The following is a 133,189-nucleotide window of genomic DNA, read 5'->3' on the forward strand; positions in this document are numbered from 1 at the left end:
ATTAATACATAGTATAATATTATCTCAGTGATACTAAAATAACTACTGTATATAGTTAACCACTTAAATCATTTTTATTTAATTAAATCAAATTCAACTTTTCAATTATTTCTTTTATATATGACTTGGCATGTTCTAGACTGATAAAAATTTTTTATTGAATGATGACATCAGTATCTATGTAATTTCATTTTACAGGTGGTATCTCACAAAATTTGAAGACTATCCGAAATCAAGGAAAGCTTTAATACCATTTGTGCTCTGATCATGTGGTAAGCCCAGCCACCACACTCCCATAGAAACAATATTCTGTCAGTTTGGACTCAAAATGGAAGAAAAAAAATCAAGATACTCATGGATAATAAAAAACTCTGCTGTACGTGAATAAATGAGAAATAAAATATGTTTAAATATTACGAAAGGAGATTTCAATTTAAAATTCATATTATGTTTACTGATTTATGCATCAATCTTTTAACCCCCGAAGGTTTACTGTTTATAAGGTTTAAGAAATTAAATTGAATGAATTTCAACAGGGGCACATTGTGCAAATTATGCTGTCATAACATAGTATGGATTTATTATTGGATGTCATAATTTGTCGTTACTATAAAGCATCCAGTCGATTCCTTCTTCACAAATGCACAACTAAATGCACCTTCTGCCAAACACTTTTTCCCCCCTGACGTTTACCAAGATCTTTCAGGGGCAGTGGGGTCAGTACATGAAGCTGTCAAAATGAGCTGAAGTATTAAGATCAATAACCAGAAGTATCCCAAGAGCGAGTGCTGCTCTCAAAGAAAAAGAACTGCATACCTTGCCTTAAAAGGACAGCTATAGCTATTTATGTCAAATTTGTTTTGTTTTGCTTTTATACTTCATTGTAAGACACATAATGTATGTAGAGATCATGCACATTGTGGTGGTATTATCATAATGCTGTCTTTTCTACATTCAGAGTACAACAACACTGTTGCAATTTCAACTCAATCCAAAAAGCTACAGCTTTTTTTGTATATAAGTTATGTTTGTAACGTCATCATATACCATTGCTGACATGTTTTGACATGCAGCAGGTGGGCTCTCATAATACCTTCAGGCGTAATGTACAAAGTATGGCTAGAGTAATGTGTTGTATGTCAGCAGTGAAAGTGGTTGAGTTCATTTACTCTGGAATGTGGAAGGACATATACGTATCATATTAGTTCAGTGTGTGTGTGTGTGGGTGTGTGTGTTTAATCAAATGCCTTAGATTGCTTTACACACCTATACACTGTAGACCGAAAGTTTGGAATATATATATATATAAAATGTTTTGAAAGAAGTCTCTTATGTTCACCAAGTCTGCATTTTTTGATCAAAAATACAGTAAAACTTTAAAATATTATGAAATATTATTATAATTTAAAATAAATGTTTTCTATTTTAATATATTTTAAAATCAAATTTATTCCTGTGATGCAAAGCTGAATTTTCAGCATCAATACTCCAGTCTTCAGTGTCACACGATCCTTCAGAAATCATTCTAATATGCTTAAAAAACACTTATTATTATTATCAATGTGCTGCTTAATATTTTTATGGAAACTGTTATGCATACCATTCAAAGGTTTAGGGCAATTATAATAAAAAAATGAAGTTAATACTTTTATTAAGCACAGATGCATTATTTTAATCAAAAGTAACAGTAAAGACATTTACTATATGATGTAATCAATATCAAATAAATCCTATTTAATTAACTTTCTACTCATACTAAAATGAATCATGGTTTCCAGAAAAATATTAAGCAGCACAACTGTTTCCAAGATTGATGATAATTAGAAATGTTTCTTGATCAGCATATCAGCATATCAGAAGGATCTGAAGGATCTGAAGACTGGAGGAGTGATGCTGAAAATGAAGCTTTGTCATCAATTGTAATAATATTTCGGTTTTTATAGTATTTTTATCAAGTAAATGCAGACTTTGTGAGCATATTAGAAACAACTTAATCATTCCAAATGGCACCAGTGTACTCCTGCTTTCATTTATTAACAGTGAAGTTCAAAAGATCCTTTAGTTGATACAGCTCAGATGTTGATGGTCAGTCTGGAGCTGACGGAAGTGTCATGTCGGGGAGTGAGATATCTGTCCGGCCGTTCTTTGGAGAAATAACCTCAATGATGAAATCCCCTGGAAACCACACATTGCACACACCTTTCTGACCCTAAGCTTAAGGCTTTGAGTGATGTAGAAGCATCCAAAAGACTCATTATTCAAGACTAGCAGCTCTGCCGATCTTCTGTATGGATTAACCTCCTCTGCATGTAGTGTTCAGTGTTCAGAGCGTGCCGGGCTTCCCTCGTCTCACACATGCTGCACGTGAGCTGAAGGCAGAGTGGGAGGAACTTATCCCTGCTTTCTTCTTCATCATGCCAGATTATGATTTATTATCAGCAACAGAGCCTGTTCTTTCCTCGAAAGCACCCTGGCAGTTTAACCATTCGGTTTCACTTTTTTTCATGAGAAAAAGTGACGGTTTTGCTACCTGCTGATTAGATTTTTTATTTTATTTATTTTTTTATTACGTGTTATTTATTTATAGTGAAAATGTATTGATTTAAAATTGGATCATGAATTTGTTTTATTTCCGTTACATTGTTGCACACTTTTCATAGTACAATCAACATTGCTTTCAGTTTCATATAGTTTCTTTAAGAATTTATTGTACTGTGTTTAGCATTAAAAGGTTGATTTGGGCCTCTTTTTTTTGGCAAACCAATAAAGCAGTGAATTGCATAATTGGTAATGAAAAAAAAAATGGAGCTTTTTTCTCCAATGTTGCCCTCAATAATTGTCAACAGATTCTGTTTGTTTGATTGTCTAACACATTCTGCATCTCTGCTTCATCAAGAAAACAGCTTTGTTACATATGTAAAAAAAAAAAAAGAAATTAAAATAAATAAATAATTGTTGGGCTTTTTCCCAATATTTAACAAAGTAATAGGCCTATAGGCTATGTATGTGTATCTTCCTGAGACAGGGAATAGACTTTTGTCCTCAATAGAGGGCATTATATTTTAGTGAATTTCTCTGAGAACCTCCATGTCACAGTTTTAGTCTGGAAGTCCTGCACAGAGCACATTCAGGGATACCAAATGTTTGGAAGTTTCACCATGACCACTCCCTCTCCTTGGTCTTCAGAAATGACTGACATTAATTTAGTGATCAAATTTAACACCCTTATGGAAATATGATCACATTTTGTAATTATCATTTAAATCCAACTCATTTATGACAACTGTTTGTCATAAATCAACATCTCAGGAAAATGTTATGGGGTTTCAAATCAGAATATGACTTTCTGTTACGAAACAGGACATCGATGTCCACAGAAGACACCAGGAGTTAAAGCATGTTACACATTACGGGGGACACAACACATGGCCCAAAAACACATTTATATGTATGTGTTTATTATTATTAAATTGAGTCCTGGTGTCCTCTACAGAGGACATAGCATAGCATGAATAAAAGATAATTATATATATATATAAAAAAAAACAATTCACAAAACTTTTTTTCCTGGGTTGACTCAGGACTGTATACACACACAAATACATATTTGTACTTTTTAATATGGTGTTTAATGTGGATAACCTACTTGCAATATTTATAAGCAGTGCTGACAATTGGTTTTGTTTCTTTGTTGTGGTTTATTTTTGTGTTGGTGTTTTGAAAATCTAATTAGAAAATAAAATCCTTTTTTATATATATATAAATATATATGTATAAAAAAATCTCGATGCATCAATAGGCTACGCTATAATTGCACACACTGCTATTGTAATCACGAAGCTGCTTTCAGTTCGCGCGCGTCGTGTGTGTTTTAATCGCGCCGCATCGCTCGCGGTGTAGTCTGATTTTAAACTGGGTCTTAAATTCAAAAGTGTCCTCCTCCCTTGAAGCCGTTTCGAAGAAGGGTGGGGTCGCTGCTCGGGGGTGTGTGTTGCCCCGACGGTTTAAATCCTACACATGCGTACTGAATTTCGGGGTTCAAGGGAATACGCCATATTGAAAACACTGTATAGTTTAGCTAACATTTTAATGCTAGCGGGGAAAAGAGCCACTGATTGACTCGCATTGGTTCGGCGTTCGGCACGTCGTTATTTTCCCTGTCGTTTCTCGCATCCCCGTTTACAGGCTCGTTCTCGCGTTCCGGACTCAAACTTCTCCACTGAACGGGGGAAAGGCGTCCGTTTGTTTGACAGGGTGTTAGAAAGACGGGTTGAATGGATCCGAGGGTCGCTTGGATTCAGCCGGAACAGAAAGGTCCCGCAAACGCGTTATGGATGCGTGTGTGGGAGACGTCTCAGGTCAACCGGACTAACACGGGTCAGCACCAGAACCACCACCACAATAACCTCTGTGTCAACTCCCCGGCGTTTGACGGTTATAAGACTGTTACGTTAGCGTCCAATGCGAATAACGGCACTAACATTAAAAGCAGCGGCTCTGCGGCTCACGCGTTGAATGGCAACACAAGAGACCCAGGAGAAATGACCCACAAGACCTGCTCGGCGTCGGACTCGGCGTCCAGCTGCTCTAAAATAAGGACTACAAGCCCTAATACGGTCGCTGGGAATATGAACAAGGGGCATGCGTTTTTTACTTGCAGCGAGAACGTATTGAATAATGTCAACCATCATCATCATCACCCTCCTCATCCTCATGTACGGCATCCCCATCAAGAGCAGCAGCAGAGTTGCATGAAGCGGCACCCGTCCCATCCAGCAGCGGTTCACGGCCACCACCATCATCATCATCCGGGCCGGAGGAAAACCGACAACAAGGCCAGCACCTATGGGATAAACTACCTGCTCTCCAACTGGGCTAACGGAAATTATGACAACACCGGCACGCCGTGGAAGACGAGGAAATATAACCCAGGGGTGGACGGGTGAGATGAGCTTGATTTATTACAGCAGCAGCGGGGGGTTATTATGTTGCTCTGAGTTTCTGTGGCCTTCTGTGTGTGATGAAGTGTCAGTAGGCCTTTTTTGATATGTAGGGCCGGGGGTTAGCTTTAGCACGTTAGCCGGGGTGTCCTGGGCTCGGGTCGAGCCGCTGTGATCTGTGTGTTGGGACTCGCTTGAGGAACCCAGCAGTTCACATGTAGGAGCGATTCTGATTCGTCAACGATTCGATCTTTTGAGTCGAGTCTTGTTAGTGAATCGATTGAACCGGTCTGTACGAGTCATTTACGAATCGTTTAGAGTGGGTTTCGAGTCAAAAACTCACTGACTCGTTTAACCGAGAACCGACGTTTAACCTGAATTAACATTTTAAGTTTAATTTTAGTTTGTGTGTAATGTTTCTTTTAAAGCATAAACAACATCTGTGAAGTTATTAGGCTTAAAGTTAACCATAAAATGTACATTAACCCCGCCCCCCGGGAACACACAACTACCCATAATGGTAAGGAGTCGCGACATTTCCGGACAGGGTGCACTAGGCAGTAAAATATGTGGGAAACTTTATTTTTTATTTTACGAAGCATGAACACGTTACACGGCACCTCATAAACACATACAAGCCTTCAAAAAAAGTTTATCCACCACCCCTTTAAATAATAATGTTCAACGGTGACACTTTTGGTGGAAAAGCTACATTACCCATTATTCAGCAGAGAAATCTCAACCAATCAGAGAACTGAGACAAAATTGCGCCAAAAGAAACTTAGCGCCTGCCCATTATTGAAAAATACTGCGAAATGATAGTCAACTTCCCTACTTTTTCATAACAATTCTATCTTAATTCTATAAAATCCTATTTTATATATAAAACTAGGGCTGCACTGTTAATCGAATGCAATTTTGTCATGCATATTTTGTTAGTAAAGCTGGTTCTGTAATCAGCAATAAATCATCATCACATGCTTTTAGATGGAGCAGTATCTACTACAGAGCTGTAGTTCACTGACGAGTTACTCAACAAAAAAAAAATTGCAGACTATTTTATTGCATGATTATGAAATCGAAGAAATTGTTTGTGAACTTGCGATTAATAAAAGCTGTTTGCATAGCTTCTCTGTGAACTATGTCTCTGTGAAGTAAGTGCTGCTCCATCTGAAAACATGTGAAAATACTAGGGGTGTCCCTGACTAAGGATTTTCATTGTCCAATCAGAATTTTTGAATCTTGCTGATATTTGACTAATAGTCGAATCATATGGTTGGGGGCGGGGCAAAATACATTGAGTCAAGTCATACATTCGACAACCATAATTACTGGTGTTAACACACAGGAAAAATGTGATACAAACGGGGTAAATAATGTGTTTATGTTTTGATTAAAAGATAGTTAACACTAAACGTCAGCGAAACCCTAACAATTCACAATTTTTACAATAGTGCTCTCATTATAAAGTTAGACTATATGACAGTAGTTATAATGTTCTGCATTTCTGTTTTGAGCTGTGTGTGCTGAAGATGACCAGTAGAGTGAACATTTGATAGCAAGTTTTTAATCAATGGGATTAAACTCATAATTTAATGTAGAATACGCTTCGTTATTTATACAACATAACATTAATATTAGGCCCGAATGCACATGAACATATCTGCGTGGCTCTGAATGAACTCATTTTGGATGCGTTCTTCAAGAAACAATGTGCAGAAACACAGCAGCCAAACTCAACAAATTCACAGCGTTTTATTATAATGGTGTTCTCATGGTATGGATGTGACAGTCCAGTCAGTTATTAATGTTCTGCTTTGTTGTTTGTCCTGCTCACGCTGTGCGCTGAAGAGATAATCACCGTAGCACTATAATGAAGCACTTTACTCAACCAAACGCTTTTTATATCAAGTAAATAAAATATCCACGATATATATACACCGGCTGAAATGTTTTGAAATCACTTGTATCCTTCCTGTTCGAAAACATCCGGTCTCTGCCTGTGTCAGTTTGAGTCTTGGTAAAGTTTGAAATCCCTGCCTCCAAGATGCTTCTCTGTCGGTCACGGATTATGGAAGTGAAGCATAAATCTATAGGCATGGCTGGATTTATTCACGCACTTTAAAATATTAATTTGAAGCTTCTTTCTTTTCTGATTCTTATTCACGGCTTTATCATAATAGGCTTCATATTAACTTCTTGTGAGAAAACCGCAAGTTCTATGTGAAATGACATTTGAGCTGTTAGTTTGGTAGTCAAATCAGGCTCCTCGAATTGAAGCAACGAATCGTCGACTATTTGGGGTCACCCCTAGAAAATACCCCAAATTTTACTCCTAACTCCCTTCATAACGTCAATCGAGTGTTTGAAATAAATCCTTCTGTGAGATAATGTGGCTTCTTACACCGAATAAGGCACGCAACATATTTCATAGTATTCTAATCGGTGATAGTCGTTGCATTATACTTAATTTTAATGAAAATTATAAGAACTCCTATAAAGCATATTGTCATAATTGTGCGTTTATTAGTCACGTTGAATCAATAAAAGCAGTTAAATCTTCTGTTTATCATGCTACCGCTATTTACATTTCCTGGGTTTCTTCTGTGAGGAGTATTTGGAGTTTTAGTGCGAGAGCGCCCTCTGGACTTCAGATGGAGATTTACTGCTGATCACAGAACCGTGCTTCACTGAAAGATGCGCATTACAATCACAGCTTCTGTCGAATCGCGATCTCGATTCCATTCCATTATCTTGCAGCCCTATATAAAACTATTCACAATACCAACACCTGATTATACATATAGAAACAATACGTTACGCTCACTGCAAGATATGGAGTTATAAAGTTAGTTTTAACTTGCTGCATATTTTGTAGTGTAGCTCTGTATAAAATGTATTGTTTTATATATTTATAATCTACTGCTTTTTATTTCTCTTTTTGATTCAATTGTTAGTTGCAACGCTTAATGGGATTTTTTGTTTTTGCACTCTATATAACGTCCTGACTCTATATAGGATGTCCGGGATCACTAACCCTGAACCTGAAAGAATGAATTTATTTAATGGCGTTCTTATCAACTACACTTTTCCAAGTAGAGTTTACAAATACAATGAATTGTTGTTTGCTTAGAAGTCTGACAACAGCTTTTTACTAACTGTTTTGTTACATTTGTTGTCATCGCCTGTTTATTAATGTTGGCTGTCAGCTGTGTTTTGGTGTTTGCTGATTTATGAGTATGACACTGGGCACTTAATACAATGCATGCTTTAGTCCTTGGTAACTCTGCAATTGTAGGCTTGTAAGAAGGGACAAATCTGTTGCATGAAGTTGTTATATTTGTGGTGGATGGTTGCAGACCTCTGGAATTTTTCCATGGAAGAATCTGGAACCGAATGAGGCAGTGACGGCTCAAAACCTATTGAGTGGCTGATGTAGTCCTACTAGACAGCATTTCTGTGTCATAGACTCATAGGTGCAACATGCTGTTCTGAGGAGAATAATAAGAACTTTTAAGTCTGTAAATTAGCTTAAAGTTTCATTTAGAGTCACTGGTGTAGGACAGATAACAAATGATATGTAGTTCATATGTTTTTTTTCTTTTTCTATGAAACATGATTGTAAAAATCTGATTCAAAACCAAATTAAAAGTCTAGTCTGCTCATCACGGATGTTATTAAATAATCACATACATTTGGGAGGACCAAATGTAAAGCTTGAATAATAATTTTTATGATATAACCCATATTAATTTGCCAGCCACACTAAATCACCATCATGATATGATCATGTTTTTCTGTATGGTTATATTTTTCATAGGGTTTCTCTACATGTCTTTTCCATGTTTCAAACATTAAATGCTTCTGGCAGTTGATTTTCTCCACGAGGAATTGATGGGATTGTGAAACATGGTTGTTTCATTACAAGAATGGATCCAGATCTGAATGGGAATTTGGTTAACATTTACCCAGTCAGTTTCTTAGTCCTGTAGCCAAAGTGTATTTATTGTATAGTTTGCTCATTTTTATTTCTTCTTTCAAACAAATGTTAAGATTCTTGCTTTGATATGTTGTGATGGATCTGAAAAAATAGCCTCTTAAATTGACCAAATTGTTTCTTTCTTTTAATTTCTTCCAAGGCTGCATGAAGAAATCATGGACTTCTACAATTTCATGTCTCCTCGTCCTCAGGAGACCACCATGAGACAGGAGGTGGTGGACAGGATAGAGTCGGTCATTAAGGAGTTGTGGCCAACCGCTCATGTAAGATTAAGAGCTGCTGATGTCTATGCAGTTGGGCTATTATTTGCATAAAAAAAATACTAATGTAGTTGTTTTTACTTTTATGAACTTAGGTCCAGATTTTTGGCAGCTTTAGCACTGGACTCTTTCTCCCAACCAGGTAAATGAATGTGTGTTTGATCGTGCACATTTCCCTTGTGTTAATGTTAGTCAGTAGGCCTCATGTAGTTGGCTGAATGCTACTGAGGAGACCATGATCGTGAGTTTATGGTGGTTTTGGTTTTATGTGAGTGATGGGCTTCTGCTAGGCTTCCTGGACCGTGTTGAGTTGAACAAATTGTCTAAACCTTAATCTGGCTGCTGCTTTTACACTGTAGTGACATTGACCTGGTGGTGTTTGGGAAATGGGAGAAACCTCCCCTGCAGCAGCTGGAGCAGGCGCTCCGAAAACACAATGTGGCAGAACCATATTCCATCAAAGTCCTGGACAAAGCTACGGTACATGTTTTCCCAATGTTGATTTAACATCAACCACTCTTTTTGTGTCTGTGCCAAGATTGTCTTTGGATTGTTGCTTTCATTTGTAACGTTTGGGGGTTTCTTAGCCATTTATTGTGTTCATATTCATATCTTTGAAGGTACCAATCATCAAACTGACAGATCAGGAGACCGAGGTCAAAGTGGACATTAGCTTTAATGTGGAGACGGGCATCAAAGCTGCTAGCTTCATCAAAGAATATGTGAAGGTAAAAACATTTTTAGCATATTTTTAGGGCTGCAACTAACGATTATTTTGATAATCGATTAATCTGTCGATTATTTTTACGATTAATCGATTAATCGGTTTATGTACTTATATTTTAGTTTTTTCCATTTTTTCCCCAAGTAAATTATTAATAAATGGTCTTTATCCTTCAGCATAGATTTTTAAGATATTTTAACCATTTTGCACTGTCATATCCTAATCAAAAATATACCTGGAGTTGTTTTATTGTGTTAGTAATCCTTTGTCGAACTCTTCTGCAATCAGAACACTGACCCATACTCTAGCAAATTTCACAAAGAGATTTAAAATAATGTTTTCATCATGGCAGTCCTTAGAGCTCCTAAAGTAGTTTAACATCCCGAATGAAGCTTAAGGAATCTTTCAGAACATATTTTCATGAAGAATAAGGATAAAACAGAATAAAATTGCAGTGCATTGTATTTTATTATTTACTGGGAAACAGCTTTATAGCTTTTGCTGTGAAATTGTAAACAATCCTTCGAATAAAGTGCCAATGGCATGAAACCTGAATGGAACTCACATTTTAAAGTAAAATCCATCAGAAGGTTGTCCAGAAAAAAAAAATCGGACACACACAAAAAACCTGCTGTGTGAAAAAGAGCAGTGAATACTTAGGAAAAAAAGTGCATTTCAAATATCTTTAAAAATTTACCTCTCTCATTCAGTCATAATTAGGCTGCACGAGTGAATTTTGAACTGGTAAACGACAAACTGATCACAGAACATGTTTGTAAAGCTTTAAATGTTAACTGTTAAAAAGCAACGTTATCAGCTTTTACGACTAAACATTTGCAAACAACATTGTACTGGAGAATCTGCACAAATAAAAGTCTTAGGGGCCGTTCACAAATCGCGCCTAAAAACGCGTGGAAAACGCTAGGCGCGCCGCTTTCTCCTTCTTTCCAAAGCGCTCGGGCAGAAGCGCCCCTGAGGCGTCTGCCTTTGATAAGCAACCATGACGTGCTCTCTCCTTGAAGACGCAGAAATTTCAGCAAAGGATAAATGGATTTGCAGCTCAAAAAATCGCTTGCAGTAGCTCTGCTACTAAATTTATTTCAAAATGGAAATCCATATACAACTATGATCAGCTGTTCCTTTCATCTTGACTGAGCTTTTAACGTTGTTACGGGAAAGGAGGAAGCTGATTGGTTAGTTATTGTCACATGACCCGCGATGCGCTTGCAGCATTCTGAAAAGTTGAGATGTTTTTAACTCGATGCGGTGCAGTGTTGGAAATAACGAACTTGAGCGCGCAAAAGACGCGATATGTGGACGTCCCCTTAAACAGTTCAGTAGTGCAGAGTTTACAGGTTACTCTTCTTTTTTGAAGGCTCAAAGTAAAGTACTCCCAGTCTCCCACATCCCGCTAAATGCTGCAGAGACGCTGTTCGGGAAGCACGTGACATAAAACGAGGCCAGCTATTGGCTATTCGCTACTTCTCCTGCTGTACTGGCTGAGTAAAACCTCCGGTGGCTCATTACTGCCACACTTTGGTCACCGCAGATTTGAAATATGCACGAAATGAGCCGCTTACGGCAAATAAAAGTTATTTAGCAACGAATCGATGACTAAATTAGTTGACAACTATTTTAATAATCGATTTTTATCGATTAAATCGATTCGTTGTTTCAGCTCTACATATTTTGTAAATCTAATTTAACAATTTTGTAAAACTACACTGATGTAGGTTCAAGAGTGTCTGCAAACTGAATATTGTTTGCTTGCTTGTATTTATTGCAGTGCTTATTTGTCCATTATTTGTTTTAGTCGTAGTATATCTGATTTTAATGAATTACTACGGTAAATTTAAGGGACATGTCCTTTGATTTTAGTTTATTTTACTTGCTAAAATAGCATATCACTTTGTTTTAGTCTCTAAAAATAACATTTTAATTGGCATTATTTGCAAAGTGACCGCATGTCAAACTGTAGGAGACAATGGAGTATTTACAAGATTTGGGCATTCATGTTTCTGAGTTCATCTTGACGCTAATGTTTTTGTGGAAACCAAGAGTTTGTTCAGGATTAACAAAGCCAAGGATTTGGCAGTTTGATGTTAGCATGCTGCTAAGTTAACACCTTAATCTTATAAACAATGCATAGCTCAAGCAAATACTGGGTGATACAGTCCCATTTTCATTAGATTGAAATATTTAGATACTTCACAGCTGAGATTCTCAAACTTTTTGGTCAACTCCGTTTGAGTTATAATTTTGTGAAGTTAAATCTTTTTTTTTTTTGCTTTTATCTTGCTCAGACTAAAGTGACTTGAATGTAGACATTGTATTTGAAAATGGAAACATAATTGAGAAATGTGAACTTCCCAGGATGACTTGAAACACTCCGATAGTGAATGACACCCAACCAAAGCCTTTAAGACGTTGTCAATCTTGTGTGGTGGAGGAATGTGAGATTTATTGGGCTGTCACCAGTTATCATAACACTTTACCTCATGTAAATATCTCTGCTGCTTCTGAACAGCTGGATTTTATCAACAGTAAAAGACAATCATGTATGAAACCCCCATGTTTTCGACTTCACAAAACAGATATTCCTAATGTAAATAAATGTGTAATGAGACCCTGTTTTGTTAAAAGACCCTAATTCCTTCTTTTCTTTTTCTCCCACACAGAAGTATACCGTGCTGCCTTATTTAATCTTAGTACTGAAACAGTTCCTGCTGCAGCGAGACCTCAACGAAGTCTTCACGGGAGGAATCAGCTCCTACAGTCTCATCCTGATGGTCATCAGCTTCTTACAGGTGCAGCATTAGCAGCCGGTCTGAAAACTGTCACCACATGCAGACAAAGAGAGTTTCGTAATACAAATAACTTGGTCTAGTCTGATTTAGAGAGATGTCATTACTACCGTTTTCATTTCATAAATGACCTTACCAAACAATTAAAGAGACTTTGTTTCACCTTACCTGCTTTTTACACTCACAGTTGCACCCAAGAATTGATGCTAGGAATCCCAACATGAACCTTGGCATTCTGCTCATCGAGTTCTTCGAGCTGTATGGAAGACACTTCAACTACCTGAAGACGGGCATCAGGATAAAGAACGGCGGCGCTTACATGGCTAAAGAGGACATCATGAAGGCCATGAGTAATGGCTACAGGCCCTCCATGCTGTGTATCGAGGACCCTCTTCTTCCAGGTGTGTTCCAAGCCACTAACTTTGCCTATGATGACTTAAGATGCTCACAAGGTTTTGGAACCGAGCAATTAAACACTTGAAATTGTAGAAAATGAGATGTTTGGTGTTGCTGAGATGTGCTTTTAAGGCAATAAAATTGGTTTGATAAGTAATTTACTGAAAGTTCTTTAAGAACTGTATTCATTACACTGTGAAACAATTTTTAGTGTTTTTTTTATAAAAGTTCACTTTTTTTTTTTTTTAAATGTTTCATGTTCACAAGCTTATCTGTTTTCACTCTTGCATAAAAAATGAGAAAGCACATGTATAAAACTGAGCTAACAACTACAGTTTAGCATAAACCGTTATCCAAAAGTGAGTCTAAAACTTCAGAAGTGCACGCTGGATGAATCTGGTCTTTTATGACTAGTCACACAGTGTTCTGGAATGTTCCAGAAAGATCTAGAATGTTACAGTGTTATTATATTGTTCTTCTTTTGTGTGTCTTTAGGTAATGACGTGGGCAGAAGCTCTTATGGTGCCATGCAGGTGAAGGAGGCTTTTGACTACGCCTATATAATACTGGGTCACGCCGTCTCACCTCTCGCACGTTCTTACCCCAACAAAGACAGTGACAGGTACAGATCTCATCTGCATTTAAGCACCTTCACCCTAATGCTCTCAAACTCATTTGCCACTTATCTTGTCACCTCAGCACTTTGGGCCGCATAATTAAAGTCACCCAGGAAGTCATCGACTACAGGGAGTGGATCATAAAGAAGTGGGGTGGCAGACACAACGCCCGCATTGAGAGGAATCCAGGTACGTCTCGATATGAAGACACGTTCTCACAATGTGTTTTTGATTGCAGATACTAAGTGGATTTCATTCAGGGTGTTTGTGATTTTGATTGTACTTCATAATGTGCGATAAGTTCTTATTGATAAGGCATTATAGACCATCTGAGTGGATGGGTCACTCTTGTCCTGTTTGGAGTGTGTTTACGAAGGTTTACAACAATGATAAGATGCCGCATTACCCTTAAATGGCTAATAGTTGTCCTTGGGTAAATCTGCGATGACAGTTTTGTTTTCAAAACATTTTATTAATTGAGAGGAACTAGGAGTAATGATTTGTTTTTTTACAAATGAATTTAGATTAATTTTTCAGACGTTAGTGATGTATTGGATTAGCATTTTTTAAAATAATTTCTACTCGATTAAATACTTCAGAATTTAGCATGACTTGAAAATGTGTAATGGGTATTTTAAGATTAATTTACATGATATTTCCATGTCTAAATGACATTTTTTCAAAATTAGGCTTCTTCATATGTCCAGGAATTTCAAAACTGCAGAAGCCCTGGAAGTAAAATAAAATTAATATAAATGTTCAAATTAATATTGATGTTTAATTGGTTTGGCTTCTTTTAATGCTTGTTTTGTCTTCTGAATCAAGATTTCAAGGTGGAGGTGGAGTTAGGGTATTTTTTTTGTTGACATTTTAAACTACAGTAATGCAACCTAAATGTTTCGTCATCCAGTATATTTGTGTTTTACGGTTTATAATTTCATGTTTATATTTTGAGGAAGATACTTAAAAATAACTTTGATTTCAAACTCTGAATTGAAATGATTTCAATTAAAAAAGACAAGTAAACGGGCAGTAATAAAATGAGAATAAGGTAAATGACAAGCAATGGCACAAACAAAAACAAAGATGGAATTTAAATGAACTGTTTTAAGTGTCAGGTAGGGTTAACAGTAATATTCAGGTACAGAAATACCACAGAAACTGAATAAGCTGTTTAACTGTTTAACACCTCATGCACGGATCTAACCGTGAAGTTAAACAAGTTTTGTTTCTCAACTGTTTGGTATAAATCAACCGTTTACGTGAATACTCATCAAGAGTATGTTTTTGGTCGTTTACGTGCAATAAGGTTCAACACAACTTCATTCTGTAGTCGCACGCTCTCAGATGTGCTCTGGGTGTGAGCTCACAAGAAAACACGCAAGTACTGAATCAAGCACTTAAGTGTTTAAAATTGTACGACTCTTTTGTGCTGAAAGATTTGCGGTAATTTTTGACGTTACAAGCATGGAATCTGCGGGAATCTGTAGAATTATGTGCAATACCTGTAATCCTGCACCGAAATTCAAACCGTGGTTACTTTGGCAAACCCTTGCATCTGGTCCTTGTAGTGTACTGATCTGAATGGAAAAGTTCTCCGATAGGGCTGCACGATTAATCGTATTTTAATCTCGATAACGTTATCCATTTTTCTCGATTAATTAAAAATAATTGTTGCGATATTGGCTGGCTCGTAATTTATCCTGAAACGTGTTTGTAATTTGGCATTTGCGTTATCTTGCATTGATAACAAGTCTTCATTAGCGTTCATGCTTGTGGTTGCCAGATGTGAAGAGCTTTAAGCCCCAAAACAGAGCTTTTCTCCTTTAAGGATACACTTTGCGTGCTCACTGATGAAAAGATAGGAGTTTAGCGATCTCTCCACAGCGATATTCTGTTTACATGAGTGTTGTATAGACAGTTTTTTTTTTTTTTTCACAAGACATTTGCACTGTTTGTTACCAAATGTGCCATTATCAAACTTTCACTGAGTTTCAATAATTGATCTGTTGTGTTTGAGGAATAAATGCGCTTTCCTCCCTGTGACAATACAATGAGGAAAAATGTACATATATTGGAATCGTTGGAATTTATATTAAGAGTTTCTAAAGTTTTTACCAGTTTTCGTGTTGAAAATGGCATGGCAATGTTAGTATTAGCGTATTAACAATCAATTAGTGTATTAACAATCTTTTGAGCAAATTTACTGTGTGATCTGAATGGCTTTTTCCCATTTGCGAACAAATTGTCACCTAGAAAATGTAATGTGAATACAGATGACAAAACACTGACTTCATTTAACTATGAAATATAAAGCTCATGATTTTGGTTAGTGTATAGTCATTGGAGGTTGGTTAAAGGATTTTAAGGAGTTGTTTTTTTTTTCAACAGGATAGAATAATTGTTATTAATAATTGTGATTTTATAATTTTAATCAAAATCGTGATTCTCAGTTGAATCATTATCGTGCAGCCCTGCTTTCTGATGAAGCGTAACTGTGTAAATGTCCTTGAAGTAAGCAAGTGTCCCCCTCAGCAGCATTTTATCCCTTTCACACATCTTATTCATGACTTTGACTGTGATTAATGTGTTTTATTAAACTGACTCTTGGCAGATTAGTTTGGAAATGGCGTATGTGACCTTTTGAAAAGTGCCTATGGAAGTCCTCGGTCTGCTTTGACAGAATCCACTAGTTCTGGCCATGTCTCGGATGTAACCTGCTCTGATTCAGCATAACTTGTAGTCGTGTATGGCTGATGCTTTTGCTGTCTTCTGCATGCAGGTCCATCTCATAAAGACTCAGTGGAGCAGGTGGAGATGGGCTCACTGCTGGGTGTAGGTGTGGAGGAGCAGCAGCAGCAGAGGGACTCGGTGTCTCCTCACAGCGCAGACTCTCCCATGTCCCTCTCCAGCCCTCAACAGCAGTCCTCCGCCTCTTCTGCGTCCTCGCTGTCAGGCAGTGATATCGTAAGCATCGTCCTTCATCCACATCCATACTTAACCCTATAAACCTACTGCATTATACTTGATCTTTAACATTTTAAGGCCTCTATATATTGTGTCAATCAAAACGTTTTTGAAACAGCTGTTGTGTACCATCTCTACGCCATGCCTTCAGTCGTCTGTAGTGTTGTCACGGTACCAAAATTTCAGTATTCGGTTCTCGGTACCAATTTCGGTACCAAAGCAAAACACAAAAATATGCTAATTAAAAAAGATTACTTTTTAGCACTAAAAATAAAACCAATGCCATTCTTTATACTTATTTACAATTGTGTTTAAAGTTTTTCTACAAGTTATATAATTATGAAAAACAGTAAACAAGTTTCACCCAAATTTAATTTGTCTTTTAATTTATGAAATTTAAACATTTTATTTTTGGTAAATAAAGGGGATTTGCTATTAAAATTAAAACATGGAAGAAATATTGTGATTTTATTTCTTTAAAAAATAAAGTTTTATAAATTTTTTTCAACAGTAGTAGCAGTATCACATACATTTTACTAAATAATAGTAATATTTGTAGCACAATGCCTTTATGTAAAAATTAACTTTTAGGCCTAATGAATGCCTATTTGTCATTTTATCTGAACTTAAGACTGGTGGTGATGCTTATGATATTTTTGGCCATTGAGGGTTTCTGTAAAAACATAGTAATAGATCATATTAATTATTATTAAAAGATAATACTACTACTAATTCTACTATCATACTAATGTATATACAATGCGCTATGAATTGATGAGCTGCTGGGTTCATGAATATTAATCACGTTGTCTGCGTTTGGTCAAACTGATTTGCTGAAATCAAAACAGGGACGGTAAGAGATCAGCGCCAGCCAATGAAATTGCCATTTGTGCATTAGCTCCGCCCACTACCGGAGAAACCGGTATGTCTTCTGCTTGTTCCAAAATGAATTTGAATAATTTTAAATGAACTCCATTATTTTGACAGGAGAAGACAACAAAGAATAGTTTACATATAGCGTGTCGATTCAGCGTGGTAAGACTCTCGCTCTCTCTCTCTTTGCATGTGTGAGAAACAGTGCTATCAGCAAAGCGACGGTGAGTCGTGCGCCTTCACAAAGAGTTTACAGAGCATCAATTACAGGTGCGGTGTGCGTCCATTGAGATGAACTGAGAAGTTCAGATCGCTTGGAGAGAGAACTCTGAAGCTCAGATGCTGAAATTAATGCAAGCGTCATGCGCTTCAGTCTATGTAGTAAACAAACCCGCACGTCTCTGCCATTCATTAATTCACACAGAGACGCGCAGAACACGGATTCATATTTCAAACAACTTTTGCGGCTTAACATTTACAGATACTGGTCCATATGGAGATTTGATTTGATTAATTTATGCTAACTTTGACAAATTCCATGAATGTCCATATTAAAATGTAAGTTTCATTTTCATGACTGGATTTTGAGATTCCGTCCTCGTTTTCTGCTTCGCGGAAATCATAGCGCTGAACCGGGTTTGAACGGGACCTCTGTACTATCGGTACTTAAAGAAACCTGGTACCGTCACATTTAAATTTTTTTAGTACCGACTTGGTACCGAAGTACCGGGTCTTTTGAAAAACAAGTGGTCTGATTGATAATTTATACTTTTACTTAGGAAGTAAAAAGCATTCTGTTTTTTTTTTTTTTTTGTGGTTCATGTTTCTTTTCTCTGTGAAATCTTTAATGATTTTTATGAAATAAATGTAAGAATAACTTATATTGTTGGTGATATTTAATGATGAGGGTCAAAGACGAGATGCTCCATTGGTGTTCACATTAAATTATGATTTAAATAAAAGCATATTAAATGGAAGTAAAGTTTCAGTTTTAATGTTTCAAATAACTTTTTTGAAAATAAGACGTCGGGTTGAAATAATGCTCCATCGTCTCAGTGATGGACGTTTAAGTAATTAAACTGTATTAGATTTGTATTACCGTATTTTCCGGACTATAAGTCGCACTTTTTTCATAGTTTGGCTGGTCCTGCGACTTATAGTCAGTTGCGACTTATTTATCAAAATTAATTTGACATGAACCGAGAGAAATGAACCAAGAGAAAACATTACCATCTACAGCCAGAGATGCTGCTCAGTGCTCCTGTAGTCTACACTGAGCAGCATTAGAGCGCCCTCTCGCGGCTGTAGACGGTAATGTTTTCTCTTGGTTCTAAATGAATGTGACTTATAGTCCAGTGCGACTTGTGTTTTTTTTCCTCATCATGATGTATTTTTGGACTGATGCGACTTGTACTCAGGTGCGGCTTATAGTCCTAAAAATACGGTAGTTAGATTTTTTGGAAAATCCTTTCATCTTTGCCCCTTAAACATCATCTGAACTAAAGCAGCTTGGGTTTATTTTTAATTATCTGTACCTTGTATTTTTATAAAAATCATGTTAAAATGTGGCTTCCGAGGAACTTTTATTTTTCTACCTCTCAATAAATGTATTGTATAATGTTTTGAACCCACAATAAAAACTTTGCTAAGCCATGAAGAAGCATTAAAAATCATCTTGTCATTTTAATGGGAGATATAGAGTGACTACTGATATTTATAGGTATTTTTTTTCTGATTTGCATTACAGGCTATCAGAATTTCATCTTTTGCCATATTAATATCAACAACTGCACCAAACTGCATATTTTTGTATGAAACCATAAAAGCCTGATGTTTCAAATATGATACTCAAAATATAAAAAATCATGTAATTTTTGAAGGATGAGGTTCAGTACACTGCTCCATTAAAAAAAATTATGATAAAATTTGTCATTGATTGTCATTTCCTCTCATATATTTGACTTCTGCTCCGTCAGGACTCTGACTCCACCCCGTATGTGGCTCCACCTGTAGTCACCTTCCCTCTTCAGTTCCTGGCACCCGGTCCACTGCCAGGAGCGCTTCAGATGGTTTCGGGCAAAGCCAGCATCACGGCAGCACTCTCCATGCCTCCGGTCACCCAGGTGAGGGGCTGTTTCGGTTAGCAGCTAACTATGATGATGATGCTTTGAGGTAACGTTCACTCTGTTTGTGTTTCTCCAGGCGAGAGTGTCAATCCCAGGCAATTTTTCTTTCCATGCTCTACCTGGCAGACAGGTGTGTATGGCAAATGGACTACCCCCATACCTCCACATGCCCCCCCCTGCAGTCCCCCCAGCTCCCCCCAGCCCTCTACCCAGTCCCCACCACCATCCCAAGGTAGGCGGTGTCCCCCCGTGTGCTCTCCTCTCCTACATGCTGTCTGTATCTTCACACTGAGCCCAACTTTCCTTCCTCCTTCAAGAGTTCTAGTTTAATGACAAATTAAAGGGGGCGGGGGGGTCCACTCCAAAAATAATTTTTTTAACCATTAACTCACCCTCATGTCATTTGAAACCTGTTTGACTGACTGACTTCTTAAAATATTTGGTGAGCAAAAAAAAAATATTTGGTGGCTTCCATTTTATATATATATATATATATATTAGGGCTGCACGATGTGTCGTTTAAGCATCGATATCGCGATGTACGAATCCACGATAGTCACATCGCAGGATGTGCGATGTAGGCTGTCGTAGTTGATCCGTTATTCATTAACTGTACAGGCCAGCTGCTCCCCGGCCCTTGACGAATGTGATTCGCAGATTAATTGCACAGCTTAACCATCATATAGTGAAAGTTTATCATTTGCATGAGTTTTTAAGTCCTGTCAGTTTAACAGGGCGCATGAGAGAGCGCGCGCGAGAGAGAGCGAGCCGGCCGCGCGCACACGCTCACCTTCACTGTCTTCAAACAACACGAGCGCTGTCTTGCTCTCTCTCCCTCGCGCATATTAATCAAAATCAATTGACACGATGGTGTCGAGAAAAATAAGCTATCCAGTGATTAAATGTTTTCTGTGTTGTCAAATCTTGTGCGATATCCTAAACTGCAGAGATAATTACACAAGGCGTGCTGTACACGTCTGGTTCGCGAACTAATGATTCCTTTGAACCAATTCAATTTAATGAATGGTTTAAACAACTGACCTGTCCAACACTGAACTCACGAGACGTCTGAATTGGTGTATTAAAAAAATCTGTAACACTTTACAATAATGTTCTATTTATTAAACTATTTCACTACATTATTTAACATTTACTATTACTAAACTGCACTTCTACAACTTTGTTAATTTCAAGATTTAGGCTATAGCCTTCATTGTTAAAATCAAAAGTTGTACAGTATTTGATAACAGTTAATGCAATGTAAAGCAACATTACCAAACAATGAACAGCTGTGTTTTTATAAACTAAGATAAACAAAGATTAATTAATATAGTAACAAAAGTATGGCTCGTGGTAAGTTCATGTTAGTTAATGTTAACAATTCAAACCATATCCTAAAGTTACAAACAAATAATTTACTGTAATTTAAATAATACTCTGTAGTTTAAATAATTTAAAATGAGAATGTGAGTGTGCTCACCCCATTTTTGTTTGTAAGAAAAAATTAGATTAGATTTCATATTGCAATATATATTGCAGAAAAATAAAATATTGCAATGTAATTTTTTCCCAATATCGTGCAGCCCTAATATATATATTTATATACACACACACGCACACATACTTATATTTTTCTTTTGTAATGCTTAATGAAACATTTTCTTATGCTGTCAGGGATGCATTTATTTGATCAAATATACAGTAGAACAGTAATAATAAAATTAATAAAATATTTAGAAATCATTAACCTTTCTTTTTGAATGAATTTTAAAATGCTAATTTCCTGCTAATGAATTATTTCTTATCAGTGTCGGAAACCGTCCTTGCTGAATAAAAATAATTACTTTCCAAAATAAGTGCTGTCCCCATACTTTTCAATGATATGCATTTGTTAAAAATGATTTAAAATCCAGTTTCTGTGTATGCTGAGCTCTATTTTTCAGATACTATCATCCTAAATTTCCCTGTCTTGTCTTATCTCCTGTAGACGGGTCCCAAGTTTCCTCTGAAGGGCTTCCACAATCCCGCCGTGGTGCACAGTCCTGTCCTTTCCAACCGAAGCCACATCCAGAACAACCGCAACACCTGGCGCCGCAGGAAGAAGGAGAGTCAGCCGGTCAGCGTCAGCAGATAAAGACCTCGTGCCTCCTCTCCCCTCCTCTTCCTCTCCTCCGGTCCCATCTTAAGATGATGAGAACTCATTGAGCCCTCCTACTGATGGTGTGAGCACAGAGAGACCAGCGTTTGCCACCCAGCTCCTCGTTCAGTAGTTGTGGTGATGGTGGTGCTAAGTAGTTCAGTCTGTCACTGAATCTCTGCATGTGTATGTAGACTTGTATGTGTTGTTTTTTTTTTTTCTGACCTGTGCAATCTTCCTGAAGAAGCTTCAAAAACAGGAACTGTTTTTTTGTTGTTGTTTGTTTGGGTTTTTTTGGTCATCTACTCCACAACTTCCTGGTTGACCGGTGAAAAGTTCCTTTTTGTGTATGTTTGTGTGTGTGTGTGTGTGTGTTTCATGCTCCTTTGTTTTCCCATCCTCACATTTTCGGTCTAAACATGACACCCTTCACAGGTGGGAAGAACTGGAATCAGTGGATTTCAAGTGTGTGTTTGTTGTATCTGGGTGTATGTGTGTAACGCTGGCTTCGAATCCTGCACTAAACGTGCTTCCAGAGATCCCCACTGTATTGACTGTTCACATCACGCAACCTTTACTATTTTTTTTGTGCAATAACTTCTTAATTTCTTTTTTTTGTTCACTCTGGAAACGTGTTTTATTTTTTTTTATTTTTTTTTGGGGGGGGGTTCTATTTGTTTGTCCGTTTTGTAAAAGTTTTTATTTTTGTAATGTTTTTAATTTTGTTCATCGTTTACAGATCCTGTCAGACTGTTTTAAAACTGTTTTTGAGAATTTATATTCCCTCTTCCTCTGCCTTTCTCGGCATAAATTGCACTGCAGGTGCCGCCATTTCCCGTTTTGTGTTGAGCTTCAGAAACTCGTCTGTTGCTTTTATTCTCTTGTTCGTCTTTAAGGTTGGAGTTGTGTGGGATCAAGGCTTTAGGCCTTTGATTTAACAGACTGCGAACCGATAGACATGGAAAAACGCTTAAGCCCTTAGTCTGAATGCGCTTTCATTTATATGTGTGTCTGTCCTTTTTTAAATCGCTTTAGGTAAGTGTGAGGCGTGAATTATTTTAGGGAAGCTCTAATGAACGTGCGAGCAGACTCCAGATCAGTGCAGCTTTATGCAAGGTGCCCTAGTCGGACCTTTTCGAGTTCTGAACGGGCATCCGAATCAGATTAGTGGAGAAAGGGAATTTATTTTGATTCCTTTTTGGAATCTTGACATGCATTTATTGCCAGGTACATGCGTTAATATATGCCTTTTGGTAATTACCTATTCCTGTACTGTATTGTATTGTTTGTTTTTTGGGAGGGGGGGTTCTGTTTGTATATGGCACACTAAAACTGTATTGCTGTTGCTCAGAAGATCACAGTCATACAGGTTATTGTTACTATGCAAGTGGAGTTTTGGAAATCTCTCTTCCTGTGTCCCTCATGACGGCGGTTTGCTTGTAAATCTTGTGGAAGACTCAACCGGAGTGACCATTAGCAGACCCAGGCCTAAGAGCAACACACAAAGGTACACATGAACGGTTCCTGTATGCAAATGAAGTCTGTGTTAATGGAGGAAGATCAGCCGGCAGTCTTGTCTGGAGTTTTTGCAGAGCAGATCTTTCCTCCTGGAGATCAACGGGACTATTTTACTGCTGTTACGACGCTAAAACCACGTCTTGCAACCTGAATGACTTTGATTGCCACAAACTTACGTGACGCATTTTACAAAGTCATATCTGATACAGAGACTACGGATTGTCCTTGTAACTCTTGACTCACCTGCTTATCAATGCAATAGGGCAAATGTAACTCTAATAGCAGTTTCTGCTTTAGATAGAACCAGCATCTTTTGCAAAATGGGTCAGACATTGAGGCAACTCTCCCTCTCCTTCGGTTCACATAAGTACCTACTTTACAGGTGATTTGTCTGAATGAAAACGAGTGAATCTGTGAGGGTGTGTTGGAAGTGTTTCACTCTGTAATGGTTTGATATTTGTGGTGATGTACTTGCTTGATACAGTGTGACACTACTCATTGAATCTCGATGGATTTTAAACGTAACCCCTTTTTTTTTTTTTTTTTGCTGACGTCTGTTATGTCACAGTGGCCAAAAGTACTCCTTGTCAATCCTTATACTGAAAGCCCACAGTGTGGCCGCCCAGCATCCAAGAGGTCAGACAGAGGAACTGTTTTTGTTTTCCTTCAATATTTTTATGTATTTTTTTTCTATTTTATTTTTTAAATAAACATCTTAAAACCATGCTTGCGGTTTATTTTTTACCTTAATTGTTGTTTGAATAAATTACTGAAATATTAAATCATGCTTCACTAGATCAGCAACAATGGCAGATGTTTGGAGATACTGATGTTTTAACACTAGGTGGTGGGCTTGCACTTCATAAGGCAGAGCTCTTCAGTTTGTACTCAAAACAGATAAACATAAGCTGAGGCCATCCTTAAAAATATTTTCCTCAAAAAAAAAGGGTTAGTAGGTAGGTCTATATATATATATTAATTTTTCAAGTTTCAATGTATAAATAAAAGTACATTTTGGTAATATAGACCACAAACAAATTTAAATCTTTGTCAAAAACATGTTTATTGCATGAATTTCAGGTGAGAAGAAAAAAATGAGGTACTGTTTTACTTGCATCCACCGCTAGGTGGCAATGCAACCTACAAATGAGAGACCGTTTACTTTGCTTTCATGGGTTGTCACTTTTGTGAATAAAATCCTGTTTGATTTGAGTGACAAGTGTTCAATGAATCGATTGCAGACATCCCAAGTCTCCCGGAAGTTCCGGGAGTCTCCCGCATATTGAAAGCGGCTCCCTGAGACCCGCCGATTAGTTAAAATCTCCCGGAATCTAGACCGAGCGAGCAAAAGCGTGCATGCGAAACAGATACTGTGTTTCAAACCGTGTAGCGCACGCACGGCGGAGAGGGAGAGGGAGCGAGAGACCTTGCGTGTGTGTGCTAATGTGCGTGTGTGCGAACTGCGAAGCGCATGTAAGACAGAGAGCATCCTGATTGGCCTGTTTCTGCAAATCAACCAATCAATTGTCAGTGTGGGCGGGCTATTATCTCTTGTCCTGAACAAAATTTAACAGTTATGTCTATCTAGAAACAGGAGCACCATTGCAGAGGGAGAGTGCCACAAAACAAAAAAAGTATAAGACACATTTTACGGCAGACTACACGAAAGTGTACTACTGTCTTATAGGTGTCAAACATAATGACAGTCTTGCTCAAGCATTGCCCATGGAGGGTTATATGATTGCAAAAGGCATGTTGAGGTGAGTTGACAACTTTAATTTCATCTGCATATTATTCAGGTTAGTTGCTAAGGCTACATGAAAACAACCAACTCCTTAGACCTGTTTAAAGTTGCAATGGAAAATAAATAAAAGCAGTTTACATAAATTGTATAAGCAGATTCTATAAATAGTAAAAGTAATCTACATATTTAAACATAATTAACGAATAATTACATAGGCCTATAGCTTATAGAAATAATATTTTATGCTTTTATATCTGTTAGGGACCACAACATGTTAGGGAGGCTAAGCGCAGGGAAGGCTGCTCCAATATATCTCCGTTCTCCCATTCAGATTCCCATTCACTAAGAAGGTGACTACAGCTGAGATCTATTTCCTTCCCTTTTTTGGGGGGGGGGGGGGGGGGGTACCTCCCTGAAATGACTTTTTGCAGGTTGGGATGTCTGCGATTGTAAAATCGATTTTGCATGTCCAAATACGTTTTATACGGCAAATAACACCAAATATAGGTAAATCCACGGACAACAGGCAGGACGAATGTAAAGATTCAATATATTGGTAAAGACCAATATTTCTGATGATTTATTGGTGTGAAGTTTCATGCACAATGACAAATAAAAATAAGCAGGGTGGACTGCCATAATGCAAAACATTTACTGCAGGCTTCAACATGGCTGTGTTTACGATTAGAAATTTCAACAACAAATCGCATAGGCGATTCTAGCCCGAATCTCTATCTGTATGCATGAGTACAGAGCCCCTCTGGTCCCACTTTGTAAAACAAAAAAAATAGTAGATAGTAACTCGTGGCCTCAAGATAAGTAACTCGTGGCCTCAAGATACTAACTCGTGGCCTCAAGATAAGTTACTTGTGGCCTCAAGATAAGTAACTCCTGGCCTCAAGATAAGTAACTCCTGGCCTCAAGATACAAACTCGTGGCCTCAAAATAAGTAACTCGTGGCCTCAAGATAAGTAACTCCTGGCCTCAAGATAAGTAACTTGTGGCCTCAAGATACTAACTCATGGCCTCAAGATACTAACTCGTGGCCTCAAGATAAGTAACTCCTGGCCTCAAGATACTAACTCGTGGCCTCAAGATAAGTAACTCCTGGCCTCAAGATAAGTAACTCCTGGCCTTAAGATACTAACTCGTGGCCTCAAGATAAGTAACTCCTGGCCTCAAGATACAAACTCGTGGCCTCAAAATAAGTAACTCGTGGCCTCAAGATAAGTAACTCCTGGCCTCAAGATAAGTAACTCGTGGCCTCAAGATAAGTAACTCCTGGCCTCAAGATACAAACTCGTGGCCTCAAAATAAGTAACTTGTGGCCTCAAGATAAGTAACTCCTGGCCTCAAGATACTAACTCGTGGCCTCAAGATAAGTAACTCCTGGCCTCAAGATACTAACTCGTGGCCTCAAGATAAGTAACTCGTAGCCTCAAGATAAGTAACTCGTGGCCTCAAGATAAGTAACTCCTGGCCTCAAGATACTAACTCGTGGCCTCAAGATAAGTAACTCGTGGCCTCAAGATAAGTAACTCCTGGCCTCAAGATACTAACTCGTGGCCTCAAGATAAGTAACTCCTGGCCTCAAGATAAGTAACTCCTGGCCTCAAGATACTAACTCGTGGCCTCAAGATAAGTAACTCCTGGCCTCAAGATAAGTAACTCCTGGCCTTAAGATACTAACTCGTGGCCTCAAGATAAGTAACTCCTGGCCTCAAGATACAAACTCGTGGCCTCAAGATAAGTAACTCGTGGCCTCAAGATAAGTAACTCCTGGCCTCAAGATACAAACTCGTGGCCTCAAAATAAGTAACTCGTGGCCTCAAGATAAGTAACTCCTGGCCTCAAGATACTAACTCGTGGCCTCAAGATAAGTAACTCCTGGCCTCAAGATAAGTAACTCGTGGCCTCAAGATACTAACTCGTGGCCTCAAGATACTAACTCGTGGCCTCAAGATACTAACTCGTGGCCTCAAGATAGTGAAGTGTCTGACATATGGACCCTTTGTTGTTAATATACTTGGTTTTGTTTAACTCAGAAACATATGCTATAAAATATGAAGAAGAATTATAAAGGACTATGGATATGCAGCCTACAAGAGTTACATTATTAACAGAATTGAATTGATTGTGATGAACAGTTCTAGTAAATAAATAGAAGCAGAACTGCAGCAAACTATATTACACTGAATATTAAAACAGAGGATATTGCACAGAATGTGAAATATTACATTGCACTACAGTACATGGTCCAGTTTAATAACTAAGGGTCCATGTGTCAGACACTTCACTATCTTGAGGCCACAAGATAGTTATAATTTTTTTTTTTGACAAAGTGGGACCAGAGGGGCTCCATAAAAATCACATTGTTTCTAGTGAAGAAGAGTTTCTTCATGCCTTAAAATAGCTTGAATGCATTACCCTTTCCTAATTTAGTATCCGCGGATGCAAAATACATCACATAATATCGGACCTGCTCCACCTTCACTCGATTAATAACTTCACAAGGATGAGTGACAATTTAAGATTAATTCAACCATATATGTTTGAAGCAGAAACACATTTCTATGAAGCAGAGAATGTAATGTATTTGATGTATTGCTCCATATAGCCTACATCTACAGAATCAGACATGCAACAGTAATTAATCTGGTTAGCCTTTGACTTTAATACGTTATTAAACAGCTAATAATGTATTGAATATATTACATAAACCATGTTCCAAGAGTGGTATGAATGCACTTTATATATATTTGTATATCAGGTAGATTATATGCAGTACATTTAGGTCTTTTAGTATATCTGGTTAAAATATAATTTTATCATTTAAGATTTTTTATTTAGTTTTATTTGACATGAATATATTTTTAGTGTCTAAACATCCCTTGGCTACACTGTAGATCAAATCACCTCCTGATATCCTTGGACCAGGTACATATTTTCAAAATAACATTTTCTAAAAACCAAATTTGTCCATTTTTCTCAGATAGGCCCCAGAGAGGTCTCTGTATGACTGCTTACATCAGAGCACTGAGGGCTATGATAACAAACTCCACCGTGATGACAGAAAACATACCAAATCCAGGGGGCCTGGACATCTTTAGTGAGGTGGGCTTTTCCCAAAACTCCACAGCGATCCATCCATGTCAGCTCGGCAGTTCATGCATTCTGTGTGTTGTTATTTTTTTTAAACAATGCTCTCTAGAGGAACTAGATGGCAATACATCTCAACCTCCCATCTTAGGAGTCATCTAGACCAGCTCCTGTTCTGTCCTCTTCTGTGTATGGCCGATTTGCACAGCTGCAGTACGACTCAGCAGGGCCATCGCTAGTGGGGTGAAAGGTGGTGACGATTATAGGGGCCCCGGCGATCTCAACCATCTGGATGAGGCCACAGGCCACTCTAAAGCTCTCCTTTGCGAAGTTCTCATCGAAGTTCCTCCTGCACATGAACGAACAATACGAATCGCAGTTTAAACAGACAGAAAATGACGTGAAAGAGCCCAATTCAGCACCTGCTGTGTTCTGGTGTTCAGGCTCACGCATTATCACTTGCCGTTAACTGATTACCCCATATAAATGCACGTCATACATGTAGTGCTAGAGTAAAACCCGCAATGTTCGTGTCGTGTGCAAACACTGGCATCTCTGTGGAGACATTATACGCCTTTATTAATCATGCCAAAGGGCATAAAAACCATAGACAGTAAAAGAAATGGACACAGCGACCTCGTTGGATTCAACGGAGAAAAATGAAGTCAATTAGAAGCACGCACTTCCTGGGGGTCGAGCATACTTCACAGACTCAAACTGAGCTTGAGGACGTAGATGTCACGTGAGAAACCTGTAAGTCTTCTAATTGCTTTGCCAAGAGAAATCTGAATCACCCACCGAATCTTCCAGAGAAGGCGAGCGTGAACAGGAGCAAATTTTGGTAAGTATTCTGATTAATTATCTCCCATGACTTTATGCCAAAATGCCAAAATGAATGGGAGTCAATGGAATGCTAACAGCAGGTGGGGGTCCGCTAGCCAATGGCAGCGCCCAGGGGTGCTTCAAGAAAATATGAAACCCTGCCCCCCTGATAAAAACACGGCGAACTTCAGGTTTTTGTGTGCAGTTCCTGAATGCCCATGCACTTTCCAAAGCCTCTCCGCCCTTCAGTCTCACATTTAACGTTACTGCAAACACAGAAATCTAAAGTTAAGGAAACTAAACAACCAAGACAAAAATATGTCTACTTCAAATGTAACATTTGTTCTGTACATCAGCATCAGGAGAATAACATTATAATCTCTTTCGCGAGATGCGCCGCAAATGGCACAGAACGCAATGGAAAGGTTTTCAGGGGACCCCAATTAGTGACGAACCCGGCTGTGTACAGCCAATGCACGATCAACGGCTGTCCGAATTCATTCACTCGTTTTCATTCACAGCTTCAAGTGAACTGTATTAGTGGACTAATGTAGAAATGAGTGAATAAGTGTTTAGGGGGTGATTTCGGATTTGGAACGAAATGGGGGTGAGTTATTAATGACATAATTATGATTTTTGGGTGAACTAACCCTTTAAGGAGTTTCTGGATTTCAGCTGGCAAAACTATTAAGCTACTAAGAGCAAATACATTCTACACAGGAGTTTTCTGAATTTGTAAATTTTTAAGATTGTTCTTATGACTGAATCTGTTCATGTCTGTTGTTTTAAAATTCTCTTAATATGAAACTTATGTATGAATGAAATGTTTTCAAGTTTTTGGAAAACTGAAAGTACAATCTGCTAGAATATTAAAATGTTACTTCAAGTATTACAATTTAACTATTAAACCAATGAAAGAAGTTAAACAGTCTTTTGTTTCTTTTTATAGTTTTTACTACTGAGACCTGTTGAAATACAATAATTTGTACAGTTTTACAATACATAATAAAAGTGGACAACAAATTACAGTAAATTTCACAGTGTAAAGTAATATTTTATTGTATTAAAATATATCAAAGGAGAAAAAAACATAACATTGTTTTTTACAGTAAAAACAAAATATATAATTGGAAATAAATTTACGGCAAGTTAAATGGTACTGTAAATATGAATACAGTATTTTTACTGTAAGTTTAATTTACACTAAGTTACTGGCAAACTGCTGCCAGTAAGTTAATGTAATTTCTACAGGACATTTTTTACAGTGTAGCTACTATCTGCTGTAATGTTAATCCAAGAAAATAAAAGAAAGAAAATCACTTACTGATATGTACTTTGTATTTTTAACAAGAATTAATGTACAGTCAAACCAACAATTATTCAGACACCAGATATAATTTCATATATATTTATATACTAGGTGCAGAACACTATAATACATTTATGCAAGTGAGTATAGCAAAATAAAGCGAACTGTGACATATAATACCCCAAAATTCTTCATACAGTGGACTACTAGTGAAATAGATCAATAATACTAATAGTAATAATTAATAATAATAATAATAAAATTGGGACCAAAATGACTCAGCACCATATAAAGCACCATGTTTTGCTTATGTGTTTTTCCCTGAATTGCTAATGCAACCTTTTCACACCACAGTCTGAACAAAATTAAGCATTGCTTGGTAACTGGTCAACAAAGTATTGATAGTTGTGTAAATATTGTCATACTAACAGTTGTCTGAAGTTTTGGTTGGTTGAGTTCTTGTCATATTTTATTACCATTTTCCAAACTATAGCAAATAACCTGTGATAATGTGAGAAATGTTGATGATGTCTGAATACATTTTGGTTTGATTGTATATTTGATTTTACATTGAAGACTATGCAGTGTTATTTTAAATTTGATTATTCAGTTTCTGTACCTGGACACCTACAGACTTGAAACAAATTTAAACTCTGTGTAAATAGCACTAATAAATAAAAAGAACAATAATAAAAAAATATAATATAAAATACAAATAAAACATTTCAAACAGGGCCCACTGGTACAACCTGCACTGGGGCCCCGCAAACCCCAGCTACGGCCCTGCGACTCAGGGAGGAGTTTTGCTCGTGTTGCTCACATTCGTTCTGATTTCTACAGTAAGAATGGGATCACCTGGACCGTGGAAGGAAGCTATGGATCTGTGACACCTGTCTAAATGCGTCTCTTACATGTGGTTACATTTGTCATGGCACATTACACACCACATCTAAACATACGTGTGATGCTACAAGCAGAGCAGATTGTTACTTACCTCCATACAGTGTAATAATATGTATTGATCATATGAATGTTTTTGATGTTACACAGTGAATTACAAAACCTGTCAACATGATCACGTCATAATTCATGCCTAAACAAAAGAATCAAAAATAAGAAATTAAATGCAGCTTTATTAATATTATAAAATAAATAATATTAATGAATATTAATTAATACATGAAGCATATTTTTAACCCAAAACAGCCCAAATTAATTACTGTAAAAGCATATTATTAATAATACTATAAGAAAGTATATATAAAGCATTTACAAGAAAGTGTGTTTGCATAAATATATATATATATATATATATATATGTGTGTGTGTGTGTGTATATATGTATATACCTATGTGTGTGTGTGTGTGTGTGTGTGTGTGTGTGTGTGTGTTTGTGTGTGTCATGAAAAACACTAAATATTGCAAAATATAGCCCTTTTTTGCATTCTGACAAATATGTGAGAAACTATATTATGTTATTAAAATATATATTATTAATAATATTATACATAGGGGTATATATATATATATATATATATATATATATATATATATATATATATATATATATATATATATATATATATATATATATATATATATATACCTTATAATTTTTTATAATTATAGTAAATTGTCAATAAACATTTTGTTTCCCCCTATGGCTTGTTTATATTAATAGGTTTTTATGTGGTTTTAAAACTTTTCATAGGAAGCCTATTTAAAATTCACACAGACAGAGACTTTGACATTTATATATAAATTTTAATGGATAACAAAATGATAGCATCAAAACATGGCCGCCTTTGTTAACCGTCTTTATTTTACAAAACTCTTTAAATTATGTATTAAATTATATATTAAATTATGGATTGAGCAACACACAATTACAAGTCTGAGTTACACAGAGCCTCTGAGCCATCCATTACTTATAAAGCAATGCAAAAATCTAGTGTATGTGGTGCAAACAGAATGCTGTAGCCCACTACAACAGGCCAATGCTATATTGAACTGTACACGTTTTAATCAGGTCAGTGACTGACTAGTGTGTGTGAATGAGGTTCAAGGCATTACATTCCCTTGTGATGAGGATCGTGTCATCTCAGTGTGAACGAAGAAGGTTTTGAGATCCCCTTTGCCCTTCACATTAATGATCCCTCGACAGGAACACATGTAGCCCAATGTCTGCAAGATCCGACTCGTCTCCTCTGTGACCTGTGGAAGGAAGCACACAAGATGTGATCCACTGAAAAACCCATTAACAATTCACCAGGCTCGCAAAGTAAGTAGGTCAGAACACGGATCGACCTGGATTTTGCCAAGCACCCCTGTGCTTTCCATCCTACTGGCTACATTTACAGTGTTCCCCCAGATATCGTACTGCGGTTTCTGTGCTCCAATTACTCCTGCAATTACTGGGCCATGGTTTATTCCTAGTGAGAGAAAAGCCGGAAACATATGAAACATCTTGAAGGCTATTATAAGACTTTCTGCTAATTAGGAAAGGAAAGCAAAATTTTATCGGTGTGAAAAAGTGCTAATGGGCCCTGCTTACCCACTCGCAGCTTGAAGTCATTAAAAGAATGTTTGTTGATGACGTCAAGCTTTCCCACCAAAGCAAACCCAAACTCCACCATTGTTCCAATGTGCATGTACTGCCGGTCGTAGTCCTTCAGAATAAGAACAAGGAGCTCAAGTGAGACGTTTCAAGCACAAATAAAGCTTTTAGAATCACAGACAGGTCCTACAATAGGTCTAATGAGACTCTGCAATCAGCTTAGTGTAATCTTTTAGAATTATAATTTTGGACCAAACACAAGAGCTCCAATTTGTACCTGTGCATACTCTGGTCCAGGGGTCACATTCAGCCCCGTAGCAGCCATGTATGTGCTGCCGATAGTTTTGATCTTCTCCACACCACTGAATTTGGGTTTTGACAGCAACTGCAAAACCCAAAGGAACAAAAGCATTTAGAAGATAATGAGATATGTTAAGGTATTTTATCTTTGCAGGCTAGATCTGATGCTGCTTCTGCTGCTGCGCAGCAAGTATACGCTTCATACTGCCAACACTCTTTACTTGCATCTATGATCATATAAAGAACCTTTAACATTCATGGAACCTTTCAACTGCACAGAAAGTTCTTTATAGTGGAAAAAGGTTTTTTTTAGATCATCAAGAAAAAAAATGACTTTTTAAAGAATGGTTCACTGTGAAAGGTTCTTTGGGGAACCCAAAATGATTCTTCTATGACAGTGCTGTGAAAACAGTGCTTTTTAACCTTTATTTTTAAGAGTGTAGATACACTGACTCACTTCAGTAAGCATGTAATATATGCTGCTGCATGAATCGGCATACATAAATCCTGCAGCAGATCTAGACAGGTGGTGCTGGGGGAGGAGGAGGGTTTCAGAGGAACTCTGATAGCGCTGCAGGATCAGCTTACAGCACACTGAACCAGACAGTCTGAATGTTGAGCAAGCAATCTTATTGGCTGCACAATCAGCAAAAGCAAGCAGACTTCATGTAAAGCTTGCTCTGTTTAGATTTGTATTGGCAGCCTTTCAAAAGAATTAAAAGAACATCAAAACTAGTATGATTTAATTTATATAAGTAAACATATTTGTTAGGACCTGCCCCCCTTTTTACCGTTACTGTGACAAGCTTTCCAACTAGAACTGGGTTCTGCTATTAAAGTATTACATATTGCTCTTATCTCAAAAGCCAGACTTTTGATTAGTCTGATCCACTTTTCAGCATATTCCTGCCAGGAACAGCCCACTTAAACTGGAAGAGACCGTATATTTGTCACGTAAAGCACCCAGAGTTCATTTTATTTTTATGTGCCATTTATTTGAAACTGCTAATACCACAAAGACTTCTTTTTCAGAGGCGGACACTTTCACTATGCATCAAACAGTCCAACTTTTAATGTTTTAACACTGTAATGTGCTATTTTTAAAATTAATTTCTGAAATATTCTGCTTGAAACTAACCAAAGTACCTAAATAGGCCTAAATTACAGAAGATCAATTGGCAGTATGTCAGTAACATTATTAAAGCAGCACTTTAAGGATCAGTTATCGCAGATGATGTTTACATCTTCACAAGTACTTTAGTGTAGCTTTACACAGCATCTGAAATCAAAATAGGGTTGTGTTCATGGCAGAAGTAAGCTATGAGGTCATTTTTAAATTGTTTCAATTATTCAAAATGAACATTTGTTCTCTAAATGACTAATTTGCTGTTTAAAATCTTCATATGAGTGTCTACATGTATAAATAAGTTTAGACAGTTTGCAAAAATGTTTAGCATCCGTGGTATGAAAATGATCACTGCGAGATGCTGGCGGAGTGAATGAGGCTCGAGAAAGTTGTGAGTGAGGTCATGGGGACAGCCTCCACTGTGTTGCCAGATCCAGCTATTATAAGCGTATTTGGACTTTATCTGGCAACATTGCACTTAAACTAAAAGTAATCAAAAAAGCCAATGGACTGGTTATTGTTGGCACGATACCACATTTGGTAAGGCAACCGCAAAAAAACTAAACAAAAAAACATCATGACATTATCTGTCAGAAACGTTATCAATGCTATCAAAAACCTAGCGTTTAACAGTAGTACACAGATGTGTAGAAAAAGTAGGTTACAGAATTAAATTAAATATCGAAATTTTCACAAAGTCTTGCTAAAAACATCCATAAATGCACTAGACAAAGTTATGTATATAGCAATGGTTATTAATGAAAACTATAAAAGTAACATGCATTGTAACTGATAACATTATCCACCCCTAACCTGTAAAATATGAACACATTTTGATGCAATAAATATGGTATAATTTAACAATGTTCCTGGGAAAACATCTTTCACATCTGCATGTCTGTCTCTTTTTAAAGTGTTAGTGTATATAATGAGTTGTTTTTGTAGGGGTTATTATAACACACTTCTTAACCCAACCCCAGACCACACTAATTTTCAAACCCTGATTATGGCCATGGTTGTGTCTGTGAGTTTACCTCATCAAAATCTGCTATAATCTCATTTAGGAGCCTGAGACACTCCAATCCCTCCTTATTAACGTCAGATTCTGTGTAAAATTCCTTGAAGTCTGGGATGGAGGCGAACATCACACATACCAGATCATACGACTGATGGTAGAGATCCTGTCAAAAATACAAAAAAATGTGGCGATAAAGGCACAATAGATGCACTTTTCACTGGTGTTTTTTGGACATTTGGATGCCATTCACCTCATTCTTCCAGTTCCTCCCCAGGAAATGTTCTGCCACATGGGCAGGCAGTACGTTTTCCAAAAGCACCTGGTTCAGGTTCTCCATGGTCTCAATCTCCTCACACTCTTTCTTAAACTTGTTCCTCCACAGGAAGTCTAACCTACAGTAATATTCATTCTGTTACAAGAGGACACAGAGGTAAAGAGGTGGTACACATCTGATCACCGTAATGTGGCTTTCAAGATGACAAAGAAAGCAGAATCAAATGCACACAAGGACAGTTCATTGTTTTTATGGATTTTTCTTGCATAAAGGGCTGCTATCATGAAAAATTGCTTCAATTTTCTCTGAGTTGTAGCTTTGTGTTCCAGCAGACATTCATCATGAAAAAGACTTCTTGAATCAGGGAAAATGGCACCTTGAAAGGCATTAAGTATGCACTGATAGTCTTTCTCACTCAGTCTATATTTGCTTTTGCTTATTTTTGTCTGGTTCATTGCTTTGGAGAAAAATCAGTCCCCGGCTTACCTATCACCTGATCAACCCGAACACCGCATTACTTATAAATGAATTCACCTAACTGCACATTTCAAAAACAGACTTTATTAGACAGGCCTATTATCCTGGGACAAATAGCCTCTCATTAATCTCAGAATTAAAAGCACACACTGAAAAAAAAACTGACCCACGGGTGACCTGTAGAGACAAGGTTTCAATACAGACAGAAATACATACAGTTCTCTCTATATTGTAGTATTTATTAAATGCTTTTTTGCAGGAAAGCTTTATCTTATTCGGCAGCCAGAGGCCTATAAGTGCTGATAATAACTGAAGCCATAGAAATTGGGAACACATTTGCTGCCACAAAACTCTGAGCTTAATCATAAATGACTTCTGAAAAATTCACTTTTCAAGGTAAGAAGTGACTGTTTCTAGATGAGGCTAACGTCTATTATAAAATTGTCATTGGATTTACATTCGGGCACCTTTTATAATCGAATCAATTGAAAAACTGATCAATTAAAGGAAAGTATAAGTTAGACTCATTCTACCAGTTAACACACAATGATGCCCTTATTGTAGTGCATTCTGGAGGCTTAAAAAGCAGAAATGTGATGTTTTTATTTTTGTTCAAAGGCTTATATGTACTTTTCAGTAAAGAAAAATGTGTTATGTAAGCTGCATAAATTTGTTTAAATTGTCAGAGGTGAAACTAAAACATGCATTACTGCTGTTTTCTCTCTAAGTAATTCCAAGATATCCGATTTAAAGTGAATCTTAAACGGAATAATTCACCCAAAAATCAAAACTGACTCGCCCTCAGGTCTTCTAAGATGTAGACGGGTCTGTTTCTCTTTTAAAGTGAAAAGCTGTGTATTTGTAAGAAACAAATCCATCAAGGCATTTAAGCCATCACTTCTAGCCAAAATACCAGTGCATAATAATGCTGGCTCCTGTGAAAATCCATCTCCTGTTGCCCTCTAACATCAAAATCCACTGACTCATTTGTTTCGAATGTTTCTGGACTGTTTTTGCTTGTAAACAGTGCTTGATCTGTGCATATTTCTCACCTGATCCAGACAAGATGACTTTTCCACTGGAGAAAGCAATATTACGGATAGAGGAATATTTAAATTTAAAAATGCCTTGATGTATTTGTTTCTTACAAACACACAGCTTTTCATTTCACAAGATGTTAATTGATGGATTGGAGTCCATGTGTTTTACTGGTGGATTATTGTGATGTTTTTATCAGCTGTTTGGACTCCCATTCTGACGGCACCCATTCACTACACAGGATAATTTGGTAAGCAGGTGATGTAATGCTACATTTCTAAAAATCTGTTCTGATGAAGAAACAAACTCGTCTGGCCTCAGAATGAATACATTTTCAGCAAATTTTCATTTTGGAGTGAACTATTCCTGGATCAGTGGATCTCATTCCAAATACTTCAGCATAACTCAACTCTTCAAATAACTTCTCAAAAACAAAGAGCAAATATGATAGCGGTGTTAAAGCACATCTTCATTTTAGATTTCAGATTGAGAGAGACTCACCTGTCTCGCCAGCACAAGCAAAGTGACAAAGAAAATGAACAGTGACACCGAGCCCATGGTCTTCAGATCTTTAAGAACACCCGGCCTGAGGGGGAACAGACAGAAATTTAAACTTCAGAAGTCAAGAGGACATAAAAGAGACAAATGCATTGTGTGTAGAGTAGGATAAGGACAGAATACAGACCTCTAAGCAACATTTTGTCAGTCTAACTCAGATTTATAATGTCCTAATGTTGCATATGCATAAACTGTCATTATGTTGCAGGGGCAGTTGCCAATTTGATCCATTACTTAATCTTTCTCCATTCAGAAAGGCTTAATGAAGGAATGGAAATGGAAAACAATAATAAAAGAAACAAAGAAAGAATAATACCAAATAAAATAATAATAATTATGAGAGAAATGCAGTAGGCTTATGTTTAAAAATGTTTCTTGTTCAGCACTGTCAAATCCTAAATTTCCTAAGTCCAAACTAATCCACACAAAACCTGCCATCTCAGCAGCAGCACCTGTCACTCATGTTGAGATATTGAAAGAGCTTCTGGAAAAAATTGCCTTTACAGTTATTTCAACTGTGTGTGTGCAATGGAAATATTAAATAAGTGACATCTACAAATAATTAACTCCTGTAGATTATTTGTGACATTTCTTTAGCATCACTGTATGTATATGTTTATGTATATGCTCCATATGAAAATCCAGTACCGGTCCGTTTGCTGGGTCTTGTAGAGGGCCATGCTGTAATCATCCAGTACAGAGGCATGGGTCTGAAGAATAATGATATTATAACCCACTACAGCAGCAAGCATAATTATCATCTTCAGCTCATAGTTTATCCTCAGGAACACGGAGCATGAGATCAATCCCAGAATGCAGCTGTAGATGAAATACTGCCAAATGAAGAGAAAGCCGGTCAGAGTCACAACTGTACATTCATTACGGCCATTCAGTATCAGTGAAAAGAGAACTGTGAAATTTTAATTTAAGTGCTAGGAATTTAATAACAGAACATACTTATCATATGACGACCCTGAAATATTACAAAATGGATGTTACTAAGAAATGCAAAAAAAAAAAGTAATATACACCAAGAGTATTATTTTCCTACTTTTGTCTACCATCTTGATATCCGTAGATATCTAATTGCATGTATGAACTACATAACTCTCAGTGCATGACTATATTTTCCAGTATATTTTTAAGATGTTAAATATCGCCATACATAATCACACACAGTATAAAGTGATATATTATATACTGATGCAAGCGTAGACAAATTGGTTTATCTCAGGACACTCACAAGTCTGTTCCATCAAAGATACAGAGAACTTTTTTAGACCCACATCTCAACAGAGGATGTACAATACAACATGTTTTCATGTGGGACTGTAAATAAAAGGTTATTCAGTTCATATTTTTTTCTGAGAAGAGATTTGTGGGCAAAAGGCATGAGATAATATTTATTACAACTTACTGGCAAGTAGAACTTGTTGTTTGAGGAGTCTGTGGTTTGACCATATGGACCATCCATACTGTAGTTGGAAATGTTGAGTGGAGGTGATGCTACAATCCTGTCTTCGCCTAAGAAGAACTTAAAACCCAAACAGATGGTGAAAAACTACATTTTGGGAATTATATCACCATCATTCTTAGCTAAACACATCTGTTGCATTCTGTAACAAATATGTTTCTTAGAAGTTCACAACATTTTTTTTAACAAAAGTGCAGAATTCAACAAAAATCAAAGAGCTGCAAGCAGATGAGAAAAGCATGGAAGATGAACAATTGCCTACTTTTGGCAGAATAGAAGCTTTTGTGGATAGAGCTTTTGTTCACTTGGTGGAGTATTTAATTGAAATGAAGGTATCCCTAGAACATATTAGAAGCATGTTGATCTGTGGTGTATGTGACTACTTAAATTTGTTTATTATAGAAATACAATGGTCAAATTTTTTTTTGACATTTAAGCCACAATTTAAAATGCATGACTGTCACTGCAAGAGAACAAAATATCAAAGTTTTAATAAGCCCAGCTGAACAGTGTAATGTTTCATCGTAGGTGTGTGAAACTGAAAACCCAAGTATTCAGTCACATTTCTCTTGTGTTTTTCTCCAACAGCGACAACATATCGCTTGAGCTCAGGGATAATATAATTAGATCCAAACTGGACCAGAGCCCTAGTACAGTGATGCTACAATGATGAATTCAACCAGACAGCTGACACTAATTCTACTCTGCCCTTTGCTGTGAACCACCACAGATTCCATAGCTAAAGCCCTCAAACTGGGACAAAAACTGATGATTGATTTATCAGCCAACTTTCAAAATGAATGTGTCATCTAATATATTGTGTAAATACTGATAGGTTTATGTATCCTAGGAATTAAAATCATGCAGCTTTTAACAAAGATGGTAACTAGTCTTTATATCACCCATCTTATGTAGCAGTCTTCGACAAAGTAATCACTTTAACTATTAGAGATAAACTGTATTACCACTCGTGTATTTTCTTTCAATTATTTTGAAGGTTAATGATGCCTGTGTCACATCAATTACCTGTGAGGCTCCTCAAGGTTCGGTACTTGGTCCCATCCTATTTTCTATATATACAAAACTTGGACTTACAGCAGAGCTTCAATACTATAGTGATATTTTGTAATATTATTTGGGAAAAATATCCTCATATAGATCAGAAGTGGTTTGAAAAACTAGGCAAGAGCAAGATTAAAAGAATAAAAGAGTATGCCAGACATACATTTCACTGCTTGTTGTATGTCATATAACTTGTATGTGACAAATAAAATCTTGAATCTTGATTTTTTAAAATATAACTATTTCTAAAGAGTTTCTTGAATTACTGAACCATAAATCCAGCAATCAGTTCATGATAATGACATAACTAAAGCAAGCAGGGAATATTTATCTTATGAACATGCTCATAATTAATTATACGTGAACATAAAAAATGTCAGTCATTTTAAAAGCAGTCTAGTCTAGCTGATAGACCAGGTATTAAGTAGTAGTGATGCTCACCATATTGAACACAGCCATGACTAGGATAAGTGCAGTGGTTGCCATGGTGAGCGCAAGTCGTATCCAGGGCTTGTTGGTGATGACTTTAGAGGAGCCAGGGAGCCAGGGCACTGTGCAGGAGGCTGCTTTGCCCCATTGCTACGGCAACAAGAAAAAAAAAAAACTTTAACTCCCACCAATATCATTAGCATATTTGCTTCTATTCCAAATGCTCAAGGTTATGATTGTGCCCCAGAAGTCAGAGACACATTCATAAACATAACTTCACAGTTAGTGAATATAAAATGATAAAAAGGCATCTATTTCAACTTTGAGATGAAGGCAACATGAAGCGGCATTCACAATTTCATAATTTCCATAAAAATGCAATTGACTAAATTAAGGACTCCTTCCCTTCTGGAACATAGCTGGTATAGTTTTTCTTCGCCCATAGAATTTGATCCACCTTGGACTTCAAAAGCAATTCCATTGGCTGAAACAAGTATTTTCAATAAGATTACAGTTACAGCATAGTAGTTTAGCATGTACTGTATAAAATAATCCGTAAAATATATGGTAAAAAAACGGCAGATGTGGTTGCCAGAATTATACCGTAAAAAAATACTGTAACACCATTTAAGGTATAACTGTTTTATAACATACGATAAAATACAGTAAATGTAAAGTTTAATACCATAATTTAACTGACATAATATTAATATACCAACTTATTGAAGTACTGAAATCTGTTTTGTACCATTGTAATACACTGGTAACCACCAAAAGCAGGTGGTGATGAGAAAGTCACGTTATGAGACAAAGCCCATCACAAGCAGTTTTTAAATAATAACATGTATTGAAGGTGCACAGTGTCACTCACACAAGCACTAAACACCATCATGATGTGACTCATTAAACTAAAATATGCAATAAACATTAATTTAACAACATTATATGTAACATATAAACCTAATAAACATAACAGATTAAAAAAACATAGTTATTTCAAAGAAAAAACATAAAATTCTAACAAAATTTGAAATGCTACAGAATTCTGGGAACGTCAGTTTAAGTTTTTTCCAGGAATTTTACAGGAAATTACCGTTAACCATTTAACAGGTTTGAAAGAAAAGTGAAGGCTAAATGGGACCTATGTGGTCGTTTAGAACACGGGGTAGAGTTTTTTGCAATGACATGACAATGGGATCATAAATATTGGCAGAATTTTCAGTTTTGAATAAATTATCCATTCAAGCAAAATGTAATGAATTGAATGCCTCTGAATGTTTTTATCTGAAATAAGACTTCATGACCTCAAAGGAACTGAGATCTGTTTGTAAAACCCATCCTGTATTGATTGCAGTAGCCTACTAATGTAACGTCTGTAGTGGCCGTGTTACCTGTAGTGACTCAGTTTATGCTACATTGTCAGGATGAGTATTAATGGAAGTTCAGTGGAAAAGCACTTTACAAAACACAGCCTAGACCATGTGCAAGAATGCTTCAGGCAAAAAGAATAAAAGAGGTAGAGGAGCTAAAGATAATAATAAAAAAAATTGCTTTCAGTATTTAAACACAGCACTTCTACTGGATAACCTTTACCCCTCTTTCATATTTGTGAATCTGTGTGCCGATTGTGAACTCTAACATCAGTGAAATGGAAAACAAAGCAGAGAGACTCTTAACTAAACTCCATAGAGCTCTAGGCACTCATGACTTTGACAGTTGTTTGTGAAACCAAAAGAGAGTCCTACCATAAAATAAACTCAACTTAAGTGCCAGAGCTTTATAACAAATGGCCCCTCATACCCGCAATTCCCTAAACCACCGGTTTACTGCACAAAAATAGATGGCAAAAAACCCAGTAAAAAGTATCACTCAATCTGCTTTTCTTTAGACACACACACACACACACACACACACACACACACACACACACACACACGGTTTTTGGGCTAATGCAAGGTTTCCATTAAGTGTGGCCTATTTTTTTTATCATCATGAATTCTGAATCTTCAATTGAAACAGCTAGGTTAATTAATGAACTGGGGACAAATCAAGTCGAGCGGGGGGTGAACGGCATGCAAACCCTTCAAGTTCTTTTGAAGGTCGTGCCTTCTAAAAATATAACTTGACACCTCAATACACAGAAAAACAGGTTACACTGCTAATAGTAGGAATTCCATGGAGTGCATATGAGGTTGAATCTCACACGTCAAGGTAACCCCCCTCCACCTCACCGAAAAATAAATTACATTTTACATATAGAAATTGAATCCTATTTAAAAAAAATATTTTTAGCATTGTGACATTTTAGGATTGTCCCTATTGGCACTCCCCCAGATTACATATACAGTATATATATGTGAGTTCCAATTTATTAGCTGTAGTATCATTGTGTTGCCTCTAGATGCCTGTATAGCCCTATGTAACAATCCCTAAACATTGCACATAATTTGCACATAAATCACATATAAATTAATTGTATTAGATTTGGATTTGGATACATGTTTAAATATTATCAATAGCTACTTTTTGTATTTATCTGTGTTTTGTTCAATTGCTTTGTTGTTGTTGCTTAAAACATTGATTTAAAGTGTCAGTTATTGCCATATTTCAGTCAACCTGATAAAACCCTTTGTTACCCTAAATTACATATAAAAGCCTGATCACTGGCATAAAAGTAATCAATGCAGCTACTTAATCCCTTGCTACTCATTAACGCGTGAACTTTCCCTTTAAATAATGCTCTTCCCTCTATGTGAATGAAGCTGTTAGAGGTGATTTAATTGATTCAGCATTTCATTAGTATCATTTTGGATCCTCAAGCTCTCGCGAAACCTCGTCACTTCCCCCCCGATTGACGCCAAGCAGAGCCTGGAGACAGATCTCCGCTTATCCGCAAAGCAAGGTTTTTTCACAAGTTCATCAAACAACAGCAGTAAGAATATTTCATCAAGCACGGTGAGTAATGGCTTCTCCTGCTATTGTTATTTGCACCTCTTGCCACACGTACAGTTTATCTATCTCTGTCGCAGATGAGGGATTCACATGTGATAAATGCAGGGAAATAGTCAGACTGACAGAGAAGATTTCAGAATTAGAGACACGCATCCAAAATTTAATTGAGGACAGTAAGAATGTTAGGGCTCTAGATACGGCTTTGGATGCGTCTAGCTCAGGGATTCCTGTACATTGTTTGGTTCCAGCAAAAAAAAAAGCCCTTGCAGCAGGGCAACTGGGTGACAGTGAGGCAGCATAGTCGTGGGTCAAAACACCGCTCTTCTGTTCCGATCAAAACATTAAACAGGTTCTCCCCACTCAGTGATGCACCCACTGAGAAACCTGATGAAAGTGCTCTAGTTATTGGTGATTCTATTGTACGGAACGTGAATATAGAGACACCAGCCACCATAGTCAAATGTTTACCGGGAGCCAGAGCGCCTGACATCTTGGCAAATTTAAAAGTGCTGGCTAATGCTAAACGTAAATACAGTAAGATTGTTATTCATGCCGGCGCTAATGATGTTCGACTTCGCCAGTCGGAGATCACTAAAAATAACATTAAAGAGGTGTGTGAACATGCAAGCACGATGTCAGACACTGTAATATGCTCTGGTCCCCTCCCTGCTTACCGTGGTGATGAGATGCATAGCAGATTGTCATCACTCAATGGCTGGATGTCTAAGTGGTGTTCACAGAATAACATAGGTTTAATAGACAATTGGACGAGCTTTTGGGGCAGACCTGACCTGTTGAAAAGAGATGGTCTTCATCCCTCCTGGGGTGGTGCCACTCTTCTCTCTAGAAATATGGCAAATAGTCTTAGAGTTTATACTTGACTAACTTGGGCCCAGTTCAGGAAGCAGACAGACTGGCTAGACCGACTGTCTGCTAGCTGCCTCCTGTCACAGAGGTCAGTTAATTCTCAGCACATAGAGACTTTTTCACCTAGATATCACACTATAGAGACTGTGTCTGTTCCCCGAACTAGAAAATACAAAAAACGTCCAAACCAAGTTAAGATTAAAAATTGAATTGAGGTTCAACAAATAAAAAACAAATGCAATATGGATAAACAAATGATAAAGCTTGGCTTATTGAATATCATATCCCTTTCTACGAAAAACACTTTTTGTAAATAATATGATCACTGATCATAATATAGATGTACTCTGTTTGACAGAAACCTGGCTAAAACCTGATGATTACATTATTTTAAATGAGTCCACCCCCCAAGATTACTGTTGATTAAGGGTGGTGTTGGCGCAGTGGATAAGACACACGTCTTTGGCGTGAGAGACCCAGGTTCGAATCCACTGTGAGACACCAATGTGTCCCTGAGCAAGACACTTAACCCCTAGTTGCTCCAGAGGTGTGCGACCTCTGACATATATAGCAATTGTAAGTCGCTTTGGATAAAAGCGTCAGCTAAATGAATAAATGTAAATGTAAATGTACTGTTATAAACATGAGCCGCGTCTAAAAGGCAAAGGGGGAGGTGTTGCTTCAATTTATAACAACGTTTTCAGGATTTCTCAGAGGGCAGGCTTCAAGTATAACTCGTTTGAAGTAATGGTGCTTCATATAACATTATCCAGAGAAACAAATGTTAATGATAAATCCCCTGTTATGTTTGTACTGGCTACTGTATACAGGCCACGAGGGCACCATACAGACTTTATTAAAGAGTTTGGTGATTTTACATCCGAGTTAGTACTGGCTGCAGATAAAGTTTTAATAGTTGGTGATTTTAATATCCATGTTGAAAATGAAAAAGATGCATTGGGATCAGCATTTATAGACATTCTGAACTCTATTGGGGTTAGACAACACGTTTCAGGACCTATTCATTGTCGAAATCATACTCTGTTTAATACTGTCACATGGAATTGATGTTGATAGTGTTGAAATTATTCAAGTGATGATATCTCAGATCATTATTTAGTTCTGTGCAAACTTCATATAGCCAAAATTGTAAATTCTACTTCTTTTTACAAGTATGGAAGAACCATCACTTCTACCACAAAAGACTGCTTTTTAAGTTATCTTTCTGATGTATCCAAATTCCTTAGCATATCCAAAACCTCAGAACAACTTGATGATGTAACAGAAACTATGGACTCTGTCTTTTCTAGCACTTTAAATATAGTTGCTCCTTTACGCTTAAGGAAGGTTAAGGAAAACAGTTTGACACCATGGTATAATGAGCATACTCGCACCCTAAAGAGAGCAGCCCGAAAAATGGAGCGCAGCTGGAGGAAAACAAAACTAGAGGTATTTCGTATTACTTGGCGGGAAAGTTATCTATCCTACAGAAAAGCATTAAAAACTGCTAGATCCGATTACTTTTCTTCTCTTTTAGAAGAAAACAAACATAACCCCAGGTATTTATTCAATACAGTGGCTAAATTAATGAAAAATAAAGCCTCAACAAGTGTTGACATTTCCCAACACCACAGCAGTAATGACTTTATGAACTACTTTACTTCTAAAATCAATACTATTAGAGATAAAATTGCAACCATTCAGCCGTCAGCTACAGTATCGCATCAGACAGTGCACTATAGACCCCCTGAGGAACAGTTCCACTCATTCTCTACTATAGGAGAGGAAGAATTGTATAAACTTGTTAAATCATCTAAACTAACAACATGTATGTTAGACCCTATACCATCTAAGCTCCTAAAAGAGGTGCTTCCAGAAGTCATAGATCCTCTTCTGAATATTATTAATTCCTCATTGTCATTAGGATATGTCCCCAAAACCTTCAAACTGGCTGTTATTAAGCCTCTCATCAAAAAACCACAACTTGACCCCAAAGAACTAGTTAATTATAGACCAATCTCGAATCTACCTTTTCTGTCCAAGATACTAGAAAAGTTGGTATCCTCACAATTATATTCCTTCTTAGAGAAAAATGGTATATGTGAAGATTTCCAGTCAGGATTTAGACCGTAACATAGTACTGAGACTGCTCTCCTTAGAGTTACAAGTGATCTGCTCTTATCATCTGATCGTGGGTGTATCTCTCTATTAGTTTTATTGGATCTTAGTGCTGCGTTTGACACAATTGACCACAACATTCTTTTGCAAAGACTTGAACACTTTGTTGGCATCAATGGAAGTGCATTAGCATGGTTTAAATCGTACTTATATGACCGCCATCAGTTCGTAGCAGTGAATGAAGATGTATCATATCGATCACAAGTGCAGTATGGAGTACCTCAAGGCTCAGTACTTGGGCCGCTACTCTTCACGCTTTATATGTTACCCTTGGGAGATATCATCAGGAAACATGCTTTCACTGTTATGCTGATGATACTCAGCTATATATTTCTTTGCGGCCTGGTGAAACACACCAATTTGAAAAACTAATGGAATGCATAGTCGATTTAAAAAACTGGATGACGAGTAATTTCTTGCTGCTAAATTCTGAAAAAACAGAGGTGATAATTATAGGACCTAAAAACTCTGCTTGTAATAACCTAGAACACTGTATAAGACTTGATGGTTGCTCTGTCAATTCTTCGTCATCAGTTAGGAACCTAGGTGTGCTATTTGATCGCAATCTTTCCTTAGAAAGCCACGTTTCTAGCATTTGTAAAACTGCATTTTTCCATCTCAAAAATATATCTAAATTACGGCCTATGCTGTCAATGTCAAATGCAGAAATGTTAATCCATGCATTTAGGACCTTAAGGTTAGATTATTGTAATGCTTTATTGGGCGGTTGTTCTGCACGCTTGTAAACAAACTACAGCTAGTCCAAAATGCAGCAGCAAGAGTTCTTACTAGAACCAGGAAGTATGACCATATTAGCCCGGTCCTGTCAACACTGCACTGGCTCCCTATCAAACCCTCCCTTCGCCTGTGCTTCCCCATAATATAGTCCCAAGTCAATATCTGCCTAGGAAATCGCCTAGTGTTAATCTGGATCGCTATTTGTACTCGTTGTGAATACGCAGGCCACAAGAAGTAATTAGGTGTGTTTTTTTCATTTTTTTTATCACTTTTACTCAGGCCATACTAGCTGGCAACAAAGGATTCCATTCATTGTGCTAAGCTAAGCTAACGCCGACCCAGTCAAACTAAAACAATGCATGCACTGACACAAAAATGCATTTGCCCACCTATCTTAATGTAGGAAATAATGTGAATAAGCCCTATTTCAAAAAACGGTGGAGTGTTCCTTTAACTGAACAGAGATGACATCACTGAATTCAATGATGAACTGCCTTTAACTATCATTTTGCATTATTGACACACTGTTTTCCTAATGAATGTTGTTCAGTTGCTTTGACGCAATGTATTTTGTTTAAAGCGCTATATAAATAAAGGTGACTTGACTTGACATTACCTCTGTAAAGATGCATTAAACTCGACAAAGAGGTTTAATAAAGGATGTAATGATCTTGTGAATTAGTGAATTTTACTATACCAATATTTTTTAATTGGCTGTTAATGTTTAAATGAGAATATTACATGACACTCTGATCCTTTAACAAAGCATTGGTGCAAAATCGCACTACTTTTGGAAAAATCTCGCAACATGATTTATCAACTCCCACAAATACTGCCTAAACAAAATACTGATTTTGTGCACTTTATTTAATGTACAAATATTTTAAATTGGCCTTTGAGCTTACTTTTTATGCTAAAAAAGGCTGTGCTTATTTAAATTATGAATTATTATTTCAATTTAAAATTGCTGTTTTATATTTGAATATATTTTAAAATATAATTTATTCCATCATTTCTCCAGTCTTCAGTGTCACACGATCCTTCAGAAATCATTATAATATGATGATTTACTCCTCAATAAACATTTCTCATTATTATCAATGTTGAAAACAGTTCTGCTGATTAATATTTGTGTGGAAACAAACAAAGTTTGATTAACAAAGTTTAAAACTACAGCATTTTTTGAATAATGGAATAGAAGTATAACTATAAGTAAAATAATAATAATCATAATTTAAATGTACATGATTTACAATTTAAATAATATTTGAAATATGTAATATCATTTGATTGGTCATAAAAATAGGCTTCATTTTCATTAAGAAAACACCATTCCTTATTCATTTCTTTTGATTTTGGGATGGAGTGTGACCAGAACGTGTTCTTGACAGATTTCCAATGAGAGAATCTACAGGCCTTTGAATATTAAATAAGCCATTTCACTCTAAGCTTTCATTATATATTAAGAAAGAAAGAGCGGGAGAAAGAAAAGAGAGACTTACAGGTGACATTTACTAAAGCAATTTATGCTCCACAAGTCCAAAGTAGCTGGTAATTTGATTATAGACAACACTCTCTAAGAGCTGAAAAAGAGTGTTGCTCCTCGCGTTAAAACACAGAAATTTCAATCTTGTTTTGATATGGTGTTTTTTTCCTCTCAGTATGGCATTTTGTCTGACAAGATGAGGGTCTTAAATGCGCGGAAACCTCGACTTATTAAATGACATTTCCGTACACAGTAATTTCCTCCATGAAAAATGGAAAAATATGTAACATCTGAAAAAACTGAGTACACAAGCCAGCCTGCCTCATTCACTTACAATTCACTCTCAAAGAAAGCTACTTCATATTTACTTCTACAAGCGTGTGCACCCCTTACCAGTATGTGACCAGCAAAACAAATGGCGAGGATCAAGGCGAGCAGCAGGAAAGCCATCCCGTATGAAACTCCAAGGACGGTAGTTCTGTGAGAGACAAAATCATCAGATGCTACAAAGCATATTTACTCATCATCCATGTATACCTGCGATCATCCAATATTTATGCAATCTCTGACATGAAAAGAGCAGAAATAGATGTTATGCCATGTATGGAGTTAATACCAATGCCCAGCATGTTTGAAGTTTGGTATTTGTTGGTGATTTTGGCAGTACCTGTGTTTGAGGGATGTTGCGTTTGGTTGGTATGTGGCTGATGAGAGGTTGTAAATAGTTATTAGTGCACTGCTAGCCATTGCTTGGTGTTTTGGGTGATTGCTACCTGCTCCAGCTCAAAATAGCCCACCATCAAAGCCAGAATTAAGACATTTTGGGGTGTTATTTATTTTTGTATTATTTATGTACTATTATATTATTTATTCATATTTTGAATATACGTATATATATATATATATATTCAAATAAATGCAGGCTTGATGAGCAGAAGAAACTTCTTTCAAAAACATTAAAAATAGTAATGTTTCCAAACTTTTGGTCTGTACTGTATATATATATATAATTTAGGTTTTAACATTTAGGTTTTTTGGTTTTGGTTTCTAGTAATTTAACATAAATTAAATTACTAAAGTAATTTTTAATTTTTAAAGTTAAAAGTTTTTATTAAGTTTTTTTATCTAATAATTAAATTGTATTTTATTTTACCATTAATTTCAGTAATTTTACTAAAACTTATTTATTTATTCATTCCAATTAGTTGCTAAGGCAGCATTCACATTTTCAAACTTTTTTATTTAAAAATTATATTTTTGTTTAGCTTTAATTAATTTTAGTACAACAACTTAATGTAACTGTATGTACCTTCAGAATGATTTCAAAACTTATATTTCAAGGTAAAAAAATGGAAATATTAGTTTCAAATCATTCTGATGGTACATTGACTTTTAATAAGGCAAATGTCTTCTGTTTCTTTCCCATGTTCCCCCTAATTATCTATTTGGAAGTATGTAAGTTTAATGAGCATGGAAGAAATTGATGGTTTTTTGAGTTTAAGTTTTTCATCGATTTTATTTCAATAGTTTAAGTTTTTGTTAACAGTAACAACACTAGCTCAGATGCCTTCTTCAGTGTAGATCTTAGGATTTTTTTAACTTTTTTTGCTCAGAAAAAAAAAAAACATCTTCAAACTTCTTAATTCAAATAAGATTTACATTCACATAGAACCAACCGTGTGGGACAAATTAAATGCGGAAATGTAGGGTTTCGGTTTTGGCAAAGTTTAGGGAATTTAAATAAACCAAAGCAAGCATTACGTATTTTAACGGCTTTTTTAATATATAGGAACAAAAATATTTAGTTCCCGTCTTTGCGGTGCCATATCTCACTATAAATCTGTTATTAAATCAATGTGAGGAAGTGAGAACTCCGCTTGAGAGAAAGCGCTGTGCTCTTGTGAATGTGTTCTCGGTCAACACGAGGAGTAAATCAGGCTGATGTCTTACATAGATTTTTCTGTCTGACTTCATACAAAAAGAGACATAATTTCCAAACCAGACTGGCCTCTGATTCAAAAAAATCTATAACCGTCTGCTCAGGGCTGTCTTTGTCAGGCAGGCATTGATGTTCCCATCACCCAGTTCTTTATCATTGCACTCATTTTCTCTCAGTTGTGTAGATATATTGTAATATTATTATGCGTCACTTGGTCTAAGTGCTGTGGGATATGGCAGTGTAACTGCGTCATGAAAGACAATGAGATGCTTTGAAGATGCTGTGGAGATGGTACTTACTTTGGCAAGACTAAGACCTGCACTATAAAGATGCAGAAGAAAATGAGACAAGCACACGTGATGTAGTACTTGAAGGCAGGCAGGTTTGTGGCTCTGTACTGTAAGAACAACAACAACAAATATATCTCAGCACTTTCTTTTTTCACGTCTTTGTTCTGAGGTGTTTTTCTCACAGTGACATGCATTCAGTATTTGCCGTTCAATGACATATCTCAAGGTGGAAGGTACCTCTTTCTCCAGTGCCTTATTATGAAAGAACAGAGATATCCTTTGAATGTCTTCTGACTTCAGCCACTGTCTGGTGGGGAAAAAAGCATCAATTAAGTCATTTAAGACTATTAGATTCTCATTGTAACAATGAATCGCTATTATAATAGCTTGTTGGGTGACACTGACGCAGGAAATGTTCTGAAAGTGAAACAAAAGGACAAATATGTGTCATACTGTATACTGAGCTGCAAATCAACCACTAATGAAAATGCTTCTATTTTAGATTTTTCTGTTTGTTATAAATATAAATAATTGGATAAGCAGTCATTTAAATTGTATTATTTTAATATTATAAAAATAATTGTATTTGTTTATTTAATTTAATTATTTACTAAATACATTTTAAATTAAAATTATGAAAAAAAAACAACAAAAAAAAACAAATAATAATAATAAATATTTGTTTTACATTTTTCAATATCAAACAACTTTCTTTTTTCTTGTTTTTCTGATTTAAATAAGATTTTGAAACACAGATTTTCATAGTGGTGTCAGACTTGTTTTCGGGGGGAATTCATGAGTTGTGGATACATATGGATACAGAGTATTAGGATGCTCACTTCTGTGAGTTGATGCCATCAATAGTGCGAATGATTCTTTCGTTCAACTCCTCTTCAAATCTCTTTTTCTGTGATTTTGTTCTGAAAGGGAAGAAAAAGAGGGAGAGAGACTAACCAGCCATGGAAATGGAAATGAGGTCAGTGTGACATTCTGAAAAGTTTTTCACTTGAATTTAGATTTGTGCTTTTTTTTTGTTATATAAAGCAATAAACAGTAAAAAAAAAACAAAAAAAAAAACAAACCCAGACCTTTCAGACCTTTGTTGAAAGTTGTACTGCCCTAATGGCACATCCTGCAAGAAAAAAATGAAACAAATGTTATTAACAGAGCACTATTAAGAGCTTCAAGCAAACCTAGTCATGTGACTGTAATCCCCATATAAAACCTGAATCAGAATGACTGTATTTTCTGCGTGTGTGCTCAGGTTGACTCACGTGTGTGTTGATCTTGCCGTTCTCGTTGGTCATGCTGTCTCGATGGTGGAGGTTAGCAAACGGTTTGGCCGCTCCCCAGGACTCGAGGTACTGCGTCATGCGGACAGACGCCCTCATCTTGACCCCATCCAGAGTGGTGCGAAGGCGAGCAGGTAACGGGGGACTCCGTTTCTCTGCCTACGCATGAAGTACAACCATAGCTTAAAGTACAAGTCTAAATAGATGTGTAACAGGCTCGAGCTGTTAGAGCACAGAAATCCCAAAATAATCAGACAATATTTACTGAAGTGGTGTGTCACAGGTGTGTTTTGTAATTCATTTTTTTATTTCAATTTATTAAATTAACAGTACAATAAGAGTGCATTCAGGATAACTTTTTTTTTTACCTAACATGTGTTCCCTGGGAATCAAACCCACAACCTTGTGCTGTTAACGCAAAGCTCAGTGCTAAGTGATCTGATACTGAAATTCAGTAAAATTTTGTGTACTATGGAATCTAAACAGTTTTGGTACTGTGCCAAGTTACTACTTGATGTCCAATGCTAAACCCTGAAGTCCTGAAGCAAACCCTGTAGAGAGCCACTGGTGTACAGGACTGGATTTGGAGTCAGTCCTAAAGTATCCGAATGGAATCAAATACAAACGTACCAAGAATCTGCTAAAAATAGTATAAAACAGCGAAAAAAGGTCCTAAAACTAGATTAACTGATTTAATGTATTAACAAGTTCATGCAGGAGAATCTAATTTGATTGTAAGTGGATTTCTTAAAAGATTCATTTCTTTAGGACCCAAATTACGGTTCCAAAATGTGATCCAGATTCCGTTAGCACACAGGAACATGGGATTATTAAGGAAATTCTGAAGAAAAAATAAAAATAAATGAAATAAATAAAATAACTAAAATAACTAAAATAAATAAAATAAATAAATAAAATACAAAAAAGTACAGGGATAAAAATTTTTATTTAAAAAAAATATTAGACATATTACAAAATATACATACTTAACTAATTCTTGACATTGCTTTGGAATGATATTTATTGTGAAAATCTGTACAAATAAATTTGAATAGAGCTGAAAATATTTCTGTTTAGGTTAACATTTAACAGTATTAAAAAAAACTGATTAGAAAGTAAATATTTTAATGCTTGTCTACAGACACAATATGAAAGCCAATTAATTAGATTAAAAAAAACACACACACAACTAATATCACATTTAAATTGGTTTTCATACACAAATATATAAAAAATGGTAGCATAAAGATTCAGATTCGTTCATGTAGAAAGCTGCTTTACACATGAATTAATATGTATTTTAGGAAAGGAGTCTCTTGTTTGTGCTATTTGAGGGTGCTTGACCCCAAAGTTAGAAACCCCTGCTATAGTATAAAAGATAACAGAGGCTCCCTCAAATCTGTGTGGTCTACTTTACAGCAACTTGACTCGATGGCAGTCGTTTGTTAGAATAACACAAAAAATGCAATTTGGCATTAACTGAACAACAGGATGATAAAAGAAAAGAGAACAACTAAACAATCAAGCAAAAGCCCTCCAAACTGAAAAGTAGTCATCATAACGTCAGTGTGGAGGGAGTGGGTGCGCAGTGGGCTGTTAGGATAGGAGGGCAGAAAGGCTCGAACTGAACAGAAATAAATGTATGAGTCTCTCATGAGGAAAATTTGCTGCTTTTGTTACCTCAGGCAAAGCAAATGCATTGTTGAAAATTAAATAAGGCAACGGATAAATAATAAAAATAAATAACTAGAAGAATAGGCATTGTTATTTGAATATATGGTGCCAGGCATTATGCTGTCTGGGGGCTGAAAAGCCCACACACATCTGAATGAACGGATTTTCAGGAATCTTCAGGAATCAAACTTGTGTTGTGATAGACACTCCTCCCGGGGTTGTCTAAGTATGACACACAAAGTCACGTTTGTGTAACCCGAAAGTCGAAATATGGTAACTATGCGAATTATTGCTCGAGGTGAATAGAATGCAATGCTAATTTGAAAAGTTCAGTTGCATGACTATACACATTATGATATGATTTATTAACACACATCATACAACAGGTGTTTGTTAGGCTATAATTAATACTTTTAACTAATTTTCCGGGTAATAAACAGACATTTTTGTTATTTATAATTATGTTATTTATTTAGAAATGGTTTTATGGTTTCCACAATAATTATGATCATAGCTGATGTTTGTTATAAACCCCTAACATGTTTAGAGCCAGTAAGAAACACACAGCAACAGTGTTTTCATCAGAGAATGTAAATGTATTTATAAATGTGAAAGCTGGACTGCGTCAGTTTTTACCTTGGGGTTGATGACTAGGTACGTGATGATGCCGTGCTCTTTCAGGTAAGAATCTCTGCTTTGTCCATTGCCTGGCTCGACTTGATACGCTCCTTTCAAATGTTCCAGTGTCACAGAAGAGATGTGAACCCGTCTGGAGAAGAGCAGACAACTATTACAGGCTGGCGAATGAAAGAACACTTCACAAAAACAGGTGCATTATGTGAGTGTGCCACAAATGTTCCAATGCCCACAGAGACAATCGAGATATGAAAAATGAATGTAGTGCTTTGTGTTTCTGCTATTTTTGTGAGTTATTCAACGAACACTTATTAGAAGCACAAAAGCACATTCATTGTGCTCTCAAAACAGCATTTTTTTTACGTCAAGAACCCTCAACTAGCACAATAGCACTTGTGGCATATATGTGAAAATGGAGGAAAAACAAAAGTCATATGCTGATCTTACCCAGGTACACCCCCTGCCTCCATGTGATTGGCCAAGGTGACGTCATGTGACCAAACATCATACTGCCATTTCTGGAGGCCGATCACACCGCAGAGAACATTCCCAGAGTGCACTCCAACACGCATGTTAATGTCAACCACGGTTGCATCTCTCACTTTCCTGAGATAACAAGTAAAGTTTTTATTCTATACATTTAAATATAACAAAACAAAACAAACAGACAAAAAATCACAGCGTTTGTCGTTACAGTGTAACTGAATATAAATTTATCTATTTCATATATGCATTTCTGTAATTTATTGTTAGAAATTGGATTAATTAATCAGCATATTATAAATTGTATTATTTAGTCAGCATGTAATTAATTCAAAATACATTTGAAATGATTATCAGAATTAAATATATTCTTAAAAGTATCTAAAAATATATATAAAACTTATTTTTTATTACAAAGTTTTTAAAGAAATGTATGTGAAGGCACAATTAATATTTGTCTACTAAATTAATTGTAAGCATAAAGCTTTACAGTAGATCGAAAGGTTTTTTTCAATCATGAGAAATTTGGATACTCTTGACAGATTTTAGACAAATATTTTATGTAAATAAGGCCAGTTTTCTTCCAGTGTCATGATGAAAGATATTTCTTTTACAGCATGTACACACATATGCTCTCCCTCCATCCTTTGAAATGCGTGAAACAGCACCATATTTCACTGACACAACTCAGCTTAACACCAGAAATATTTATAGCAGAGTAAATATGAGAAGGTGCCAGGACTGCAGCGGTACGTGTCGGTTTATGCGAGAGTGTGTCTGGTGCCTGTGTATACATTCATTCAGCACACAGGACGTATCATCTTGTGTTTTAGATAAGCCAGTTTCAATGTTACCATGTCCCTGCTGCACAAAACAGTTTGGTTTAGTTTTTTAATGCGGGGTGGGTTAAGCTAGTGTGATGCTGGTCTAGTTTGTGTACCAGTATAAAATTGCTTAACCTGCTGTAAGGATGAAAGAACCTCAGATACTTTGATCTTCTGAGAAACAGACAATACAAACATACACGAGCATCTTCGAGAAACACCTCTCTCACATGTTATCAGTTCCTTCTCATCCGCTTTCTTACCCTTCCTCCCTCCACTCAGTTCACTCAGAATGGTCAATAGTATAATGCTCTACATTAATGCAAGTAATATTTAAAGTCATGTTTGGTATCATTTTGAATAGTCTCAGAGCGAGTGGTACAATGGCTCAAAAAAAAGTAGACTAAAAGATAGTACAGATCCTAAGAGTTAAAAGATATTTTGTTTACTTTAATGGGAGTGCCCTTTCCCAGAGTCTTCTATGTAATTACCTTCTGTTCCCCTATGAGGTGTAAACTACCCCGGTCTGGGACCTGGCTTAAAGGGTTACTCCACCCCAAATTGAATTTTTTTCCATTAATCACTTGCACCCATGTCGTTCCAAACCCGTAAAAGCTAAGTTCGTCTTCGGAACAATTTAAGATATTTTGGATGAAAACCTGGAGGCTTGAGACTGTCCCATAGACTGCCAAGTAAATAACACTGTCAAGGTCCATCTGCCATCAGACGTGCAATCTGGGTTATATGAAGCGACGGGAACACTTTTTGTGAGCGCCGAAAACAAAAATAAAGACATTATTCAGTAATTCCTTTGTCAACTGTCTCCTCTTTGTCACTCCATATCACTGTGCTGTGAATGCTCTTCTGTAATAAAGTCTGAAAGTTTGAATAAAGTCTTTATTTTTGTTTTCTTCGGTTACAAAAAGTGTTCCCATCGTGTCATATAACCCAGATTGCACGTATTGGAGTATTCTGACGACAACTTTTCATACCTTTTATAGACTTTGACACTTTTAATTACTTGGTAGTCTCAAGCCTCCCGGTTTTCATCCAAAATATCTTAAATTGTTCCGAAGACGAATGGAGCTTTTACAGGTTTGGAACAACATGGGGGTAAGTGATTAATGACAAAATTTTCATTTAAGGGTGGAGTATACCTTTAATGCGAATTCCAATTGTTTGTACATGGCTCCATTTGGGGGATGTTTTATCTTGGTTTTGTATTTAAAGGATTGCAGCAAAAGGGTCGGTATTCTGTAGCCAGATGAGCCCATAGCATGAAGTGTGTCCACACTCTCTATACTATGTATTTTTCTAAAAGTTAGGTATGCATCTTACTCTTAGATTCATCTTTGTGAATTTGATGTATTGTATTGATTTGATAACTTTGAACTGGCTATGTAATTGGCAATACATATTTACCTGACTGTTAATAAATCATTACATTTGATTCTATTCTGTTTTACTCCATAATTATTGACTCTAGTAGATTACGCAGTATCCTTGTTACCGCATTTCCTGCATCAGGTTAGTAACAGACTAAAATTCTGCTGAAATGGAGCATAGGGCACACTAACTGTATCTTTAGACATCCGGCTAACACTTAGTATTAGTTCAAGTGTACTTAGATTGTAAGGGCTTATATGGAATTTCCTTTTAGGTCAACTGGATGTTGTTCGACCAACCCTACTCTAAGTAAATGTACACGTGAAACCATGACATGACCATACCAAAACTACTATCAGGGAAAGTAATGTTGGTCGGCTTATACCTACAGTAGTAGTTGTGATCTCTGACAAAAAATAATGTTGCTTTATTTAAGTATGTACGAATCTATGGGGGCTAATTAAAAGTACTTTTAGAATGATAATCTTTAGAAATGGTCAATCACCAATTCTTGTGACAATCTACATTTTCGGAGCATATTAAAATGGAGTCAGATTAGATAATAAAGTTGAGTCAGATAAGGATGAAACTTAAATTGAATAACTTTGCATCCTGAAAAGACCGAACACGCAAAAAACCTTCAGTCAGCCCTGAATACAGCACTTGGACCGAGTGCGTGGACCTTACACCTGCCAAAAAAAATAAATATATATATATATATAATAAAATAAAAAAGTGCATTGCATCCCTGGAGGTGTGTTTCCGACAGATAATTTCAGTTTATCTGTCACACACCATTCTTATTTCTATGAGCCCCTCAACCTGAGCTATGTTACGTTGGAAAATACACTGAAGGGTTCTCAATAACCCCCTAAAATGATTTTGTGTGTGTGAAAGAAAAAAATTGCTGTAGCGTAACAGAAAGCAAATGTGTGGCAGAGGAGCGGAAGAATGAAGAATGGATGAGGAATCGTGAAAGGGACTGGAAAAAGAGGCTGCTCTTTGAGCTGGAGAAAGGAGAATGTGTGGGTTTCAACAATATCACACATCTGAGCCTCTTGAGTACGAGGGTTATTTCAGCCTCAGAGAGTAGTGCTTAAAATACAGACACCATGGGATAAAACGACACAGAAATGGTCCCTTGTAGATGATGAAAGGCCGTAATGTGACAAACAGCTCATATGTAGTGGTTTTAAGGCTTTTAAGCAGATACAACTCCATATGACTTTTTGTTCTAATGAGGAAATGGAAAATGGTTCATGTGAAATCAGCTGGTCATCATCTCAAAATAAATCCTGATAAGCACTGGTTTATGGGATGCCCAGTAGGTGTCCCACAGGCTGGCAACCTCATGGCAACCTTATGGCATTGTATGCCAGTTATGTTTACAATAAATTAGCCTATTAAGACTGAATTGTACATGGTGTTTGCACAGACATTTAAATTAGCACAGCTATTTAGGAAAGCAGTTTAGTGGTTATTATGCAAGCATATTTTAGTGCGGATTGCGGTGATGGACCAATTATAATCTAATTTGAGAAAGACAGCGTGTTCTTTTACTTGATGGCCTCACACATGTCCAGCCCCATTTTCACACAGTTCTTGGCATGATCGGTCAGAGGGTCCGGCAGCCCTGACACACAGTAATAGCAGTCGCCCAGGATCTTGATCCGCATGCAGTCATTATCCTGCATCAAACAAACCATCAGGACAGCAGGTGTAGTAGACATATTGTGTACAGGAAAAATATGAATATCATATCATCATATCAGTGTAAAAGCATTTTATTATTAGGAGAGACTGGGCCTAGCTGTCACTTTAAAGTCTGACAATTAAGTACTGGTTTCTCATATGCCTGTTAGGTCATGTGATACCTTGGCTATCTGGTCAAATTTGCCGAAGAGCTCATTGAGCATGTAGACAAGTTCTCCAGGTGAACAGTCACTGGCTAGACGCGTGAATCCAACAATGTCTGCATACAAGATGCTGTGGAAAATATTCAAATGTTTAAGAAAAGGTGAAACTGGTAAAGAGCATGGAATTATGCTTTTGTACCACATTTAATACACACCTTGCAAATAACTGTTTTCTAAATAAACATTTTTCTTGTTTTCCAGTATCGAAACATCCTCAAAAATACAGCAGTGTAGACCAACATCATCTGTGATACTGCTCTTATACAACAGTTTATTACTTCTTAATATAATATTGGCAGATATTTTGTCTATTTTATCTCACTCAAAGGAAACTATTCTAAACAAGGCCACGACAGAGTCAACTGTTTTGTCAAAAACTCAATCATGAAGACAGTCACTTGTTTTGTTCCTAAATGAATCTGTATTTATATTTTTCAGTGAACTGTTGAGTGATTGATTCAATGACTCACTCATAAAGATAATTATTTGCTTTGTTCCTGAATGATCCGTGTTTTTCAATGAAATGTTGAGTGAATGATTCAATGACTCACTCATATAGAGAGCAACTTGTTTTGTTCCTCATTTCAAATGATTCAATGACAAAATGATTCACTTGTTGTAAAAGTTACTAAAACATCCTCACCACTAACACAGACTGACTGACTGTCTGTTTGAACATAGAAAAACAGACACAATATGTAAAAAGTGCTGTTGGACTGTATATCAGTGCTCTCTGAATGCTGCTCAGCCGATCAAATCTGAGGACTAGAACTGTTGTATAAAAAATATTTTCTATGGTAATTGACATTATGCCACAAATGCTGTCCAACTTAACTTTTACTGAACCTGAAACATTGCTCTAATACTGCCAATATCCTTCAGTAACATTAATTCCTGCCCTGGAAGATCCTCTGTGAAATCCATTGTGACTTACAGATACAGAACATTATGTAGATGCCAAGAAAATATGATTCGCTTTTTCCTTCAGTCAGTTACACAGAGAATGAGCACAGCAACAGTCAACCTCACAAATCAAAAGGATAATATAGGGAAATGAAACAGCTTTGAAGCAGAGAGCAAAAACAGCAAAGGACTACTTGTCCTTCAATGTAATGAACTAAACTTCATTTGTGTTGTGATGAAGATCATCTTCAACAGTTTGCCCTGAAGATTATGTTTGTTTTGACTTTTTAATAAATTAAAAAAATGGTGTCTAGGCACATTTAAATGAGAGCTACTTATATCTAGGTTGATGAATAGCTTGTTTTTTGTGTGCAGACTGAAGGAGGGCAGGATTATTTGACAGGATCTATTGAGGGTATGACAGCTCGGCAGAGAGCAGGTGCAGAGTATAAGATATGTATATATTTTAAAGGCTGCCTAAAATAAATCAGCTGAGTGCATGGAATTCACTAATATGTGTGTTACAAGTCCTACCTTACATTGGTGTGTCTCTGTACGTAGAGGTTGTGAAAGTTGTTAGTGTTTTCGGCCTGCCCAAAGTTAGGCCCCTTCAGTCTCTGAATGATCTCTGCCTTCATCACCCTCGCAATGTGGGCGGGCAGCAGAGACAGCAAAAGACGCTCCTATTGGTTGAAAAGAGAGGCTAATCAGCACATTATAACGATTTCTGAAGGATCATGTGACACTGAAGACTGGAGTAATGATGCTGAAAATTCAGCTTTGCATCACAGGAGTAAATTACATTTGAAAGTATATTCAAATATTTTGAACTGTAATAATATTTCACAATGTTTTTTAGTGTATTTGTATTCAAATAAATCCAGTGAGTATAAGACTTCTTAAAAGTAAATCAGAAAAGTCAAGTCCAAATGAAGGCAAAAACGGGTGAACAGAAAATGTTTTAACACAGGCAGAGATAAACAGGAGTAAATGATCAGAATTGTAATCAAGAACGATGAACAAGACTTTGCAAATGCACTATGGCAAGCTAGGACTTTAAATGCAAAAGCTGATGATAGTGGAGCAGGGGGGCAGCACTGGCGTTAATATTCATGAGATATTAACTTTTTATATTATATTATTATTTTCCATGAGTTTCTTGTTGGTCCTGTACAGTTAATCTGCCTGCTGTTCTTCATAAAAATCCTTCAGCTCCCACAAATTCTTTGGTTTTCCAGCATCTTTTGTGTATTTGAACCCTTTTCAACAATGACTACATGATTCTGAGATCCATCTTTCCACACTGAAGAAAACTGAGGGACTCATACACAACTATATCAAGTTCAAACATTTACTGAAGGAAAAACGATGCATTAAGAGCCAGGAGTTGAAAACTTCAACCTTGAACTTTGAATTTGAAGATCGTGGTAAATTGAACTTATTTTGTCTTCTGGGAAACATGTAAGTAACTTCGGTATCTTCTGAAGGGCAGTACTAAATAAAAAATAAATAAATAAAAAATATATTTTGGAAAAGTAAGAAAAATGTACACACATATATATATATATAGTAATATTTCACAATTGTAGTTTAATGTATAAAATTGTGAATGATCTTGTACCTCCACCTTTAAAGATATTTGTTTCATTGCGCAATGACAGCAAGACAGACAAGAGCCTTGTTAAGAGGTGACTGTGAAGCGCATTTTAGAAAAACAGATTTTGGACCATCAGCTTTTTCTGTAAAAGCTGTTAATAATTTGAATAGTTTACCAACTGATATTAGACAGTGTACTACCTTTGTGCAGTTTAAAATACATTTGAAAAGATTTTTAAAGGCAAGTCAGGTTTGTGATCACTGTAGTGTTGTCAAAAGACCCGGTACTTCGGTACCAAGTCGGTACTAAAAAAATGAAAATGTGACGGTACCAGGTTTCTTTAAGTACCGGTGGTACCGAGTACCTGTCCAAACCCGGTTCTTGACGCACACAGCGCTATGATTTCCGCGAAGCAGAAAACGCAGACGGAATCTCAAAATCCAGTCATGATAATGAAACTTACATTTTAATATGGACAGTCACGGAATGTGTCAAAGTTAGAATAAATTAATTAAATCAGATCTCCGTATGGACCATTATCTTTAAATGTTAAGCCACAAAAGTTGGTTGAAATATGAATCCTGCATGTTCTGCGCGTCTCTGTGTGAATTAATGAATGGTTAGTTTACTACATAGACTGAAGACGATTGCAGTAATTTCAGCATCTGCCGTCTCAATGAGGACATAAATACATAAACTACATCACCAGAACTGTTCTGAGTCACTTCACAAGCATTTTAACGTTTCATTTGAGTAAAACTAGAGTCAAAATAAAAGTAGCCCGTCAAAATAAAAGTTCATTTTTACACAAAGGCATTGTGCTAGATATTACTATTATTTAGTAGAATGTATGTGATATTGCTACTACTGTGGAAAAAATTTATAAAACTTTATTTTTTAAAGAACTAAATCACAAAAATGTTTTCCATGTTTAAAATTTAAATGTTTACATTTCATTAATTAAAAGACAAATTAAATTTGGGTGAAACTTGTTTACTGTTTTTCATAATTATATTACTTGTAGAAAAACTTTAAACATAATTGTAAATAAGTATAAAGAATGGTACTGGTTTTATTTTTAGTGATAAAAAGTATTTTTATTTTTTTTTTTTTATTAGAATATTTTTGTGTTTTGCTTTGGTACCGAAATTGGTACCGAGAACGTCTCGGTTACGTACGTAACCCTCGTTCCCTGATGGAGGGAATGGAGACGTTATGTCGAACGACATATGGGGTCTCACTTGGGAGGCCAATCATCTCTGAATTTAAGAGAAAACGCCAATGAAAATTGGCTAGTGGATTAACACACCTGAGCCACTCCCCGTGCCACGGGTATAAATAGGGCGACAGGTGCATCCACTCATTAGGTTTTACGCTGAGGAGCCGAGAACGTGTCCCGGCAACAGCGAATGGTTCAAGGTTGTGGCATGGGGACATAACGTCTCCGTTCCCTCCATCAGGGAACGAGGGTTACGTACGTAACCGAGACGTTCCCTATCTGTCGGTCACTACGAGTTATGTCGAACGACATATGGGGTCCTATGGAAAACGCCACAACCTGAACATCGTCACAACCCTGTGGCGCTGCAATTGTCGACAAGCCCTGGCGTGCCACAAAAGCTACGCTTAAGGTCGTAACCTTCCCAAAGCCCCAGCGCAAATTCACTGACCTTGGTACCGAAGGGGCCAAAGGGTGAGTACATCGCTGCTGGAGAAGGCCACGCTGCTGTTCCGCCCACATAAAGTTACTGGAAGGGATTTCAACCTTCAGAGAAAGATTGCTTCAAATCTTCCCTATTTTTACTTTCAGCTGGCAAGACAATGGGGAAGCGAGCCTAGGAAAAGGTCGCTACGGAGACCACATCCTACCCGTAGGGAGGTGACATGTGGATATACCGATATGGACTGACCCAGGGGGCAGTACTACATATGGAAGGGGTCTCTGAGGCAGGTCCTACCTTGGAGTAGGGATGGAACGGCTGCCAGAAGAGACTGACAGAACGGGTCTGTCAAGGGAAGACACGGGTTTGCCAAGAGTGAAACCGTACTGTGGAAGAATACACATATGGGATTACCCGTAGGGAACCAAGCCATATGAACACCTAGCCCAGTACAGGGGCTGACCGGAACTCCGGGCAAGCTAACGCCAGTACTGGGCCTGGCGACAGACTGCTCCGCCAAGTCTGACTGCCGAGGGTGCTGGAGGATGCTCGACCAGGGTACGCCAACCGGGGAACTCTACTGGGAGGAGAAAGGCACTCACATCCCCGTGTTAGGGGGAATGGCGCAGCAAGCGTGACACCCAGCCAGCCCTTCCCGCCAATTACCTGTTACCCAACACACGGGAAGAAACTGGCTCCACACGGAGGTTGTAAAACCTCGCAAAGGTGTTAGGTGTCGCCCAGCCCGCAGCTCGACAGATGTCTGCCAGAGAGGCTCCGTGCACCAGTGCATAGGAGGAGGCCACACTCCATGTGGAGTGGGCCCTCACCCCCCGGGGGCACGGCTCGCCTTGGGAATGGTAAGCCAAGGCGATAGCATCCACTATCCAGTGGGCCAACCTCTGCTTAGAGACAGCCTTCCCCTTCTGCTGACCTCCAAAGCAGACCAGGAGCTGCTCAGAGCTTCTAAAGCTCTGGGTGCGGTCCATGTATATGCGAAGCGCTCTTACGGGACACAGCGACGCCAAGGCTGGATCTGCCTCCTTGCAGGTTCACCACCTGGTCTCGGAAGGGAGTGGTGGGAACCTTGGGCACGTATCCAGGCCGGGGTCTCAGGACAACGTGAGAGTAGGCCGGCCCGAACACAAGGCACTCTTCACTTACCGAAAATGCTTGGAGGTCCCCGACCCTCTTGATGGAAGTGAGCGTGATCAGGAGCGCTGTCTTGAGAGACAGGAACTTAAGCTCGACTGAATCCAGCGGCTCAAAGGGACCCCTCTGAAGTCCCGCCAGGACAATAGAGAGGTCCCAGGCGGGAATCAGGGGTGTCCTAGGAGGATGTAACCTTCTGGCACCCCTCAGGAACCTAACGATCAGGTCATGCCTCCCCAGGGACCGGCCGTCCACTGCATCGTGATGGGCTGCAATGGCAGCCACATACACTTTCAATGTGGAGGGTGACAGCCCACGCTCCAACCTTTCTTGCAGGAAAGAAAGCACGACTTTGACCGGGCATCTCCGGGGGTCTTCTCGGTGACAATAACACCAATTCGTGAACAGACTCCACTTCATAGCATAGGCCTGCCTCGTAGAAGGGGCTCTAGACTGAGTGATAGTGTCTACCACCGCTAGGGGCACATCACTTAGGTCTGCCGCGTCCCATCCAGAAGCCACATGTGGAGGTTCCAGAGATCTGGACGCGGGTGTCAAATGGCGCCAAGCCCCTGAGAGAGAAGGTCTCTCCTCAGGGGGATGCGCCAGGGAGGGGCTGTCACGAGGAGCATGAGTTCTGAAAACCAGGTCCGGGTGGGCCAATAAGGCGCAACCAACAGGACCTGTTCCTCGTCCTCCCTGACCTTCCACAGTGTCTCTGCGAGCAGGCTCACTGGGGGAAACGCATACTTGCGTAAAGCCCGAGGCCAGCTGTGTGCCAGTTCATTTGTGCCCAGGGGGGCCTGGGACAGGGAATAGTACAGCTGGCAGTGGGAGGACTCGTGGGAAGCAAACAGGTCTACCTGGGCTTCCCCGAATCGACTCCAGATCAGCTGGACCGTCTGGGGATGGAGTCGCCATTCCCCGGGGAAAGTGAGCTTTCGTGAGAGCGCGTCGGCTGCACGATTGAGCTCCCCCGGTATGTGGATAGGGCGCAGCGAATTGAGCCACGTCTGACTCCAGAGGAGGAGATGGCGGGCGAGTTGAAACATGCGACGTGATCGTAGACCGCCCTGTGGGTTGATGTATGAAACAGCCGCAGTGTTGTCCGTGCGGACCAACACGTGCTTGTCCAGCAACAGCGGACGAAACCGTCGTAAAGCTAGATGCAATGCCAGCAACTCCAGACAGTTGATGTGCCAAAGAGTCGGGGTCCAGCTGCCTGCCCGTTGCATGTCGCGCCCCAGCCCGAGTTGGAGGCATCTGTTGTGACAACAACGTGCTGGGACACTTATTCTAAGGGCACGCCGGCCCGTAGAAAGGCAAGGTCCGACCAGGGGCTGAATAGGCGGCGACACATCGGTGTGATGGTGACACGATGTGTACCGCGGCGCCATGCCCATCTCGGGACTCGGGAGTGCAACCAGTGCTGAAGTGGCCTCATATGAAGCAACCCGAGCGGCGTGACTGCGGCTGCGGATGCCATATTCCCCAGGAGCCTCTGAAAGTGTTTCAGTGGTACCACTGTCCTGCCTCTGAAGGAACTCAGGCAGTTCAGCACTGACTGGCCACGCTCGCTTGTGAGACGTGCCGTCATACTCACCGAGTCTAACTCCATACCGAGATAAGTGATTCTCTGCACAGGGGAGACCTTGCTCTTCTCCCGGTTGACCTGAAGCCCCAACTGACTGAGGTGCCGGAGCACGAAGTCCCTGTGATCGCACAACTCCTCTCGGGACCGGGCCATAATGAGCCAGTCGTCGAGATAGTTGAGGATCCTGATGCCCACTTCCCAGAGTGCCAGAATCCAGCTTCTGTTCTGAATTTAGACAGCTGAAATCTATTAAGCTTTACACACCATGTATATATTTTTTAACCATATCAATTATATAGATCTTATCAACCAGGCTGATTAAATGACCAAAATTTAGCCTTTTTCATATTTTTGTTATCAATCGACAGCTGTGCACAGTTTGTGGTCAGAATAGTCCATGAATAATGAACATGTTCTGTTATTTGAATTGTTGTGAATAAATGTTGTACTTTATTAGCCATCAGCCACCCTGTTCTTTATTGCATTGGCATCTGACCATGTGAAATCTCATATTGGCTAACCACTAATTAATCAATTTTTAACCCTGGGTTAAGTAATGCATCACACATGAAAGAGGGTTAGCACTGGGTTACAGTAAACAAATAACCCAAAGAAAATTATGAACAATGTGAAATACGGAACAGGATTTTATTTGAAGTTTTAAAAGCCCAGTCAATCTGGTCACTTTTCCCAGTTTCATTTGTTTTCCTCTCAAATACCACCCTGCTTAACAAAGGCCAAATAAAAGAAAACAAAATAATGGGGTGTGTGTCAAGTGCTGATTGCGGCTGCAGGAAAAGAGGAGAAATTATTTATACAAATTTTACCGCTGTACTCAGAAGAGGATGTAAATACTTTGAGTTAAAAAATGAGACAAATCAAAACAGGTTGTCCACACTAATGGCAACGTGCTGTGGTCTGAGAGAGTTATTGCTAAAAGAAATTATGTTATTAATCCATCTTGTGGTTCTTTGTCTAGAGTACAAATTGATATGATAGCTGCACAGTTAAATTGTAGAAATATTCATTTGCAAAATGAGTTTTTTTTCTTGGTGTCGAGAACTGAAGAAAGTTCAACTTTGTGTAAAATCACTGATCTACAGAGAACTGAGTTGCTCATGACGTCATAAAAGTGAAGCCACTGCGCTGCCATACTGGTTTACGGAGCCCCGCACATGGCATGCAGGAAAAAGTTGTAGGCTAAATCATTCGATTTACTAATTCGTTCCCTCAGTGTACTAAAACGTGCACACAATTACTAGTTTGTTAACACGATTTATAAATTGTGCGCACAATTTACTAATTATTTCCTTCAATAGTCCTTCACATCGTACACACGATTTACCAAATCGAGGTAACGCAATAGTAAATCAAGGGAATGCTATAGTAATCGTGTGCACATTTTAGTACATTGCGGGAACGAATTAGTAAATCATGCACACAATTTATTTATTTTTTCTTGCATGTCATGTACAGGGCTCCGTACTGGTTTGTATTCCCATACATTCTATTGAATTAGTAAAAAAATTAATCAATTAAATAATGAATGAAAAAAACGACCTGGTCTCATGGCATAAATGGGTGCACTTTTTAGCAAGATGCAAAATACGTACCAATGAGTACATATTGTGCAGTTTCCAAAATAAATGAAAAATCGATTAATAAAGCATAATTTACCCACAACTACTTGACGAATATCATGTTATGACTTCAAGTCAAGTCAAGTCAAGTCACCTTTATTTATATAGCGCTTTAAACAAAATACATTGTGTCAAAGCAACTGAACAACATTCATTAGGAAAACAGTGTGTCAATAATGCAAAATAACAGTTAAAGGCAGTTCATCATTGAATTCAGTGATGTCATCTCTGTTCAGTTTATATAGTCTCTGTGCATTTATTTGCAATCAAGTCAACTATATCGCTGTAGATGAAGTGACCCCAACTAAGCAAGCCAGAGGCGACAGCGGCAAGGAACCGAAAACTCCATCAGTGACAGAATGGAGAAAAAAACCTTGGGAGAAACCTGGCTAAGGTAGGGGGCCAATTCTCCTCTGACCAGACAAAACCAGTAGTTCAATTCCAAGCTGCATTAAAGTCAGATTGTGCAGAAGAATCATCTGTTTCCTGTGGTCTTGCCCTGATGGTCATCTGAGACAAGGTCTTTACAGGGGATCTGTATCTGGGGCTCTAGGTGTCCTGGTCTCCGCTGTCTTTCAGGGCAGTAGAGGTCCTTTCTAGGTGCTGATCCACCATCTGGTCTGAATACGTTATGGATCCGCGTGACTGCAGTGACCCTCTGATCTGGATACAGACTGGATCTGGTGGCTACGGTGACCTCAGAATAAGAGAGAAACAGACTAATATTAGCGTAGGTGCCATTCTTCATTCTTCAAAAGTATATTAATATGCTGGGAGAGCTTTTGAATGTTAGCATCGCACATATCCAGTTTCATATCTATGGGTTTTCATAGAAAATAGGTTTGCTCAGTAGCTCATGGAGTACAGAGATGTACTTGAGAGGCAAGGAGCTCAGGTTTGAATCCTGTGTTACCATGGTTCGACAAAGCAGTTCAAATCTGCATGTAAGGAAGTTCAAATGTCACGGTTGCATCAACAAATGTGTTTTTATATCAGTTTTGCATTTGTTTACACTATCTGGAGCTGTAGAAATTAACATTTTGGAATGCATTTAACTCAGCATGACCCAAGAAATCAGAGTAGAAAAGAATTTTGCTGATTAGAATAAAGGGTACAAAACTTTCACCCTTTCAAAAGGTACTTTTAAATACTAATACTTACCTTTAAAGTAAGTAAAACAAAGCATACAAAGGAGTATAACAAAAGAGTACTTTTAAAGGAGCCGTATGTAGGATTGTGGCCAAAACTGGTACTGCAATCACTATAAAAATACTGTAGAGCGGTGTATCCCCTCCACCTACCCCCTGACTCGAGGTTGCCAGATAAGCTGCAGGATTCAGCAGAAACGTAGGCTGCTTCAATGAGCTTCCAATGGCAAGTGACGAACAGCCGTACACAGTAAGTTTTTTTTTCTGTTAATTATGTTTATGCTTCATGAGAGATATTTTGATAAGTAATTATGTATTTAAAAAATCTACTAATTGTCATTAGTTAACTATAATAGTAAAGATTTATGCTCGTATGTGACAGTATAATCGTAAAGATGTATGCTCTTTATGTTCATTTAGCTGATGCTATAAGTGAAAGTGGTCAGCTGTATTTTGATTTGATTTCTTTTTTTGAATATATAAATACAATTACAATAAAAAAAATATAAAAATAGGAGAAAAAAAGGATAATAGTAAAACAAAACAAAAAAACATATAAACAACAAAATAAAAATTCCTTATTTTTCAATAAGAAAAAAAAATCGATTTACAAGTACTAAAGTTTTTGTCATAAGTAGGCTAACAAATAACCAAAACATTTGCCACAGCAATTATAACGCGGGACATATTCAATATCACCAATGGCTATCACAGGGTTGTTTTCAGTTCCATCAGAAAATATTGTTAGAGTAACTAAATTACATTAGCAATGGTCATACAGGTCAACTTGCAGCATGTGTAACTTAGTCCACGATATACGTGAAGAACAAATGACGAATCATTTTTACTGAGGTAACATTAGGCTACTGTCTCAATTACGTTTCAAATTGCCATAATAGCAGAGGTGGAAAGTAACGAATTACATTTACTCGCATTACTGTAATTGAGTAGCTTTTTTGTGTACTAATAGTTTTTAAAGTAATTTTTTAAATCTGTAATTTTACTTTTACTTAAAGGAACACTCCACCGTTTTTTGAAATAGGGCTTATTCACATTATTTCCTACATTTAGATAGGTGGGCAAATGCATTTTTGTGTCCGTGCATGCATTGTTTTAGTTTGACTGGGTCGGCGTTAGCTTAGCTTAGCATAATGAATGGAATCCTTTGTTGCCAGCTAGCATGGCCTGAGTAAAAGTGATCAAAAAAATAAAAAAAACCCCACCTAATTACTTCTTGTGGCCTGCGTATTCACAACGAGTACAAATAGCGATCCAGATTAACACTAGGCAATTTCCTAGGCAGATATTGACTTGGGACTATATTATGGGGAAGCACAGGCGAAGCACTGCTGCTTAGGCGAAGCACTGCTACTTCGGCGCAGAGATATCACGCAACACATGAAATCCCACGACTTTCCTCTGCATTAAAAGATGAGTTTGTTGATACTGATTTGCCTGGTAACAGCCCAAATGTTTTATTATTCTAAATAACTGATTCCTTTAATTAAAAACAACTAGTTTGAGATTAATAGACCTATCCCAGGGGTGTCAAACTCAGTTCCTGGAGGGCCGTAGCCCTGCAGCGTTTAGTTCTAACCCTGCTCCAGCACACATATCATGTAGTTTTCAAATAAACCTAAATGATTAGATTAGCTGGATCAGGTGTGTTTAATTAGGGTTATATCTAAACTGTGCAGGACTGTGGCCCTCCAGGAACTGAGTTTGACACCCTTGGCCTGTCCCATTTTGACTCCCTTCCACTGTTAAAATGTAACTAAGTAATTTTTACTCTGAGTAAATTTTAAATGAGCTACTTTTTACTTTTACTTGAGTAGATTTTTAAACTGGTACTTTTACTTGTACTTAAGTAAAATTTCATTAATGTAATGGTACTTTTACTTGAGTAGAATATTTTTGTACTCTTTCCACCTCTGCATAATAGGCATGCTAATGTTGTTTTCCTCAGCGTCTCAGCATAATGACAGAGAAACGGGCTATAATGCATTGCTAATGTTAGGTGGAGATGACGCCGTTGGAGTAGGAGCCCAGGATGGAGCAGAGCAGCCGCAGAGCCAGGGTGACACTGAGGATCTGGAGGGCCAAGGCGGAGAAGAAGGCTCAGGCGATCGAGGCAGTGGCAGGGCTCCGGAAGACCACGGTGGAGCTGGAGCAACTGAGGATGGAGGCGGAGCCATAGGGAAGGAGGAGCCTAACAGAGCCAGAGGGACGGAGTGACGAGGCGAAGCCAGAGGAGTGGAGTTCCAAGGTGCCGGATGGTCGATGACTCACCATGGTGGAGCCGGAGGGATGAGGGAGCTCGGTGGAGCTGGTGGGATGACAGACCACAGTTGAGACGAGGGTGTTGGGAACCAAGGGCCGATGGGTTGAAGGACTCAGGCGGAGTCCAAGACTTGAAGGCTGGAAGCGGAGACAAGAGATCCTCAAGCCAAGGTGGAGTTGGAGACTGGAAGTCCCGAGGCGGATCAGAGAGCTCTGATGGCACTGACTGAGGTTGAGCTGAGAAACTGGCTGGTTTAAGAGGTGGGAGAGGGAGGCTGGGAGGGAACACAGGAGGACTTGAGCTGGTCAGAACCAGTGGCGATTCAGGGCTGGATGGAATCAGCAGAGATGCAAGAGATTCAGGGCTGGACGGAACCAGCTGAGATGCAGGAGATTTAGGGCTGGATGGAACCAGCTGAGATGCAGGAGATTTAGGGCTGGGCAGAACTAGCGTGGCTGCAGTGGGCTTTGGCATTTGCTCCGTGCAGGGGGATGATGGCTGGCTGATCTCTGGTTCGTGAGTGGGGCTGGAGATATCCTCCTAAGTGGGGCACAATTCACAATTCACCAGCATCTACGCCACGAAAACGGCAAAACCTTCCTCTTTGGTACCGTTTGCTGGCAGGCTTACACCGCTCACTCAGGCTGGTGCTGAAAACACAGATGGAGCTGTCCGGGAAGTGGGTAAGGCATGCCAGATCGAGGAAGTCCCTGGTATGGCCCTACAGCGAATGGTCCACCAGCTCCAAGCACAAGAGTTGGATGGCAGGTAAATCGATTTCAGGAGTAGGAGATAAAAAAGGAATAATAAACGCTGCCAAAAATACTCAGTTTGAGAGTCTGATACTCTGTCACTTGTTGGTGTGCAAAACAAAGCGCACAACGAAGGAGTATAACAAAAGAGTACTTTTAATATTCCACAGGAGAGAATGGGCACAACCAAACCCAAATCCAAATGATAGCAGACAAAGGAATCAGGGAGAACAAAGGACTTATAAACAGTGAACCTAATCAAGAAGAACAGAAACAGGTGTGGATCTAATTAATCCAAAACCAAGGAAACTAAGCAGGATAATGGAGACACAGAAAACTACACCAAAACAGATCATACATGTTACTAGGGTTGGCAACCGAGAACTTTGAACTTTCTTTGAAAAGAACTGTAACCGTGAGCAATTTCTACATTTCGGTTCCAAAATCGGTTCTGGTGAAACACGTGACCAAGCGCTGTGAGCAGCCTTCCACCGGTGTTCCGCCAGAGTGTTTCCCATAAAGGATGTCACAAAGCAAATAAAAGAAATGCTGCCCTGCCTCTTTAATACTGAGCACATTGATTCCAATGACGTGCATTCCACAGATGTGCTGTTCCACGTCACGTCTTTAACTGCCGACACATCGTTTCCCATGACTATACGCGCACTTGTGCCTTTGATAAATGTGCATGTCATTTTGTCTGACTGTTCATGTATTGCCAGCTCCGCAGCCCCTGACGCCACTAAATTACATTATATTTGTCCCATATTGTCATTAATATACATAATGACTTCAACTAACAAATAAATGGACTGCTATTGTTATGTAAATATGAGGGTTAGATTATTTAGTGTACAGGTCATTTCAAGAGTGATAAACAAAGTGATAGAACATATTTATTTTCATGCATTTTAAATGTTTAAAAATGTGAAAACCACTCATTGCATCACACCATCTACTGACTGCATTATTATCTGTGAAATAGAGGCTTTATGGAATATGTATACATGGTTATAAGTTTAACTGTTTATATTTCATTAATTTAGGGAAATTAACAAGTGTCTTAGCCCTCAAAGGACTATTTGGCCAACCAGTTATTCCTGCTTGGAAAGCTAAATGTTATAAATAGTTTAAAAAACATTAACTTTGAAGCATATGCTGATTGATCAACTAGCATTACTCAACATTACTCACTACCTTCCAGCAACACTACATTCAATGTAGGTAAAATAGTAAAAAACATTAATTTAACGTTAATTTAAATGGAAACAGAACCAAATCCGGAACCGGATAATTTCTAACAATACCCAACCCTACAAATTAAGATTCATATACTGTAACATATGTTGAATTTTGACATTCCCAATCTTTAAATTAAGTTGACAGTAAGTAATGAACAGTATTGAGCATTTTTCCTTACAACTATTTTTTAATAGTTGTTCTAAGATTTTAAAGGAACCGGAATCGGAACTGGAACCGGTAGTCATCCATCCTGCTTCAATGACTACCGTCCTGTTGCACTTACACCCATCCTCATGAAGTGCTTTTAACGGCTAGTCATGGACCCCTTCCAGTTTGCATATCAGTCCAACCTGTCGACCGATGATGCCATCGCCATTGTCGTCTACTCAGCACTCACACATCAGGACAAAAAGGACTCATACGTCAGAATGCTGTTCATAGATTTCAGTTCAGCATTCAACACAATCATCCCTCAACAGCTCATTTACAAATTGGTCCAGCTGGGGCTCAACACTTCGCTGTGCAACTGGCTTTTGGACTTTCTTACTGGAAGACCTCAGGCAATACGGGTCGACAGCAACACATCCAGCACCATCACACTGAACACTGGGGCCCCTCAAGGATGTGTGTTGAGCCCCCTCCTCTTCACTCTGCTGACCCATGACTGCACACCGTCACACAACTCCAACCTCTTCGTTAAGTTTGCGGAGGACACAACTGTGGTGGGTCTCATTAACAACAAAAATGAGACAAACTACAGGAGCGAAATGAGCCACCTGGCCGAGTGGTGCAGTGACAACAATCTCTCTCTGCACGTGGAGAAGATGAAGGAGATTGTTGTTGACTTCAGGAAAGCACACTCTCAGCACGTTCCTCAGACACCCTACACCCTACAGCACCCTACAGCATACTCCCACAATATGGTATGCCACACACTGCACTTTAACTTTTACAGCTCAACACTGGACTATACATACAAACTGCATTTAATACAATAACCTACCACAGGATACCATCCGATGCAGATCCATGACATTTCTGTATCCAGTTCAAGTACAGTCTGTTGCACCTTAGCATATTTTTAAGCGTGTATATGTTTACAGAATGCAGAACGTGTACATTCTGAGTATAGTGTACATTGTATAGTACATATAGTACATTCTACAGTGAAGTGTATAGTGTACATTCCGTGTATAGTGTTTAATCTGTAGTGCTAACTGTATGTATGTACATATTGCGTATAATGTGTAGTGTTAACTGTAAGTTTGTCTAATAGTACACTGTCTGTACTGACCATATGTATGTGCATATTGCACACTTTCACCTGTTGGTTATATGTTAACTGTTTCTGCAATTTCTGGAGTAAGCTCCCAAGAATTTCACTCACCAAGGCACATGTGCTGTGGTGATGTGACAATAAAAGTGACTTGACTTGACTTGACTTGACCATCAACGGTGCGACTGTGGAGAGAGTGAACAGCACCAAGTTCCTGGGTGTGCACATCACAGAGGACCTCTCCTGGACCGACAACACCGCAGCACTGGCCAAGAAATCACAGCAGCGTCTGTACTTCCTCCGCAAACTGAGAAGAGCTAGAGCACGGTTTGTTCACTTCACTGATTTGCACTGCTCTGCCATGTGCCTTGCGCTGCTTTATTGAACTTGATTTTTTAATTTTACTATGTCTTTTTTACATTCCCTTATTGTATAGTTGTATCTACATTTTATATTTGATCTAGATTTTTAGGCTCTACTGTTAATGTTATCTGTGTGCACTGGGGGTCTGAGAGTAACGCAATTTCGATTCTCTGTATGTATGTACTGTAAAAGTGGAAGAATTAATAATAATAATTCCTTACATTTATATAGCACTTTTCTAGGCACTCAAAGCGCTTTACATAGACAGGGGGTATCTCCTCATCCACCACCAGTGTGCAGCATCTACCTGGATGATGCGAAGGTAGCCATAGTGCGCCAGAACGCCCACCACACACCAGCTTACTGGTGGAGAGGAGACAGAGTGATGAAGCCAATCAGCAGATATGGGGATTGTTAGGAGGCCATGATGGTCAGAGGCCAATGGGCGAATTTAGCCAGGATGCCGAGGTCACACCTCTACTCTTTTCGAAAGACATCCCGGGATTTTTAATGACCACAGAGAGTCAGGACCTCGGTTTAACGTCTCATCCGAAGGACGGTGCTTGTTGACAGTACAGTGTCCCCATCACTACACTGGGGCGCTATGACCCACACAGACCACAGGGTGAGCACCCCCTGCTGGCCTCACTAGCACCTCTTCCAGCAGCAACCTAGTTTTCTCAGGAGGTCTCCCATCCAGGTACTGACCAGGCTCAGCCCTGCTTAGCTTCAGTGGGAAACCGGTCTTGGGCTCCAGGGTGATAATTGAATTGACAATAAAGCAGACTTGACTTGACTTGGTGGAACTGGAACTGGAATATTTCTAATGATTCCCAACCCTACATATGACAACAACATTTAGAGGTAGAAAGGTACCTTTTAAAAAGATGTAACTTTTAGATTTTTGACCTTTTTTCTGAGAGTGTAATTTTTATTTTTTTTTATTTTTACATAAACCAAATTTTATGAATTAAAAAACATCCATATATTCGGGGCAGATACTTTTTTTTTTTTTTTGAAAGAAATCAACAAATGTATTTAGCAAGGACACATTAAACTGATCAAAACTGACTACAAAAACACTTACAGTTACAAATTAATTTCTAAGATTTCTATTTAAAAATAAAAAAGTTGTTCGTTTGAGCTTTCTATTCAGCAAAGAATCCTGAAAAATGCAAAACTGATTTCCAGCACAACTGTTTTCTGCATTGATGTTTGCAGAACAGCAGATCAGCATATTAGAATGATTTCTGAAGGATCATGTGACACTGAAGACTGGAGCAATGATGCTGAAAATTCTGCTTTACATCACTGAAATAAATTACATTTAAAAATGTATTCAAACAAAAATCCTCTGTTTTAAATCATAGTAATATTTTACAACATTTCAGTCTTACTCTATTTTTAATCAAATACATACTGCCTTGGTGAGCATAAGAGACGTATATATAGAGTATATTTAAAATTAAATATTTATGATATTATATATATAACAAAGAGTAACAATTCGGTTTTGGGGTTTGCAAAACCTGTTCTGTGCTTTTTCAAACATGAACTCTTTTCATCACAAAATATATTTTTAAAGGTATTATTTTATTCACCCTTGAAATGTATAATGATGCTTTTCTGTAATAAGGCTGATGGTCTGTGCTGAACTAATGTTCTGATTGAATGACCAGCCAGTGCGCAGCCCTGCAGGAGGTAAATGAAGGAAACGTGCCAGCATGTTTTACAATATGTCCAGAACTGACGGCTGATGAACTGACTGTAGCGCTCGGTGCTCACAGCACACACAACATACATGCACGATTCAATCAAACTGAGCTGTGAGTCAGAGAAGCACTGTCTTTGCCCCCCCCAAAAAAAACTCAGATAACATTCATAGAGTAATGGAGCCGAGGGCATGCGCTGGAGCAGGGTGATATTTCACAAGTGAGAGTGATAATTCCTTGAAGAGCAGAAGTGCCGCCAGTGATCTGCCTTTATCTCACCGGTCATATTTCACTCACTCAGCCATCGCCACGGAGAGACACTTTATCATTATTTCACACAAAACAGCAATAAGCACAACTAACCCAGGCAAACAAGAGCCTTGTACAGACATCCGCCCCACCTGTATCCAACAGGAAACACAGCGCTGGGGGGAACAAAGCTATTTTGGGACAATGTAACTCTCTGCTCCCTCCGCCTTCGGATATTAGCCGCCTATTGTGGTGATATAATGATCTCTTCGATACAGCTGCAGGAATGACTCACGCTCAATCTTATCCAATACCTCCCCAAACGAGGCCTACATTAACTTCCTGTTCCCTGAAAGAGCGGCACCACGCAGTTCAGCCCTGTTTATTCGTTCTTTGATAGCAACAGGCCATCAGTGAATCCCTCTCAGTCGTACTGTACCTGCTGATGCTTCTCGAATTCCAGTTTGATGGGAGACTTGATGCAGTTGCAGGTGTCGTGGTACGTCTGTTTGAGAGCCAGGTCCATCAGGTGTTTGTGATAGGCTCCCGCCACATTTCCACAGATGAAGATGATGATGTTAGCAAGGATCTACAAACACACGCATAAAACAGCTTTATTGATATTACTGTATGCTCTGAATGTCGCAAAAACACAAAAAAACATATGTATTAAATGAAATATAATTATATGTTTAATATTTTTGTTCAACCAGGATGCATTAAATTGATCAAAAGTGTCAATAAAGACATTTAAATTGTTACTAAAAAAATTTTTTTCAAATAAATGCCGTTCTTTTGAACTGTCGATTCATCACAAAATCCTGCAAAAATCCACAAAACTATTTTATATTAAATAAAGTCGCTAATATTGCAAATGATTTCTGAAGGATGATGACTGGAGTAATGATGCTGAAAATTCAGCTTGCATCACAGGAACGAACTACATTTTAAAATCTGAAATAGTTCTTCTGAATTGTAATATTTTTTCAGAATATTACTTTTTTACTGTAGTGTGCTTATGCATATTAATGACATGCACACACACAATTTTTTTTTCCGTCGATTTATGATATATAGATTACAAGATATAATATTGTTTACATTCAATGTATAAATATTATTATCATCAATATTATCAATATTATTGTAATCTATACATCATAAATTTACCAAAACTGGTGACCAAAATAAAAATTTCTCTGAAATATTATAGCATAATGTCAACTGTAATCATATTGTCAAACAAATAAAACTGTAAATAAATAATTTCAATAATCATTTTATGGTTGGGGTTTGTGATAAATTTGTCATAAAAAATAATAATGTAACAATGCAATAAATCTTAACTCTCCTTTAAACAAAAATTTTTTTATGTTTATTGCTAAATTTCTTTTGTTTTGGGGGTGAAAATCAACCTTTATTACTAACTCAATTAAATTCAGCAATAAAGTTCTCAGAAACCTTAATTTCAAGCAAGTGTTTATAAATGATCAAACTGGTAATGGATATGTTATATATTCAGTACTGAATGAATGTGGAAAGTGTGTAATCAATACAGCATTGCCTCGTATGTACAGGAAGACATTAGTGTCAGACCACAGACACTTCAGGAAAATACACATAGCAAGCCAAATGGCTTTTGACTGAGTTTCAAATGGCAGAGGTAAGCGCATTAGCAAAAGACAGAATCAGTATAAGGATCCAGAGAGGGATGTGCCTCGACATGGATTTAAAAGATATTGATCTTCAGGAAAAGTGAATTCAGTCCAGCCCATGAAAAAGCTTTCAGCAGCCTCCTGCATTATGTTAGTCTGAAAAAATATCAACACAGTACCGCAAACGGTGCTCTTATCTTTCACAAATGGAGAGCAGGATGTGTTGGATAATTGGGTTTAATTGCAATAACTGAAACTGTAGACACAACAAGGCATGAGAAATGACAAATCCTACAATAATGAAGATTTTGGCTCGTGAATATCAGAAAAAGAAAATCAACAAATAAATGTAAAAAGGCTTCATTTTCTTTAAGTAAAATGTAATTGTAGCTTGATGAAAACTCTAGAATTTAATTATACAACATAATTCTAATAAATTAATGAATAACTAAATAAATAAAGTGAATGAATGACTGAATGAATAAAAGAATAAATAAAAAAATAAAAATAAATAAAAGACAAATCAGATTGATTAAAATTCTGTAAATATCTAATTTAATTATATTTTAAATAAATAAATAAGGAAACAAGCGAGCAAAAAACAGATACATCTAAAACGTGCTTAATTTTTAAGCCAAATGTAATTTTATCAATATATAATTGTTTATATTTTATAATATAATTAAATGAATAGATAAATAAATAAATAAATATAAAACAGGTTTCTTTTTAAATAAAATTAGATTTTGATGTAAATTATGTAAACATCTAATTTAATTATATTTTACAATGTAAAGACATAAACAAATATAAAATGTCCTTACATTTTTTAAGTAAAATTTAATTTTGATTGGATGTGTATATATATAATTTAATCATATTTTTTTTATTTAAAAACAAAATTGATTACTTTTAAAAGAAATGCACAGAGCACAGAGTAAATCAGCTAAAATCAACACTATTTTGAATGAATATCTCATAAATATTAATTAGGTTTATGGTAGGTTGTGATGTCATGGATAAATAAGTTTGATACCATGAACCACGAAAAACGAGTCTTGTAGTATTTTTAGCACATAATGTTGCTTTTTGATTTTTTTTTTTTTTTTTTACAAGAGGGACAAGTCAAAATCATTTTCTGTTGTAATAAACAGTATACCATAAATACTGCCAATAAAACATAATTTGCATCTGAGCTCGGGAACATTTCTTTAATTTGCTTCATTTATGTGGTCAATCTAGTCTGAGCTTCAAATCTGCACCTTCTCCATGGCAACCTCCACACATGTGTCCGAGTTGAGCGGTGGAGTAAGAGCAGACGGGGTTGTTAAAGTTCACCCCAGACTGTGCAAAGGCCTCAGCCTTTTTTATTAGACCACAAGCTCCTGCTAATATCACTCAATGACATTATTAGCAGATTAAACATCGTCCCCTGCAGCAGATTACACAACACTCTCCATCAATTAGGAACACAGTCAACAACCCCTCAACTCATCATCTCAAGGTACATTGTTTGGCTTCCAGAAACTGATCACGACCAATCGAACATTACCTTGACAGACTACAGGAGAAGATCTGTTTGATTGAAGCACTGTCTAGCTGTGTCTATACTGAAGACTGCTGTGTTGGTATCAATGAATGACTCAACCAGAAACAGAAAAATGCTTTAAACAGGCATCCAAGGCAATATAACGTAGTGTTAAATAATCTAAAACAAATATTTAATGACTGATTGTATATACTTATATTTCTCAATTAGTTCTGGTTTACCAGTTTGATTGTCTGACATTGATTATAACCAGAGGTGCACATAAGTGGTCCGCAGGCGTGACCAAAATAACAATTGCGTAATATAAATATGTTCTGACAGCGCATTTGCGTACCGACGTGGATGACAGCTGTTAATGCACTATTACCATTTTAGATCACAAACTGTACTATATAAGTTTTATTTTCAACCTGAAAGCATAAATCTAGGCTATTTTTTATTCTTTTACTGTCTATGCATTCATCCACTGACGCTCTTTAATCATAGACAGTAAAAGAAATGGACACAGCGACCCCATTGGAACTCAATTGAGACAAGTGAAGCCCATTTTTAGCGATTTTTAGCACTTCCGTTTCTGACACGCAGACTCAAACTAAGCTTGATGACGTCAGCAACCTGTCTGACAGATGTAAATCTTCTAGTAGCTGTGCGTGCAAACTGCCATCGTTAATCTTGCAGAGACGGCGAGCTTGAGCGGGGAGTTCTTTGGCGTGAATGAGCAGGAGTAAGTATTCTGATTAATTATTTTGTATAGTATTTTAAAATGTAACGCCAGGGCTTGTATCTATGGGCTTCTCTCTTGACGTCTCCCCGATTGCCTGCGAGCTTCTCCTCCTGTCTGTATGGTAATTTCTCTACTGTGCGACAGAGAGTCGAGTGGTTATGACGCAATCGTTAGCCTATTTTTACAAAAACAGTTTCTATGGGGCCATTATATAACATAGAAGGTAATGGAGCCCTTTATACATTGTCGTGTATCTTTGGAAATAAATAACGGACAAATGGAGTCTTTAAATGCCTCAGATGTAAAGTTTTTTTTTTTTTTTTTTTTTTACTTAACCAGGAAAGAGGACTCACTGAGATAAAATCTCTTTTACAGGAGTGTCCTGGCCAAGATAGGCAGCTGAGTTTGCATAGACAATTTTACATCGAAGTTACAACACATAAACAAACATCATTTAATAGATATAAAGAACATGCATCTGATTAGAAACATTTACACACCATTAATTTACTCTGATGATTGTTTAATAAATATTTAAAGTGACCACAAGATACTAAATTTTTTAACTTCATCTCAGTTTGGAGAAGATTCCAATCTGAGGCCGCAGCATATTTAAAAGAAGTTTTTCCCAACTTGGTTCTAGCAAAAGGCACACACAGGTTGGGGATCGATTTAGAGCGTAGTGAATAATGACCAGGCAATTTCTTTTTAATGAGACTGCAAAGATAAGACGGCAAATAACCCAATATAGCTTTGTAAATCAAGAGATACCAATGCTTTTGCCTTCTAATATTCAACGGCGACCAACCAACCATTTTGTATAGGTCACAATGGTGTGTTGAAAATCTACAGCCAGTTATAAATCTAAGAGCACCATGGTACAGAGCATCCAAAGAAACAAGAAGATAAGAGGGCGCATGCTGATACACTACATCCCCGTAGTCAAGAACTGTTAAAAAGGTAGCAGACACTAGTTTCTTCCTCGCATTAAATGAAATGTTTCTAAACTAGTTTCTAAAATAAAATCCTAATTTTTTCTTAAGTTTTTGCCTCAGATGTTTGATAATGTGAACCAAAATGTAATGTATTATCAATAATAATACCAAGGTATTTGTACTCCGATACTGATGTAATCAGACTACCTTGAAAAGTCAGAAGAGAAACTGAATTTTCAGCAGAAATTTTGGAGTTTGACAATAACACATTTAGCGGTCAAAGTGACACCAAAATTAATGGGGGTCAATGGGATGCTAACGCAAGTGAAGTTCTGCTACAAGATGGCGGCATGCGGCCGACTTCAACTTCCGGTCGACTTCCTTCCCGCCTGTCTTTAATCAGCAGCGCTAAATCTGGAAGCGCGCATACTTACTTGCAATCAACCCGCCAAAATAAAAGCCTGCTGATTTTAAGTTTGAATATGATGAAAACGCTTTTGTTTATTTATTTTTAGACGCTTTTTTTTCAAAGCGACTTAAAATTGGAGAATACATAAAGTGATTCTTCTTAAAGAGGCAAACAAACAAAGTAGTAGTAAATATTAGCATTTTATTTTTAAGTTTATTTACTATAAAATAAATGCATTTGTATTTAATACTAGGACTGCTTTTTATTTTTAATAATATTATCACACACTATTATTTAGTTTATTTACTATTATTTAATTTTAAAAAAATCTAAATAAATAAAGTGTAATAATTATAGCTATTATTAATTCATGTTTTATAGTGGCATGGGTCACTCTATATGCAGTGTGAGGACCAAACCAAATCTCCAGGTTCCCTTTCAGTCGGTCACTCTCGACACCACGTCGGTGACCGACGAATATGGGATATTGCTTCGATAGACCAATCTACTTCGAGTGTAAACTAAACGAGCCAATGCACATTGGCATGCAATTATTGCATCCAGCTGCCGCTGATCACTGCGTGAGTATGAGAAGGCAACAGGTGCAATGCATTCCAGCTTTTCGCTTCGGAGCCGAGCGTTAGTATCGCTCTGCTCAACTCTGTCTGCTGTGAACTACGAGTTCAGCACACTCTCGGAAGCTTCGTGTGTTGGCGAGAAATGGCGCTTCAGCGGCGGTCGTTCCTGTGTTGAGTGGATTGCACACTTCAGGCTGCACTACCCCTGTCGTGTTGCAAACGGCCAATTCCCCTGTGCGCCTCAGCACTAAAAGAGCATTTCCTAAAGAGCAAATTTCTCTAAAAGAGCTTCACCCATGCGTTTCTGGGTGCGGTCGTTACCTGGCAACGGGTGATGGTCACGATCGCTGCCTCACGTGTCTGGGCATTGAGCACGCTGAGGTGGCTTTCGTGGATGAGTCATGTTCTCACTGCGGGAATATGACCACCTCGGAGCTGCGAACCAGGCTCCGCTACCTTCAGGGGTGCGGAGTCCCGTTGCCGCGGCCGCGATCTGGAGCTCGTTCTGGCGGCCGACAGATGAGAACCACTTCCGGCAGTAGCGCGGATGCTTTGAGGGTCACCCAACCCTCTGGGGACCACCACTCCTCTTGCACCTCCGATCCAGTGGAGGGGTGCCCCTAGAGCAGATCTCCAGGCATGCTGTGGTTTACACGGATGCCTCCACCACCGACTGGGGGGCCACGTACAATGGGCATGCAGTCTCAGGGGTTTGGACGGGCCCGCAGCTGCAGTGGCACATCAATTGCCTAGAGTTGCTAGCAGTACACCTTGCCTTGGACCGTCTCAAAGGTCTCTTATGAGGCAAGCATGTGCTGGTCTGAACGGACAACACTGCGACCGTTGCGTACATCAACCGACAAGGTGGTCTGCGCTTCCGTCGCATGTCGCAACTCGCTCGCCACCTCCTCCTTTGGAGTCAGAAGGTTCTGAGGTCACTTCGTGCTGTTCACATTCCAGGCCTGCTCCAGAGACCTCTCACTGCCAGTTGTTCTACTCCCTGACCGAGGGAACTCTCGGCACAGACGCTCTGGCACACAGCTGGCCGCGGGACCTACGCAAGTATGCGTTTCCCCCAGTGAGCCTTCTCACACAGACACTGTGCAAAGTCCGGGAGGACAAGGAGCAAGTCTTGCTAGTAGCGCCGTATTGGCCCACGTGGACCTGGTTCCCCGAACTAGTGCTCCTTGCGACAGCCCCTCCTTGGCCAATTTCTCTGACGAAGGATCTACTGACTCAGAGATGGGGCACCATTTGGCACCCACGTCCAGACCTTTGGAAACTCCATGTCTGGTTCCTGGATGGGACGCGGAGGTTCTAGGTGACCTACCCCAAGAGGTAGTGAACACCATCTCTTCGGCGAGGGCACCGTCTACGAGACACGCTTATGCCTTGAAGTGGAACCTGTTCGTTGAGTGGTGTTCTTCTCACCGAGAAGACCCCCGAAGATGCCCGATTGCGGTCGTGCTATCCTTTCTGCAGCAAGGGTTGGAGTGAAGGCTGTCTCCCTCCACCCTCAAAGTCCAGGTTGCCGCTATTGCTGCGTACCATGACCCCGTGAATGGGAAGTCTCTGGGTAAGCATGACCTCATCGTCAGGTTCCTTAGAGGGGCCAGGAGGTTAAATCCTCTTGGGACCTGTCTCTAGTGCTTAAATCACTACAGCAGGGCCCATTCGAGCCTTTGCATTCAGTTGAGCTAAAGTTTCTTTCATTGAAAACTCGTTTTCGGTCAACGATTCGTGCCTACAGTTCGGGCCGGCTGACTCCCAGGTAATCCTGAGGCCCCGGCCTGGCTACGTGCCCAAGGTTCCCACTACACCCTTCAAAGACCAAGTGGTGAACCTGTAAGCGCTGCCCCTGGAGGAGGCAGACCCAGCCCTGGCTTTGCTTTGTCCCGTCCGAGCATTAAGGTGTTACGTAGACCAGACACAAAGCTTCAGGACCTCAGACCAGCTCTTTGTCTGTTACGGAGGCCGGCAGAAGGGGAGTGCCGTCTCTAAGCAGAGGATGGCCCACTGGATTGTGGATGCCATAACCCTGGCTTATCAGGCTCAGGATGTGTCCTGCCCGTTCAGGTTGCGAGCTCACTCAACTAGAAGTGTCGCATCCTCCTGGGCGCTGGCTCGTGGCGCCTCGCTGACAGATATTTGTAGAGACGTTTACTAGGTTCTATAGCCTTCGTGTAGAGCCGGTATCCTCCTGTGTTCTCACCTCAAACGGGTAGTGGCACTGAGAGGCCCCGGTTAGTGTCAGCTTGCTTAAACCGCTCCAGAGTGTTCGTACTGTAGACCCTGTTGAGATCCTCCATCACCCTAAGCAGCTGGACGCGGCGGAACATCCGGCGCCAGACCTTCATGATGAATCCGTGAGAACCATGGAAGGGTGGGTTCCATTTTGAGACCTAAGCGGTACTCATATGTGTATAGTCCACGGTATAGCCTTAGAGCCCGTGTTTCCCCGGCAGACTTCTGCCTTCCCAAGAGGGTTTTAATCACCTCAAATTTCTCCGTATACTCCTAAACGGATGCTATATGTGTATTTGCCTCCGAGACCTCCTTCGGGAAGGATGGGGCTTCCGCAGCGTCCCGGCTCCAAGCGGACCGGGTACATTTTCCCAGTGTTATCCAATCTCACCCAGTGAGGTAGTGCTTTGACAACGGTGAGTGGATCTACTTGTTCTGAGCCCCGGCCTACACCTAATAGGGGCGCAGGTGGCTCGCACAGGGCACTGGAAGGGGCAGCACCCATGGCGCTTTGATAGGGATCCCATATTCGTCGGTCACCAACGTGGCGTCGAGAGTGACCGACTGAAAGGGAACGTCTCGGTTACGTATGGTAACCCTCGTTCCCTGAAGGAGGGAACGGAGATGCCACGTCCCGTCGCCATGGTTGCTGTACCGCCGCTGAGCTGCCGGGTCCCCGGCTCGGCTCCTCAGCGAAAAACTGGAATGCATTGCACCTGCTGCCTTCTTATACTCACGCAGTGATCAGCGGCAGCTGGATGCAATAATTGCATGCCAATGTGCATTGGCTCGTTTATTTTACACTCGAAGTAGATTGGTCTATCGAAGCGATATCCCATATTCGTCGGTCACCGACGTGGCGTCTCCGTTCCCTCCTTCAGGGAACAAGGGTTACCATACGTAGCCGAGACGTTCTCATTTGAGAACCAGGCTGAAAAAATTATGTGCACCCCTGATTATAACATCCTAAATAAAGAGCTGGTTAAAACTTGGGGTTTCTCTCACTCGACTGGGGTTTCTCTCTCCAGCGAGAGTGCTTTAGTGCTTTTCCACCAAAAGGACTAAAAACAACTCATAAAACATATGAGTCCACAAACAATGTCCAACTGTGTTTGTACATGTATACTTACATTCTCTCGAGTAAAGACAATTTACACCAGGGGTTGGCAACCTACGGCACGCGTGCTAACAGTGGCACGCAGAGGGATAATCGCTGGCACGCAAGCAATAAGGAAAACTGTATAATGACGTACAGTTTGATGTAATAACTTCTCATAGTCACACAGCCTGTTAGGAGCTACAAATACTATTAAAGTGTGAGAATTAACTTGCATGGATGCACGTGCAAACACTGCACATACTAGGTGCTTCAGATCAAAGCCTCGGTCTAACAGCACTCGTCAATGTCAAAATGACTGAGATGGCCAATCAGATCAAAGTAGGCGGGGTTTACTGTTCACAGAAGCAGAGCGCGAAGCGTCAGTTTAACGTTAAAGAGAGTGCGGTAAGATGAAGCTGCAAATCAATTAACATTAGTCAACTTTTAATAATACGTTTTACCATAGAAATGTTAAATGACCTAAAGCTATATCCAGTGATGAAAAATTTTCTGAAATATGGCCATTTTGAGAGAAAGAAAGTGGGGGGGGGGTAAATTGTCTCTCTCTGCAGACAATGAAGCGATTTTGCCCCTTTGTTGTTGAGAAATATAATGTAGCGATTCAGTATCGATTAATAAAAGTAGCGTGACAACACTCATAGGTTTATGAGCTTCTGAATGCTACTTTTTGCACAGCACGATCTCAGATCTCTGTGTGCGAGTGGTGTGTGTTGTGTGTGTGTGTGTGTGTGTCTGTGTGTGCACGTTCATCAATTAAAGCAGTGCATTAACGTTGATTAAACGTTAAAAAAACGTTTTTTTAATCGTATAATAAAAAATTGTGTATGTACCGTTTAAATACAGAATTATATCGGGGTGTGGGGGGGGCTGTGTTGGCACAGTGGTTAACCATAAAAATAAAAAATGGCACGTCATGCCGAAAAGGTTGCTGATCCCTGATTTACACCATTGTCATTTCCTGCACACCTCAGTTTTAATTAGTTTTTGTTTTTTATTTAATAGCATTTAATATCACTGGGAGATGGAAATGAAGGTAGTAATTCAGCAATCATTATTATTATTTTCATTTTATCATTATTATTTTTTTTTTTTTAGCTGACTGACTTCTTTGACTGATTAGGGATTAATTTATTTAATTATTAATTATATTTCATCCCAAAAGAAAAAAAACAAAAGAAAAAAAAACATTCAATTAGTTTTTTTTTCACAAAGACATATAAATCTGACTATTAATTGTAATTATTTTGTTGTATTTATATTTAGGCTTTTTAGTTTTAGTAATTTTGCTACTTCAATGGAAATTCATTTGTATTTATAAATGATATAAAAATTATTTTTTAGTAATATTCATTCCAATATTCATGTTGCATTTTCTTTTAGATTATTTTAGTTTTAGTTAACAATAACAGCATTGGGCAAAATGAATGATAATATTGTAAATAAATAAAATAAATAATCTAAATAAGTACATTTTAGACATACATATGTGTGTGTATTTCTATCTATCTATCTATCTATCTATCTATCTATCTATCTATCTATCTATCAAAAAAACATTTTTTCCAACATTTCATGTACATCAACAGTGTTGGGGAGTAACTAGTTACATGTAACGGCGTTACGTAATTTAATTACAAAATAAATGTAACAGTAATCAGTTACAGTTACTAAGAAAAAATGAGTAATTAAATTACAGTTACTTATGAAAATTGTAACGATTACAAAGAGGATTACATTTGAATATTTACACACATCCACATACAGCTTATTTCTTTCCCAAATTGCACTAAGACATATGACCCATAATCTCCGAGACGCGGAAAACACATTCGTAGAATCCAGTCATAAAAATGGAATTCAGCCTATAACGCGGACGCAATATGCCACATTTAGGACGAATAAATCAAAAGTAGGTCAGTACACTTGAATCAAAACCCGATATGGACTGATGTCTGTGAATGTTAATCCGCAAAAAGACTGAATATGAATCCTGCACGTTCTGCGTGTCTGTGGAAATCAGGCGCTGACTGGACACCGGGAGAACCGGGACTATTCCCGGTGGCCTGGCAGACGATTTGGCCTTCTACTTTAATATTGTTATTGTATAATTGCAGGCCGAATATACTAAAGCGATTATTTCCGAATCCGCCATTCGATAATTAAATCTCTAATAAATCATGAATCGGTTAGTCGTGACTGGCAATGGTTGGGCTCGCGCGCTCTCTGCGCCTCCGCCGAACGGTTTGGATCAGACTCCGAGTAATCAATGCGAGAGAGAGACCGGAGTGAACTGTGTAAGCGCACAGCTGGAGCAGAGAAGCGACACTTCTGTTCAGGGTTTCAGGTGCAGGTCAGTTTCATCTGTAAATATGCTCATGTAGTTTTGTCTTTGTTTACTTAGTCAAGCAGCAGCAGCACATTGCTCGCAATCACTCAAAATACTGTATAAACGACGTCATTATTATCTTTTGTAATGTTACAGTAGTAAGTTAGCAGATAAATCATCATATTTTATCGTAGGTTTAGGGGGAGCTAGTGGATACAAAAACACAACCCTTAGGAAAATTAATATAGCCTATGGTATGGCACTAACCGTGGTTTAACTATGGAATTTGTAGTAAAAATAAATACAAGTGGTAATTCATTTGCCAAAAAAACAAAATTGCACTTACAAAACATGGTAAAAGTCAAATAAAAATCTTCAGTATTAAAGTCATGAGAGAGATGGATGGATAATGGAAGTGAAGGTGGAGTTCAGGAGAGAACTCTTAATTACGTTGCAAGTCCCCCAACCTAAGGATTCACATTTTTTCATGTCAGGTCCAAAAAAATAATAATAGGGTTGTCCATGTTTCAGAATGGGTTGTGGGTGTATGAGTGGGAGATTTCCCAGCCTATTTTTTTCCCAGTCCGCCCCTCATGGAAATTAATCTCTAGAACAGTCACTTCATGAGCATTTTTTACTTATTTTGAGAAACTATCATCATATCATATACAAAGAGACAGCAGTGTTTCAAAAAGACACCAATGTTTCAGGAGTTTAGTACACAAAATAGGACACATGCTTATTAGATAACCGTATTTGAGTTGATGTATATGCTTTTATTTTTTTATTAACTATTTTTCCCCAAACCATTGTTAGATGCAGTTAGATGCCTGTAGTTATGCAAAGATTTGGTTTAAAAACAGTATCTATAAACTATTTCTTTTGATTTTAAATCTGCTTTGAACTTCAGATCAATCTCTAATTAAAAGGCAGTACTAAAGTCTGATTGTGTGGTGGATGTGTTCAAATGTGATCATCTTAATTCAGGTGATGAAGAATGATGAAAGTCTGACAGTATTGAGCACTACTGTAAGGTTAAACCTGCATGGTGTAAAATGGTTGAAGATGATTAACAGTTGCAAATTAACATTCATTATAAATTTATAAAAGTAATCAAAATGTACTCAAAAGTAATTAGTTACATTACTTTATTAAAGTAATTAAAAAAGTTACACTACTATTACATTTTAAATAGGGTAACTTGTAATCTGTAACCTATTACATTTCCAAAGTAACCTTCCCAACACTGTACATCAAATACAACTAAACACAATTAAATGATATTTTCAAACCTTTTGGAAAACAAAATGACAAACCAAAACAAAAGTACACCTTGCCTGTGTGATATTAGTGATATTAATAAGCGATATTAACCAAATGCAGCATGTTGTCTCTCTCGCTCTCTCTTTCTCTTCAAGCATATGCTGTTTAAGGGCTGCTCCACCTGCACGAGACACACCTGTATCTCACTGGGAGAGTTTTATAGGACAGCTCCTCCGAGAGCAGCCGTAATAAGTCATTCTCCTTGCTGTAATCGCTGTACGGGACGAAGAGGCCAGTCATAAAAGTAAAAGAACACAGAGCTGGGTCTGCAGGGAACCGTAGCATAATTACAAAACACCGGCATCTGACATCATCTCTGCAACTCTGACCCAGACAGATGTGACCCGGTTTTCAACTTTGTTAATTTTTTTTTAGCCTCTGATTAACACGAGACCTTCGGTTGCCGAGTACGTCAGCTGTGAACATCCTGAGAGTGACGTACGAAGCTTTGATAGCCTCTAACAAACAAGGTATGACCCGCAGCTCTGGAGAGGACCTCACATAAAGAGGTCGTAGCGCTTCTAACGAGAGTGTGGAAAGCTTGATTAAGTGCAAGTGCTGAATGTGAAGGGTCGTTAAGGTTGGTTTTAATGAAGCTTTCCTAGTGCTTGAGAATAGCGTGGAGGACTGACCGCGGTGGAAGTGTTTACCGTGTCTAAAGAGGATTCTTTTTAAGGTTTTAAATTGGCCTGGACAACAAGCTTATAATAACAGTCTACGCCCTTCTGCTACAAGCTTCTTGAACCCGATGCTGCTGCTGCCTCTTGGACTCACTCGACCTGACAGCCAGTATTTTTGTGATCCTATGGACCATGTGACTAGACTGTTGCCTTGGTTACATGTGCTGTGTTTAGGTCCGGTCTGAAAAACATATCTGCTTGAGATCTGCTTAGGAAAATAATAATAAAAAGAAAGGTTCTGGAAAACCAATAGAAAGGTAGGCATGAATTATTATTTAAGAGTTAGGTAAGTCTCTTTAGGACAGTAACAGAACAAAAAGCAGTGCAAGTGAGTGCACTCCGTGTGCATGTCAACTATATGTTTTTATGTAGCTAAAGAGAGAAATACAGTGAGAAATAAAATGTACAGTGGCTATTGAAAGTATTCAGAAAGTATTAAATTTTTCACTCCTTGTTATATTGCAGTCATTTGCTAACATCATTTAAGTACATGCACTGTGAGCTGTAAGGTCTTATATAGACAGGTGTGTGGCTTTCCTAATCAAGTCCAATCAGTATAATCAAACACAGCTGGACTCAAATGAAGGTGTATGATCAGAAGAAATGGACAGCACCTGAGTTAAATATATGAGTGTCACAGCAAAGGGTCTGAATACTTAGGACTATGTGATATTTCAGTTTTTCTTTTTTAATAAATGTGCAAAAATGTCAACAATTCGGTGTTTTTCTGTCAATATGGGGTGCTGTGTGTACATTAATGAGGAAAAAGAAAAGAACAATGATTTTAGCAAATGGCTGCAATATAACAAAGAGTGAAAAATTAAGGAGGTCTGAATACTTTCGGTACCCACTGTGTATATATATATATATATATATATATATATATATATATATATAGGCGAGACAGGGGCAAGTTGTCACACCTTTTACTCCAGTGAATATTTCTCAGGAATGTTTAATTTTTAAAGGTGAGTTTTTGCATAGACACATATATTATAGTCTTGACAAAAAAAAGCTGTTTTCACCATTATTACCCAGAAAAGAAAGGTACAATTAATCAACACACGCTGACCTTTTGTGACGGCATGCAAATGAGTTCCAATAGCTGGACATGCAGTCATGCTACATGAAGCAAGTTGTCACAATTGGGACCTGTTTATTTATTTGAGAAAACGTTGTTGTTTTTAAATATATGAAATAGTAAAAGTTGGTTATTCACTGGAATTTCAGCAAAATTGAACAGTATAATTACACAACACAAAATAGAATATGAAACTGGAAAAATTGTTACATCTACATTTAGTCATTTGGCAGACGCTTTCTTCCAAAGTGTCTTTCAGTTGAGGAATACAAGTGATTAATCATAAGATGGCACTAAACACAAGAAATGCCAGTTATACAAGGTTTCAGTCTTCATTCAAAATAGTAAAAGCTGGGAGAGTAAGTGATAAAGGATAATAACAGAATGAAAAGTGAAGGCATGGAATGTTTTTAGGAAGATGAAGATGCTCATGGAAGAGATGAGTTTTCAGTTGTGAGGGATTGGGCTGTTCGGATGGGGATAGGAACTTCACGTACATTAAGTCGCGACTGGAAGCCACTGTAGAGAGATATTAAAGGGTAAAGTAAAAACAAAAATATCCTCCCATCATTTTGGCAGAGGATTTAGTACATTTTACAACAATTCAAATTTGTGTGACTACTTGCCCCACAAAACATTTTGGAAAAATACCATCATTATAGAAATTCTTTAATTATCCGTAGATCAACTGCATAACTTTACACTCCCATCAGTGCTGAGATGAGATTGTACTCTCACACTAATTTGCCCTGTTTAGTAATTCTGGCCTTTAGTTCTGAATTGGTCCCATAACTGATGAAGTCTGCATCATTGATTCTGTTCCTTTCCTCTTTATGACTGTGAAGCTGCTTTGAAATGATCAGTATGATATCACACTCCAACATTTGGGAACTTACATGATGCATTTTCAACGGGACACACTTACAATTTTTAAAACAGTGGTATTGTACTGAGCTTTATTTACACTTTTTCCCATATTACTTTGCACTTTAAAATACAAGTCTAAATATATGTTTATTGGCGTATGTTACAGACGACAGAATTAATTAACTGTGGTAGGCCTATTTCTAATTAAGTGATAAGAAGTAGTTGCAAATTATTCCCAAAACACACACACACCTAAATGTGCAATACTTTATGTTCTGTGACCAAATTATTAGAGCATATATTTCTGCAAAATGTTCTTCAAATTCTGATCTTTGGCATTTTTCAGACCTGGGACAGTCTTGCGCACACACTTCCTACAAACGCTCTCAAGTGGCCTGTAGGTTTTAGGCTGTTTCTCAATACCAAGTACACAAAGTTCAGACTTGGCAAGTTCCACTCGGGAGTGTGAACCCCTGAGGACGGGAGGAACAGCAGCACACTTGATAACGTCACTCAGATCGCCTTGGATACTCGGGCTATCCTCACTGGTTGTATATTTACAATAAAACAGAAATGTGATATAAAAACACCACTGCCTCTATTTGTTTTCATTTAAACATTAATAGCCATAAATGTGGTTCAGGTCTGCGTGTACATACAGTACATCGATTACCCTCACTGTGTGTATACTTTAAACCAAATATAAAACACAACCCTCTTTGTTTTCATTTTCCAAATATAAAGCATATTGATATGTTGTTCAGACGATATTCAGTCAAACGGATGCTACATCAGCGCTGTACTATGGTAAAGTTCAATAAATCAATATTAAAGTTATGAAACTTAACTTGGTGCTCAGCCAAAACGATACAACTAGGAACAAATAATAGATTCAAGCGACCAAACATTGCCTGTTAGATATACCTAGAATTAATTATATCTGATGTTTAACCATGACAGAGACATCAGAGCCAGCGGCAAATGTCAGAAAGACTAGCCGAGGTAAGGCTGCTCTCGGCGGGAAGCACTGAAAAACTATTAAAACAACATTTCATGACACAATAACAGCAACATTTTTAAAATGATGTGGGTTTAACACTTGCTGGTTGGTGCAAAATGTATTGGGTTACCTGCTGCCTCGAGTTCACACAAGTCACCTCTTGATTCACCTCAATAAAAGAGGCAGAGCAAGAACACATCCGGGGATTTGAACTGTACTTGGCTGGATGTGAACACTGCTTGGGCAACGATGACTGTTGAAGCAGCACAACTCATCATTTGAGAAATGGCTTTAGTTTGTTTGCTAACTTCTGCCACTTCATAAAAACATTGTTCATATCAGGTTTATTACTTTTCATTTGTGTTTTTCCATTTCACTTGACTGCTTGTTCTGACACTTAAACTCATTCTGCATAAAACATACTACATTTAGAAACAAATTAACTTTGTTCAACATATATTCTCTGCCAACTCTCCAATAGTTCAGGACCAAATGACACAGATCTGAAACAGCTAACCCTGTGGAATAACACTGGGTGGATCAATTCTGCCCATTATTTCTGAAATTAAATGTGTCATTTAAGTGGGAAGGCCATATGATGACCAAAACAGCCAGGCTTACAGTAGAGGATTCTGGGAAATATGCCCTATCATGACAGCAAAGCCACTGCAGAGCTCTCACTGACTCACATTCTCTAACATATTCTTAGATTCTATGTACCTGTTCCTTTCTCAGCCCGCATGACTTCAGTGAACAAAATCAACACACACACACACTTACCTGCCAGACGAGGGCCTCCATGTGGTCAGTCGTGTTCGAGAGCCAGATGCTGAGCACTAGTGTGTGGGAGGATGAAGTGAGGACACTAGCGATGACGGCATCCCTCATGGAGAACGGCAGCATGGTGTACACCACAAACACAATAAACAGGAAAAACGACACCTGCAAACAGAGTTAACAGTGCATTAGACTGCCATTTAACATCTACAGCTCACAAACAAAGGACAGAGATCAGATCATGAGAAACACTGAAATACATTACATGACTTTCGACCCAGATTTTTGCCCCGATTTACAGTTTAGATAAGTTGATGCTAGTCGCTGAAATCAAAATCAGTCTGCAGATCTGAGTTGACAGGTTTCACAGAAATGTGTGTAGTTTATGATGGTCACAGACTCAGATTTTTAACATCAGGCTGAGATTCTATCCAGTCTGATATTTTGAGCCGATTACACTTGTCTCATGTGTCTCATAGCAATAAGGTGCGTGTTCCTGCATGAGTTTGTTGTGTTTCAAAAAGACTTCAAACCTGGTCATGTGTGATCCTCTGTGGTTTAGTGTATGATGGCCAGTTGTAACTTACAAAGTTGGCAAGTGCACAATGCCTAGCGTTTTAAAATCCATTCATAAGCAGCTGCATACACTTCAACCCAACATTGGGTAAAATATGGATGTAGTCTTTGAAAAAAAAAAAAGTGCAATTTTCTTAGCTTTTTGTACACTCAGGTGTTGATAAAAAAGAATGCATGAAGCTAGAATTAAGACATATTGCATGTTAAAAATATTCTGGGGGCCATTACAATTTTGTAAATATGATAAAAAATGTTGACGGTGGCAGGCAACTTTCTTTTAAAAAACGCTGGCAGGGAAAGAGTTTAGTAATAAAAAGTAGTTGCAAAGGTTTTACAAAATACACCCACTCATTTCTGCAGCAATAAAAAGCACAACACTTTTTACTGCACGTCTTGCATCATTTGGAAGGAAATGAAACACTAAAATGACATCGTTATGTTTAATTATAAATAGTAGATTTAGGGATTTGTTAGGCTATTAGTGTCTTTGAAATCTGCTTAAATTAACATTGAGTAACTGCATGGTGTTTTCATGGTGATTCAAGACACTTGAGCAGATAGCATGATGAAACATGGGTCATGATGAGTGTTGGTTTGCTTTCCTTCGCCCATGATGCTGAGAGAATTACAGTCTCTGGCTCGGCTGTACAATATACTATACAATTTTAAAGAGATGTTTATATAATAACTTTTTCACCCTGCAACCTGTCGTAACGGCCTGTTTACAAAGCAATATTACTGCACAAAATGTGCTGCTCAAACTGTTCATTCTAAAATGATCAGGGACACTGTTAAAAATAAACTTCAGCCACTTTTTCCTAACACTGGGATCCTTCAGAATAATATAAAGAAGGCTGGAGCTACACTCAGCCAGAAGCAGCACAACGTTTGGCAAACTTTCACTACATTTTACTCTTATCATTCGTTTATGTGGTGTTCAGGAAAAAAAATAAACATATATAATAAATGTGGGTGCTCCTAAGCTGATGCATTCATCATCAGAAAGTTACGAGCGTTCAGTTTAGTAAGTGCACTTTTTTGACTGGAAAGACAGATAGGCTCTGGACGTTTGAGTGTACAGCAAGCTCTTTTATCTCGAAAGATCAAGGAATTAGTTTGAAATGTGATTTTGCAGCTTTTACAAGAGGTGCATACTCTCATAAATTAAATGAAGGTGAAAGTAAAATTAATATGAAGAAAATAATATATAAAAAGAAAAACAGGACATATGCTACACTATTTTATATATATATATATATATATATATATATATATATATATATATATATATATATATATATATATATATTATTTAGGTCACACTTTGGTTTTGGACCAATTATTACTATATACCAACTATTAAAGTTAATTATCAACTACGACTTCTGCCTAAAAAAAAACTCTTAATTTTTTAAATAAATTTATAAAAAAAGAATAATAATAAAGTGCTACCATAATGCTGTTTAGTTTTTACTTAGTTGTTGCTACTTTACTTTTTAGACTTCTGAAATAACCTCTGTTATCATTGGCTAACCTTTGTGCTTGCATAATTCATGCAGACATTTATCAAGATAGCAAAGTAGCTAAATGCCAAATTAGTTTTCATATGCAGGAACGTGTCTTAGGGGGGAAGCAATAAATTGTACAAGAGTGTCATAAAACCTAGTGATGCCACTGCCCACATTTACACATTAAAGGGACAGTTCACCCCTTCTTTCTTCAGTTGAACACAAAAGAAGAATTTCAAAGAATGTGGTAGTTGACGGTAGCCATTGACTTCAACAGTATTTTTTTCCACACTAAAAGTCTGTTTTAATACCAAAATTCTTCAAAATATCTTTATATGTGTTCAACAGCTGAAAGAAACTCATTCAGGCCTGGATTGACATGAGGATGAGTAAATGATGAAAATTTTACTTTAAAATCTCTTTAATATGTTTTTGAGGGCAGTATTTATTAGAAAATATTTTGCACTACCAACATTCATATATTAAAATTTTTCCCCTTTAAATGGTCTGTAGCATTTTAGTTAGAGCCAAACTGCAAGTTTCATCAGGTTTTGAACGCTTGAACGACGGAATACTCTCATAAATATTCCAAAACCTATGTTTTATATTTTCTTACACTGAGCGAGGGCTCAATATAGCAGTGGAGGAATGGCAGATAGGGCACTGGACGGCAGCAAAGCCTTATGGATTTCTGGCTTGGTCACCCTCACAGACCACACACACACTGCCAAAAAACAAACAGACTGCAGGGAAGTGATTTTTTTCTAGACGTAACATGTCTTGAGCCTTATCGATCGCCATTTCCACTCTGTCCGGCGCAGAGGAGGATCAGAGGAACCGTCAGGAATGTGAAAGAGAGAGAATCCCCCAGCAGACAGAACGCTCCGCTGGGCTCCGGGCCGAGGGCCGTCTCACACTTACACCTCGGATTGGACAGAAAGATTGTGTTTTGAGTTCAGCCTCAAGAATTGGCAAGGTTAAATGCTTAATCTCTCAAATGAACTGATTGCTTGGCAGTTCTGGTCTATCTGCTAGCAGGATTAAGACTGGCAGTTCAATTCAGGGGTCTTATTCTACATCAGACCGGGATATACAGCACTGAATCCTGAATTTTCTCTCTTTGTCTGGCTCCCAGTATACTCTTAAAAATAAAGGTGCTTCACGATGCCATGGAAGAACTTTTTTGTCTAAATGGTTCCATAAAGAACCCTTAACAGCTGAAGAACCTTTCTGAATCACAAAAGGTTCATTGTGGTAAAATGAGCTTCTTCAGATTATAAAAAGGTGAGCAAGAGATGGTTCTTTAAAGAACCTTTGACTGAATGGTTCTTTGTGGAACCAAAAATGGTTCTTCTATGGCATCGCTTGAAGAACCTCTTGAAGCACCTTTATTTTTAAGAGTGTAGGGGAACTATAGTGATGAAGAAAGCATTAAACTGACAGATCAAGTTAAAAAATGTAAACATTTTAAAGGTGTAAATTACAGAAATAAATTTTTGAAAATACTCAAATGGATATGGATATATTTCTTATTCATTCAATGTTACAGCACTTTGTAATAAAGTTTTCAAAATCCAAAAGATATTTCCAAACTTAGATTGGATTTGAAATGCCAGATTTACAATGTGGACGCATCTTTCCATATGGCTCTTTTTCTTCCAGCCAGTCTTTGTGATCGTGATTGCTGGGCTGAGAACAAATACAGTCCCAGCTGGTTTGAGCTCTGTGAAACGCTCAGAACACATTTGGAGCGGTTTGCCGGTATTAATCAGGTTTGAATTATCACACACATGCACTAGCTGCCAATGAGATTTGCAAAGAGGTCTTGACTGTACGTCACAGATTTCTCATTCGCACGAGATGGAAAAAAAATGTTGAGTTGCCCAACTCAAAACCAGGAATCTCGATATCATTAATCCAGTCTGATGATATTTTAAAATATTGACAAATTTAATTATAATTTAGCTCATTATTAACGTGTCCCTGTAGAGAATCGGATTATTTTAGTTGATAAAAGTTTAACCGTGTCCAAATCTTTAAATACATTTTCATCTGAACTATTCCTGGATTGAGGTTATTATAGTTACCTAAAACCACTTATTTGGAACTAACTATAAAAAAGTTTACAAAAAGGACAAACACACACATAGCAAAAAAAAAAAAACTTTACAAATCAAAATGCAAACAGATGCACTATGGCTTATTCCTCATAAATCTGAATGCTGAGTAATTCAGATGTATATATGCACTAATACGTTATCCTAGCATATTTTATGAATACAGTTTTAAAGTTTGTAAAACATAATTTTGTTTATACTTTACCACATTACCTTAAATTGCCTTTTCAACATAGGCTTTACATAGAGACCAGAGTTTTTTAGTTTTATCATGATGCTATTGCTATATTGAGAATATTGAATACTGTGTTCAGATATTTTTGCTTTAAAACCTTTATATAAAATTAGATTGTAACATGTAAAGCATATTCTTTAAGAGCTGCTATGGCAACAGATGGTAGTAAATACACAAGACACACTTAACCGATTTGCTTTTTCACAGTGAATAAGATTATGTGGTCTACTGGGATCTTAATGTCTGGTCTGCACTGCTTTTGCATTAGGAAAGCAAGTGGAAATGGAATAATCTGATGATCTGAAAGCCTTCCATTAAAGGAATAATGATGGATCAGATAGTGTTGTTATCGTCACATGCAGTCCAATCACTTACGGATCTCCAGAAAAACTCAAATAAATGGGGTGAACTGAGGATAATTAGCACAACACATTAAAATTATTAAACAACTGGTGTGACAGAGAACTGAAAATTTACATAATGGCATAAAACTGCAAATCTGAGGTATCAGTGACACTTTCTGAGACGTGCTACTGATATACTCTATATTACAACATACTGGACTTATTCACATTATTTCAAACATTTACCTGATATATATATATATATATATAAGCTTTTTAGCTCAAAATGCAATAAATAAATAAAAATTAAAAACTTTTATTAATAATATTTAAAATGTTTTGATTTACGTCAAACTGTCATCCATCACATCTGTGTTTTACTTACAGTACAATAGCTAAAAGTGGGTTTTACCTAAATTAAGCATTTTATTCACTCTCAGAAAAGGTGCAAAGCTGTCTATGGTCTGGTATCCTAAGGCGCAACAGCTAAAAGGTACAACTTTTTTATCTTATTTATCCCCAAATGTACTAATATTAGTAAAGGTACATATAGTATAATAATAAAGGTACTAATTAGTACTTTAAAGGTCCCATTCTTCGTGATCCCATGTTTTAAACTTTAGTTAGTGTGTAATGTTGTTGTTGTTAGAGTATAAATAATATCTGTAAAATTCTAAAGCTCAAAGTTCAATGCCAAGTGAGATATTTTATTTAACAGAATTCGCCTACAAAAAACGACCCGTTTGGACTACATCCCTCTAGTTCCTGAAGTAATGACGTCACTAAAACAGTTTTTTGACTAACCTCCGTCCACATGAATACACAAAAAGGGGGCGTGGTCTTGTTGCGCTCCGACGGAGAAGGAGGAAGAGCTGCATTTGTGTTTGTCTCCATGTCGTCGAAATGCTGTTATTTTCATCTCGGAGTCCAATCATCTTTGTTTGGGCTTCCCAGGGACGCTGTACTTGGAGATTAATGGTTACAATTTATGTTTAACTCGGTTCCCGATAAATTATAATCCACATGTAAAACCATGTGCAGCACATTTTGCTGAGGACAGCTTCCTCAATCTCAATCAGTTTAATGCCGGATTCGCACAAATATTATTCTTGAAAGATGGAGCAGTTCCCTCTTTGTCTGGAGAAAGCGTTGTTTATGGACCACCACCGATAAATGTGTTTTATTATTTAAGTTGGTGCGTTTAACAGTTTCTGTAACTTATTACACAAAGGGCAATGCTGTTTAGCTTTGTTAACTAGATGGTAGGGCTGTGCAAAAAAATCTAATGCGATTTTCATGCGCATCTCGTCAGTAAAAACGCTCCTGTGATTATAAGTACATCTCCAGCACATGCTTCTGCCCACTTGCTTCTCAAAACGAGTCCAATCGCGTTTCCAGGAGGGCAGCGTGCGGTCAGCTGCTGTCGAATCACAACACAGGAACCGCTGGCACAATCAGAACTCGTTACGTATTTCTATACGTCATCAGCCCGTTTTTATGACAGTGAAAACAGCGGTATACAGATAGGTGAAAAAAAAAAAAATTTTTACACGCGAAACATGAACATGTTATATTGCACACTGTAAACACAATCAAAGCTTCAAAAAAGTACGAGAAACGGGACCTTTATAAGTACATTATAGTACATTTTGAAAGGTATCCTTTGGATTTTCTGTCATTACATGGTTCAAACAGAGGTAAGTTTCTTTATCTGCATTTCATAATGTTTCCATATGTTCTATTTGCCTTATAGTCTCGGTTATGGTAAAAAAAAAATCACAAGTGATAATTTTTACATTTTATAAGCATTATAAGGTAGTTAAATGATATATTATATATTATATAATATATTTTTATAATTTGTATTTAGTAATGTGTATTTTACAGTGTTCAAACCAGAATGTACTGAATTAATTTCAACTTATTTGCATTAATTCCTGACTGACAGCGGTAGCAGCTGGTGCTTTTCAAATGTGGTGATGCACAGATGTCACCTGTCAATAAATGTGTATTCACATATATTTTTTATATCATAGTTTCTTTCTGCAATGCTGCTAAAAGTGGCTTCCCACTTCTCACTAAACGTGCTTCCTGCATCATCTTAGAGCAATGCCCTGCTTTTTTTAGAGTATTAAAAAAGTGACTCAAAATCTAAAGCCTGCCTCCTTCACTCTCTCATCACTTTATTAGTTCCCCATCATTCTTTTACATCCTTCATAAAAGCATTCAATCAGCACTTCTTGCAACACTAAATTGTGGAAAATGAAGATACGCAAGACAGTGTTTTTGGGGGTCTTTTCTTCTGATTTGCCCTCAGGCAGATTGGCATAAGGTGAGTCTGGCTGCCTTTTGTTCCTCTGCTAACTCTGAGCTCAATTATGTTCTTTCTTCTCTACAACATACAAAGGCTGCTGGCTTTTCACAGGCATCTCTAATGGAGAACTACTGCTGTGGGTTAATGATGCCTGCATTACAGACTTATGTGAGGAATAGTGAGAGCTTTTCATCTGCAGTAGTAACTCGACCCATGCTGGCGAATGCATAGTTAGGGACTCTATTGTTTTTCCTTGTACGTGTTGTGAAGCGACTCCAAGTCTATAGCTTATTAGAGCTCATGCAATGTGGACGGGTAGCTTGTGGCACATCAAAGAACATAACCAGAGAGAAAACTGCACAGTGTGTAGCTTAAGAGGCTACAGTAAAACAGGAAATTAAATACGACATAGCCTAATAGAGCTCTTTAAGTCTTCAACTAGTGTAGATGTAGCTACTGTGCCATTCAGTTCTGCTAATAAGCGCACACATGCTATATACACTTCACGACACATTCAGAAACTCTTTGCTGATTAGTACTTTGCTGCAGTACTCCGAGTGCTAATTAGGTGGTGGCTTATTCAGATCGCCTGAACCCGACTAGTTCTTCCTGTCACGTATGCAAGCCTTATTAGCAGGCTCTTCTGAATTTCCTGCAACAGAAGTCTGGTTCCCTCTAGAGCAAAACCTTCAGGCACAGCACGTGAGCTCAGACTGCACTAAGTGTAAAGAGTAAATTATGACAGAGCCCTGATAAAAAGGCAAGCATTTTGGATGCTGGGTGTGACGAAGTGTGTTTAGCATGGCTCCAGTGGTCCACAATCTACATCAGCACTAAAACATCACTAACCAGCCTGGAGCAGATGTAGCTTCAAGGTTAAGCTGGTAAGCATGGCCCAGTATCACGATTTTCTATACATTAAGTGAATTGTGGCTCACCTAAATGTGGACCAATACATAACAGAGTGAAAGGTAATTCAGTTGCTTTAGCCCATGTGCCATTAAACAGGCCATCCAGAAGAGAGAAAACAACAGCAATGAAACACAAAGCAAAGCAAAGCAAAACAGAGCAAAAAATAAAATAAATAAATAACACAAAAAAACAAAAACAAATCAAACATAACAAAAGCAATGAAACAAAACAGAGCAGAAAATTATAAATAAATACAAGTAAAGCAAAGCAAAGCAAAACAAAAAAAAAACAGAACAGAACAGAACAGAACAAACAATACAAAATAGATGCAAAACATAACAGAACAAAAAAATAAATAAAATCAAAGCAAACAAAAAAAACTAAACGGAACAGAACCTAAAGCCAAACAGAACAAATGAAAGCAAAGCAAAGCAAAACAAAACAGAGCAAAAAATAAAATAAATAACACAAAAAACAAAAACAAATCAAACATAACAAAAGCAATGAAACAAAACAGAGCAGAAAATTATAAATAAATAAAAGTAAAGCAAAGCAAAGCAAAACAGAACAGAACAGAACAGAACATAACATAACATAACATAACATAACATAACAGACAATACAAAATAGATGCAAAACATAACAGAAAAAAAATAAATAAATCAAAGCAAAAAAAAAAAAAAAACGTAACAGAACCTAAAGCCAAACAGAACAAATTAAAGCAAAGCAAAGAAAACGAAATAAAATAAAATTGCAAAAAAATAAAATAAATAAATCAAATCAAATCAAAAATTATTTTGCGGGAACACAATCAAATAATGCAAATTCAACTTTGGGCCACGCATTAATATGGCATTTATAACCTCACTTCTGGATAAAACTAGTGTATATGTATAATCATCGTTATCCTAGAAAATGTTATAATATGCTTTATCAGTTTTTATCAGAATAATAATATGCTTTTTTCCAAGTGCTTGGGAGACTGAAAGTGTAGGTGATATAAGAACATTCATAGCTATTCTTAACCAACGACTGAAAGAAAAAGCACATGAGGCATGGTATCAGTACATCATCAGTTATAGAAAATAAATAATTTTATGTACAGTAAAGACCAAAAGTTTGGACACACCTTCTCATTCAAAGAGTTTTCTTTATTTTCATGACTATGAAAATTGTAGATTCACACTGAAGGCATCAAAACTATGAATTAACACATGTGGAATTATATATGGAATTATATACATGACAAAAAAGTGTGAAACAACTGAAAATATGTCATATTCTAGGTTCTTCAAAGTAGCCACCTTTTGCTTTGATTACTGCTTTGCACACTCTTGGCATTCTCTTGATGAGCTTCAAGAGGTAGTCACCTGAAATGGTCTTCCAACAGTCTTGAAGGAGTTCCCCGAGAGATGCTTAGCACTTGTTGGCCCTTTTGCCTTCTGTCTGTGGTCCAGCTCACCCCTAAACCATCTCGATTGGGTTCAGGTCCGGTGACTGTGGAGGCCAGGTAATTTGGCGCAGCACCCCATCACTCTCCTTCTTGGTCAAATAGCCCTTGATACCTTCAGTGTGACTCTACAATTTTCATAGTCATGAAAATAAAGAAAACTCTTTGAATGAGAAGGTGTGTCCAAACTTTTGGTCTGTACTGTATATATATGTACAATACAAATCTTTGTTAGTACAAGAGAGCTACATTGAGTCTGCATATTACATGAAACCGGTACAATCATTGCTCCTTTTAAGATGTTCAAGTCAACATTTAGCTATAGAAACAGGCAGTGGCATATATTTCTGTGAGAGAAGATGATAAGCTTTTCTTGTATGATTGCTCTTTGCATGTGGATAGTTTCTTGTCGGTGATGTCTGTATTGATGTATCAAGTGTTTATAATTCAGAGTATGCATGGAGATTGTCACTGTATATATATCATGGAATGAAGAAAAGACTATCTGCCATGTCATTGTGATCTTGTGACACTATGGGCTGAGATGCCATACATTTTCTGATGGTGACATCTCTCCATTATAGTGATAGATAATAGTTTTAAAAAATGGATGCTATGTAAGTGCCACCTAGCTTTTACTAAAGTAGTTCATAGTGAAATGTTGCCGCCCTTTGACCCAGAGCCAATTTTTGTCATATATGCATATCGAGATCATTGAGCCCATGCGAGTTATTAAGTTATGAAGTCATGTCAAGCAAACAGAGTGGATGACTAACGGCAAGCTGCATTTACTAGTGCACAGAACAACCGATCTCTCCTCCTACAGCCAGTGTAATATCATAACTCAAGAGCTGTTTATAAAAGACAACTAAACCGTGGATGTTTTTGTCATCTTGTTGAGTGGTGGCTTGGCTGACTGCACCTCCTCTTCGCTAACAGAGCAGAGCGGGAAGAAGAAAAAACTAAGTGTGCGAACAAGCTAAGCAAGTCGGTTTAACACCTGATTTGTTTTATGGAAGCAGAGGCGAACTTGTCATAAGTACTCTAAGACATGCATTTATGTTGAGACTGTGTCACAGTCATTACCCAAAATCATGCGTTGAGCAGAGTTCAATGAACTAATGAATGATTCAGTGCGCAGAACAGCTCGCACACTAAAATTCATGAATAACTGTGCAAATGACTGGAGGAAAATGACATTGCGTTGATTGTGCATGATTGTGCGGCGCTTTCATTGCGTCTGCTAGCGCCTTCCATCCGAGCAATTTACTTGCACATCTACATACATAAATCACACTGATGCAAGTCGTGTTTTATGCATGGCGAATACTTCATTCTGAGCACTTCAGTATGATAAAAAGGTAAATTAGGAAGCGATAGCATTAGAGGTCGAAGGCGGTCACTGAAGAATAATTGCAGAGAGCGATGAAAGTGCTGTCGTTCAAGTCTCACCTGGTCCCATGGACAGATGATCCCCCCGAAGAACATGAAGAGGTAACCCATGGCAACCAGACAGCCCCAGACGAGCAGGGAGAAGAGGCGGAGGAGCTTTTTGAAGACCGACTCAATGCAGACGAGGATGAAGATGGCAAGAAAAATGGCCAGAGTTGTGGGCACAGTCATGATGAAGGCCATGTGCTCCTCCATGATCTGTGGAAACACAATGACAGTTCACGGCTCATTCATTGATGCATTCACTAGCTGATAAAGAAGAGACGTGCTGGAACAGAACAGACAAGGCACATTTAGAGATGGATTTAACACAAAGAAGAACTGAAAGATAAGATTCTTCAATGATTTCATGAAAGAAACTCTGACCCTAACCTTATACTTTGAACCAGATTTCAGTCCATTATGTCCAAACTTGTCCATTAGCATAATGTGCTCTGTCAAAGTGTATGTTGTGGGACAGTAGTGTTTTTACTGTTGAATTATTAATATGGACAATTAACATTTGAAACACTTTGCACTCAAACTGTTATATGATATTGTTATATGGGGTCGGCATTCATAAAATGTAATCAGATCAATTAATGTACATTAAAGTCAACATAAAACAACATTTGCAACCAATTTGCTTTGATTATGTGGCATATTTGAGTGAAACAGGATATGCAATGAAAAATGTGAAATGTGGTCATAAAAATATATCTTTTTAAAAAGTATCTTACACTCAACCAGGATGTATTTATTTGATAAACAGTAACATTGTGAAACATTATAAAAATGTTAAATAACTGTTTTGAATTCGAATAAATTTAAAAAAGTATATTAATTTGATATCCTGTGATATCAAAGCTGTATTTTCTCCAGTGTCACATGATCCTTCAGAAATCATATTTACATGCCGATTTACTGCTCAAGAAAGATTTATTATCATAATTATCAACTTTTGACTGATTTAATGCATCCTTGTTAAACAAAAGCCATATAATATCATTTCTTTCCAAGAATCTTGACCACTTTATGGTGCTCCTGTGTTGTTCTGGAGACTTGAACGTCAACAATAGTCTGTAGTTAATGTAAACTGCATGGAAAGGAGTGATCAGTACATTCTCACGTTACGAGGTAATACTGACTTGGAATAAAACGCTGAGTAAATGATTTATTTCTGGTAGGACTATCCCTTTAAAAAAGGTACATATGGTCAATTTAATTCCATGCTGACTTGAACAAGGCAAACCGTGAGCTTTCATTAAGCCTATTTCTTCATCATCACCATTCAGTAATTCTCTGTTTGACTGCAAGAGTGTGAGGGTCTCACTCAGTCCAGACCTACAGTCACACACTCTGCAGACGGAGACAGAAATAGACAGAGCCGCGGCAGGAGGATACAGTCAGAGAAGAGAATTTTAATAACTACATTATAGCTACATTATCTATGCAGATTTATTGGAGATGACTTATGACATATGCCATGAAGGGTTAATTATGGTTTGAATTGAGCAAAGATGACTTCATTCTCTGGCCATCATTAAAGCCATTCAGCTAATAATAATAATAATAAAACCACGTAATTCAATTCAGGCAGTAATTATTTATTGAGGTGTGTGTGTGGCTTGTAGACGTGGATTATGTGGTGTTGCACCATCGGTTCGGATGACTGTGTGTGTGTGTTTTGTGGATGATGAGAGAGCACTGAGCTGGCAAACTCACAGTAATATAATGCCAGTCCCACAGTATGACTCACCAGCCATTAGAGGAGACACCCCAGGGAGTACTACAAATTCAAGGGAACTCTGGCAGGCAGATCGATTCTCAATGAACTCTTGGGGAACGCACCCTTTCTGTTTCCATTAGCCACAGGCAGACAAAGAAGGGCTCACGCCTGCTTCACTTTTTCATGCACTGAAATAACTCAACATCGATTATAACTTGATATTGAAAATGAAAGTAAATAAAAGTCATGCTTCATTGTGAAAAAGTTGCTGTCACAAAGCTGGAGTTTGGAGCGTTTGCTCGGGGACTGATAGATGACATTCTGGTTGAATGTTACAGGCTCATTGTATATTTTTGTAGGCCAAAACACAGAAGCAAGTTCACATTTTAGCTCTACCGGATCCATTGTCATGAAGCCAATTGGTCTTTTGAATGGGATTTTGGTTAAACGCCTTAAATAATGTCTGTATTTTCAAGTTTTTTTTTTTTTTTTATATATTTGACCTGTCTTGAAAAAAGGCAGTTGCTAACAAGTGTCTAAATGTGAATATGTACATTCATAAGTTGTTTTGTGAACAAAACATGTAAGAATCATAAACTCTGGTTGGCCACAAAGCTTATTTTCTGCAAAAATAAATAAATAAGGAAAATTTCGACTGGGTTTTTGTTGTGGGAACCAAGGTGATGTCAACAAAGTATTTTTATTATGCGAAAATTACGTTAATACTGCATATGAAAACTACATATCACACATTCATTCATTTATTTTTGGTGAAGTATGATGAATGATTCTTCAGATGAAGGCAAATATTTTTCCACAAATAATCCATCTCTGTGAGTTCACATAAAGCCAGTGTACAAAGCAGACACACCAAAGCTGATGCTTCAAAAACAACACAAAGCCAACGCAATATAGAAAAATACTAATATTTTGAACCATCTACTGGGGTTTTATGAGTTTTAGTTTTAGGAGTTATCATTGTGTTCACTTTGTGTTGCTTTTGAAGTGTCAGCTTTGGAGGTCCCATACACTTGCATTATATGGATTTACATGAGGATTCACATGCATTCACATTGTCATGAGGATGAATAAATGAAGAGAGAATTTTTCATTTTTGCAGACAACAGTGTCACTGAAGAGCATGCAGGAGATTTAAGATGTGATGTGCAAAGAACAAGAAAAATCAAGGTAAGTATCACTTGCGAACAGAATTGTTGTACATAATTACCCAGCAAGCTGTAATTTTGTCAAATTATGACTAAATGTGAAAGTATTCATCATCAGAACAAAAGAGTCTGGTGTTTTATTCCCAAAATCTTTTTAAAATGTCACATCCACCATAATCATTTCTATCACAGAAAATAGAAAATATAATCTGAGATGTGAAAGGATTTTCAAAAACAAAATCAACAACACAGACAGGATAATGTCAGGCTACAAAATACTTAATTATATTTGAATTATTTGTTATGTTCTAAAATAATCCAGGGCCTGTTTATATATATATATATATATATATATATATATATATATATATATATATTATAAATCTATGTTAATTTTTTGTTTAGCATCTTTGTCTACTTAACATCAACTGGACACTCTCAGAATTTTTTTTTTTTTTTTAAATAAGCAACGGTACAAAAGCTGTCACTAGGACGGTACCTTTTCAAAAGGAACACTTTTGTATCTTATTTACAGCTAAAGGGTGCATTTTAGTACCTTGAAGGAACCATTCATGATTAGCATCATTCATGTCCGTAGCATAAATGGTGCAAGTTATGAGCCAAGGGTTATATATATGCAATAATAATGCTTGCCTTATAGCAAACACCACTAACAATGTGCATCCGTCTGACATTATGACATTATAATTAAATGTCTACATCAAAGTGCAGATTCACTGCTTACAGGATTAGCCATAAAATCCCCATTTTAGGCCCATTCCCATCAGCCCTTCTCCTTCCTGTTCTTCTACTCTCATCACTCTTTCATCCGTCACAGCATGAATCAGACTTGGCTCCTATCAGACTCTTTTCTTCACCCTATCAAGGGCTCCAACAGTCAGCTGATTGTGCATTTGAGCCTATTTAAATCCATTTGACTCCAGTTTGGCAGAGAGAAGGTCACACTGAGGTGCTTTGTTACAGCACTATCCCTTCCACAGGCACTTCCTGTTCATTTGTCTGCATGAGCGTTTCAGTTTAATCTGAGTTTGAGTGTGTTTACTGTGGTTCTGCAGGCCTGCAGACTTGCTGATGGGGCAAAAATGTAAAGCATGCCACTCATCGTCAGCAGAAGGCAAACTTACACCTTAACCAAATACTCCGTATTTAGCTCCAACCCCAATTAAACACACCTGAACCAGCTAATCAAGATCTCACTAGGCATACCGACTTTCAAACAGGTGTGTTGGAGCTGGTTGGAGCTAAACTCTGCAGGACAGCGGCCCTCCAGGACCGAGATTGGTGACCACTGGTTTAGATTATAAAAAGTCATGGTACAAACCCCAAAATTGTATTCAAAATATATTTAAAAATACTATCTATACCCTTGCATGTATTAAAGGTGTAAGAGCTTGATGCATTCAATTCAAACATTCCTTCAAAATGGTATAAAAGTTAACATGAAATCAACACTTTCTGATTGTCTTGCACCAAGGAACCAGCACATCGTTCAAATTTAACGTAGGACCTATAACCCTCACTTAAACATCAATGTAAAACATCATTTGTTGCAGATGCCACTTGGTATGATATTCTGTTCCTAATATAATGACACAGATACATTTTTAAGTGTGGCTTAAGTGTCCTAATCCTTTTTTGGAGACGTCAGAAATCACTGTTTAATGTAATAAGCTCTTAATCGGGGTTCTTCAGTGCTCCTGCATGATATATATCAGCCCTTTAAAATCTATTTGGTTTGTTAAAAGTGTGCATTAACCAATAATGCAAGTACAAATGACATGCTCATCTTCTTACATTGCATTTCTAATTAACTCAGCCAAGCAGAGGCCAACACATTTTTACAGGAGCTGTGAAGTGTGTCAATGACTGAATTCAATCAATGGCACTAGAAGCGAATCTTAATGATCGCATGAGCTGGTAAGATCAGCTCAGTGTGACGCTGTCATCGCCATAACTCATCTAATTGATCAAGCTGCATGTTCGCTTCATCCCAGTCCACGTTATCATGTTTCTTGGCATTAGGTTTTAACATATTACCCCACCCTTATCTCACCCAAATCCTCTTTGACATGCTACACAACTAAACATGAGCTGTAACCAAATGGGAGTTTTTTTCTTTATGTACCGACTAAATACATTTTTTGATCAGGAATGTGTATATGAGCTTGTTTGTGTTTGCTGTTGTAATTGAAGCATCGAGGCGATGTGGATCTGTGGATCTTTTAGTCTGTTCCAAGATTTGGCTCTCAGTGTAATTTGAAGAGGTTAGAATGGGAAGGAGTGCAGCAAATTAGAAATTAAATCATGCTAATAAGAGGTTTATCATCAGCATGGGAGAAAAATTGTGTCCATTTTTGCCTCACCATCATTGATTAAGATGGTATCGAGTGCATTACACAGCACATATATCATTGCATGATGAGTTATAATTCATTTTAGTTAAGAAATTGCCAATTCGAAGATGCTTTTTAAGTGAACAACTGAATCAAACTATATAGTTCCTACATAAAAGCACATTTCTAGTAGTGTGGCTTGTTAAGGGGAGTGGCTTGTTTTCTTAATGATCAGACCCACGGTTTTCACCTGGCGGATCATAAAACTGGCAAAATAAATAATAAAAATAACTGGGAATACCTTAGTAAAGATATAGCTACACTTCTAGCACCACTCACATCAGAAATTGTATAAATCTAAATCTAAATTCAAAAATGTATTTTTACTTCGTAGCAGTACTAAAGTACATTTTTCAAGTATCTGTAATTGATTTTAGTAAACTTTTACTTCACTACATTCTGAGGTATGATATTGTACTTTTTAGTCAACTACATTTCATAAAAACATATCATTTCTTGTTATTTCAAACTGCAGAAATCGACTCCAGCTCTGAGATGTGATGTAGAATTCACAAACAAACTGATTATATTTAATGAACCTGCTGAACTTGTTCGCAAATCAGAAACCAATTCAAATTTGCAAATCGAATGCTTCACATGCAAATTGGACTTATCCAGTTTGTGAACTAATTCAGCTGAAGAAGTGTGTGAAATGTTGTATGAAATGCTTGGCCATTTGCATGTCACCATATGTACATGTAGGCTACTTTAGGTAAAAACGACAAATAATGACCATGGATCTATTTGTCAATGCGTAATTTGTTTTCCTCCATTCTTAATGCTTAAAGTAGCCTAAACTGATGTATTAGTATTATTTTGTTTGATTTGGTGATACAATTCTTGCTTTATTTGCACATCAATATATTCATGCATTAATCTTCTTATTTAATCTCCTTATGCTCAGGACCTGATTTGTGTACTTTGGCCACCACTGGTTATAATTAATTGCGATATAACTAAAGTTGTGTTAAATGAATGCATCAACAGGTCAAGGTTTTTAAAAAATGTGTGTAATGGCCATTTCTTACTCACCACCAGTATACATGCTTTTCTTTTTTGGTAAAGGAAAAACTTCTTTAATTACCCAGTGCAGCTGATTAATGTGGCTTTCCAATGGCGTGAACTTTTGTTCTTGTTTTCAGCCGTGTTATCTCCACCAGCCCTCAATCAATCGTTCATTTCTCAGGCAGTGCAGCAGCAACACAATCTTTAGACAGATTTGCTGTGAAAAAACAAGATAAGCCTCCAAAGAGTAGAAGGCAGAACTTCCTGCACCTGAACTGAAACAAATCGGCACAACGGACAGAGAAATGCAGTTTGTGTTTCATGACTTTTTTGGCCCCAAAACATACTGCCGTTTCCAAGATAAGAGCCTCAGCGCTTAAAAACAACATACCCGCGGTCAAACCACAGGAGCATGATGGGAGCTGTGACACACACACACACACACAAGCACTGTGTAAATGTATGGAAAGGAAGTGGGTCCCTGTGCATTGGGCAGTAAATGTTACTTAAAGAATGGGGTCTAGGGAAGGTCACAAGTGGCTGCCTTAATGATACGTGAGGTTGATGAACTGAGATTTGTTCTGTTTTTGTGGCGATGCTTTAATTAGCATGCTGACAGTGTGCATTCAGACATTCAGTCTACACTCTTGATCTCAGCCTGCAATGGACCGAGCTATCCCTTCTTTTAAAATACAGGAGGCGATTGTGTGATCATGATACAGGTGATCTTTCTTTGGGATGTGCTTCATTTCTCTAATCTGAACGCTTACCATTCCAGAGAATTCACAAAATAAAATGCTACCAAAAACCGTTTCTGATGATCATCAGCCGACAAAATATACCAAAAAAATAAAAATAATTCTGACCTTGTACTTTTGAACCCATTACACATAAACACAGACAACCGAGCATCTGGTGAGAGCGAAAGAGAGTCAGAGAGAGAACGAGTGAAACAGCAGGTGAAAATGAGGGTTGCAGAAGTGGCGCTCTCAGAAACAGCTCTCTCACCAGAGAGATTCACGCAATCTGGCAAAGAGAGAAAAAGACACACACACGCAGACACACAGAGAGAGAGAGAGAGTGCTGCACTCCACACACACACACGGGTAAAACACTCTCTCATAGACCAAAACCCCATTTCTGCAGAGCTACCACAACCACAACTGTGGGATGAGAGAGGAAAATGAATGGCCTCCCCAAATAGGAACAAAACAAAAACAACTTAAAGAGACAGTTCACCCACAATATACTGTAGATTCAGTCATCGTTTACTCGCCCTCATGTTGTTCCAAACCTATACAGCGGTCTTCCTGTTTACAATGACTTTCTTTTCGATGTGAACTGAAGCCTTTAAGCTTCAAAACTGAAATAAAAGTGTCATTCAAGAGTTGTTTATGACATATGTCAAATCTACTGAAGTCAGATGACTGCTTTGTTTGAGGAACACGCCAAAAGTCATTATTTACCCATCATTTTCCTCCACCTACAACCTGTTTAGTGTCCTAAAATTTAATTTGTGAACTGTGTTAGTCTAATCTATGAATGAATCATACATACGGTTTTGTGAACCAGATCAAACGATGCACTGAAAAGAACTGGAAAGAACAAGTTGTTCGCAAACTGAAGTCCAGATAAAGATATACTGAAGTACTGTTACATTTATGAACTTTCTGTTCCCTTATTTGGTCACCTTCCTCCTTGTTTTGGTTAATTGATTATTCCCCACCTGTCTCCAGTTCCCTCATTACCTTCTGTGTGTTTAAATACCCGTTCTGTTCAGTTCCTCTTGGTCCGTGATTGTCAAAGTTATGTCAAAGCTGTATGTGCATCTGAATGTGAATGTGAATGTCTATGTTAATGCTGTATCTGTATATGTAACTTAATCTTCTTCGTTTTCTTCAGTAAACTCCTCATTTTGGTCAAGATCCTCCTCAAGCTCCTTCTTACGTTTAGCACTATACCTCATTTGTAACAAGTATATCTGAATGTGCTGAAGTGGAACTATTCCAAGAACCTTCAGGTACACTTTAAAGATCTTGCATTGAAAGACCGATTTCCTTCAAAGATCATACAATCCTTATCAATAGTGACAAACATTTTAAGCTTAATATTAAGAAATGTGCATCATGCAAAAGTAGTTCTCCAAATAAAGATGAATTATCATTCTTATATTAGTATGCCTGGAACGATATATCAGTAAATATGTAAACGATTTGAATTATTCTTAGTATGAAATAAATATGCTTTAAATATATATATATTTTTTTTTTTACAAGGGACCATCTATTAAATATAGACATATGCATTTTGGTGACAAAAAGCTATTGTATTTCAATTAAATTGAAAGCAAAAAAGCGACCAAAACATTCTTCACAATTTCTCTTTTGTGTGTTTCGCAGAAAAACAACATGTGTGAGTAAATAATGACCGAATGTAATATTTTTGGTGAAATATGAAGAGTGGTTCTCAACTGGCATGTCTTTTCTGATAGGATCGCAGACAGAAGTGAAAATCCAACATGCAAATAACTACATATTATTGTGCATTTGTTTGTGAACTAAAATAAACAGACTTATCTCTTTTTAAGAAGGAGGAGATAGCGCTAGCTAATTGTTTTCCTGTTGACATCAAAGGCTCTATGATATTTCAGCACAAATTTACCTGCAACTCTAAAGCCAGCCAAATTCAACAGATGCCAAAATGAACTGGCTATGCGACAATATGCCCTCACCCTGAAAACCACGGACAAAACTAAACAAGGTAAAAGAAAAGCATTTTGACAGAGAGAATATTCAGTTTTGGGTTTGTTGGGTCACAACTTGGTGTCCAATGCAAAGTCCTGAAGCAAAACCAATTGAGAATCACCAGAGAATCACTGTGGTCCAGTGCAAGACAGAAAAGTACAGAAGAGTAGATGGATAAAGAAGAGTGTCTCACCAGTCCGGAGGCAAAAAACACAGCGAGCAGAGCCAGGCATGCTCCCATGACGATGAGCAACAGGAACACGATGAGCGGATGCTGCTGGCTCATACGGTAGTAGGACTCGTACACCCAGTCTGGAGACTTCAGTCCCCCGGGAGACGCCACCATGTCCTCCGGACCCTCCAGCAGGTACACCGTCTGTTGGAACATGGGGTCCGTCTGGACCCCAGAGCCTTCGTCTTCGTCCTCTTCCTCCTGCTGCTGCCGTCCCGGCTCGTCCTCCTCCGTGAGGGTGCTCAGCTGCGGTGGATGGGACAGATGCGTCCCGCGCCAGGGCAGGAGAGAGAGCGCTGCCGCACGCAGCATTCTCCAGCCAACATGATCAACTGAGCAGAGGAGAGCGACTGAGACACGCACGAGAGAGCGTGTGAGAGGAGGAGAGAGAGAGAGAGAGAGAGAGAGAGCACGAGTGTTTGTCTGACAGCAAGGCAGAACACAAGCTCTTAGTACTGACTTCATAAAGTCTGCATCGGAGAGAGGAAGAGAAAATCTTCAAAAGAATGTAAAAGCAAGGAGGAGAGAGGAAAGGGAGTGGGCTTGACAGAGATCCAGCTGCTATGCAATGTGTGGCAAGTTCAAAGATATGAGTTCATCAGAGATGACTGATTACACACCCTGAGGAACATCTGTGTCACTCAGATGTCGCTCTTCCATAGCTCAGGAGACTTTCACATGACTGTGCTTCACTGAAGTGTCTCTGATTCTTCAGATATATAATTACGAAATAAATAATATAAACAAATCTACATCTAAACATGAATAAACTATATATAATATAATAATACAAATTTATTAGGATTATTAGGTATATATAATTTAAATATAAACAATTTAAAATTCTTTAAGTGGAAACATAATATAATAATATAAATAGATAAATATAAATAATATAACATCCTTTGTGTAGAATATATTAAATAAGCAAGTAAAAAAACAATATGAGCTTTATTAGGTGAAAAAATATATAATGAATAAATCATACATCATTACATAATCATATTTAAAAAATAATGAACAAAAAAAAAAACAATTATAGCTAGATTAAAATGTTAGAGTTCATATCAATGTACTTCTGATTTCAGACTTTTGAGATCCTTGGCACGGTTCAAGACATTGAAAAAATCTAGAATGAAACTCTAGGAGGCAAATACAAGATTTCAGACATTTTTGCCTCAAGAGTAAATAATAAATAATAGTAGTAAGTAATAAATAGTAATTAATAGTAATACAATACATTTTTGCTCCATATTATCTCATTGCAATCTAGGAAAACAATGAGGATATTAAAGCGATCTCCTTCATTCTCCTTTACGGGGTGAGACGAACAATAAAAACAACATTAATGAAAAACCAAAGACAACAGACAGGCTGAAAAGAAAGAAGAGGAAACAGGAAACATGATAAAACGTTTCCTTATTGCTACTGTCACCAGGATCCAAGATCGCTGTTGTTCCTGGAGTAATATTCCAGTCAAGGTTTAGTTTTAGACTGAAGCTGTCTTTACTTACCTCACAAACTTATACTTTGCTTCTGATTTTAGAGGCAGCTAATGCTTAAAAATAATGTATAGAGATCTTTGAACACGTCATACCTGTTAAAATCACCGTCACCGGCTGTTGCTCTTTTACCTGCGAGTCTCTCAGGCGACTCTCTTTATGTACTAAGTAACCCAGCTGTACTCCAGAAGGTCTTGTGAAGCTGCGAGGGGTGACTGTGATTACTCTCCAGAGGTAATTAGACAATAAATTGTCTGCTTCAGTTGAGTCAGCCGCCGCGCCGGTCAAGAGCTCTGTGAAGAGAGAACCTCACAGATCTTCATATCGTCTCAAGTCCATGCTGCACTCGCAAAAGAAAGACACAGATTGTTAAAATAACATGAACATGACTGAAAAAATATTAATAACAAAAGAGTCATTTTAGCCGACCACCAGGGACACTTACGGTGAGAGCGCACTTGTGAGTGAAATCATCACTGCAATCAACGATTAAACATTTAGCTGAGGTGAATAATTCAGAGCTGAATTATTGAATCAAATACAGTACAAGAATATAATTCCCATGCTTGTGTTTTCCCCGTTGGAATAAAACAAAAACCAGATGGATATAATGGTGATAGATCAGAGGGAAATCAGATCTGGTCTTGAGGCCCTGAAGCGCTGACTTGTGAAAATGTCACCAATTCAGGAAAAATTGGATTTGTCAAAAACCACTAAACCTACGGGAATAAATTAAATGTACTATGACAGGTAATCATATTTATAATAGACTATTTTAATTCGAGTGATGTGGCATAGTGGATAGAGCTCACTGAAATTAACCAGAAAACTGATGCAACATTCGTTCCTTTCTTCAGAGTGATTCTCAGTGTAAAACATGCACTGAATTTTTGTGTGTGTGTGTGTTTGTGTGTGATTTTTAAAGAAGTATTTTATGCTCAGCTCCATTTATTAAAATAAAAAAGTAATATTGTACAATATTATGAAATTAAAATAACTTTTCTTTTTTAATGCAAGTTAAAAAAAAATTCTTGAGATGTAAAGCTGTATTTTCAGCATCATTGCTCCAGTCTTCAGTGTCACATGATCCTTCAGAAATCATTCTGATTTGCTGATCAAGACACATAGAAAATTTGCTTGCATTGTCCTCTAAAACATCTTCTTGTTATTGTCAGCCAAATCGCAATGAAGGACAGGACCTGAAGCACTGTGGTGAAATACTGAGACAATCCAAATTACACTTTTTAATAATAGTCAGAATCCAATCCAAGTCAAAGTACTGCACAGTTGAGAATAATCCCGCGTTCCAGGCAACCCGTAACCCGTGTTTTTCCAACCTTAAACCCGTGAAGCAACGATGGCAGCCCCTACGGATAATATTGCCTATGGATGCAGTGTTTATGCAAGTGGTACACATGGAAAAATAGATTTTAGGACAATGTAACATTGCTAATCTAGCTACAATTCCTTGCGCTCAGGAAGTTTGGCGTGACTTGCCTGGAACGGTACAAAGTCATTAGTCGTGGTTTGAAATCGTGACTTACGGGCTCAAAAACCTGCCTGGAACGCAGCATAAGCACAAAAGACCCTCGTTACAAAGCCTCCATTAAAGCGGCCCCGGCCTAATGGCTGAGCGAGACTGTGGCACTCTGAATCTTGACTCCACTGAGTCTGTCCAGTGAAATGGGCTGATGATCTCATTAGATGTGCACTAGATCTGAAAGAGCTCCACAGCCACACAAATGCATGTATACATAAGCTCGCTGAATTTAATGGACAGTGCAACCTGAAGCATGACCTTCGTATGACCTTCGTTTGCTGATGCAAACCTAATCTCACTGAAGTGATCGAGGCATCATCAGTATCCCTAGCCTCCAGTAACAGAAGTGACATCTCTACATTGCTCAAAGCTCACTGTCGCCATGTTGTGTGGTATAATCATCAATAGAGTTAGACTGGAGAGCTTCCCAGACAATCTGTTGTCCTACTGAGAACTGACAAGTTTGAATCCCAACTATCTGGAGTACAACACCCGCATCTCAAAGATCCTATGAAATCAATGCATTTTGTGTCTTTTAGCATTGTGAGATCAGGCTGCTTTAGTGTACGCTACAGCATTTAAATGTTTGTAAGATGTTAATGTTTGAACAGAATTAAACAAGACATTTTAAAGTTGCAATCGTATTTTCTTGTAAATCGTGCTCAAACTTTTATTTCATGCACAACTTCAAAAAACACTCTTTTTCTTTTACAGTGTACTTTTATGGTATTTCTTTTTTATCTAGACAAAGCTGAACAGTCATTGTAGACCTGCATAAACATTCTAAACATTCTAAATATAAATATTCAAAAATTATTCTTTCTTTGTTAGGACATGCGGGTGAGTAAATGCTGCCAGAATGTTCCTTTTTGCGTGAACTACTTCTTGAAAGCAGCAGCATGGGGTTTAAATCATTAAGGGAGGCACAGCACTATCTTTAGCGAGGTTTGAAAGTCGAACTTCTGATGTTCTTTAATACTTCAGTCCCTGCTCGAGTCTTCCATTTCAGTAATAATCCGTCTGAAGAGCCTCTTATCTGCAAGGAAAGGCTGCAGGCATCTCAAGATGCTCAAATCAGAATCTGTCTGTAATCTCACATACCAAATCATTACTGGTCATTACTAGTCACCACACGAAGCATCCTCTCGATATGGACAGAAAGCACTCATGAAAGTGAAAAGGTCAATGAAGCCAGACAATCTTTCAGGATCCAAACAAATGTCGACCACAGGTCAAGATGCCAATTCCACAGCCAGCGAAAAAGTTCAAGCCATTGTTAAACTGAGCGGTGTTGGAAACACTCGGACCATTTGATTGGTGGGTTTCAGGCTTTTCGAAGATGTAAAAGAGGTAGGCATCTCCAAGAGCCAAAAATAGACCTTTAACAGTCTAACAAGCGGCTGGGATTTTCACCGCTGTGCTTTTTGTTTGTCATACACACCTTTGGTAATCTGGAACTTTTCCCAAAGTGTGTTTCATTTCTATTCTTCGTGTAACTGTGAAGAGATGCATAACATCTGCTGGGTGGGGATGACAGAATGAGAGCAGGGAACAAAGAAACCACTCTCAGTATGTGTGTGATAATTAGAGCTGAAACAACGAATCGATTTAATCGATAAAAATCGATTATTAAAATAGTTGTCAACTAATTTAGTCATCGATTCGTTGCTAAATAACTTTTATTTGCCGTAAGCGGCTCATTTCGTGCATATTTCAAATCTGCGGTGACCAAAGTGTGGCAGTAATGAGCCACCGGAGGTTTTACTCAGCCAGTACAGCAGGAGAAGTAGCGAATAGCCCATAGCTGGCCTCGTTTTATGTCACGTGCTTCCCGAACAGCGTCTCTGCAGCATTTAGCGGGATGTGGGAGACTGGGAGTACTTTACTTTGAGCCTTCAAAAAAGAAGAGTAACCTGTAAACTCTGCACTACTAAACTGTTTAAGGGGACGTTCACATATCGCGTCTTTTGCGCGCTCAAGTTCGTTATTTCCAACACCGCACCGAGTTAAAAACATCTCAACTTTTCAGAATGCTGCAAGCGCATCGCGGGTCATGTGACAAGAACTAACCAATCAGCTTCATCCTTTCCCGTAACAACGTTAAAAGCTCAGTCAAGATGAAAGGAACAGCTGATCATAGTTGTATATGGATTTCCATTTTGAAATAAATTTAGTAGCAGAGCTACTGCAAGCGATTTTTTGAGCTGCAAATCCATTTATCCTTTGCTGAAATTTCCGCGTCTTCAAGGAGAGAGCACGTCATGGTTGCTTAGCCAAGGCAGACGCCTCAGGGGCGCTTCTGCAAGAGCGCTTTGGAAAGGAGGAGAAAGCGGCGCGCCTAGCGTTTTCCACGCGTTTTTAGGCACGATATGTGAACGGCCCCTAAGACTTTTATTTGTGCAGATTCTCCACTACAATGTTGTTTGCAAATGTTTAGTCGTAAAAGCTGATAACATTGCTTTTTAACAGTTAACATTTAAAGCTTTACAAACATGTTCTGTGATCAGTTTGTAGTTTACCAGTTCATAATTCAGTCGTGCAGCCTAATTATGACTGAATGAGAGAGGTAAATGTTTAAAGATATTTGAAATGCACTTTTTTTCTAAGTATTCACTGCTCTTTTTCACACAGCAGGTTTTTTGTGTGTGACTGTCCAATTTTTTTTTCTGGACAACCTTCTGATGGATTTTACTTTAAATTGTGAGTTCCATTCAGGTTTCATGCCACTGGCACTTTATTCGAAGGATTGTTTACAATTTCACAGCAAAAGCTATAAAGCTGTTTCCCAGTAAATAATAAAATACAATGCACTGCAATTTTATTCTGTTTTATCCTTACTCTTCGTGAAAATATGTTCTGAAAGATTCCTTAATAAGCTTCATTCGGGATGTTAAACTACTTTAGGAGCTCTAAGGACTGCCATGGTGAAAACATTATTTTAAATCTCCTTGTGAAATTTGCTAGAGTATGGGTCAGTGTTCTGATTGCAGAAGAGTTCGACAAAGGATTACTAACACAATAAAACAACTCCAGGTATATTTTTGATTAGGATATGACAGTGCAAAATGGTTAAAATCTCTTAAAAATCTATGCTGAAGGATAAAGACCATTTATTAATAATTTACTTGGGGAAAAAAATTGAAAAAACTAAAATATAAGTACATAAACCGATTAATCGATTAATCGTAAAAATAATCGACAGATTAATCGATTATCAAAATAATCGTTAGTTGCAGCCCTAGTGATAATATATTAGCCTTCTTGTATATGTGCATATTTCTGTTGCATGCACATTTTAGATGTTCAATATCAGCCTTACACAGTGAGGCTCTCTCAAGTCGGTAACATCACGGGTTGTTTCTCACGGGTCTGTAATGCCCATTAAAGCTCTACATGCACTAATGCACTAACTAATTTAAAATCTGACCAACCTTAAACTTTTGTATCTTCACTTAAAATAGGTCCATATGCACGGACGAGCACAACTGCTTGAGAATTTAGCTAAAAGAAGCAAATTGCATTCCCTGGGTCATTCACTAACCCTTAATGCCATTAAGTTTGCTCCACCTGATGTTTCCTCCTGATTTCACAGCATGTTTTGATGGAACATGTTTCTTGTAATTGTGCAATTTTATCTAATTTACTATGAGTTATGCGATTGTGCTTGTTTCATAGCTCTAAAAGAATGTGTAATGAAAACAATGTCATTGATGCATAAGATACTGTAGCAAGATTTCAGACTTAAATGACCACAAATGAGACTATTGTAAAAATTTGCAGTAGTCATTTGAAATCTGCTCCAAAGGTGGACTGCAGGCCCTGAAATGCACACAGCGAAGTTCATTTAGGGGTAAAAGGAAGTCAGAAATATCTTTGCAACGGTAGACTGTAAGCAAACATCCTGGTGCCATCCGCGCTGCTGACAGCAGAGATCAGATGAATATGTAAATACAGTATGTGCTGCCTATGTCCTCTCAATAACAAAATAAACACACAACTAAAATGACAGCAGTGAATAATCAGCATCATCCGATCATAGCAATGTGAATTAATCAATCAATAAATGATAAAAATAAAAGGTTACTGTGTAGCATTTTTAATTCTGTTGTCAACACAGCATAACAATAATTTAGTAGAAATAATTGTATATTTATCATGGGAATAGGCCTCAATGTTTATATTTCTAGATAAATGAAAAGAAAGTAGTAATCAGACAATTTAATACATACAGTAATATAGACACATGGGTTATGTATTGTGTGTTTATGTTTCTAAACAAACCAGACTTTGAAGGGAAGTGGGAGGAAACTAAATATAATAATTAAAATAAAATATTTAACACGAGTTAATGTCGATGTTTGTTTCTAAATGACTCTGGAAGAAACTATTATATAATATTCACACAATAAAATCAAATCTAATATAATATTTCACTTGGGTTATGCACCAGTGTTCATATTTCTAAACACAGTAGGAGGAAATGTTATATAACAGTCACATGATATAATACTTAACATGGGTTATGTGTCAGTGTTTAAGTTACTAAATAAACTACACTTCTGGAGAAACTAGGAACTTACATAATATTCGCATGAAATATATTATAGTATACAAACAAGCCACAAGACCAACCCTCTTTGTAAAAATCAAGTATGTGTGTATATAAAATATTTGCCTCCATGGTAACACACTAGAAGTAATTCTTATCAGGAAGCAAAAGAAGCATCTTCCCAACATCTACTGCGAGGACCCCTTTTGTCTTCGGCTTGCCGTGTTCGAAGCCGTGCCGTGATGTGGAAGAATTAATTGGATTCTCGAGGCAATTTTCCCGACTCTTTTCACCCTTCGTGTCAGTGATACTGAGCAACAACTCTGGATGGATGGGGGTTTTGGTGAACTTGTAATTGGGGTGTCATCAGTTAATTAGGAGCTGCTTTGTTTTTTATCCCCGCAGCAACACAATATGTCACAATTATACGTCACAGTGACCACGTCTAGACTCTAAAAGACTTATCTTTCCGCACCTGCACCGACAGATAAGAGCCTTCCAATGAATCTTTGAAGATTTTGCCATACAGGTCTCCCCCCATTCATCGTCAAGTTCATTAAGCGAGGTCCAGAAGAGAAAGAATTACAAGTGACAGGAGCATATTGAGCCCAACCAGAAAAAAGGAACTGCTCTCTTTTCAAAGGAAACAAGTACAGCCATAAAATATAATGTGGTTACACTTTGTGTGACACCATGATGGCAGAAAGCCATTTTAATGAAGTTATATCAATTGTTTCCCAGACTTCAGTGTACTCTGAAAAACAGCAGTTGAACAATCTGCCCCGCGTGAGGATACCTTCATCTTGAGCTTCTGAAGATTTGCATAGACAACACTTCAGCTCCTCGGTTCTTTTGTGCACACTTGCCGCTCCCATCGTAAGCAACGTGGAAAGCTGCCGGCTTCAGATGACACGTCTTTCGTCATTGAGAAGCTGTGGTTTTGTGTACTGATGAGGAGAAGAGACAATGCTGGTTCTGGAAATCTCTTTTTCACTGTGTTCCAGAAACAAGGCTGTAGATTATATGGTGACAAACCCATTGCTTCATGAAGTATGATGCAAGTCTTATTATGAATTTATTTTTTCTCTCAAAATAGCAAGGCATATTCTGTGCCCCAGAAGCGGGTTCATTACTGCTGGAGCTGCTCGGAGGTGTTTTGAAGAAGACTTTGATTCGTCTCTCGTCCCTATCAGCCCGGGTCCGATTGCTCAGTCCTGTGTTTGACTCCATTATCTCTCTGGAGCTTCTTCAAAAATCATCTCACATCATGAGGGTGCAGCGTTTCTATCAACTTCAGTCCTTTTCTCTTAACATCTTCCTTCCACTTTCTTTCCCTTTTACACGTTTAGTTTTGGGGTGTTGACCTAGAAGCCTTATTTTCTGTCAAAATACCATACGTTTTTACGAAATAGGTGATGTGATGATAATAAACCATGCTATTTAAGACTAGATTTTTTTCGTCTGCCATGACATTTAGTCGAACTTAAGATATTTTGTAATTTCTTATTTGATGATAGTTGTGGCTACTTTCTGGTTAGATTTCAATAACAACTGAACTCCGGTTACTATGGTATGTTTTGCTTAAACTACCATGGTCCTTTTTTGTAAGGGTTGTTCATGTTTTATGACACTTGTGCATCTAAAATGTGCAAACTATAAGCGAAGCTAGCAATAAACATTGACTCTTATCTCTATAAAGCCTACTGGATCATGTTTGAGACACAACTTTGCTAAAAAGCCTGTTGCTGTCTGTTGTCTGATTGATAGTTTTGTTCACGTTCAGGTCATGATGCAACATTTTTTATAAAGTAAATGTAAGAATAATATTTATATTGTTATGAATATTTTAAGATAAACATTTAATGGACTGAATCAAATTTACTTTATGCATACATTATTTGTTTTATTCATTCTTTTTTTATCATGCTAAAAAAATGTGAGTATCAAATGTGATATATCAGGCTTTTGATAAATGTTTATTGTATGGCACTGCATTATATGCTTTGACATGAAACACAATAGCTATAACTATAAATACAATTATAAAAACACTGTAACAATGAAAAACTAGCTTTAATTGTAAAACAGAAGCATTCAAATATCATCTTCTAAGACACATTGTTGGGAGATATCAAGTGACAAATGAGATTTATATGTATTGTCTGTTATACTGTTATGAGGATCTCGTTGATTTACATTACAAGCTATCAGAATTGCTTTTTGGCCATATAAACAACAGCAATATAAAACAAGCATGTTTCCTAAAGTGTATGAGCTCCATATCCTCCTTGATCATAAATCTTAAATATAGCTGCAAGCAGCGATGGCGGGCTCAAGCCATCAGTGCGAACGCCACCCCGGTGGCATCGGGAAAACTGTGCCCAGCGGCACATGCATTTACAGTGGCCCTCTAACAGTCAAGTTTTAAGGGATATAGCAGTTAAAGGGTTAATCAAACCATCTAGACTTTGAAATCACATACAATTATTATAGGAGCCATAAAAACCTGATGTACCAAATATGATACTCAACAAAAACACACACAATGTTTCAACATGCAAGATGTTGTATAAAGGTTTCACAAACGTTTCCATTAAAAAAAATTCTGATTATTGTGTCATATGTCAGGGTTTACAGTAAAGAAAATATAATAAACCTGTTTAGCAAATGTTGATAATTAAAACACGAACGTAACAATTTCTAGCACTGCAAAACATCATACAGTATATACTCTTATAGGCTGAAGTCAGCATTTCAAGTAGTAATATCACAAATCCAATTTAACAGGATTATAATATATATTTATATTATATATATATATATATAAAATATATAGTTTTTCTCAGTCGTTTTGGTACATTTCTCGAATCAAACCCACAATTTGCAAAACAGTAAGTGCATTTCGCAAAACAACTCGTAAAAATAGCAAAACACCATGGATTACCTGCAAAACCCAGTCTCCTGCTCAAAATCCTTAGTTAATCGCTCAAAAATAAATATCTGTGTCAATGAACATGTCAGTGCCATCGAATGACAAGTCCTTGTGTCATAGTTTACGGATAAGACAGTCAAATTGCTTAGTCATGTTTTCAATATAACAGTGTACTCTGGAGAGATGTTCTGATGTAAACTATGGCAACATTTTGGATGACAGTTACTGTATTGAACAGTATGCCATATGCTTATGTATGCCATATATCCATTTCAAAAGTACAAATTTACACATTACTGTATGTGGGATATTGATTGAAAGAGACTGGATATAATTCCCAGTTACACTTTTACTAGTGGTCTGTCCCAAAAAATTATAATACAGTTTTTCTCAATTGCTTTGGCTCAGTTCTCAAATGATTTTTTTATTTCCCAAAACATTAAGTTCAGATCTCTGAACAATTCGCTTCTTTTTCACATCAGATTGGAATTTCTTATTGATTTGAGCAAATTGCAAATGCTTTGGCACATGTGTGCAAAGAGTACATACAACTGTCTGCATTTGGACAACAAATAATTGCATATGGCTTGTTGATCAAAACTGATGAATCGATTCTCACTTACACTGTCAAACACTTCAGAACTTCTCAGACATTTTTTATTGTGTAAGCCATCACATTTAAAATGATCTATTCAATTATTATAATTAGTATACATGAATGTATATTCTAAAATATATCTGACATTGCCATTATTTGTAATGTCTGCTAAATTGGCACATGACCTCTAATTGCATTCGCAATCTAATTGCAAATGACCTCTAATATGAATCAACCATTTAACCATTTAACCAATCAACTTTGGTAGTATATATATATATATGTATATATATATATATATGTAGATTGCCCACAGCACAATCACTGCTGTAGAAGTTTTTGAGAATGGAGGACGTTCACAACCCTGAACTGCAGCAACATGCTCGTGGAAGAGCAATTGGAAGGCGTGTAAGAATACGTGGTGGTGGTAGAGGAAGAAATAATCGAGGAAGAGGTGGAAATAGAAGAGTCAGAGTCTCTGATGAAATCAGAGCCACACTTGTGGATCATGTCATAAATCATGCACTGTAAAAAATGAATCATGGGTCTTGTAATTTTCATCAAAAAAATTAAGGTGATAATTAAAAATAATGTGTGGTTTTCATTAAAGAAATTGTGGTTCAGTGTTGTATAGAAAATAATGAGGACTTTTTACTAATAAAACCAAGAGATGCGTTTTCCTCATTTTGTTTAAGGAGACTTAAGTAGTTTTGGTGATGGAATTGGGGAACTGATTAAACTAAAATAATTAAGGAAAGAAGGCTGCCTATTTAATTTAAGTGAATTAGCTCAATTTTGCAGTTTTATTTTAGAGGTGATTGTTAGTTCCCAGCATGCTTTCCATATGGCTGGATATGGAGAGTAAATTTTGAAATTAAATGCTACTTTATGTTTTTGAGTGAAGGGAGGCATCTATTAATGTTTAATGTTCAGTTACATTTGACATTTGTAAGAGTTTCTGTAACATCGAAGTTTCCATTGCACAGTGCAATCGTTACCACTGCGCTGAAGAGTAGAGCTTGTAGTTATGGATACTACTCTAAGGCATTAAACCTTGTTTAATGAGCAGTAGCTTTGCTAGTGCTAGTGCAGTACTTTCCAGTATTTCTCAAGTATTTTCCTATTTGAGCTGATTGGCTGTATACAGTCTTGTAAATGTATAAAATAACAAAATACAAACAGATCTCATTTAAAATCACTTTTGAGAATAAACTTAAAATAAATGAGCACATTTCCCTAATTTTATTAAATTTATTGTGCCATAGACTAAATAATTTAGGAATTTTTACTTAATTTATTTGGGTAAATTTCACTAAAAAAACAACCTTAAAATCTACTCAAATATAATACGTGTAATATTGTTACCATAATTTTTTTAAGCAGATAGCATGTAATATTTTTTACAGTGTGGTTTTACAATGGAAGAGGCTGGTCGAAGAGTACAGCCTAATGTAAACAGGTCCAGAGTGTCATCAATTGTGCAAACCTTTCGTAAGGAAAACAGGTAGATATGTTTTTTTTTTTTTTTTTACAGTATGTAAAGTATTTTTACAGTATAAACAACAATATTGTAAAGGTAAATGCAAGTCTATTTGTTTATTCTATAGAACTGCACGAAAACCTCGCGCTGGTGGCAGAGCGGCAGTATTTAACCAACTGCAAGAACAAGAAATTTGCAACATGGTCATAGCCAACAATTCCATCAGGCTAAGAGAGATCCAAAGTGCAATCATAAATGGCAATAATGTCTTTGCAAATATAAATTCTGTCAGCATTTTCACCATAGACAGAGTTTTAAAAAGACATCAGATGACTATGAAACAGCTCTATAAGGTGCCATTTGAGAGGAACAGTGAAAGAGTCAAGGCGTTGCGGTACCAGTATGTCCAGGTAAACCATTGGTGTGCACTTGGTAAGTTTTCCTGTTTTTCTAAGATGCCTGTATTACTTTACTGTAAGTTTCAGAAACCCATAAGAAAATACATTTACTGTTACATTTTTTTCTGTGTTTCTTCATAGAGTATCATGGAGTTAGAAGTACATGAAACGACCCACGTTCTTGTTTTTGTGGACGAGGCTGGGTTTAATCTGTCCAAAGGCCGGAGACGTGGTCGCAATCTCATTGGACACCGAGCCACAATTGACACACCAGGCCAGCATGGGGCCAATATTACATTGTGTGCTGCCATTTCAGAGAACGGTGGGAGCACACATATTCCACACATTGGGCCCTATAATACCCAACTTCTCCTGGCCTTCCTAAATTCACTTTACAGAGATCTGATTCCAGAACAAGAAAGAGGTTTAGTTAGACCACATTTGCCTAATTATGTTGTTGTCTGGGATAATGTCAGCTTCCACCGAACCAACAGTGTTAGGGACTGGTTTGCTGCACATGAAAGGATAACAGTGGAATTCCTTCCACCATACTCTCCATTCCTAAATCCAATAGAAGAGTTTTTTTCAGCATGGAGGTGGAAAGTGTATGATCATAGACCACAAAATCAGATGTCTTTGTTGGATGCCATGAATACTGCATGTGAGGTTTTGAGAATTTCAATTCTGATCTGAGAAATGTACCAAAGTGACTGAGAAAAACTGTAATATAAACCATTAATATTTAGTACTTCACATTTTTAGAACCAATATTTCGCCAGTTACCTGCACCATTTTTTTCAGCCAACGAAAACACTCTCACAGAAGAGATTTGCTCCCGAATGAATCAGTGTTTCTAAACGAATCACTTTGCTTCGGATAATACGTTCATTACAGCTGTTGCACTTTTATCGCTGGAGAGGTCAAGTGAAACGTCACTAGGAAAGGTTGCTAGGTTTATACCATAGAAATAAAAGGAGTCACTTAATGGGATACCCCACCCCGAAATGAAAATGTTGTCATTAATCACTTACCCCCATGTCGTTCCAAACCCGTAAAAGCTTTGTTCGTCTTCGGAACACAACTAAAATTTTGGATGAAAACCTGGAGGCTTTCGAGAATACTTTTTGTACATGAAGAAAACAAAAATAACTACTTTATTCAACAATTCAAAACAAAACTTATTTGACAGTCTATGGGACAGTCACAAGCCTCCTGGTTTTCATCTAAAATATCTTAAATTGTGTTCTGAAGACGAACAAAGCTTGTTTAAGAACGAAATGGGGGTAAGTGATTAAAGGGTACATAACATACACAATTTCACCTAATCTCATGTTAATCTTGAGTAGTACTGCATCCTTCATATCTCCAAAAAGTCTTTAGTTTTATCATATTTAAAAAAGAAAAATACAGCTTTCCGATTCTCTCCGGAAAAAGCTGAGCTCCTGGAGGCGTGCCGTCACTGAAATGACCAGAACACACAAACGCACTTGCTACACTCGTTGCTGCCCCAGGAAAACAAACTGCATCCACTGTTCTTGTAACGCTGGGTTCTTTGGGAAGCTGAACACGGTAAACTTCCCTCACTTATTTAGAGACATTCTCGAACAAATCCTATGCATCGCTGCCGACGATTTCCAGATGAAGCATGTTGATGTGCGCGGTCTCGCTCTTCTCTGGTCAATGTGTGTGCGCGGGCGCGCTTTTCAGAGAGAAATGCTCATATAAGGAGTTCCACCATCATCTATGTCATTAGATCCAAAAAAAAAAACAGCCAGAAGTAAGATTTTGTTTAAATTCTTTTTTAAAACTTTGGCCATGTTTAGCATGAGAATCCATCTTTTTAAAACTGTGAACAACCCTGAATACATGAAACTCCATTGTAGCCCCCCTTTAATGACAAAAAATTTCATTTTGGGGTGGAGTATCCCTTTAATAGCCCAATAAAACGACAAAGAAAAGCAATTAGTAAATGGACCAAAAATATAAAATAAATACCAGAACTGGCATTATTTAAAAGGTCTATTAAAATTATTTAATAGCTTTTAAACTTATGTGTAACGATATCAACCTTCATATTCATCCGGAAGAAGGAGGCGGGAACCGGCGGACAATCAAAAACATTTTAATAACAAAATAAACACAAAACAGCGCACCAGCCCCTCACGGACGACTGGTGCGCATAAAATAAAAACCAAAACACAACTAAAAGCCCAGGCCTGGTCCTCTCTCGTCCTTCATTGTCGTCGCTCCAGTTTTATATCCCTCCATCTCCTCCATGGGCCTCGAGACCGGTGGGACGAACAGGTGTAGTTCATCTCCAATCACTCCCCCGGCCTCGCTCCCATGTCCCTCGGCCCCGCCCCACTCGTCACATACCCCCATCGCCCCTCGCAGGCCGGGGGGTACTCCCGAGACTGCGCTCTACTCCCCCCCCTCTCCCTCCGGGGGGGCCGCTCCCAAAAGGAGATGGAAGGAGGAGCGACAGAGACGAGAGAGGGGAGAGAGAGAAAAAAAAAAATAATAATAAAATTCCGGTTCCCAGGCGCACCGCTGCTCGGCCCTCCACCAGCTGGGTGATCTCCTCCGCGGTGCCTGGCGGTGGCACTGGACGGCCCTCGGCGGACGGCACGACACTCCTCCGCCGCCCGGTGGACGGCGACGGCTCCTCCGGTTTTGGGCAGCCGGCAGGAGTCCCCCGTTCCCTGCTCCTCCCCGTTCCGGCGGAGGCAGCAGGCTCCGGCCACCTGGCGAACGGCGCCGACTCCTCCGCTCCCTCACGGACGGCAGCCGTCTCTCCACATCGTGGGCGGCCGGTAGCGAGCTCGCCCGTCCCCGGCAACTCGCTCCAGTCCACCGCCTCGAGCGTCCATGGCGGCACACTCCTCGCCAGCTCGATGGCACCGCGGATTCACCACAGCGGCGAGGGATCTTCAGCAGCGCGTCCCTCCTTCTCCCGGGCTTCGGCACCACTGTAACGATATCAACCTTCATATTCATCCGGAAGAAGGAGGCGGGAACCGGCGGACAATCAAAAACATTTTAATAACAAAATAAACACAAAACAGCGCACCAGCCCCTCACGGACGACTGGTGCGCATAAAATAAAAACCAAAACACAACTAAAAGCCCAGGCCTGGTCCTCTCTCGTCCTTCACTGTCGTCGCTCCAGTTTTATATCCCTCCATCTCCTCCATGGGCCTCGAGACCGGTGGGACGAACAGGTGTAGTTCATCTCCAATCACTCCCCCGGCCTCGCTCCCATGTCCCTCGGCCCCGCCCCACTCGTCACATTATGCTTTACAGTTTTGAAAATAGTATGTAAACATGCAAATTGCCTGTTGGATTCATGTCATCTGAAAGATGCAGACACTTGTGAGTTGTGAGAGATGACAATGTAGCACAGCTAGTACAGAGTTCAGAAGGTACTGATAGTGCCGAGGAAGGCCTACGAACTGATACACAATCTGTTTTTACACAAAACTAGGTTTAACATACTACGCATGGTCAGTTTTATTATGAGTACTGCTGGTGACATTAGCATTAGTAATCAAGATCCTGTCTAGCTCAGCGACAGCTCAGTCACGCAACATTTCTTCTTGAACCATGATGCAAAGTTCTTCAGAGACTCTGTGATCTACTTCAAGGAAAAAAGTACAATGCATTCTTGGGAGAAGGATTGCTGCATGGAAACAGTGTCAAAAGCCACTGGGAACTTCGACTGTTGTTTTGTCTGGTCCTGAAACTGAGGGACCCCATGTGGAGAGACATGCAAAAGCACAGCACCCCTACAGACAGAGAGGCTCATGGGCCATGCAAAAACTCCCATCTCAGTGCTCAAGTAACACACATACTGAACCAGTGACGAGCGTATGGTCATTGCAGTGACTGTAATGTAATGTGAATGTGTATTATTTTCATTTGCACATAACAGTTATTCTGAGGGAGACTTGTTTTGTTATAAATTAAATATAATCGTTGTAACCGTTTGTAATGTTTATGGATTAACTTTAAGATATTTACAACAGGTTGAACTCAGATTTGGGGTAAAAAAAAAAAAAAAAAAAACAACAACCCAACAACCCTGTATGAAACGTAACGAGAACAGAACATTTTAATAAAATTTAATTATTTCTCAGTATAATCTTGATACTTTTTTGTGTCATGATAGCTTGATATCCAGCCTGATGACTTATCTGTTGTGTAACTCCTCCATCTACTGGACAAATTTGCATTCGTAGCCTAAATGTGCAGAAAATCCAACATGGCTAAATAAAAGTCCCACATAAAAGGTTTATCGGCTATCCTAAATCGTATGTTTTTATTTATTTATTTAAAAACATGTATGTGTTTATTTTAATTAAATCGTACTATGTGAAAAAAAACATAATCAACCACAGCAACAACAACAAAAAACATAAGAACAGCTCATCCATAAATGGGTAAATTGGGCATTGACGTTGTCCTTTCATGAAATGCTACGCTTTACCTGTAGGTGGCGCTGTTTGACAATCATGTCATTTTAAACACCAGGTACTGTATATCAAGAGTAGTATTCAGAAATTAATAGAAAATATGATAGTGTAATAATAGAATACACACACACAAACAATATAGCCTTATAGCTATATAGGAGGCACCTACTGTCAACCAGCTGTTATGTATAGAATTGTACCATAGAAACCATGGTTTACGTCAAATCATAATTACTTCAATTATTACTACTGCAAAACAAAAAAATATAAATCTTTTATTTTCTTCAGATACTATTAGAAGCGGTTCTGTATGTTACATGTCTATGGTTACCACAGCGGTATTTTCACGTCAGCTGTAGTCACCCATAAACGCTCTGTGTGTCATTATTTACTACTCTCCGTTCAAGTATGTAGGGAGGGCAAGTCCAGACTGAACTGAGGGTGTGCCAAAAAGAAAATAGGCGTTGCGTGTCATGCGGTAGTAAAACTAAAAGAGGGACAAACAAGACGTGATTTTGACTGCCAGGCTCCGGTCTGCTGTCTTGCTTCGGATCCAGTGGCTCTGTGTGAACGGACTCGACTTGAAACACGAACCGACTCCGAATCGCTCGGATATCAGACACGATCAAGGATTTGTCATGAAAAGGAGAGAAAATCATCTAAAATAAGGTATATTTATGTGCACCATATTCAAGTGTTCAGATTTCACGTTGGTTTGTTTACACGCTGCGCTACAGACTCGACGCGACAAATTGTAGCTCTCCTATTAAAATAAACGTGCTTTCTGGTTTGACGCGTCGCGTCTCTGTCAGTGCGGTCATGAAGCGTCTGGAGCTGGAGTCTGCTTGGCTTGAATTGACTCGTTTGGTACAAATGTAAAGGATAACGCAGGTTATATTTTAACCCTTTAACTGTTTTAACAAGTTAAGTAATCAAAAACAAACACTATTACTTTGAATCAAAATTTTGTGAAGGTGTTAAGATTTTGATCTGTCTGTCTGTCTGTCTACCTATCTATCTATCTATCTATCTATCTATCTATCTATCTATCTATCTATCTATCTATCTGTCTGTCTGTCTGTCTATCTGTCTATCTATCTATCTATCTATCTATCTATCTATCTATCTATCTATCTATCTATCTATCCATCTCTATATCTATCTATCTATCTATCTATCTATCTATCTATCTATCTATCTATCTGTCTGTCTGTCTGTCTGTCTGTCTGTCTGTCTGTCTATCTATCTATCTATCTATCTATCTATCTATCTATCTATCTCTCTGTCTATCTGTCTGTCTATCTGTCTGTCTGTCTGTCTGTCTGTCTGTCTGTCTATCTATCTATATATCTGTCTATATATCTATATATCTATATATCTATCCATCTCTATA

The 133,189-nt window shown here is 37.9% G+C and overlaps 4 protein-coding genes and 1 pseudogene across 5 annotated transcripts in view; 4 read left to right on the forward strand and 1 right to left on the reverse strand.

Moving 5' to 3' along the window:
- The window catches only part of LOC132104753 (3-oxo-5-alpha-steroid 4-dehydrogenase 1-like), an 8,324-nt gene extending 7,428 nt beyond the window's left edge, over positions 1 to 896 (forward strand). The window contains exon 5 of the mRNA XM_059510304.1: positions 199 to 896. Within this exon, the coding sequence (XP_059366287.1) occupies positions 199 to 265 (67 nt within the window). The 3' untranslated portion in view covers positions 266 to 896. The remainder of the gene's footprint in view (positions 1 to 198) is intronic.
- Positions 897 to 3,919: 3,023 nt separating this feature from the next.
- LOC132104416 (terminal nucleotidyltransferase 4A-like) lies at positions 3,920 to 24,086 on the forward strand. 2 transcript variants are annotated; one of them, XM_059509873.1, is made up of 13 exons: positions 3,920 to 4,942; positions 9,080 to 9,203; positions 9,296 to 9,342; positions 9,560 to 9,680; positions 9,821 to 9,928; positions 12,603 to 12,731; positions 12,916 to 13,129; positions 13,620 to 13,746; positions 13,824 to 13,930; positions 16,524 to 16,708; positions 19,558 to 19,704; positions 19,784 to 19,837; positions 21,695 to 24,086. In XM_059509873.1, the coding sequence occupies exons 1-13, from the start codon at positions 4,275 to 4,277 to the stop codon at positions 21,839 to 21,841; spliced, it is 2,178 nt and encodes a 725-aa protein (XP_059365856.1). In that variant the 5' UTR covers positions 3,920 to 4,274; the 3' UTR covers positions 21,842 to 24,086. The 2 variants fall into 2 exon arrangements, with proteins under 2 accessions (XP_059365856.1, XP_059365855.1); XM_059509872.1 differs by having other exon boundaries at positions 3,922 to 4,942; positions 19,784 to 19,939.
- A 3,568-nt stretch (positions 24,087 to 27,654) lies between these two features.
- On the forward strand, positions 27,655 to 31,485 carry LOC132104887 (cilia- and flagella-associated protein 90-like; annotated as a pseudogene).
- A 691-nt stretch (positions 31,486 to 32,176) lies between these two features.
- On the reverse strand, positions 32,177 to 114,758 carry LOC132104414 (adenylate cyclase type 2-like). The gene is made up of 25 exons (XM_059509871.1): positions 114,287 to 114,758; positions 105,057 to 105,254; positions 94,152 to 94,313; positions 77,320 to 77,469; positions 60,748 to 60,896; positions 59,269 to 59,380; positions 58,955 to 59,082; positions 55,149 to 55,307; positions 54,702 to 54,834; positions 52,374 to 52,550; positions 52,188 to 52,231; positions 51,939 to 52,019; positions 51,337 to 51,406; positions 51,109 to 51,206; positions 49,264 to 49,348; positions 40,662 to 40,799; positions 39,102 to 39,218; positions 38,333 to 38,517; positions 37,628 to 37,712; positions 35,588 to 35,746; positions 35,354 to 35,500; positions 33,171 to 33,278; positions 32,891 to 33,005; positions 32,644 to 32,768; positions 32,177 to 32,550 (listed from the first exon to the last, which is right to left on the reverse strand). The coding sequence occupies exons 1-25, from the start codon at positions 114,635 to 114,637 to the stop codon at positions 32,398 to 32,400; spliced, it is 3,429 nt and encodes a 1,142-aa protein (XP_059365854.1). The 5' UTR covers positions 114,638 to 114,758; the 3' UTR covers positions 32,177 to 32,397.
- Positions 114,759 to 132,191: 17,433 nt separating this feature from the next.
- LOC132104417 (regulator of G-protein signaling 18-like) overlaps positions 132,192 to 133,189 on the forward strand; it is a 13,323-nt gene continuing 12,325 nt past the window's right edge. Inside the window, exon 1 of the mRNA XM_059509874.1 lies at positions 132,192 to 132,465. The gene's annotated coding sequence lies outside the window, so the exon portion shown is untranslated. The remainder of the gene's footprint in view (positions 132,466 to 133,189) is intronic.

This window comes from Carassius carassius, chromosome 25, assembly GCF_963082965.1.
Source record: "Carassius carassius chromosome 25, fCarCar2.1, whole genome shotgun sequence".
Classification (NCBI taxonomy): domain Eukaryota; kingdom Metazoa; phylum Chordata; class Actinopteri; order Cypriniformes; family Cyprinidae; genus Carassius; species Carassius carassius.

Coding starts and splice junctions, on each gene's coding strand:
- LOC132104414 (XM_059509871.1), bottom strand. CDS start 114,637: ATGCTGCGTGCGGCAGCGCTCTCTCTCCTGCCCTGGCGCGGGACGCAT. Junction 38,518..39,101: donor ACAACAAGTTCTACTTGCCA/GTAAGTTGTAAT, acceptor TTCATTTGGCAG/TATTTCATCTACAGCTGCAT. Junction 33,279..35,353: donor TTATAGCAGATTTTGATGAG/GTAAACTCACAG, acceptor TGGGTTTTGCAG/TTGCTGTCAAAACCCAAATT.
- LOC132104416 (XM_059509872.1), top strand. CDS start 4,275: ATGGATCCGAGGGTCGCTTGGATTCAGCCGGAACAGAAAGGTCCCGCA. Junction 4,943..9,079: donor TATAACCCAGGGGTGGACGG/GTGAGATGAGCT, acceptor ATTTCTTCCAAG/GCTGCATGAAGAAATCATGG. Junction 16,709..19,557: donor CGCTGTCAGGCAGTGATATC/GTAAGCATCGTC, acceptor CTGCTCCGTCAG/GACTCTGACTCCACCCCGTA.